Genomic DNA, 144179 nt, shown 5'->3' on the forward strand with positions numbered 1-144179 from the left:
CCAGTCCTCTTCTAAAAGCCTTCCTAATTTCTCGTAATGCGCATCTTTACATACAAGCATTGTGGTAGTCTCCACAAATCCAAACTCTTTAAAAATGTGCACAAAACAATGAATAGGCAAACACCAACTCAAGCCCACAGACTTAGAAGCTTTAGAGTATTTCAAAGAGTTTTGGACATCCATTATCATCTTTTGCTTGAAAGATGCTACCGACCACAAATCTGGGACCGGCCACTCCATACTTAATAAGGAAGTTACTTTGATGGGTTCAAGCGTTCCAAATGCTTGTGTAGAAGTAGGGACAATATAGGAGTGAGAATAGAAGAAAATCCTTCTTTGAACCAGTTTGGTTGGGCAAAGATGTGGGAACATTATTGCTCCAATATCTGCATGTATAGCATTGAATGTGCCGGAGAGACTATGTAGTGGCTGCTCCTCCACCAACGTGGATGGAAATATGACTATAAATGCATGACAAATGTTAAGTATGAATCCATAATAACATTACACTGTGATTTCACACCTAGCTTTGTATTCTCAAAACATGTACTTACAATGTGTTGGAAATCGAGGTGGTTGTTGCAAGTGCATGGTTGACATTGAGAAAACATGTTGCACAATGGCTACGGTCCCCTTGTCTTTGCGGTTCTTGAAGCCAAGGAGCTTTCCTTTCCAATGAAGATCCAAGTTTGCACGATTCCGCACACGATGAGGGCCAACAACAGATGGTTGCATGTATACCCAAGCACCTTTGGTGAACTCTTGTGGCACCCACTCATCATCTACACCTCTAGTGTTGTGGCATGTAAGTGTTGTGACCTCATCCTTTGGCCGCCTTTGCGAAGTAGAGTTGGGCATGGTTGAGCAAAGCAAACTAGGAGGAGGAGGAGAACCTTGCTTGTTGCTACAATGTAGGTGGGATAAAGTGATATGAGAAAGTGGTTAACCCTTGTGGCAATGGGAGGAGAAGGTGGACATCCCTTGCTTGGTGTGGCACTGGGAGGAGAAGGTGGATAACCCTTGCTTGGTGTGGCAATGGAAGGTGGTAGGGGAGGAGAGAGGAGCTTCCTTGCTGCAGCAATGGAGATGGTGTAGAGAGAGAGTGTTGGAGTAGAGGATGAGTGTGATGGTTGCAACCAAGGAGGGGTTGGAAAAGGGGTTCTAGAGAGAGAACATCACTTTTTGCCTAATAACTACGTTTGGGGGAGCTCTGGATAGCAAAGAAATATTTTTTAAAAGTTTTTTAAAAAAATTGAATTTTAGGGTTTTTGGATGCACGTTTTGACTTTTTGAGATCAAAAAATGCTTTTTTGACCATAAAATAGTTTTAGGGGGGTTTTCAGAAGATGAAATTTGAGTTAAAATTTGAGATTTTTTCAAAACCGGATCAAAAAAGAGGGAAGTTGGAGGTTCCATATGGCCCACCCACCCCCCCTCCACCCCCACCCCACCTTCTCACTAGATAAGCACCCATTTAAGAAGTGTAAGACTACTTTGTCCCCCTACATTTTTGAGGGCATAGAGTGTGTCCACCACCCTCTTCTCATTGGCTAGCCTCTAATTAACCTTAATCCCAAAGGGCCCCTAGAGGGTTCATATTTTTCCTAATGTGGGGGGAGTGTTCCACATGATAACTGCAATCTCACATATGTCAGCTTGTAAAATGAATTCTAGGGTTGTAAGGAAGTTAATGTTGGTTTGTGATTGATATGTGCTGAGCTACCAAGGAATCTAGATGGGGAGTCGGGGTAGGCTAGAAGGGATTGTCGCTTGTGACTAGTAAGAAAAAGAGTTAAGAATCCAAATAAAGGGTATTGTATTTTGCCGGACATGCTCATTATACAAAACAAACTAGCTATCCCATTAGATGTGTGTGTGTGTGTGTGTGTGTACGATTAGAAAAGGAGAGTGTGTCTCAGAATCATAGTCATAGTTGCCAATTGGCTCACAATGTAGAGAATGATAGAGAGATAGAGAGAGTAAGATTATTAGAAAGGGAAGAAGTTAGCTAAAGGTTAGCCAAGGCCAAGGCCTTGTCTTCTAGATAATTGTGTGTGTGGCCTCTTACTATTGTTATAGTACAGTAACTATGACATTAAAAATTTCTATGCTCCCCTCGTATCGTACCCCAACCGTCTCCCCCCAAAACCCCTCTCTCTCTCTCTCTCTCTCTCTCTCTCTCTCTCTCTCTCTCTCCTCCCCATAGATATTCAATTGTTGAATACTTGTCATGTAACTTTAACGTCTTCTTAAATTGTTCCTACACCCTTCAACATTTTTCTCTGTTTCTCTCTCTCCCCCCCCCCCTTGTCCTTGCCGCATCATTCGTTGGGCGCTAAAAAATTGTCCTCTCTCTCTCTCTCTCTCTCTCTCTCTCTCTCTCTCTCTCTCTCTCTCGTATTTTTGATAGACCTGTCAAAATTTAGAGAATTTTTAGATTTTTAAGCATGGCCCACAATTTTACTCTTAAAAATAAAAGGGTCAAAAATATCCCAGAATTGGTAAAATGTCCATCAACTTGGCAGTCTCTCTCCCCATTTGGAGTGCCAATGTGAGGGTTGGTATTTGTCAGGCATTTTATCCATTTTCTAAAGGTGAAAAACATTAGCTACCCTTTTAAAGAATACACTATAATGCCAAGAAAACCATAATATTTTGGAAATTTGAAGAGTTTGAAGGGTGCCCTTGGTGAGATGGAGTCCCTATGAGCTCGACGGTAATATCTCTCTCTCTCTCTCTCTCTCTCTCTCTCTCTCACACACACACACACACACACACACGCACGCACGCACGCACGGGTGTACGCACACATAAGCAATGAGATGGTCTCTCTCTCTCTCTCTCTCTCTCTCTCTCTCTCTCTCTCTCTCATGGCCAATAATGTGGATAATGACCCCTTCATTTGCATGCATGTCCTCAAAGATAGGCAACTCCAAGTCGACGCTAGGTAAGCTTTTTTCTTTTTTTTTTTAATCTCTTTATAGAAATACAAATTTCTATTTTTTTAAATATTAATATTGGCCTTGAAAAACCCCCTTGAAAAGTTAAAGTCAAATATGTTTTCAAAAATTAAATTCTCAATAAATTAAAAAATCTCAACTAAAATTATCCCTTTTTTGTTAAGTGCATTTAAAATGGTACATTTATTCTATGTAAAGTGGCAATCTTTTGAATTTAAGTTTGGAAAAGGCTTGCCATTTCTTATAATCTTGCCCTTTGCTTTTACATTTTCAATTAGATATATTTTAAGATTTTCTTTGAAGTGAACCAATAAGTGACACTTGAAGGTCCTCTTGTTCTTTAAAAATTTTAAGTTCCATTATATATACTATAGATTACATTAGAGGTTTTGCAAGGTGTTCTTTGAAGTAAACTAATGAGTGACACGTGGAGCATGGAGTCCCTCTCTTTGCTTCAAATTTTTAAGCTCCTTTATATATAGTATAGAATAGACTAGAAGGTGAACACCCCCCTCCCCAAATATTTTAAGCTTGGGAGACTAGAATTATTTAGCAATTGGCAAATACAAACCTTGCTAAACTTCCAATATTGTACAAGTAGTTTAAGTTTTATTTTTTGTTTCAATTGCACAAATCTTTTGTGAGTCAAAGCAAACGTTGGTGCAACCAAAGTTGGTATGTGATGGGAAGTATGCAATGTAATGCTAAGGGTTCTATATGTGCAAGTTGGAGAGCTAAAGCAAGTGCAAAGGACCAAGGCAAGCAAGTGATAGCAGAAGTGGATGTTTGAGGAGGTTTTTTTGGCCAAATGGGCTTCAAAAGAACTCAAGTGAGATGGTAGATCCAGGTGTTCGAAGTGTTAGGGTTGTGCCCTAGAATGTGGTGTTGGAGATGCTCTTGAAGCATATCCAAATAGCTCCTCAAACGAAGACACGGTGCAAAAGTTATGGCAGTTCAAAGTTAGAAGGCTTTGCAGATTCTCGACGAAAAGGGCATGTGGGGATAGGTGGCCAGAGCTGGTGTGAGTGGGTAGATGTGAATAGCTTGAGTTTTGGAGCATTTCGGTCTTTTCAAATTGTCAATCAAAGCTAGAAAGGGCGTGTTATGGCCATTTGAAGATTTTCTAGGGATCGGGTGTGTGCCAAGTTGATTGCATTGGAAGGCATGCCACCCGCATGCCACCATGTGTTTTTTGGAAGGATGACATCCTAGCACAATTTGAGAAGATGAAAACTATAGAAACCATCATGACAATCGTATTATCCGAGTCCATTCAAAATTTGTAAGGGGAAACAAAAGCAAAAGGGCAATATGCTAGCAACATTTTACAATGAAAATTTTCAAGCCCAAGCTGAAAAAATACGGATTTGAATTATGCTTTTTTTTTTTTGGCAAAACTCACAATTCGTGAGTGGATTGTATTACTCATACATAATATTCCAGAACTAACCTCAAGCTCGGAAAAAGCCTTGAGGTGCATAAGTTTACGAGCTAGATGTTTACCGTCTTGTAGTGAGGCATATCACCCCTAGAATGTGAACAAAATTTCTAAGCTTTACTTACCGTCTGCTGACAACAAGGCATGGGTAGTCCTAGACCAATCATCCGAGTTTTCCTTGCACCCGAGCGTCCATATTAGCACTTTGCTTTCTTGTATAATTTTTGTGAAGCTTGCCACCTCATCTCCTTCAAACACACGATGGTTCCTTGTCTGCCATACATTATGTAAGAAGAAGTACTTGACAGTTTAAGTGCTGATTAGGAGGGCAGGACTTCCCAAATTCTTATCTTCAAGGAATAAATCAGTCTTGAAAAAACCAATTTTCAATGCCCTTTGGACCCCTTGCATATTTTCCCTGCGAGGCCTCTGATAGCTGGGCATTCCATGAATAGGTGGGATAGATCCTCACCAGCCAACGTGCACCCCAAGCATCGATATGCCCCAATCCCTCTCTCCTATATCTTCACCCTTGTCAATAGAGGACCCAAAATTACCTTCCATAGAAATACCTTCATGTGCTGCGAAAACTTTGGCTTCCAAATGTTCTCCATTACTTGCTCCCACCATTCCTCCGGCCATTTGTTTTTCCATATTTTGTTAAGGGGGCTAGACCAATTCTTCTTGTGCATCATTGTATGATATATGCCTTTAGAATGGGGTTTCCATGAGAGACTACTTCCGGGCCATCTCTGGACATTCCAATCAAATTCCAATTCATAGATTGGCATCACTACATTATCAAGATCTTTCATTACTTTGTTGACTAGCAAAATCTCCAAGCCATTAAGTTGGAACTAGGTTACCGAAAGGTCAATGGTTTTCCAGCTCTTGTTGTTGCTATCCCAGAAGTAGTGCCCAAGTCGATTCAAACCTTTATTATTCACTTTCCTGGTTGTTTCTATCCAATAGGGATTTTGTGGCGGATCTACAACTTTGGAAAGCCAGGGGGACCAATGCAAAATGGAATTCTTGAAGTATCTAGTTTCTTCCCCCACTTTAAGACTCCCACTACTCTGTTGCATTTCCTTACCAATTCCCCTAAGCTGTCCCCGAGACTTAAAGTAGACCATGTCGGGGCTAACAGTATGTCATGAACCTCTACCCCTTTCCACTTTCCACCTTTTGAACCAAGTTTAGCTGCTTCTATCATATCTCTGATCACGATAGCCCAAGCTTGATCCTGTTTAGCCAAGGAGACTACAAATTTAGCCAAGCTTGCATGGGCCACAAGGTTGAGAATTCTCAAGCCTCCTTGACCCACTGGCCGAGCAACTGATTCCCAATAGGCCCATTGCCATGGCTTGGAGGATTTCGTGTTGTTTTTCCATAAAAATCTTTTTAACTGGTTTTAAGAACTCTTTCCAGTGACACTTAGCCACGTTGAGAAGTGGGCTAGTGAAGGCAATATAAAGGAGCATAAAGGCACTAATCACTTTTATCCGGCTTGGGAATGGGAGAAGATCATACTCCCCCCTACTCATTTTTGTTATCATTTTTTCAAGAATCCACTATGTGTAATTCCATGATTAGCCTCTGGTTGGCGCCGAACACACTATCGTTGCTCTCAAGCCTCAATTTAGGCTCGTATCTTTTTCAATTGTGCTTGTGACCTAGCTACCTTATTTTGATGGATGGCACGCACTTCCTCTTGGCTTAGGGGATCATATTATCTTTTGGATTTATTACTGGTGAGAGATCCAATAATTTCAACTTTGTTTAGAGTCTCCACACAAATAGTACTTTGTGGGGTAATTTCACATACTCTATCTGGTCCTTTTCCAATGTATTTAACTTTTTCCTTTTGTTATGCACTCCATACATAAGGAATTGATCATCGACTTTGATATCCTTGTTCTTTAAATGGCGATCAAACCACTTCTTTCTCCTATCCTTATCCACAAGGGCATTTCACACAACCAATTGCCTCTCTTCTTCTAGCCTCTCAAGGATATATTCCAACCTTCTTGAGAAGCTACTCAAAGACTAGGAATGACAAACTACTATGGCATAACTTCTTCTTGGCCTATTTTCATTGGTGATTGAGTCTCTGAGTCACATTGGTCATAGTCTTTTGAAGCACTACCCATTTCAATGTCATTCAGTTCTTCATTCTTTATGTCATCAAAGATTATATGCATTGCACTTAACATGTTTACTAGTGCAAATTGCAGCACTTTGTCCCCCTTAAGTGTTACCCAAGTTGTTCCTCTATTTCCTTGGGTGTCTATAGTTGTCGCTAGGTGTACCCAATTGACGTTGTTTGACTCAGTCATTCCAGGTAGGACATCCATATAAAGAGAGTCCTTCCCAATGTCTGTCTCATTCTTATAGGTATAACAATACTAGGACTAAGTGACTCACAATGTCAAATTGATTGTCAATATATAAACTTGTTGCCTAAAGGATGCGCTTGATTGTTTACAAGGTCAACTTGAATGAAAAAGTCTTGGAATTGTAAGTAGACATGGTTTTTAGACTAGTCATGCACTATTTTTGCTTCCCTCATGAAAGGAAATCCTATGGTCATCTCATATGCCAAAGGATGCCTAGAGAAATCCATAATGATAAAGGTATTCATTATCTTGTGTCTAAGGATCTTAATCTTGAGATCTTTCAGCATTTCAATAGGTTTCATGATAGTTCTTGTTGGTGGAAAGTAAAACGCACACAACTTGGTTAAGGCGAAGGAAGCTAAAGGCACACAGTAGAGAGTAGTATTACTTAGTGTGCAATAGAAAGAGAAGATAGCCCTAGAGTGATGGGCGTATATACAATGCACGGGGGAAAAACCTCATAGTGAGGGAAAATATGCCCTTACGATCCTATGTGTGCTCAAACACACCACTACCCCATATGTATGGTAGAGAAACCCCCTTGGGAGTGATGCGGTGAATAGGATTTGGTACATAGAGTATAGGGAAGTGCGATTCCCTGGGGACATGATCAATTCACAAAGGCGGGTAAGCCCAAAGGTTTGCAGAAAGAACTTCTCATGAGACAATGCCTTTCTGAAAAGATCTGCAAGGTTGCCCTGTGTTGGCACATAATCCAAGCTGATATCTCCTGTTGAGAGTCTCTCCTTGACATAGTGATAATGCACATTGATGTGCTTTGTGCGAGCATGAAAAATTGGGTTCCTCACAACTACCAACGCACTCTAACTTTCAGTGTAGATGATGTTGACAGCATCCTATCCAACACCCTAATCAGCCATAAGGCGTCTGAGCCATACACACTCAACCGTAGCTGTGAATATTGTTCTATACTCAATGTCACAAATGTAAGTGGCCATAGTAGGTTTCTTCTTGCTCAATCATGATATGCATGAGCTGCAAAGCATGAAACAAAAACAATTTGTGGACCCTCGCATGTCAAAACAACCAGTCCAATCAGAATCTGAAAAAGCATGTAAATCTGGCGGCAATGATCCCCCCTTGGTACAAAACAAACCAAGATGTAAAGTGACACTCAACTAGAGAAAGATCCGCTTGACAGCCTGCCAATGCTTAGACCTTGGGCTATGCATAAATGTGTTGGCCTGTGAGACTACAAACTGAATATCTAGCCTTGTGTTGCATACATAAATAAGGCATCCAGCAACACTTTTGGTAAAGTGTGACATCGAAAAGGTCATCAACATCATGAAGACTTAATTTCAAACGAATTTCCATGGGAGTGGCAATAGGTTTGCAATCCTCAAGTCCAAACTTACATGGCAATGTCTCTATGTAACTTGTCTAACACAAGGCAATATCACCATCACACTGCTTAATTTCAAACGTATTTCCATGGGAGTGGCAATAGGTTTGTGATACTCAAGTCCAAACTTACATGGAAATGTCTCTATGTAACTTGTCTAACACAAGGCAATATCACCATCACACTGCTTAAACTGTATACCCAAGTAATGATGGAACAGCCCCAAATCTTTCATCTCAACCTTAAATTAAGCAATATGTGCCTCATTTGGACCAGTCAGCAAATCATCCACATATAGAACAACAATGAGAAGTAATTGCCCTCACTTGCTTTCTGTTGGACTGTTACGAAAGCTTTGTTTAACCAAATGAGTGTCAGCTTTCTCGTACCAAGCACGATGAGATTGCTTCAACCCATACAAAGATTTCTTACATTTGCACACTTTATCCTCTTGTCCTTTCTTGACAAAACCACGAGGTTGCGCTACATACAAATATTTCTTACATTTGCACACTTTATCCTCTTGTCCTTTCTTGACAAAACCATGAGGCTGTGTTACATAGACTTCCTCAAATATGTCACCATTCAAGAAAGTAGTAACAATATCTTATTGATGTAATTGATGTACATCCCATCCAAAATGAGCTGCCAATGCACATAAAAAACACACAGTAGTCATACGACAAGTGGGAGAAAAAGTCTCTTCATAATCTATGCCTTTTTGTTGTGCATAACCCTTTGTAAAATGTCGAGCCTTATAGCCATCAATCTCACCATGCGGCTTATATTTCAACTTGTAAACCCACTTTGTACCGATGGCCTTTTTTCTAGGAGGCAAATCACATAAAGTCCATGTGTCATTTTCTATAAGTGCATCATATTCTAATTGCATGACAACCATTCAATTTTTTGAATTTTGTGCTTCATCAAAAGACGAAGGTTCCTCAATGTCACATAAGCTAGACATAGCCCAAGCATAAAAATCTAATGCATAAGATGCATGGCAAGAACCTGAACGAGTACGACTAGACAAAGGTGCATCCAATTTACTATCATGCAAAGTATGCACCAGCCATTTTGGCATGCCTCTAGCCTACTCATTTTCAACCCTTTCCACATCAAGTACATCATGTAAATCCGCATCAGTAATAAGCTGATATGTAACATTTTCAGAAACCCCCATAGGCTGTACATTTTCCTCATTCAAATTTCCACCACTAAAAGAGGCAACAAACTGTTAAATAATGTCCTATGAGCTTACATTATTGTCTCTAGTACATGATAGCAAGGGTTGGACAGATCTTCCACAAACACAACATCCCGTGAAACCAAGATACTTTTTGTTTGTGAATGGTACAAACCTATAACCTTTGCTTGCAGTACTATAACAACCAAAAATGCATTTGACAGCCTTATCATCCAATTTTTGCATTGTGTTTGTGGCACCAAAGCATAAGCCAACAACCAAAAGCACCCATGTGATCAATAGATGGATTTTGATTATGCCATGCTTCATAAAGAGTCATAGGTTGAAAAGATTTCATAAGACACCTATTAAGTACATAAGTATACGGCACTGTAGATTGGTGTTTTATCCCACAACTAACTAGAAATGCATTAAATTCATGAGACATATACCCCCCCCCCCCCCCCCCCCCCCCCCCCCGATCGGAATGGAGGGTGCCCATAGTACATTTGGAGACATTTTCAACCGTAGCCAAAAAATTATTGAAGCACACAAACACTTCGGACTTCGCTTTAAGTGGATACACCCATGCATGCATGGAGTAATCATCAATGAAAATCATGAAGTATAGGTATTTTCCCAAGGATGGAGTTTGCATGGGCCCACGAACATCAATATGCACAAGATGCAATCTACATGTAGCCCTAATTGAACCATCCTTTGGAAACTTTAAACGTTGCATCTTACCCAAACAGCCTTCACAAACATGCTCACAGGTGCTTCAAGAGGTGGCAAAGAAGCAACCATATTAGATTTCTACAAACATAGCAATTTTGCAAAATTCAGATGCCCAATACGTGCATACCAAAGTTTTGCATCTAAAATAGCCTTTGAATTCACAACTACATTTGCAAAATTTTGCCCATGCTTGTCATATGAAGTGAGCTTATACAATCCATAACATAAAATGCCCGATGCAACAATTTTATCATCAAAACTGAGATCATGAAATGTACATCCGTCATCCACAAATTTGACTACAAGACCAAGTCTAGCAAGTGCATATACAGACAAAAGGTTCTTTTCGATCCTAGGTACATACAATGAACCAACAAGTGTGAAAGAACTACCAGTTACAACAGTAAGCACAATATTTCCAACTTACTTGACCGGATAAGAGGCATTGTTTGCTCAAGTGACTGTATTCCCGCGAGGACACCCTCGAGAGAGGTAAACAAGTCATGCAGAGAGGTAATGTGCTTTGTAGCACCACTGTCAAAGTACCACACTTGAGCACCTGTAGAAACTCTCCTTTACAATGCACTTATGCATCTACATCAGTATTACAATGTTCTTTTCACAGAAGACTCTACAATAGTTGCACTTGTAGTGGAACCAGTCTCTTTCCTCTTAGCCTTTTTTGCCTTGAATATTTTGAACATTGCGTGATCAAGTGATCACTAGATTTACAATAATTCAATGCATCTTCTTTTTGCCCTTTTCACCAGAATTATCGGACAAATTGTTGCTGCCAATAGAAGCATTTTAGGAGCACGTGATTAACCACTCGCAGAAGAACCATGAGAAGTAGTTACATTGTTGTTATCGCTTTTTCTTTGAGCAGCAATAAAGGCTTGTTCAATTGCACAATGTTTAGCCCTGTTTTTTTCTAGAAAGTGACTCTTGCAACAACAATGTGCATAATGTATCAAACTTGACAACTTTAGGATTTCCTTGGTCATAAGTCTCCAAGTACTAGCAAAGGTCTGGTAAGAATCTGGCAAAGCATCAAGAATAGTCTACACAAGGGAGCTGTTAGAAACGACTTCACCTATAGAGAAGTTTCTCATTAATATCCTTGATACTAGGAAGGAAAGTGTACATTTCATCTTCCTCATGCATAATCTTTGACTCCAACTCTTTACGCAGTAATGCAATTTCAAGCTCATTGCGACTTGCATAAAGACCAGCTAAAATATCCCAAGACTGTTTTACAAATTTAGTTGAGCTGATGTGAGGAGTAATAGTGCGCTTCATAGATAATGCAATCAATGCATGCGCCTGCACATCTCTTACATCCCATCGAGTTGCTCAGCTGTAGACAAAACAGCTCTAGCAGTAGCAATTCTGCCACCAAAACCTACAACATCCTCAACATCGCATGTATCCACAGAACCATTACGTACATCAATGCCTTGCAAAACATTCTAAACACCCTTTGACACAAGAACATGTTACATCATGTAAGCCCATATAGTGTAATTGTCCCCATCCAATTTATCCTCGGCAGCAAACATCTTGAAGACATTTGTTGTTGTCAGCCATGGTGAATGCATGCACCTAATGTGAAAACTGCCCAAAAAGAGGAGAAACAAAGTGAGACCAACACGTGCTACATAGCACAACCAGACTGTAAGAACCTGTTATGCAAAAAACAGCACTGACAAAAATTTGCACAAATGACAAAATTGCATGTGCAATATTGTATGTAGTGGAAACGAAGGCCGAAATGTGCCCGAATGGAAATTCTAAGTAGACTAAGCTCTACAAGTACTCCCGAAGAATTTGTTGACCTACTGACACTCACCAAAGCTCACTTAAATGTGAGAAAGTGAGCAGGTGTGTGCTAGCAATGCTGACACTAAGCCCGAGAGGATGCAACCTGCTCCGATACCAAGTGTTGGAAATAGGGTTGCAGGAAAATGTACACAGCTTGGAGAAGATGAAGGAAGCTCAATGCACACAATAGAGAGTAGTATTACTTAGTGTGCTATGGAAAGATAAGATAGCCCTATACTAATGGGTGTATATACAATGCACGGGGGAAAAACCTCCTAGTGAGGGAAAAAATGCCCCTACGGTCCTAAGTGTGGTCCCACACATCGCTACCACATATGTATGAGAAGAGTTCCATTTGAACTTGTAGTTTTTAGCGATCTCTTCCTTCATGTTTCTTCTTCCTGGCTTGGGCAATTGATGCGGCATCTCTCTCTCTCTCTCTCTCTCTCTCTCTCTTTGAGGTTATAATTTCCATTTTGGAGCATCAATTGTGTGAGTACATTTACTGATACCATAGGGGTAGTTTGTGGTGTCCCATTGGTAATCTTAATTAAGTTCATATGTGCCATAGTAATTACATGTACGTATTGGCATTGTAGGTGCACTCCCTTGACTTGTTTGCACTGGTGTAGTGTTCCTTTGCATTCTAATAGGACACTCGGATACATGATGTGGTACATTTGTAGCATTGAGGAAGTGGTCTTCTAACAATGATTTTGATATTTTGGTCTCTTGCTGCAAGAGCACTCGCTTAATATATAGACTTGACTTGTCCCAATGGTCCTCCTTGTAGTAATGGGGACACTCCTCAAGCATATCGATTCCATAGGTAATACTAAACTCTATGTCATCCTCGCAGTCCAAATAAGTACTAGATGGTTGATGATCGTTTTGTTGAGTATGATGATCTCTAAGGCTTTCTAGGTTTCATTGTCATAGGCTAATGCTCAAATGCTTGTGAGCTAGCAAACTTTGATTCAAAATACACCCTTTCTCTAAAATCATTAAATTGTCTTCTAGCTGGATTGCATTGGTAGTTACTTCTTCCCAAGTAGTGATACCTCTAATGATTAGGCCGTTGTAGATGTCCTCATGTCGAAATCCTCTAATGAGTCTATCGAGCAGTTGGTTATTGTTGAACCACTCATTTGGGGTACAATGAGAATTTAGATGCTTCAAACAACTAATAAAATCTCTCACTGACTCCCCTTTCTCCTGTTTAGCTTTTTGGAGTTGAGATGCTATGCCCCAAAGCACATCCTCTTGTATGTACTCTTTCAAGAAGAATCTTCTAAGAGTAGGGTAGTGCATGCGCTCTTCCGTCCTTCAGGTCCTATACCAATCTCCAGCCTTCCCACTCAACAGGCCATATCCTTCTCTAAAACATACTTATCCAAAACCCTTGCCAACTTGTCCATTCAAAACCTAACGAAAATGGGCCCTTCGTTGATGCTTTTAAAGGCCTTTGTCCCTTGATATGTGGGTGCTTGTCATTGTGGAGTAAATAGCAAAGCTAACCAAAAGGCTAGGATGCCTAGTGACACAAACACGTAATATTGTGATTATGTACAATCGGATCCTTATCAACGAGAACATCAATAATCACACAATAATTATGTCAAAGCACAATTACAATAGTATAAATTCATGCTATCAAAAACTTTAATCAAAATCCTATTCTATACCAAATCACTTAAATGAGCAAGTATAGTGGGTGTAGGCACTCTCGAAACTACATGTGAAACGGGGGTTGGCATTGGACTTGGCATACGTACGGTCCTTGGGTCCCATGCTTGGTATGGCATTGTGCCAAGCAGCGGTCCAAAGTTCACAGGTGTGGCCCTAGGCATAATAGATGCAGGATATGACATGTTATCGTTAATTGGCATGGATTCACTTGAATAAGAGCTTGGATATTGTGATCATGGAGGAGCATAAGTCATTTGAATAATTGGGGTGAGCATGATTGGAAACATGTACATATGATTAATGCACAATTATAGGTATTGGTGTAGGCACTACAACAATAATTAGTACTACACTACTAGGTAGCCATGCAGTACTAACAACCAAGGGCAAGGGTGCACTTTTCGTCATGCTCATCACTCAAGTAGGTTGGTCTCCAAGAGAATTTTGAGTTTGATCTGGGAAACTACAGATACTGCTTGTGGACTCAAAATACATTGAGACTCTAGGCAAAACAACATATGCAGGATCCATGGGGCTCACCAAAGAAGTATCTCTTTGTGATAAGGTCGGTTGTTTGGCCTTGCCCGCATCCAATTGCCCACATCCAATAGTCTCATAAGACCCATCAAAGGCGTGTTAAGTCCTTTTATTGCCTCTCCAACTGGACAATCCTATGGATGAAGTGACAAACCACCCATCCATTGTTGCTCCTCTAGACTAATGGCACTAGATGTGGATTGTACAACATCTAACTGACCCACATGGTAAGTGTAGCCCGTATATAGGTCGGTCAAAGTTCTGATTTGTAGGTCATATTCCCAATTTTTATTGAGAAATACCCATCTAAGGTTGGTGTGCTAGAGGTTCCCTTTGAAGTGGATGCATTGTAAGTCCCTATGGTTTGACTCTTAGTGACTGCTAATTTGGGAGAACAAGGTTGCTTGACTGGTACGATTGCTATCATAGCGGCCTTTGCCTTCATTCAGAGTTGTTCTACCATGCGTAAGCTTTTGATTTTCTTGTGTCTAGCCTCTTGCATATAACGTTCAACTTCTTGCACTTTTTCAAGAGTCCTACCATCATGTAATACAACTTCAGAGAGTGATAGCCTTGTAGGGATTTCAGTAAATGCAGTGGGTAGGATATCCACATGAATACTCTTAGGGAGTGTAGGGTCTACACGATATGTGAAAGGTAAATCTACCTCCCGGTCCCCTTTGTTTAGTTCACTAGCCGTAGGTTCATAGCTCTACTAAATGTTTCCATTAGGTGACTAAACACACTAGCACTAGGTTGTGGGGCTTAGACAAGTACGTTTTGATTTGGATTCTCAAGGTTTGGTGTAGGGTGTCCCTCCATCACATTGTAGTCGGCGGAGGAAGAGTCACTAGCCACGATGTGTGGGTGTTTGGTCGCACTACGTTGGGTCCCAACCAAACCCTAATGTGGGTGGATAGTGGATACCCGCATAAATTGAAGAGTCACTAGCCACAATTTGCGGGTGTTGTGTCGCACTACCTTGGGTCCCGACCAAAGGCCCATAACCTAATGTGGGTGGATAGTGGATACTCGCATTAATTGAAGCGCTCTCTAGATGTTCATAATCTAGCGCGCGACCAGCGTGTAAATAAATGGGACTTATATGTCCTACAAGCTTTGGCAAGCACTAGATGTTTGGTTCCATTTTGTGTGTGTTTTGTTTCTTGGTTTTAATTGCGGTTTTCTTGTTTTTTTCTTTTTTCTAGATGCTCACAATGTGAACTAGGGTATGAAATAGCTCAAAATGAGCATATAGGAGATTTTGGTACACTTTACAACACAACATTTGATCAACCGAGGTGCAAGTGGCCCCCAAAACCAGCAATTTCTACCTAGGCATGTGGGTGGCAGTGCAGTTTTAAGGAAGGCTTTGGAGGGAAAGACCTTTGCTCTATTCTACATGCCCTTTTTACCCTTAGGAGGACTAAGCGCTATAGATATAGTGTGGATCTCACTATTGCTCTCACCAAGGAGGAGGCTATGGAGAATGATAGTCTCTCTCTCTCTCTCTCCCTCTCTCTCTCTCTCTCTCTCTCTCTCTCTCTCTCTCTCTCTCTCTCTCTCTCTCTCTCTCTCACTCTATATATATATATATATCAAAGTCCAAGACCGAGGATGTTGGCTATTAGGGCCTTTTTTTCCCCCACCCGCCTAGGGACTAACTGGGATTCTTCTTCTTGCCCCTCCATCCTATGATGGTTATCTTTTAAATTTTATTTTTCAAAACTTAAATTTTTTTAAAAATAAATTAACAACAGATACAAACAGTGTGTCACTCATCTTCCTGTGTTGCCGTCTAGGAGGGAATCTCATGCTGTAGTGAAGAGGTAGCTCGCCACTATTGCTCAACCGCCTTGCCGCCATTGTACTACCATCGATGCTTGACTGCCCACACACCCTCTCTCTTTCATACTCACACACACTCGCACACAAACAACTAGAGGATGAGGGAAACGATAAGAATAGCAAGAGCAACTTGCATTAGTACCTTGAGAATGACCCCAAAGCTAGGTTACAACATCGTTTACAGTGTTCATTTTGTTCATATACGCTAAGCGCCTACCCTTGGCCAGTCAACACTATACCCTTACTCATAAAGCTTGTGGTGTGCCTCTTATCGGGCGATCATCCCAATCAATGATCATGCACCTACGGGACCGATAAGACAGGGTCAATGACTAAATATAATACAAATAATAAGAATGCCGTCCTAGGTTAACAAAAGCTTTTGGTTGCTTTAACTAGATGCAAAGTGAGGGTTTCTTGCTAGACAAAATCCTTGGAGTGCTCTTATGGGAGAATACGCCCAACAATGCTGGCCAAGGAAGCTCTTGATGGAGTGCTGGTCATAGTGAGCATGAGTGGTTGCATGCAAATTGGACCATTGGAAATGTGGGAAAGCAACAAGGAAATGATGGTCAACTTGCATACAGGTTACCAGTTGTAGAGGGAACTCATGCAATGCCATAATTATGGCAAGATCAAGAAATGTGTCATGATGTGTGTGTAGAGTTAGGGTAGATCGTTAAGACTAGCATTCATGGTGTTAACATGCCAATGACAAAGTTAATTACACAATAGAGATAGAGTAGAATGTAGGTGCAAAACTAGATTGATTGATTCAACTTGAAACTGTGTACAAAAGTGCTCATTATATAGAGTTGGCTAAAGAATCTCATCTGGCATCACTGGTGACATCATACAAAGGCTACAAATAAGCTTATCCAACTTGCAAACTTGTGGGTGACCTTTCAAGCCACTTTAGAAGTCCATTAACTAAGGCCCTTGTCACACTTGTCCGCTCGGACGAGGTTCAAGCTTAGTTGCTCCAATCATTTGCACCGCCCTCAATTAGCGATGTCACACAAATTGGTGGACAGAGAGCTCGTGAGCTGATGTGGTATGCCAACTCACGTCCACTATCCCTACCACTTCGTCTGAGGGGTCAAGGGCGACCTACAATGCCCAATGCAGGCTTCAATCAATCGTGTGTCGCAAGATTTTAACTTACCAACAACGGCTCTCTTGCCTACGTCCACTGCTCTGTGTGACACTGTCATTGCCTAAGCCTGCTGCAATTCTCATGACCACCATGGCTGATCCTACATAGCTCAGTAATGGGCGATGGTAGCGTCTTACAAGGGCCTAATTCTAGGTGAGTCCACATTCTCTAGTAATGACCCCCACGGGTACCCACACCCTTGAGTACCTTTTCCACATGCTATCACATGGTTCCCAACATAGGACAAAGCCCACAATTCCCAACAACCCTCCCCTTGGGGTTTGGACTATGACAATAGAAAATAGCTACACCGATCTAGTTGACCATCATCCCCAATTCAGAGGACCATATCCAATCCAAGAGTCCAACGCATATCTCTAGTCTAAGAGTTTGCAAAAACTTTCATTGCCACCCAGAGCTTCATTGCTTGTCCTCATCTTTTGACTCTGCTACATGCACCATCTTGGTGGTGCTGCTGCTCAAGAGCTTTATTGAATGAAAATGAAAAGCTAAGTAACACTAATGCAAAATAGAAAATTAATGCTAATTCTCCTCCCCTTGAAGGCAGATTTCTCCTTTGCTCTCCCATTGTGCATTGGAGCGATCGTAGTGCTTGGTTTTATGCCAAGGCCAAAGTATAAAACTCCATACAGACACACATGATGAAATCCTTAATGATAATTACGGCATACATTTACAGTAGGTTGTGCCATGGATGCAATTTTTTTAGCTTTAAGTTACAATAAGTTTGATGAGATTGAGAGAGAAAGATTTTCTTGTTTAGAGCTCAAGAAAAATTGAGGCCTTGAAGTTTGCCTTGAGAGGCCTTGAAGTTCGATGGGGTTGCCCTAGAATGCTTGAAGAATTGAAGCTTAAAACCCTTTTGCAATTTTGGAGTTCGATGCTCGAGACAATGGTTGCCTCGAGAGGCCTTGAAGTTCGATGGGGTTTCCCTAGAATGCTTGAAGAATTGAAGCTTAAAACCCTTTTGCAATTTTGGAGTTCGATGCTCGAGACAATGGTTGCTTGGGTTCCCTCCTTTTGATGATGAGAGCCTTGAGCTCTTTTGTATACAATTGCAGCTTGTGGGAATAAGCTTTTTAGAGCATTTTAATGAGCCAATTGTGATGGCCGCAAGAGCACTCCCTCAGGGGTCCTTGGTGCACCAGAGGCGTGGGAAGGGGAGCCTCATAGGGATGGACCCAAAAAAACCTTCAAAAATCAAAAGAATGCAGCGTTTCAGATCCGATCGTGGCTCATGTGCGCGCACGGGAACCTAGCTAGGGGAACCTAGCCCTACGAACCCGCCCATATTTCAAAACTCGATTGAAATGATCTTTACGTCCGCCCGTGGTACCAATACCAAAATTAGCATTGAACTCACGACCAACCTTGCCACGTATAGGCAATCCAAATCAAGCTAGCCAACAAGGCTCAAGAGGTTGCTTGTGAAGTCCTTCCAAAAGTAGTTATGATAAGCCAACTCCAGCAGTCGGAGAAACCACACACACACACCTAAATATGGAAAGAAAGTGGATAGGGATTGAGGGAGCTCCCGATGTCAGAATTCGATGCTTGAGGGCTCTACGAGAAGCTCTCGTTGCACTAACCCCAACATAGACTGCGGCTATGTGGAGCTTTGAGCGGAGAGTAATTAGAGGGAGAAGAACTCACAAAATCGACACAAGAAATGCAACCTAATGAAAACTAATTCTTTCTTATCAATCTTGCCTAATCCAGGGAGGGTAGTGGCCTTTTGGGTCTACTAAGAACGAGCCCACACATAGATAGATTAGACTCGACTATTGAGTTATGCAATTAGGGAGATTAATTAGAGAATGCTAATCTCACCTGAGCGCTGATACCACTTGTAGAGTTAGGGTGGATTGTTAAGACTAGAATTCATGGTGTTAACATGCCAATGACAACGTTAATTACACAATAGAGATAGAGTAGAATGTAGGTGAAAAGCTAGATTAATTGATTTAGCTTGAAAGTGTGCGCAAAAGTGCTTATTATATAGAGCTGGCTAAGGCATCTCATCTAGCATCACTGATGACATCATCATACAAAGGCTCCAAATCAGCCTATCCAACTTGCAAACTCGTAGGTGACCTTTCAAGCCACTTTAGAGTCCAATAACTAACTTTAGGTGAGTCCACACCCTCTGGTAATGACCCCCATGGGTACCTAAAGCCTTGAGTACCGTTTCCACATGCTATCACATGGTTCTATGCCACCTATGCATCCCAATAGGATAGAGGAGATACACACCAACATAGGACAAAGCCCACAATTCCCAACAGTATGTCTATTGGAGAGCTAAATAACAAGCAAGCAAAATGTATGGCCGAGGACATGCTGACACGAAGAGCAACAACTAGAAGGGAGATATTGGTAGTAATAACTTGACAAAAAGTATAGCATGGAGATGGCCTGAATGCCCCCTAAATAAGTGGAAGGATGCAAAAGGGAGTGTTTCTTGGTAATTCTTTGGTTGACATGTATGCCAAAATGCAAGCCTTGGGTGAGGAAGCTCTAGAATCTTATTGAAATGAGTGTTTTTTGGTAGTGCTTGGGAGTGTGACTAGTATGCAGTAAAAAATCTCAGCTTGGTGTGTCTCTTTGAATGCAATCATTACAAGATTTTTCCAACAAGGGATAGTCCAAGAAGCTTTTGGTTGTTCTTGTCAAATATGAAGGGACTAGTCTTGTTTACATGTAGTCTGTCGGATGTCAATGATTGCAAGATATAATGAATAGGAGAAGTGCCAAGAAGCAGTGGGATGTTTCATCAGACACAAAGTGAGTATTTCTCTTCAAATGTAGTCTCATGGATGACATGCATAAGGGGATATGCTTGCAAGGGTTGGCCAAAGAAGCTTTGCACTGTTATTGGTGGATGCAAAGAGAGGAAAACCTCCCCATTAGCAAAAGTCATTTGTGATAACACTTCTGATAATCACTTCTGGTTCGAGTAGTTCCACTGGATGCAAAGCGAGTGCTTTTTAGTGCTAGACGATCAAAAATTAAAAAGTTGCAACCCTCACTATCCAAGATACACTATCTATGTCAACATACCATTTTGCACCAGGATTGAGGTAGTTCCAGCTTACAAAGACTGACATTTGTTTGATAACTAAAATCAGAGTACATTGGAATTGGCCTATTTTACTTGAGAGTAGCGGAAATTAATGAGAGTACTTTTGAGAAATGACTTTGTGAGCATAGCGGGTGAACATAATTGAAGATAGCAACATAATCATAGCAATTAGTTAACTTGGCATGAACAATACTTTTGCAAGAGAGAGAATTTAGAGAACATGACAATAGTTGAGGACCGGATTTATGTGGAGCCGGGCCCCCCTCCAATAGGCATTTGTATTATGATTTCTCCCATTAAGAGAGACTTGTTACAATACAATCTTTGTGCTCCTTGTAACCTAGGTGATGCAATGAAGATGGAAAGCTTCATGCATCACAAGCATAACATAAACTTGAAGAAAGCTTTAACTATCCCAAGCCTCAGTCCCAAGACCTCAAACACCTTCGTAGGTGGAGAGAGCTAGCAGGGAATGAGGGTAGGGAAGAGGAAGAAGAAACATTTCATAGGAGAAAGAATTAGTTCCCCACTTATCATAACTCTTGTTGCTAGCATACATAATAGCATAGTAATGAAGAAGAAGGAGATGGCAAGCTTAAGCATTGAAGCATGGCTCTTGGTTGGATTTGCACTCCATAGCCAAGAGTGTTGGTGTAGGCTCTCAACCTCTACTTGCTGGAGAAGGAGAGGGAGCTCTTGCACTTTGCATAGCACACATTGAGAGTGTTTGTGAGTGTATCTGGGTGAGTATACCCCCTAAGCAACCCCCTAGCTTGCTTGGGTCGACCCCCCCTTGTAGCTCATGCTTGAAGCTCATTGGACCCCTCCAGACCTAGCCGATCTCACAAGCAGAAGGCATTACAAGCAACAAGGATAGCCTTGAGACAAGAGTCCCCCTTTCCCCTTTGAGAGAGAGGACTTGATCAATGCAAAATCAATTAATTAAATATCATAAATTATCATTGGACCCCTTGGGTGACAAACCAATAGGCTTCAGGCACACCATGAGGGCAACATGAGGAGGAACTTGACAAGTGTCCCTTTTGCTTTCTTTGTACCATGCATGCCTTGTGTGAGTGTGTGGGTGTTCTCTCTCATCCCCCCTCATGTAGGGCTCGCCCCCTTCTTGTAGGGATTGAATATTTGACTTTTTGACACCTCAAGCCCCTCATGCATAGGCCTAGTTCCCACCACAAGCTTGGACCTGAAGCACTTTAAGCTTGGGTTGGGTTCTCACCTCAAGTGCAACCCTAGCATCTCAAGCATGTTAAGCACCTCAAGCATCTCAATCATCAAGCACCTCAATCATCAAGCACCTCAAGCTCAGCCCTAGCTTACCTAAGGTCAAAGGACTTTTACACACATTATTGGAGGTCTTCAATGAAGCTAACCCTAAGGTATTATGCTCCATTGGTTAGCCTTGCTCTTCGATATACCATCTCTCATTTGGGCCCCTTTACCATTGGCCTTGTGTTGAGATATATCTATAAGCACATGTCTATATCTTAACACTTGTTCCCGTTTATTCTCCCACATTAAGTGATCAGTTTAATATGAGAAAATCATTTGGGTTGGTTAGATATTAGATATTAGATTTTATGACAGTACTAGTTGCTAGGGAATGACTTGCTGTTGGTATGCCCGCAGTTGAGTTGAGTGATTTGTTGTAGCTTGATGTGGCATGGTCTGCGAAGCTAGCCAGAGTGACTCTTGACATTGGATTTGATAGCATTAGAATCATTGTTTTAAGGAATTACCAAAAGTTGGTGGAGGTAACTTGGCTCAAATATCTTCCTGGCCTTCAATCTGTGCATGTCACAACAAGGGTTGGCATGGATGCTTCAATTGGAATAACGATAGGGAAAAGCAAATCCATGATGAGATTTTGATTCAAATGTTGTGGAGCAGCACGTTGCCTTATGTGTTGCCCTTACATATATGCCCTTGTGGTGGCCATTGCTAGCTTGCAAAGTGCACTATAAGAACTCTCTCCTTACAACATCGTCTCCTTGAGTAGGCCAGACCAACAAACTCTTTAATGTTTCAAATGGATTCAGTAGCACGAGGGAATCTTTCCAATGAAGTGACCGACTCTTCCCCCATGTTGTCTCTTGGAGTACTCTTAAGTCCAGGATATGCTCAAAACAAGGAAGGTCAACAAGCTTTTGGCTGTTTATTAACAGATGTGCTAGGAGGGCGTCCTTCCAAATTAAATGGCATACATAGCTTGTGGAGAATGATGCTTTTCTCGACGAGTAGCTGAAAAGAAACAGTGTAATAACACATCTGGTTCCTTTGGAATGAGGATAGTTTATTTCTTGTTATTAATGAACCATTCATAATCACAGTCTGAGATCAAGAGGGTAGAGGATCTATTGATGCTTATTATGTTTCCAAGTATGCACTAAATGAGCTGAAGCGACCACTCTTATTGAGAATTTCCAATCTCGATGGAATGAGCAATACACGTTGGAGGTCCATGTTCCATGCACAATGCTTCTGGTGGGAGTGATTTATAATTTTCAGATGCAAACGTCCAAGAAGGGAAGGTCAAGATGTGCTTGTCTACAGGAGAGGCCTTTTGTTTATACACACATCCCTATTCCCTTCTTGCATTCTATGGATCTTGTGCCGAGAGAATCGAAAAGTTGGACCGTACTATCAAGATACAATACTTGTATCCACGTACCATTTTGTAGCAGGATAATCATGACATGTGATGATAAGGATTTTTGTGTGGCAATCGAGAAGTCTAAGATTCGGCCCGCACCGATGAACTATGGGTGAACTCGGGTTGGGTGAACTAAGGGTGTCATTTTTGCCCTTAGTTCACCCTAGTTTACCATGGCGATCCTCTGGCTGTCCTCTGGGACCCCGACAATAAAGCCCATGGGCTATAAAATGAAGTGAAGCGGTGGCAACGACGGTGGATAGCTGCATGGGTGAATCTCGAGGGTGTTGGAGGGTTGAAAAAAAATGTGGCGCTCAATGCCCCTCGCAAACACCATCTGAGGCGCGTGGCCTATCCAACCCTCCTGTGCGTGCGGTGATCATGGTGATTCGTGAAAAACAAGGCCGACACTTACGCGCAGACGGCGGCACTGCCTGCTGAGAGAGAGAGAGAGAGAGAGAGAGAGAGAGAGAGAGAGAGAGAGAGAGAGAGAGAGAGAGAGCTGGTTGGGCACGACTTCAAAGAGCACTCCGTGCATAGGCTGAGAGGGAGCTCAAAGAGGTGCTAGTGGCCTATGCTTTGCAGAGGGAGGTTGAGCGGACGTCGAGAATTGGAAAAGTTTTCAGAACGCTGCTTTTGACTGCTTGGAGCGAGAGAGTAAGAGAGAGAGAAAGATATGCTATTTTAACTAGTAAACCTACAAAATAGACTAAAAAGCTTAAAAGAGTGCCTAAAAAATATGTACACAATTTTGATAGACACCACGCGTATATCACTACTTGGCAAGCAGGCACTGCCAACAAATGGTAAACTTAGACATGGCCAAAAGTAAACTAGGACTAAAAAAGTAAACTCGGTCCAAATCGAACGGCCGAGCTTATCTTGCATCGCGCCCTCCCACCCGTGTAAGAGTGTGACGAGGGTTGCCAAGTGGGCGATGGTGGAGGCTTATCTTTCTGGCAAAATTTCATGCTCATGGTCTGTGCAATCATGGACGACATCTGCTGCGTCATTGCCATCTCTAAACTTGCATAACCACACTTCTTTAGTTGAGGGGATTGCAGAAGGAAGACGGAGCTGCTGGACCAAGTCAAGTAGAGCCCAGATTCTTCATCATTCAGCTCTTTTACCTGACAGGCTGCAGTCTGTGGTTGCATCAAAAGTAGTCCCCATGGCTTCCTCCACCGTTGACAATGCCGCGGCTGATGTGTCCTCCCTGGCCATTGTGAGTATCTCTCGTCGGATAGATCTTTAAGGTCTCTTGGGATAGTGTCGTACGATGTTAAAACAATCTTCTTCTTCTTCCTCTCTCTAAAAAAAAAAAACTCTTTTTCTCTTTTTTTTTGAAAAGAAAAATTGAGAGCCAGCTTTTAAGGAAGGGGCTGTTTCTGCCAGCATTGGAAAGAGCTGGAAGGGGGGGGGGGCGCTCTGTTTTTGGGTGCCTTGCTTTTTGGAAGCCTACTATTGTATTAGGGAACCTAAGGGCTACGTAAGCACCGGAGTGGCTTCCACGTCCACATAGATAGATTCTCGAGTGTAGATGTATACAAGATGCCGTTCAGGACGTCCTTTGGGATGTAGATTGTACGAGTTTTTGGTGATGCCTTTATTTCTCCTCCAACGTTGAACAGGATGGTTGATAGGACCTTTCGAGAGCATAGATAGTCTGTGGACATATTCTTTGATGACATCCTTGCTTTCTCCAAGACCAAAAATGTAACAAACTTGGACAACCCAAGTCAAGATTCTGTCACGACACAACAGAGATTCACTTTAAAACACTTCACAAATGAGAGAGAGAGAGAGAGAGAGAGAGAGAGAGAAAGAGAGTTGACACGGCCTGGTGTACTTCCGTGCCAAGAGATACTGGCCCCAAAGATTGGCGTCCCTTTCGGTATTTCTTTTATATTAATCTTTGAGCGAAGTATAACTGCTCGCAAGTGCTCGTTTTCAGACTCTGCGTCTAGATGCTCTGCAGAGTGAGCCCCTTGGGTCCAATATAAAGGGTACAAGGGGTGCTAAAAGCAGAGCCCCAAAAGCATTAAACTTAAAAACAACTTTTCCCAAAAGCTAGCGCTGCCAAAAGCAGCCAACGGAAATCGCAGAATTCCGTTCAATCAAGCCATGTCAGCAGCCAATGCGTTTTGCGGCAGTCTGTAAAGTCAGCGTAATTTGCGGCCGTCTGTACAACAGCCATGGGAGCATATTCTTCACTTTTATTTTAAAGCCTAGTGTCCCCTTTTAGGTCCCTTGGCAGTTGTCCATAAGTTGGGACAACTTTATAGTCATGCCACATCATCAGTTTGTGACATACCAGTTTGTGACATACCTCCCTCTTGAAAGAATTGTAATCGTCCTCGATTATGCTTGCAAAACAGACAGAGGCCACAAACTGTCTTAGTAGACTCTGACTGTTAGTACCGATGCACTAGACACGACACATCTAGCACTTGTACAAAAACGACAGCCACATCACATGACATCACATGACAAATCACAAAAAAAATCATTTCAAATCTCAGACCATGGCTGTCAGCAACATATTTAGTAATCTCATCTAGATCCATTCCGGACCTCATTGATGCCCAATTAACTAATCCTTATTGCGATCATGTCTATAGAGATCTATGAGACCGAAATGCTACAGTCATTTCGTCTTTTAGTTCCTGCACTCAAACAAGTCAAGTGAGAGAGTACAAATCAATTATATTCAATGTCGGGAATTCCATTTCATAAAGTCATACAACAAAATACTGGTCAGTCCATTAGTATCACTGAAACCCAAAGGGGACATCAGTGACCTTATTCAAAATTGAGGTAATCTGATGACAAAGAAGCGGAGTGACTCTCCTCTTGTGCAAACCCACTGCACCAGATTCACCCTTGCTGAGTTCGGGGTTGTATCGGAGTAGACTATGCTAAACCGAATGCTTCAAGGTAAAGGTTCACAATTTGAGGAGTATCTGCTAGGTCCTCCTCCCCCATCCACTTTGCATCTAATACCGGATAGTTCTTGAATTTAACCAAGAACCGCCGAATCACTTTACCTTTCATCTTTCTTTCCTTGTGTGCCAAAATTTGTTCATGAACGAGTATCTCCTCACTCTCTTCCACTTCGGGTTGCTCATCAGGCTCCCCATCAACTGGCACATCACCTTTAAAAGGTTTCAAGAGACTCACATGGAATCTACATTGCAAAATGTGCCTGATGTGAGGAGCTTCTTAGGTTTGTGCTCCTATTGTAATAGACTTGGACACTCCAAGCTGAAGATCTACAAAAACCTCTCTATTGCTAAAGAGGTATTTGCTTTAGATTGCATAGATACTGGTACAATGGTACTAATGACGGGATGCTGACGTTAGATGCGGTACGTGCTGGGGTACTGAGGCTGAAAACTCAAAAACGTTGATGTGAAATCTGAAAATGCTGATGAGGCTGGAATCTGAAAATGCTGAATTGCTGGTCCTTTAGGTGCGACGGGCTACTGGCGATGAGGCCGAGAACGTTGAAGGCTGATTGCCGAAAACGCTGAAGTAGGTGTCGCGGGTATTGCTGGTTCTAAGGGTGTTTTGTCCTTTTGCTTCTTGCCTTCTCCATCGCCCATTGGGCTGCCTATATAGTGCCAGATTGTTGGGTCAAGCAGCATAAATTCAGCCCCCCACGATTTGCATTTAATGCCCAAATGTCACTTATAATCTTAATGCCTTATAGGAGGTGGTTCACACGTGGTAAGGTGATATTCACATGCGGTGAAATGCTTATGCTTGATGCTAATGGGCTGTGCAATCAGAGGGTATGCAATTGCTCTAAAGTGCTTGGACATGCATGTCCTGCGTACAGACTTACAAGGGTGCCAGAACACTTCCTAGGCTGTCCTAAACCCTAGAAATAGGAGTTACAGCTTGTCCACATGCCCATAGGGTTAGATGTGCATCTAGGTATCTTACACTTTCCTTTAAGGATGAATCTAGGCTTATCCTGGATTCATCTAGGTATATATATTATATATTAGATGTGCACGTGACATCCCCCTCTTTTCAAGGGTATTGGCATCGATTGCATGGCTTCCTTGTAGTCTGCCAACATGTAAGGTGCAGCGGAATGAATGTTGTATTTTCTCAAGATTAGTGATCTTTATTGCTCAAGGTTCCTTTTAGTTCTTTAGGGAAAGAGAGAGCTTTCCGTCTTGTAGAGTGCTGTGGTCACGAACAAAGTGAGTGGATTGTGCGTGCAAGTGAATGAGACTGAGAGAAGGAGAGAGAAGAGATACGACACCCGAGAGGTTGTAAAACCCTCCTCCGAAGGCCCCACTCTCGTCGGCGAGAGTGGTCTATTCTTTGATTGCACAAAGGTGTACAATGCGTATGCAATGGACTATGCAACTTGGTCTATGCCGATGATGATGACGGTGATGACGACGACGATGACGATGGTTGAAATTTGAGATCTTCTAATCGCTGAATTTCGGGACTGTTTCGGTGGCTGAAAATGACTGTTTTGGCTGCGTTTTCTTGGCTGAAAAATGAGGTTTCTTAGGGCTGAAAACTGATGGTCTTTACGGGGTGAATCTGCTACACTTTAGGTGAATAATGCCGGTCTTAATTTGCTGCTGAAATCCAAAAACGCAAGGGGCTGAAATTGGTCCTTCTGTCGCCGGGGTTCTGCAAATGCAAAAACGCTAGGCTGATCTGCTGTGTCGTGATGACGCCGGGGCTGATCTGCTGTGCACAAATCGCCAAGGCTCATCTGATGCAAAAACGCTAGTAAAATCCTAGTTTTTTCGATGAGCGGGTTTTGCTCTAAGATTGAGCCAAGGGATCATCAGGTTGACCGTCTTCGCTCTAAGGATCTTACGAAGGGAAGGTAATTTCATAGGATCACTGAAACTTATGTACACCTTTGGGTACATGGATAACACACGAAGATGCAGACTATGCTAAGGAACTCGACGGGAGTTTGTTACTTGAGCGCCTTTTTGCGCACAAGGATATTCCAACACGAAAATCACGATTTGAGATGTGTTCGTGTTAGGTGCAGCGGAATGAATGTTGTATTTTCTCAAGATTAGTGATCTTTACTGCTCAAGGTTCCTTTTAGTTCTTAGGGAAAGAGAGAGCTTTCCGTCTTGTAGAGTGCTGTGGTCACGAACAAAGTGAGTGGATATTGTGCGTGCAAGTGAATGAGACTAAGAGAAGGAGAGAGAAGAGATACGACACCCGAGAGTTGTAAAACCCTCCTCCGAAGGCCCCACTCTCATCGGCGAGAGTGGTCTCTTCTTTGATTGCACAAAGGTGTACAATGCGTATGCAATGGACTATGCAACTTGGTCTATGCCGACGACGACGACGACGACGACGATGACGATGACAACGATGACGATGACGACGACTAAAATCTGAGATCTTCTAATCGCTGAATTTCCGGACTGTTTCGGTGGCTGGAAATGACTGTTTTGGCTGCGTTTTCTTGGCTGAAAAATGAGGTTTCTTAGGGTTGAAAACTGATGGTCTTTGCGGGCTGAATCTGCTACACTTTAGGTGAATAATGCCGGTCTTAAATTGTTGCTGAAGTCCAAAAAACGCCAGGGGCTGAAATTGGTCCTTCTGTCGCCGGGGTTCTGCAAATGCAAAAAAGCTAGGCTGATCTGCTGTGTCGTGATGACGCCGGGGCTGATCTGCTGTGCACAAATCGCCAAGGCTGATCTGATGCAAAAACGCTAGGTCTTCTGTGGAGAAAACGCCAGAGTAGTCGCGGGGGTTGGTCTTGCTGAGAAGTTGCGTGTTGAGCAAGGTGCTCCTGTTGCCTCTTCTGCCATTTAGTGCTAACTTGGGTTTGTTTATATAGAAACTTAGCAAAATTGCCCTACCTACTTTTGTTGGAAAGTCACTTAAAAATAATAAGTGAAAATACCAATAAATAGGAAAATAGGCTAAATGCAATGGAAAATTCCCCTAACTGATGCTAATGGATTCTGATGGGAATTCTGATGATCATGCTGTGTGCAACCGGAGGATATGCATCTATGCTAAGTGACTGGGCATGCACGGTCTACGAATAGACTCACAAAAGTGCCAGATCACTGCTAATCTAGACTTGACTGAACTGACTGAACCCTGCTGTGGTGTAGCTTGTCCACGGACACATAGGGTTGGGATGTGTCACGTGACATCCCCTCCTTTTCAAAGTGAGGTACTGGTACCGAACTGTATGGCGTCGAGGGAGATCGCCAAGAACATCCGGAATCTTGGAAGGGACTCTTCGCCGGCCCACTCTGATGTGTGGGTCGAGCGGTACTTGAACTTCATAAAGGTCTGCAATGCTTGCTTCTTTGGGCCGCGCCGAAAGCGACACAAAGTCTTCTGAATCTCCTTTCTTGCTTCAACTTCGTCTAGAGTCCTGCTTCCTTTGTCTTCAAGAATCTCCATGGCTGAAAATTCCTGAAACCATCTCCAACACAAAACCATGAACATACCCATTCCATGTAAAGTGAAGGAAAAAAATATTTTCTTCTCTAAAGAGTGTGTATGCAATGTAGATGAACAATTAGGCGGAGTGACAACCCGTTCATCAAACACATGCAAACAATGCGTTCGAATCTTTTCTCTATGATCGAAATCATTCAACTGTGGCAAATCACAATGGAAATGCCCATGCTTGGTACTCATACTATCATGTGCTCTTTCGGAAACTGTGTCATGCCAAGGAAGAGACATGGAATGTGACTTCCTTACATACATACTTTTCAGCTTTTCATGAGAAATCCGCATACATTCGTGCTCATCCATGAGAGAAACGTGCTCAATATACAATATGTCATGCCTAGGAAAAGGGATCACATAACGATGTTGACTAAAATATAGGAAACCTTCACGAATGAAACACTCGAACAATGCGTGCGTATCAATCATGCGAACACATAATACTTCCTGTGAGGGTTCTTTGGACCAAGGCTTGAGAGCCAAAATCGGTTCTTCCTGAAGGGGTTCTTGGGACCTAGGCTCGAGAGCCAAGATCGATCCTTCGTGATTGATCGAATCTGCAACGAGGTTAGCTTCGCTAGAAAAAGCATCCACTAACACATCATCCTTGTGGACAATCACATCATCTTCATGCAATTCATCATGTTTGTGAGAAATCACCTCTTGATCATGCAAATCATCATGCGTGTCATTGTCATCCAAATCATCATGCTTATCATTGGCATCCAAATTATCATGCTTATCATTGTCATTCAAATCATCATGCAAGTCATTGTCAATCAAATCATCATCATGCTTCGCACAATCATGCAAATCCTGTGTGTCATGCTTTGGAGAAGAAGAGACTGAGAGAGTCTCCTTTCCCCAAATCTCTTGCATCTGTGCCTGAACTTGAGAATAGAGTCGCCAAAACTCTTTGTTTTGTCGGTCGCTTTGTTCTTGTATTGCTTTTCTTTCTGCTTTGTCTTTTGCGTGCCTGCGATCCATTTCTGCTTTTCTTTCTGCGTGTCTGCGTTCCATTTCTGCTTTTCTTTCTTTGCATTTACGATCAACTTCTGTCATTCTTTCATCATTTCTTGCTTCGCGTTCTAACTTCCTTTCCATAAACATCTGGTTCAAAGCCTCCATAGGAGTTAGTGCAATCCTTGACGTAGATGGGGAAGGGTCGGAAAAACCTTCTGGTGGGGAAAATTCTTCTTCGCCTCTCTTATGCTTATCACTTCCAAGCGAAGTATCCATTCCGCTTCGAGTGATGACCATTCTGCAATCGTGGGTTCTTGTGTTCTTAAGTCTACGAGGAACTTGGGTTCTTGCGGGTCTTGGGTTCTTAAGTTCACGAGGAACTTGGGTTCTTGGGGGTCTTGGTTCTTGAGGTTCTTGAGGTTTTCTTTCGCTTGCAAATCGCGTTTGAGAAGGATCTTCTCTTCACCCGAGTTCTACTCCTTTCTGCGGGCGCACCCCTTGGCGGCCTTGCGCTCACACCAAGGTTGCTTTTTCCCACCTCACGTCGATTGGCCGGCCGCTAAGTGCACGGTCCGCTCTCAATGAGTGAAAAGAGACACAAGGGGAGGCTGGACAAGCCCTTCTTTCTTGGGATTCCTGTCACTCTTCAACAAAACACAATTAGGAATCGACACGCCCAAGCGAACTTGAGTTCGTGCGATCGCAACAAGCAAAAAAAATTCTTGTGGTTCTTGTGGTTCTTTCCTTGAGTAACGCAGAACACTTCCAAAGCTCTGAGTGCACTGTCCGCTCTCAATGAGTGAAAAGAGACACAAGGGGAGGCTGGACAAGCCCTTCTTTCTTGGGATTCATGTCACTCTTCAACGAAACACGATTAGGAATCGACACGCCCAAGCGAACTTGGGTTCGTTCGATCACAAGAAGCAAAAAAAATTCTTGTGGTTCTTGTGGTTCTTTCCTTGAGTAATGCAGAACACTTCCAAAGCTCTGATACCAATGTAAGGTGCAGCGGAATGAATGTTGTATTTTGTCAAGATTAGTGATCTTTATTGCTCAAGGTTCCTTTTAGTTTTTTAGGGAAAGAGAGAGCTTTCCGTCTTGTAGAGTGCTGTGGTCACGAACAAAGTGAGTGGATTGTGCGTGCAAGTGAATGAGACTGAGAGAAGGAGAGAGAAGAGATACGACACCCGAGAGGTTGTAAAACCCTCCTCCGAAGGCCCCACTCTCGTCGGCGAGCGTGGTCTATTCTTTGATTGCACAAAGGTGTACAATGCGTATGCAATGGACTATGCAACTTGGTCTATGCCGATGACGACGACGACGACGACGACGGTTGAAATCTGAGATCTTCTAATCGCTGAATTTCGGGACTGTTTCGGTGGCTGAAAATGGCTGTTTTGGCTGCGCTTTCTTGGGGCTGAAAAATGAGGTTTCTTAGGGCTGAAAACTGATGGTCTTTACGGGCTGAATCTGCTACACTTTAGGTGAATAATGCCGGTCTTAATTTGCTGCTGAAATCCAAAAACGCCAGGGGCTGAAATTGGTCCTTCTGTCGCCGGGGTTTTGCAAATGCAAAAACGCTAGGCTGATCTGCTGTGTCGTGATGACGCCGGGGCTGATCTGCTGCGCACAAATCGCCAAGGCTGATCTGATGCAAAAACGCTAGGTCTTCTGTGGAGAAAACGCCAGAGTAGTCGCGGGGGTTGGTCTTGCTGAGAAGTTGCCTGTTGAGCAAGGTGCTCTTGCTGCCTCTTCTGCCATTTAGTGCTAACTTGGGTTTGCTTATATAGAAACTTAGCAAAATTGCCCTACCTACTTTTGTTGGAAAGTCACTTAAAAATAATAAGTGAAAATACCAATAAATAGGAAAATAGGCTAAATGCACTGGAAAATTCCCCTAACTGATGCTAATGGATTCTGATGGGAATTCCGATGATCATGCTATGTGCAACTGGAGGATATGCATCTATGCTAAGTGACTGGGCATGCACGGTCTACGAATAGACTCACAAAAGTGCCAGATCACTGCTAATCTAGACTTGACTGAGCTGATTGAACCCTGCTGTCGTGTAGCTTGTCCACGGACACATAGGGTTGGGACGTGTCACGTGACACAACAACTCAGGGTAATCTGTGAAGAAATCTTCGTCAACCCACACTGCCTCGTGGGTTCCGCGATTCTTGAACTTCAAAAAGTACTGCTATCACGAGGACTTGGCAACTGCCAACCTTAGTTGTTGGTTTCTTTCGGATGATTTTTATTTAATTTTTGGGACCCTCTTTTTGAAGTTGCAAATGACCATACATTGTATGGCCAGTGTGAAATGACCGACGACCGAGAGGTTCACCCGCAAAAGGGAAGGCCTTGTTGCCACGAGTTGGTCAGGCCGACCGGCACTAGAATTGGAGTAGTAAAAGTATGTTTGCTAACCTTAGTTGTTGGTTTCTTTCGGATGATTTTTATTTAATTTTTGAGACCCTTTTTTTAGAGTTGCAAACGGCCAGACATTGTATGGCCAGTGTGAAACGATTGACAGCCAAGAGTTTCACCCGTAGATGAGAAGGCCTTGTTGCCATGAGTTGGTCAGGACGGCACTAGAATCCGAGCAGTAAAAGTATGTCTAGGCTCAGTTCAAAGTCATTTAGGCCCCTCGCCACACTTTATAAGTTGGTGGATACTAGGAAATTAACTCAAAAGAGGCAAAGTGGACACATGGCGGCTCTTGAGCAGTTTTCCTAGCTTGCATGAAGAGGGGGCGCCCATTTTAAGAGGAGAGGCTGATTTTCAGTCATTAAGTGACCTACAGAGTGTGTGTGAGTAGTTGGTGCAGGTGATCACAGCTTTGATGGAAAGCTTGCCTTCTCCCTTGCACTATGTAGCGCGATGATTCTGCCCTCGCGCACCTCCCCCCTTTTGAATACAGAATCATGATGCCCGGCTTGAGGGCTACTCATCTGTATGTATAGTTTTGTGGGTTCATGCGCGTATGCCGAGGTAGGAGCCTCTTGTCCAGGTATTGGATTAGCTAATTGCTAATCCCCCGTAGGTACAGGTGAATTCGGAGAGATTTCTCACGAGAAATCTCGTCCGATTCAGAGGGCAAGTAGCCCAACAGGTGCGGGAGTACGAGGGCTCGTCACGGATGCGTTCGGCTCGCGAAATGGAGCCAAAAACAGGAAATTACAGCCTGCTGTGTGAATTTGCAGTTTTAGGGTTTTGGCCCTAGTCAGTCCCTAATACCTCCAGGAGGTCTGGGGAAGCGAGGGGATCGTTAAATAGGTGATCTGGCACAATTTTAGGGCAAAAAACAGAGAACTCAGCGTGCTGCAGATTTTTGCCAGGTTTTGTAAAGTGTCCGTATGCGCCGGGAAAGTAATCCAGTGTGTGGGGATTTTGTTTGTGAAGTTTCCTAGGATAGTTATGTTGCCGAAATCGAGCCAAAATAGGTCTTTTTCAGCCCGGATTATGCGGGACAGCTCGTAGGAAATCGCAGGTTTTATTCCCTTTTTGATAAGAATAAAAAAATACCAAAAAGGGTGCCAGTCTTTGGGGCCAATAGGTTGTCGGCGTTTGCTTGGAGCGCTCTAGCTTCCAAGTCGTGTGTGTTCGAAGTGTTATTCCAGTTATAAGTTTTATTTGCTAAGTTTCTCTGTGTCCTAAAGATTAAAGTAAAGTTTCGGGTGAAAGCCAATGTCTACCGCCCTATGGGCCGGTTTGATGGTTCTGTTGCCGGGACAGAATTGATTTTCCTCAAGAAGTGAGCCTCGGTTGGTTTTTGGTGAAGACAGAGTACAGGAACGCGGGATTACACTATGACCGACAAAGGGAAAGACATTATGGAAGAGGGTTCCTCTTCGCAGGACAGGCAGGCAATATCTACGGTGTTTGAGGTTGGCGAGAGTTCTAGGCCACCCCTGTCTGTACCTTTTGTTGATGTGAATGCTCCACCAATGCATGGCTTTATGACTAGGCAACTTGAAGATGATGCATTGAGGACTCCGTTGCTTGCCGTTGTGAATGTTTTCACTCGATTGGTGTAGAACCCAAGGTTTATGGAGTTTTTGCAAGCGCTACCAATGCCACAGCAGACAAGGCACAGCTCACACAGCCAATAGAGCCCGTTGAGGCTCAAGCCCAGGTTCTTCATGCATCCCAGTAGGATAGGGAGCACTCGCACGTTGCGGAGTGTGTTGGGGCTCCAAGACAGGTTCCTTCCGTCCATGAACAGGTGGCTAGGACGCCAATTCCACATGTTCTACCAGTTCAGCCCGCCACCTTTCAGAGTCCACATTCTGCATTAAATGGATAGGGAACCAGTCTCCAGGCAATGCATTAGGTTTTTCCACCACCCACGGTACATCCTGGGTATTTCAGGGGTGGATGTGTGTTCCAAAGTATGGCTGGTTATGCGCCTGAAACCAGCAATATATGCCAGGTGTCACAAAGTGATGACGTGGTGGACAACAAAAACCCTAATTTCTGCCAGAAACCCTAAAATTCTTGCAAACCCTAATTTCTGCTAGAAACCCTAATTTTCGGAAATCGCGGAGCCTTTTTTTTTTTTTTGGAAAATGATGAGCGACGCAAATTTCGCTTTTTCTCTACTTAATGAGAAAGAGAGAGAGAATGCTTTTGCTTTCAAGTTTTGACTCTCTGTGAGAGAGAGAGAGAGCAATTGCTTTTGATTTGAAGCTTTTGGGGCTCTGCTTTTGGGCATCCCTTGTAACCTTTAAATTAGTGGTGAGGGCCTCACTTCTCAGAGCATCTGGACGCAGAGTCTGAGAGTGAAGCCCTAACCACTCTCTTGTACTTTGATGATTGATTAATACAAAAAGAAATACCGAAAGGGGCGCCAGTCTTTGGGGCCAATATCTCTAGACACGGAACTTTGCCGGGCCAGTGCAAATCTATTGTGATCTGTGAATTGTTTTGAAGTGGTTATTTGGTGTTGTAACGATTGATTTTTGACTTGGAGTGTCCAAGTCTGTTACAGTGGTATCAGAGCACGGCCGATTTGTCTTCTATGGGAAATCCGATCCCCGAATTTTTCCCGCGGCACCTATGGCTTCAGGCAATGATTAGTCGACTCCCTCTGCATCTGGAGATGCGGGCTGGGATCACAACGAAGATTCAGACAGAGTATGGCCCGCCTCGGCCTACTTAGGCGGAGCAACGAGAGATGGAGCGTCGTCAATTGATTGGCGATGCAACAAAGATGATGCTCAATTTTGCCAAGGACCCGAAGATGGCAAAATATATGAACCAGACCTCTTTGGAAGAGGTACAGATGGAGTGGCAAAGAACCACAACACCACTCCCAAAACGCGCTCTCAAGAAACCTTCTGTCTCCAAGAAATATACGGAGAAGGAACTGGAGAACGTGGTTGATGCACGGATTGCTCAGCTTTTCGACGTGCGAAAGAAAGGCAAAAAGCACGACAAAAAGCAGAAGAAAGGCACTGACTTCCCGGGATATTTGGGTCGTCGGTCGACTTTTGACAAGGCAAAGAAACAGGAGAAGCGTGTTCGATTTGAAGGAGTACCCAGTTAGTTCTTCTTCTTCTTCTTCTGACAGTTCTTCTAGCTCCTCGGATTCGAGCGAAGAAGACAGAAAAAGCAAAAAGCGAAGCAAGAAACAAAGCTTCGGAAAGGGCAAGAAATAGGCAAAGAAGGCTACATCTCGCCCAGAGACTGACAGTTCTACTGAGGACTTGTCTACAGACAGCTCAGATTCCGACGACGGAAAGTTTTATGCGAACAAGAAGAATTTTTACAAAGCCAACCAGTATGACTTTCTCGAAGATAAAAGCAAGAAACTCCGAGAGTTTAAGGAAGGTGGCCACTCGATCAAGTTTGATACTTTTCAGGATACTCAGATGCTTCGAAGGCTTTGTCTTTTATACATTGAATGTCATGTGATGTCTGGTGATGTCGCGTTATGTGACTGTCGATTTTGTACATGTGCTAGATGTGTGTTCCTAGTACGTAGGTACTAACAGTCAGTGTCTGCTAAGACGGTTTATGGCTTTTGTCGGTTTTGTAGGCGTAATCGCGGTCGATTACAATGCTTTCAAGAGGGGGGTATGTCACAAAGCGATGATGTGGCGGACAGCAGAAACCCTAATTTCTGCCAGAAACCCTAATTTCCGAAAATCGCGGAGGCTTTAAAATAAATAAATAAATAAATAAATTTTGAAAATGATGAGCGATGCAAATTTCGCTTTTTCTCTACTTAATGAGAAAGAGAGAGAATGCTTTTGCTTTCAAGTTTTGACTCTCTGTGAGAGAGAGAGAGAGCAATTGCTTTTGATTTGAAGCTTTTGGGGCTCTGCTTTTGGGCATCCCTTGTAACCTTTAAATTAGTGGTGAGGGCCTCACTTCTCAGAGCATCTGGCGTAGAGTCTGAGAGTGAAACCCTAACCACTCTCTTGTACTTTGATGATTGATTAATACAAAAAGAAATACCGAAAGGGGCGTCAGTCTTTGGGGCCAATATCTCTAGGCACGGAACTTTGCCGGGCCAGTGCAAATCTATTGTGATGTGTGAATTGTTTTGAAGTGGTTATTTGGTGCTGTCGCGATTGATTTTTGACTTGGAGTGTCCAAGTCTGTTACACCAGGAACAGTCTTTGGGGGTATGCAAGGCATGATGCAAAACCCCATGTATGGTAATATTGGCATGCAACAAGGGTTTCAGTGCAATGAGGGCCCGTTTGGGGTGCCACAGGGCAATTTTGGCATGATTGGTTTTTTTGGACAGCAGCGAGATATGTCACCAGCAACTCAAAATGTTAATGGCCAAGGGGCGCCGACAATCCCTATTACAGTGCCCATGTTGTAGACACTTCCCTAGGACAATTTGGGAGTATTGGAAAAGCCAAAGCCATACAAAGAAGGTTGTGCAGTGGTAAAGTTTGATACCTTCTGAAACCGGCCTGTTCAATCCAAAAAGGGCGGTAGACTTCAGACTTAAACCTTATTTGCTTTCACCCATTTAATTTGTCGCTCACTTTACCTGTACTTTCAAGACACAACAAAAGGGGAGAGGGATACAGGCTGCTAGATTGCACCTGTATGAGTAGACCGACACCAGATTGGCCCCTAACTTAGGCGCCCCTTTCGGTATTTCTTATTGTTTAAAAGAGGGAATAAACGCTGTGGTTCCCTACAAGCTGCCCCGCACAAACTTGGCTGGATTTCAACTGTTCCGGCCCGATTTCGGCAACATAACTGTACTAGGACCCTTCACAGTCAGTATTCCCACGCATTGAATGACTTTCCCGACGCATACGGGCACTTTGCAAAACTTGGCGAGAATTTGCAGCACGCTGAATTCTCTGTTTTCAGCCCCGAAAATGCACCAGATCACCTGTACAGCAGTCCCCTTGCGTCCCCGACCTCCTGGGGGTATTAGGGACCGTTTAAGGCCAACACCCTAAACCTGCAAAAATACACAGCAGGCTGTAATTTACTGTTTCGGGCTCCGTTTCGCGTGCCGGTCGCATCCGTAGCAAGTCCTCGAGCTCCCGCACCTGTAGGGCTACTTGCCCTTTGAATCGGACGAGATTTCTGGCATGAAACCTCTCCGAATTCACCTGTACCTGCGGGGGATTAGCCGCTAGCTAATCCAGTACCTGTGCAAGAGGCTCTTGCCTCGGCAATCGCACATGAACCCACACAACTGTACATTGGTCAATTGAAAAGCTCAATAGAGGGGCATAACATACTGCCATAGGGGAGAGAGAGGACAATGCGTAGCGTGCAGGGCATCACTCCTGGCACCGCACTGTACATAGGAGGGAAAGGAAGCACTCCATAGCTCTTAACCTGTGACAAGAACTTGAAAATGAGCTCACAACTGAAAATCACGTTTTTGCCTTCTCTATAAGTAGTAAACTGGTCTCAGAGTGCCAAGTGTCACTCATTTGTGCATTTTTCCGCTTTAGACCCTCGGGTCTAAAAATATCTCACCTGCAGCCTCTGTTGACTTGGCCACAGAGTAACAAAATGATCCCCATGTCAAACTGCACGTAATGAGGCGAAGACATTTTCAGGTCCCAAAATAGCAGTTCCCTAAATTTTAGGAGATGCTGCCACCTTGTATCTTTCTAGGTCATCCGACCCTCTTTGTACACTGCAGCCACACCCAGAACTGAAATGTAGCCTCTGTAACAAAGGATTCCAGTTTGGCTAGTCAATGACCCCACTTGGCTAACCATAGTCCTTGTCCAACCTTAGTGCTGTCTTGCCCTCAGGCCTGGACTCCCTCTGGACAATTCCACACTAGCTATGCAATGCAAGGCAATTAGATTTCCCGAGGGGTGTTTCCAAAAAGTGAAAGTAAATAAATAATAAGAAAGAAATCAACAAAAAGGATAGATAGTAGTCACACGCTAGTGACATACCCCCCTCTTGAAATCTCAAACGTCCTCGTTTGCATCTATGTCGTACATGCTCACAGTCAACACTGATGTATTCAACACTTGTCGACACATGTACGACACATACATGCTCATTGTCAACCCTGGTGTATTCAACACCTCGTCGACACATGTATTGCCTGCGTGTGAACCCTGTCCCAATGACATAGTGGTAGCTTCGCACTCTGCCATTGCTTTGAGTCACTAACTTTCCAATGACAAAATGGTAGCTACACATTTTGCCATTGTCTTATAGTACACATTGGATCCCGTAACACTTTCGAGCATACCCAAACCGACAGTTTAAGAATGCAGTTACACATGTACTCTTTAATAGAAGCAATTACTGTATTCTTGACAAACTGACAAGAAATACTCACTTCTATAGCACCAAGCACAGTTTTGGACATTCCATAAGAGCAATTGCCAGAGCAATTGCCAAACTGACAATCTGTACAGCTCTAACATTCATGTAACAGGTATTTCATTTGAGCTCACTTTAAATACCATGTACATCATTTCTTTCAGAATCCATTGTCACATTGACAATCCATGTAGCTTTGAAACTCAAGGGGTCAAGGTAGGTTGCAAATCGAAGGCTTCAAGGTAAAGTGATAACACAGTTGGTGACTGTGCAAGTTCACCTTCTTCCATCCACTTAGCATCCATTGGTGGATAGTTTCTGAACTTTACCAAGTAACGCCTAGTAACCTTGCCTTTCACTTTCCTTTCTTTGTGTGCCAAAATCTGTTCGGGGACCAAGATCTCGTCAAGTTCCTCGACTTCCGGCTGATCTTCAGCTTGCATATCCTCTGGCACATCACCCACATAGGGTCTGAGAAGACTCATATGAAACGCATTGTGAATCTTCCAACTCTCAGGCAATTTCAGCCTATATGCAACATCACTGATTATGTCGCACACTTGAAAAGGCCCTTAGTAACGCATGCCGAGCTTTGGAAACATTCTTTCCTTGCCCTTCATCTTCTTTAACCTTGCCTTTTCAAAGCGTAGAAGCACCCAATCACCAAGTGAAAATACCACTTCACGACGGTGACGATCAGCTGCTTTCTTTTGCTTTGCCTGAGCACTTTGACCTTCTTGTACATTTCATCCATGTCCTGAACATACTTATCTACTTCAAATATCTTGTTCTTTGTATGCAGTATGGGAGGAACTTTCTTGCCACCTTCAACTATCTCAAAAGGTGCCTTGCCAGTTGATGAATGCACTGTATTATTGTATGCATACTCCACCAATGGCAAATACTGCTCCCACTTTCCTTTATGCTCTGACACATAACACTTCAGCAGATCTAGGACAGTAGAATTTGCCTCTTCTGACTGCCCATCTATTTGAGGATGAAATGACGAAGAGAATTTGAGCGTTGTGTCCATATTCTCAAACAAGCCTCTCCAGAACAAACTTGTCATGGGTGGATCACGGTCGCTAACAATTGACTGTGGCATGCCATGATACTTGAAAATATTGCTCATAAACAAGCGTGCCATTTGATTTGTCTTTATCTTCTTCCTGACAGGAATAAAATGAGCTTGCTTGCTGAATCTGCAAATGATGGTCCAAATACCATCATTTCCTGTCTGCGTTCTCGGAAGATCAAAGATAAAATCCATAGCAATACTTTCCCATGGTTTATCTGGAATAGGTAGTGGTTGCAATAACCCTAGTGCCTTTTGCTTGTCAAACTTGACCTTCTGGCAAATTAGGCATTCTCGCACAAAGGCATCCACATCTCTTCTCAATGTAGGCCAATAGAAGAATGTCTCAACCGCTTTAACTGTAGCATCGATACCACGATGCCCTACATACGGTGGAGATGACTCTCTTCCATAACTTTGCGTCGCAATGGCTTTGTGACACACAATCTGCCATGCATCATCATGAACTTATCTTTGAGAAGATAGTGTTCATGACGTTGTCCATCCATTAGCTGCTCGAAGACCCTTGCAAAATCTTCATCATTTGCATACTGTTCTCTCATATCATCAAGTTCATGATGATAAGGAATTGACACAGCTGAAATTTGTGGCTTCCTTGACAAGGCATCAGCCACAACGTTCTTCTTGCCTTCCACATGCACAATCTGAAAATGGAACATGGACAAGATATTTGCCCATCGCATATGCTTCTCAGATAACTTTGTCTGTGTCAAGAAGTATCGCAAGGTCCGATGGTCCGTTTGAACAACGAAATCTGCACCTAGCAGGTAGTGTTTCCAACGTAAGAGCGCATGAATCACAGCCAGTAACTTTTTCTCATAGACCTGCATGGTCATCCTTGGCCCTTGCAAAATTCTGCTCTCATAGGCTACTACCCTGCCATCTTGCATTAGAACTGCACCAATGCTACTACCACAGGCGTCACACTGGACCACAAATGACTTCCTAAGATCTGGCAACACAATGACTGGATCTGAAGTCATCTTTTCCTTTAAGAGATTAAAAGCTGAAATCTCTTTCTGTGTCCATCTAAAGGTGACTGCCTTCTTTTGAAGAGCATGTAAAGGTGAAGCAATCTCAACGAAATTTCGGATAAACCTTCTGTAATAGGAGCAGAGTCTCAAGAAGCTTCGGACATCATGCACCGTCTTCAAATCTGGCCATGACTTGATCGCTTCAACTTTTGCAGGATCCATTCTGACACCATCCTTTGAGACAATGTGTCCCAGAAAGTGGATCTCTTCCAGAAAAAACTCACTTTTCTTTGCATTGATGAGCAACCTATGACTGCGTAGCTCTTTGAACACAATGGCCAAGTGATGCCTATGCTCCTCTTCATTCTTTGAGTAGACTATCATGTCATCAAAGAATGTACCAACAAATTGCCGGCGTGGACGGAAAATTCTGTCCATCATCCTATTGAACGTAGCAGGAGCATTTGTGAGACCAAAGGGCATCACTAAAAATTCGTAAAGGCCAAACGTTGTTCTAAAAGCAGTCTTGTGCACATCCTCTGATCTAATGCGGATCTGATGGTACCCACTCTTTAGATCTATCCTGCTAAACATAGCTGCTCCTTTTAATTTGTCCAGAATGTCATCAATTCTAGGTATAGGGAACCTATTCTTGATGGTATTCTTGTTCAGTGCACGGTAGTCGATGCACATACGCCATGAGCCATCCTTTTTCTGCACCAACAACACTGGAGAACAGAATGGAGATGAACTGGGCTGAATTAGCCCCTTTTCTAACAGCTCCTGTACTTGGCCCATTATCTCTTTCTGCTGAGCCGCACTAACCCTGTACGGAGGCTTATTTGGTGGGCTACTGCCTGGCACCAAATCTATCGCATGGTCCTCGGGTCTCTCTGGCGGTAATTGAGACGGTAATGAATCGGAAAAACACTCACTATACTGTTGTAAAAACATTGACCTTTCTTTATCTAGCACAGATAAATTTGATTCATCACAATCTGACACTTCACGTGCAAAAACCAAGTACGCAGAAAGATGCTTTTTCATTATAGAAGTAATAGCAGAAGCTGATACAGTGGGAATAGACTTCCCTTTAAGCTTTACATCCAGGATGTGAGTCTTTCCCCTGCTTTGTACAATGATCTTTTTGTTGTAGGCATCCATGATTCCCTCCCTGTACACGAAATAACCAAGGAATACCTAACAACACATCACATCCGTCCAGTGGCATGATGTAAAATTCTTCAGCATCTACATAGGACTGGATATGTAGGCGCAAATTTCCGATGATGGGTGTCACAGCCTCTGTATGCCAGGACATGACAAACCTGCCTCTGCTGTATACCCCATCTCTTCATGTCTGATTCCCAACTTTGAAGCCAATTCTGGGGAAATGAAGTTGGCTTTGGCCCCTGGATTAAAGAAGATAAGCACTGTTTGATCCCTGACCTTTCCCCATGCTCTGCAAAGCTCACTTGCATATGAATTTGGCTTGTCGCCCACCATATCTGGCACTAGACCAGCCATGGGCTTCTTTCCTTTCTTGTCCTCCTTGTCTTCAGAATCAGCTGGCCTTTTCTTTGTAGGACAATTGTAAGCAATGTGGCCAAGCTGCTCACAGATGAAGCATTTGTTCTCTGACCTCAGGACCTTCTTTTGCTCTTCCGACTTGCGAGGAAAACGTCTTTTCCATTTCTTTGCTGGTCCCTTTTCTAATTCAGCCGTAGCTTTGCCTTTCCCTGCATTGGCTGGCTCCTGAGTCCCTTTAGGAACCTCATTGGGAATGTGCTTCTTCGTTGAATTTTTCTTGGCTGATCCTTCCTTGACGCCAGTATTGAATTCACAATCTTCTCCCTTGAGCAAACCATTGCCAGTGTTTGCTACCTCGATGAGTTGCGTCAAAGTAGTGACTTTGGTCTTCGTGCAGTACTTTCTCAATCCTTTGGGTAGGCCAGAACAGTATTTTTCAATCTGTTCTGTCAATGGCACAAACCTATAGGAAGTTACTGGAAGTAGAGCTTTCCAAAACTTCCGATTGTAGTCATCTAGATTCTTGCAAGTGGCAGCATTAAGCTGGTGCCACTCTGTCATGACGTCTGCTTCAAAGTCATCAGATAACCATGCTGCTGCAAAAATCTGCTTGAAGTAAATCCATGTGGACGGAGCTTGCCCTTGAAGCAATAAAGTTGTCCACCATTGTCCCGCATTCCCTGTCAAGAAAGTGGCTGCCTTGCGGACCTTTGAAGCCTCTGTAAAGTTTCCCCCTTGCATAGGCCTTGTCAAACTGCTGGAGGAATGAGAGAGCCTTCTTCCTGTCATCAAACCCTGTAAAGGTCGTGAAAGTCACACCTTTGCCACCTTCTTTGTACGGATTTGGCCTCTCCAGCGGCGTTAAGTTGTCATATGGAAGTGACTGAAGACTGAAACATGGGAACACTGTTAGGGTTCATTTGTGTCCCTTGACCGCAATTAAGTTGACCTGGAAATGCCATATTTGGCTGCTGATTTGTAATTCCAGCCATACCAAAATTTGTCTGTGGCATCCCAAATTGGCCCTGAGTGCTTTGAAACCCTGGTAGCATGCCCATAGCACCATACATGGGGTTAGGCATCATCGTTTGAGCACCCCCGAACACTGTTCCTGGCGTGTAAAACTGATTTCCAGGTGCATGACCAGCCATGCTCTGGAATACCGATCCACCTCCAAAATAGCCAGGGTGTACTGAAGGTGGTGGGAAGACCTGTTGCATAGCCTGTAGGTTGCTTCCCTGCCCATTAGAACCAGCTATAGGCTGCTGAAAGGTGGCGGGCTGAACTGGTACAGCTTGAAAGACTGGCATTTGAGCCACCTGTTCTTGCACCTTAGGCACAGGTTGTGGAGACTGCATGTTCTCCGTCAAGTGTACAGGTGTTTCCATTGACTCTGCAGTATGAATCACTTGTGCTTGAGCCTTAACAGGCTTTTGAATATGATCCAGTGGCCCAACTTGCTGAGACGGAAGAGGAGGTTACAGAAAGGCTAAAAACCTCGGGTTCTGCATTACTTGTGTGAACATAGCCACAGCAGTAGCCAACTGGGTCCTGAATATATCATCATCCGTCTGTGGTGGTCTTGAAGACTCACCCACTTCATGTGTCTGTTGACTCTGTGAAGAGGAAACCTCTTCAGTCACATCATCTGGTCTGTCAGCCATAATTGCAATTCCCTGTGTCTAGTCTATGATCCCCTATGTCTTCAAGCCCAACCTGACCAAGGCTCACTTCTATGGGAAAAAGTGATTTAATCCCGTCGATGGAACCATGTAACCGGCCTGTTCAATCCAAAAAGGGCGGTAGACTACAGACTTAAACCTTATTTGCTTTCACCCATTTAATTTGTCGCCCACTTTACCTGTACTTTCAAGACACAACAAAAGGGGAGAGGGATGCAGGCTGCTAGATTGCACCTGTAGGAGTAGACCGACACCAGATTGGCCCCTAACTTAGGCGCCCCTTTCGGTATTTCTTTATTGTTTAAAAGAGGGAATAAACGCTGTGGTTCCCTACAAGCTGCCCCGCACAAACTTGGCTGGATTTCAACTGTTCCGGCCCGATTTCGGCAGCATAACTGTACTAGGACCCTTCATAGTCAGTATTCCCACGCATTGAATGACTTTCCCGACGCATACGGGCACTTTGCAAAACTTGGCGAGAATTTGCAGCACGCTGAATTCTCTGTTTTCAGCCCCGAAAATGCACCAGATCACCTGTACAGCAGTCCCCTCGCGTCCCCGACCTCCTGGGGGTATTAGGGACCGTTTAAGGCCAAAACCCTAAACCTGCAAAAATACACAGCAGGCTGTAATTTACTGTTTCGGGCTCCGTTTCGCGTGCCGGTCGCATTCGTAGCAAGTCCTCGAGCTCTTGCACCTGTAGGGCTACTTGCCCTTTGAATCGGACGAGATTTCTGGCGTGAAACCTCTCCGAATTCACCTGTACTTGCGGGGGATTAGCCGCTAGCTAATCCAGTACCTGTGCAAGAGGCTCTTGCCTCGGCAATCGCACATGAACCCACACAACTGTACATTGGTCAATTGAAAAGCCCACTAGAGGGGCATAACATACTGCCATAGGGGAGAGAGAGGACAATGCGTAGCGTGCAGGGCATCACTTCTGGCACCGCACTGTACATAGGAGGGAAAGGAAGCACTCCATAGCTCTTAACCTGTGACAAGAACTTGAAAATGAGCTCACAACTGAAAATCACGGTTTTGCCTTCTCTATAAGTAGTAAACGGGTCTCAGAGTGCCAAGTGTCACTCATTTGTGCATTTTCCCGCTTTAGACCCTCGGGTCTAAAAATATCTCACCTGCAGCCTCTGTTGACTTGGCCACAGAGTAACAAAATGATCCCCATGTCAAACTGCACGTAATGAGGCGAAGACATTTTCAGGTCCCAAAATAGCAGTTCCCTAAATTTTAGGAGATGCTGCCACCTTGTATCTTTCTAGGTCATCCGACCCTCTTTGTACACTGCAGCCACACCGAGAACTAAAATGTAGCCTCTGTAACAAAGGATTCCAGTTTGGCTAGTCAATGACCCCACTTGGCTAACCATAGTCCTTGTCCAATCTTAGTGCTCTCTTGCCCTCAGGCCTGGACTCCCTCTGGACAATTCCACACTAGCTATGCAATGCAGGGCAGTTAGATTTCCCGAGGGGTGTTTCCAAAAAGTGAAAGTAAATAAATAATAAGAAAGAAATCAACAAAAAGGATAGATAGTAGTCACATGCTAGTGACACCTTCAGTGATTTCGAGGACAAGACGAAGGCTCTTATCTTCCTTCAACAGTTTGATATAGCTTATGCAGGGGGGGATTTTACAGAGGCCTCCAAGGTCAGGAAAGCTGCCACCTTTTTGAAAGGAAATGCGCGTTCATGGTGGACGACATTGTTGATGCAAGGACAGGCATCTGCCGCATGGGTATACTCTATGCAATTGTTTGCATCTGTGTGGATGTCAAACGAATTTGAAGATGATGTCATGACGGATTGGCACCAACTTACTGCCGCTACTTGCAAGAGCTTAGAGGAGTACAATCGAAAATTCTGTAAAGCGTTGCTCTTAGTAACTTCCTATAGGTTCGTGCCATTGACAGAGCAGATAGAGAAATAATGTTGCGGGCTACCTAAAAGGCTCATAAACTATTGCACAAAGATTAGAGGGGTCACCCTTACCGAGCTTATGGAGGTTGCTAGCACTAGAAACGACTTGTTGAAAGGAGAAGACAATGGATTCTAGGGCAACGTGAAAAGGGCCCATCCCAAGAAAAATTCATCAAAGAAGCCTTTTGCAAAAGCGGCTCCTAAAGCGTCCGAGGGGCCAAAAAAGGCAAACAAAGGCAAGGATTCACCCGAGACTTTTGGAGTGCAGGCAAAGAAACAGAAAAGGAAGCCTTTTGTGCGTAAGTCGCTCGAGGAAAAGGTCTTGATGGCTGAAAATAAATGCTTTATATGCGAGCAGCGTGGTCACTTTGCTATAGATTATCCACGAAGGAAAAGACCAGCTGACTCAGATGATAAAGAGGACAAGAAAGGGAAGAAGCCCAAGCACACGACAGGTTTAGTGCCAGACATGGTGGGTGACAGGCCAAGCACGGATGCCAGCGAATTATGCAGAGCATGGGGTTAAGTCAGAGATCAGATGACACTTATTTTCTTTGATCTAGGTGCCAAAGCGAACTTTATCTCACCCAAGGTTAGCTATTAAGCTGGGCATCGGAGCTGAACAGATGGGTACATGGCAGAGGCAGGGCTGGCATGTCCTGGCCACTCAGAGTGTGTTACCCCCATCATTGGAAAGCTGCATCTGCATATTCAGTCGTATGTGGACACAAAAGAGTTCTATATCATGCCATTGGAAGGGTGCGATGCGTTGTTGGGAATCCCCTGGATGTTCCGAATACATGGCATGCTGGATGTCTTCTCGACAAAAAGATCACCCTTCAGCATACGGGCAAAACTCATGTTTTGGATGTAAAACTTAAAGGGGAGTCTGTCCCTATTTTATCTGCTTCGCGGCTGCAATGAAGAATATCTTTCTGCGTACTTGATTTTTGCACGTGATGTTTCAGATAATTGTCAGTCAAATTTATCTGTGTTAGATAAAGAAAGGTCAGTATTTTTGCAAGAGTTTAATGACTGTTTTTCTGATTCATTATCGTCACAATTGCTGTTGGAGAGGCCTGAGGACCATGCAATAGATTTGGTGCCAGTGTGTAGCCCACCAAACAGACCTCCCTACAAGGTTAGTGCGGCTCAATAGAAAGAGATTATGGGCCAGATTGAGGAGCTTTTAGAGAAGGAGCTGATTGAGCCTAGTTCTTCACCTTTGCTCCCGACTGCTCCTAGTGCCGAAAAGGATGGCTCTTGGCGCATGTGCATCGACTTCCGCGCGTTGAATAAGAATACCATCAAGAACAGGTTTCCTATTCCAAGGATTGATGATATTCTTGACCGTTCAGAGGGTGCTGCAATTTTGAGCAGGATAGACCTTAAGAGCGGGTACCATTTGATTCGTATAGGGCCAGAGGATGTGCACAAGACTGGGTTTAGGACGACATTTGGTATCTATGAGTTTTTAGTGATGCCATACAAATGCTCCTTCTACGTTCAATAGGATGATGGACCGGATTTTCCACTCGCATCAAAAGTTTGTTTTTACATTCTTTGATGATATGATAGTCTATTCGAAGAATGAAGAGGAGCATAGGCGTCACTCGACCATTGTGTTTGAAGAGGTGTGCAATCATAGGTTACTTGTCAATCCTAAGAAAAGCGGATTCTGCTTGGAAGAGATCCGCTTTCTTGGCGGTATAGTGTCAAAGGATGGTGTTCGAATGGATCCTACTAGGGTTGAAGGGATCAAGACATGGCCAGACTTAAAGAATGTGCACGATGTCCGAAGCTTCTTGGGATTGTGCTCTTACTAAGGTTTATGAGGAACTTTGCAGAGATGGCTTCACCTCTACATGCTTTGCAAAAGAAAGGGGTCACTTTCAAGTGGACACAAAAAGAGGTTTCAGCTTTGAATCTCTTAAAGGAAAAGCTGACTTCAGATCCAGTAATTGTTTTACCAGATTTTAGCAAGTCATTTGTGGCGCATGTGGCAATAACATCGGAGCAGTGCTAATACAAGATGAACGGGTAGTAGCTTATGAAAGCAGAATTTTGCAAGGACTAGAGAAGACTATGCAAATCCATGAGAAAGAGCTTTTGGCCGTGATTCATGCGCTTCTAGTTGGAAGCACTACCTCTAGGTGTCACAAATTGCTGATGTGTCAAGCCATTGAAGAACTGAGCCAACCTTCAGATCCCAACCGAGGGGCCTAAACCCTAAAAAGAAGCAACAGAACAAGTAAAAGTTCCACCAACTTTTGGGACCCCGTCTGATAGGGGCCTGAGGACATAAAAGCAGTAAAATAAAGCTGGACCCACAAAAAAAAAAGAATAGCGTAAAAACTGATGATGTGGCAATTAGTACGGATCTCCAGATTTGGTGCTGACTGATGATGTGGCAACATGTATGGATTTTCGCTTTTTGTGCTGGCTTGCTGACGTGGCAGCCTGTACGGATTTCCGTAATTTACGTTGACATATTTTGAGCACTTGCTTTTGGACTAGATGCTTTTGAGTTTATTGCTTTTGAGGCCAAGGGCCTTCAAATATGTGCAGAGTGAAACCGGCCCGTAGGGCGGTAGGCTTTGGCTTTTACCCGAAATTTTTTACTTTACTTTAGATTTTCACACACAGAGAGAACTTTGCAAAGGTAACCTGTGACGGGAATTAACACTTAAAGCACACACACGGCTCGAAAGCTAGAATGCTCCGAGCAGACGCTGACAACCTGTAGGCCCCAAAATTGGCACCCCTTTCGGTATTTCTTTTATCTTTAAGAGGGTAAATTTCAAAGAAGAGTCCTCGGAATTCTTTACCTCTATCCAACTAGATACCACCTGTTCTGGCAAAATTTCGGCAGCATAACAACCCCAAAACTTGCCCGAAACCAATTCCCATACTGGAACTCACTTCCATCGTCATAAACCCTCTGCCCAAAAACAGTAAATTCAGCACGCTGTATTTACTGGTTTTTGCCCTGTTTTCAGCCCTAAACAGTCCCTGAACTGTCCTCTAACAGTGCGGCACTATTCCCCATGGTTTTGGCATCCGTATGGCTGAAAAGCAGTCCAAATTCAGCGCATAACCAACGCTGAAAACGCACATGTACGGTGAGGTTATCACCCTCACCGGTGTTTGCTTTTGGAGCAGCAGTTAGCTACTCCTGTTCCTGCTCAGAGAGGCTCTTGCCTCAGCAAAACGCATATGACCACACAACTGTACATGAGTCAAATGAAGAGCCCTCTTGTGGGGCATCACATTATTGCACGTAGGAGAGAGAGAGAGAGAGCAGTGTAAGGTGTGCAGGACATGACTTCTTGCACTACAGTGTACATGAGAGGGAAAGCTTGCAGTCAATAGCTCTTAACCTGTGACAATCTTGCAAATGAGGCCTTTCCAGCTAGAAAACGAGCACCCTCTTCTTCTGCATGAGGAAAATGCACCAGAAAGTGCCACTTGGCACATTTACAGGCAATTTCACGCTTAAAAATCTCCCGATTGGTTGCCTAGTTGACTTTGTAGCAGAGTTCTAAAATGTTCCCCTTGTCATTCCGGAGGTAATGACGCGAACAGATTTTATGGTCCAAAATAGCAGTTTCCTAAATTTTAGGGGGTATTTCCGTTGGACTCCCACTGGTCATCTGACCAGGGACCGCATCCAAAAATGCAATGTAGCCCAGCTGTCGGGTACTTTCCTTTGGTGACCCTACTTTGGCATTGTGCCTTTATTGAGTTCACTTCCTAGTATCCACCAACTTGCTAAGTGCGATGGGGGGACCTACACGATCTTGAGCTGAGCTTAGATATCCTTTTACTATACGTGTTCCAATGCCGACCAACTTCCCGTTTGCAGGTGAAACTACCGTTCACATTGGCCATACAATGTCCGACCATTTACAACTTCAAAAAGAGGGTCTCAAAAATTAAACAAAAATCATTTGAAAGAAACCAACAATTAAGGTTAGTAGTTGCCACGTCCTCGTGACATAGTTAACAGTTGCCACGTCCTCGTGACACAGAGGTCTCATTCTCTGGCACGCTTCAGTGAGAAGGTGTAGAGCGCGAGTACCGGCATTGTATTGAGTTCAAGTTATATAAAGAAATACCGAAAGGGGTGCCAAGGTTTGGGGCCAATGCTCTCTGTGGTGGAACTTTGCCACTCCTGTGTCATCTATCTCTTTCCGTTCAATTGTTATTTGAAGTGCTAAAAGTCTGTTCAGTCTGTCCGTTTTCGTTGACACGTGGTGCTCGTCTTGTGACAGTGGTATCAGAGCTTCAGGCACGTACTTTTCTCAAGCATACCGGTCCTACCAAGGAGCAGACAGAGCAAGATGACACTTCTAAAGTTCACCGCAAATTTTATGTGAGAATCTTCGTGCTCCGACCCCGGACTAATTAGCCACTCCCACCCTTCATCGCACATCAGGCGTGCTCCCATCTTCATCGCTCTGTCTTACAGGGCATAAGCCATAAAGATCATTTGCAAGAGAAGGATCAAGGATTTTTTTTTCAAGCCATTGTTCTTCTCAGAGGCAGTGCCATGCAGTGATGAATGTTTATAGCTACGAAGCCGCACACTCCAAGGACTTGGCAAGCTTTCAAGAATTTTTTTGCCCGAAGTCATATGCCTATAGATTTTTCTTTGGAGTGTAGCTACTGGCAGAGTGGAGTATCCGGAAACGCTTGCCATGGAAACCCTGGCAGGTTACAACTTGAAATTTTTGGACATCTCGCGGTAGGTGTTTCTTCTCGAGTTGATAACCTTGGAAGTCCAGTGTGATTGCTATGTCTTGGGACTACCATCGCCGCCAGAGGAACACTGTCTGTCCAAGAGCTGATGGACCATGCTGTGGCCGGCTACGACCTTATGGAAGGAACCTAACCCTAATTTTTTGTGCAGGTTTCAGGATGGAAAATCAATTGACTTTTCAAGCTCAACTGAGGTCGAGATTCCCTTTTAAGTTTGAGTTCTGTTTGAGAAATGATCCTATTTGGAATTTGTTTGAATGGATGGTAGCTTTTTGAACCTGTCTTGGTGTCAGTTTGAACTGTTTGACTCTGATTTTAATACTGGTTTCAATGATTGGTGATTTTACTCCTGGGTCGAGTAGTGACAAATGATTTTTGAGAATGCTTACTCATTCATACTAATGGCCCGGACCCTTGTGGTTATTTGCGGGGGGAGTATTGAATATTTGAAAAGTGCTTTAAAAAAAAAAAAAACTCATGGCCCGGACTTGGATGGTTATTTACGGGGGGAGTATTAAGAAGTCTGAGCAGTGGTTATTCTCAGCACCTCTAAATGACGCAGGCTGCGGTCTGGGGGGCGTTTGGTTGTAAAAGGCCTCTATATTTCCCGGCCCAGACCTTTTTAGGTTATGCGGAGGGAGTGATTGTGAGAATGTGTAGCGGAAGGTGAGAGAGAGAGACAATGGCACGAGAGAGAGAGAGAGAGAGAGAGAGAGAGAGAGAGAGAGAGAGAGAGAGAGAGAGAAGAGACATGACATGAGACAGATGGTGGAAAGGCTGGCAGCCCAATAGCTCCAGATGGCTACATGGTGTGAGACAAAACAATGAGGGTGCCCCCCCTCCTATATAGGAGAGAATAGGGGCTGGTCGGGCAATAATCCTCAATATAGCCCAATGACCTAAAAATATGACCCTCCAATATAAATGGGGGAATATGTGACCAAAACAGATCTAAAGTGAAAAATGTATTGAACAACTTTAAGTGTGTAACAGACTTGGACACTCCAAGTCAAGAATCAACCGCGACAGCACCAAATAACCACTTCAAAACAATTCACAGATCACAATAGATTTGCGCTAGCCCGGCGGAGTTCCGTGCCTAGAGATATTGGCCCTAGAGACTGGCGCCCCTTTCGGTATTTCTTTATGTATTTATCAGTTCAGAATACAAGAGAGTGGGTCGGGATTCACTCTCAGACTCTGCGTGCAGATGCTCTGAGAAGTGAAGCCCTCACCACGTATTTAAAGGTACAAGGGATGCCCAAAAGCAGAGCCCCGAAAACTTTTAAAATAAAAAGCATCAGTTCTCTCTCTCTTAGAGAGTCTTTAAAAAGAAAAAAAAAAAGCAAGTTCTCTCTCTTTCTCATGGCGTGGAGAAAAAGCAAGATTCGCGTCGCTCATCATTAATTTTTTTTTCTAAAATTTAATAGCCTCCGCGATTTTCGGAAATTAGGGTTTCTGGCAAAAATTAGGGTTTGTAGGAATTTTAGGGTTTCTGGCAGAAATTAGAGTGTCTGCTGTTCACCACGTCATCACTTTGTGACATACCGCCCTCTTGAAAGCATTGTAATCGACCACTATTACGCCTGCAAAACCGACAAAAGCCATAAACCGTCTTAGCAGACACTGACTGTTAGTACCTACGTACTAGGAACACACATCTAGTACATGTACAAAATCAACAGTCACATCACAGGACATCACATGACATTCAACATTCATTCGGATCTTAGATCATGATTTATCGGCAATGTAGCTAGCAATCACATCTAGGTCCAATCGGGACCTCATCGATGTCCGATTGACTAACCCCTATTGCAACCATGTCTATTCGAGATCAAGTAGACCAAAATACTGCAGTCATTTCGTCTATCAGTTCCTGCACTCAAAAGAAGTGAAGAAACAAATCAGTATCATTATCAGGAATTCCATTTCATAAAGTCATCCAGTAGAATACTGTCAGCTCTCAGTATCCCTGAAGCTCAAAGAGACATCAGCGACTTTAGTATCAAAATCAAGGCATGTGTTGACAAAGGAGCGGAGTAACTCCCCTCTTGTGCATCCCACTGCACCAGATCTTCGGCCAAGCTGAATTTTTGTGTTCCGTTTGGAGTAGACTATGCTAAACCAAAACATCGAGGTAAAGTTTCACAATTCGAGGAGTATCTGCTAGGTCCTCCTTCTCCATCCACTTCGCATCAAATGCAGGAAAGTTCTTGAACTAAACCAAGAACCGCCTTCGGACTTTACCTTTCTTCAAATCGTTATGTGCCAAAATCTGTTCTGGAACAAGGATCTCCTCGTTTTCTTCCACTTCGGGTTGCTCATCAGGCTCCCCATCATCAGACACATCACCCTTAACAGGTTTCAAGAGACTCACATGCATGCATTATGAATCCTCCACGTATCTGGCAGTTTCAATCGGAAGGAGACATCATTCATCTTGTCAGTGGTCTGGAAAGGTCCGTAGTATCGCATACTAAGCTTTGGAAAAAGCCTCTCCTTTCCCTTTTTCTTTCGTAGGCGTGCCTTCTCAAAACGTAAGAGCACCCAATCATCCTCGTTCAATTTCAAGTCGCGACGATGGCGATCCGCTGCCTTTTTCTGTCGTTTTTGAGACTCTTGCAAAGTCTCGCGAACCTTGGCAAAAGCCGTATCCAAATCTCGCGAATATTCATCCGCTTCAAATATCTAATCTTTCGTGCTCAGGAAGGATGGAACCTTCGTAGCACTTTCAACAATCTCACATGGCGTCTTCCTTGTCGAAGAGTGTATCGTGTTATTGTAGGCAAATTCCACCAAAGGTTTGAGTCTTCTGATCCGAGATACAAGACTTCAATAAATCTAAAATCACTGAATTGGCAATCTCAAATTGCTCGTCAGTCTGCAAGTGGAACGATGACGAGAACTGCAACTGCGTGCCAATGTTCTCCCACATTGCCTTCCAAAACAAACTCATAAATCTGGGGTCTCTGTCGGAGACAATCGTCTTAGACGTGCCATGTAATCGGAAAATCATCGTGATCATTCTGTGTAATCGGGAGATCAAAAATGAAATCCATTTCAATACTTTCCCAGGGGTGGGTGGGTATGGGTAAAGGGTGTAACAATCCATGTGCCTTATGCCTGTCAAACTTGACCTTCTGGCATACTGCGCACAACTCTTCCACATCCTTTTTGAGTCTCGGCCAAAAGAAGTATCTCTCTACCCCCTTCATGGTGGTAGCAATGCCGCGGTGACCCGTAAAAGGTGGACAGTGGCATTCAGTTATAACCTTTTTCCTCAACGGTTGTGTAACGCACAACATAGTCTTTCTCATCAAGTAGCCTTCCCGAAGGGAGTATCCAGCTAGTGTCTCCCCATTCCGTATCCGTGTGAAAATATCTGCAAAATCTGTATCTGTGGCATACTGATCGACCATATCCTCGAAGCTCCTATGATGTATCGTGGAAATAGCCAGAACCAACGGTTTCCGAGACAAAGCATCTGCCACCACATTCTTCTGTCCCTGCACATGGACAATCTGGAAGTGGAACTGTGACAAGATGTTCGCCCACCGCATTTGCTTTTCCGAAAGCTGCTTCTGTGACAAGAAGTAGCGCAAACTCTGATGGTTTGTAAAGACAGTAAAATCCGCTCTGAGTAGGTAATGCCGCCACTAGTAAGAGCATGGATAACCGCCAAAAGCTCTTTCTCATAAATTTGTGCTGTCATCTCCGGCCTAGAGAACAAACGGCTCTCGTAAGCTATGACATGGCCTTCTTGCATCAAGACCGCACCCAGACTACGACCACAAGCATCACAATATACTTCAAATGACTTCTGCAAGTCCAGCAAAGTCAAATATGGTCCTGTAGTCAATTTCTCTTTCAATGTCTGAAAGGCAGTCACCTCTGTGGGTCCCCACGAAAAGGTACTCCTTTTTGTGTCAAGATATGTAAAGGGGAAGCTTTCTCTTTCAATGTGTGAAAGGCAGTCACCTCTGTGGGTCCCCATGAAAAGGTACTCCTTTCTGTGTCAAGATATGCAAAGGGGAAGCAACCTCTGCAAACTCTCATATGAACCGCCTGTAGTACGAACACAGTCCCAAGAAGCTTCTAACTTCATGGACATTCCTCAAATCGGGCCAATCACGGATAGTCTCTATCTTGGCCGGGTCCATTTGTACTCCTGCTGCTGACACAATGTGTCCCAAAAAGTGTATCTCTGGTAGGAAAAATTCACTTTTCTTTGCATTAATCACTAACGTGTGATCTCGTAATGCCTGAAAGACTTGAAGCAGATGATCTCTGTGTTCTGCCTCATTCTTGGAGAAAACAATGATGTCGTCAAAGAAAGTGCCAACAAATAGAATGTACTCTCGAAAAATCCTGTCCATCATCCGGTTAAATGTCGCAGGAGCATTGGTTAAGCCAAAAGGCATCACCAAAAACTCAAATAACCCAAAAGTCGTCCGAAAAGCTGTCTTGTAGACATCTCTTGGCGCTATCCTGATCTGATGATATCCACTCTTCAAGTCAATCCTGCTAAAGCACGAGGATCCTTGTAACCTGTCAAGTATATCATCGATCCTAGGAATTGGAAATCTGTTCTTGATGGTGATTTTGTTGAGAGCGCTATAATCGATGCACATTCTCCAAGATCCGTCTTTCTTCAAAACCAACAACATTGGAGAGCAATACGGTGAAGTACTAGGCTGGACAAGACCCTTTTCCAAGAGGTCTTTCATTGGGTTCATAATCTTTTCATTCTGTACTCGGCATTCGGTGGCGTGCTTCCAGGTACCAGATCAATGGTTTGATCTTCAGGCCCTCTGAAAAGCAATCGGCATGAGTGTGGAGAAAAATCTTGGCGTTCTTTTGATCAGGTCAAAACATATTCAACCTTTATCCATTGTTCAGTTCTCTCCCAAAAGAATGAGTAAGAAACTGAAGTTCATCAAGTACAATCTCTAAGCCCTTCAATTATCAAAATCGCTTTCTCGGCTCGGTAGTCAACCACGGCGTAGTTCTTGTGGTACCAAGGGATTTGAGTAGAACGTCACTCGCGTGCCTTGAACACCCCTGTCATTGCAAACGAAGTTTGCCAATGCTCGGTGTAATGGCAACTTCCCATCCGGGTGCTAGTCGAACTACCTCCGCCTGTGGCGTCAGTCTGTAGGGCGTAATTCCAAATCGAGCCGCCAATTCCAAGTGAAAAGAAGTTGGCCTTGGCTCCTTCAAAAGAGCTTCCTGATCCTTCACTTTGCCCCAAAACCGGACTTCGCGGAGATATGTCCATGTTCCCTGCATCCAAAGCACTTCCCCTCCTTGATGAAGCGAGCTCGCTCCTGAGGAGTAAGCTTGGGTCGTGCATCCTTCTTCTCTGGGTTGCTCTTTCTCTTTTTACTTTCATTCCCAGAAGTCCGTTCGGCTTGTTATGTCATGGCCTCATATGTGGGGTAGGTCAGACTGCCAGAGTGAATGGCAAAGCCCGGCTTCGCCAACTCCTGAATAGAAGCCGACTTCTGTTCCAAGCAGTGGTCTCGGATCTCTGTAGTAGACCGAAGGTGAACAGCTCAATCTGTTCTCTGAACACCGTATGCAGGGCATCGTGGTATAGATGCTACAGTGAAAGCGGTTGAGACATTCTTTTATTGGCCTACCTTGAGGAGAGATGTGGATGCCTTTGTGCGAGCATGCGTGATTTGCCAAAAGGTCAAGTTTGACAGGCAAAAGGCACCAGGGTTGTTACAGCCATTGTCGATTCCAGATAAACCATGGGAAAGCATAGCTATGGATTTTATCTTTGATCTTCCTAGAACACAGACAGGAAATGATGGAATCTGGACCATTATTTGCAGATTCAGCAAGCAAGCTCATTTCATTCCTGTTAGGAAGAAGATAAAACCAGATCAGATGGCACGTCTCTTTATGTATAATATCTTTAAGTACCATGGTATGCCACAATTGATTGTCAGTGATCGTGACCCACGGATGACAAGTCTATTCTGGAGAGGCATATTTGAGAATATGGGCACTATGCTTAAGTTCTCATCGTCATTTCATCCCCAGACAGATGGGCAGTCAGAAGAGGCAAATTCTACTGTCTTGGATCTGCTTAAGTGCTATGTGTCAAAGTACAAGGCAAAGTGGAGCAGTATTTGCCATTGGTTGAATATGCGTACAATAATACAGTGCATTCTTCAACAGGCAAAGCACCTTTTGAAATTGTCGAAGGTCATGTGAAAGTTCCTTCCATTTTGCATACCAAGGAAAAGATCTTTCAGGCAGATCAATATGTACAGAATATGGATGAAATGTACCACAAGATAAAGCATGCCCTTGAAAGGACACAGGCAAAGCAAAAGAAAGCTGTTGATCTCCACCGTCGTGAATCGCTGTTTTCACTTGGTGATTGGGTACTGTCGCAGTTTGAAAAGGCACTCTTGCAGAAGCGAAAAGGTAAAGAAAGTCTCTTTACAAAGCTTAGTATGCGTTATTATGGGGCTTTTCAAGTAACAGAGAAGATCAGTGACGTTAGTTATAGGCTGAAATTGCCGGAGAACTGGAAGATTCACAATGCATTTCACGTGAGTCTTCTCATACCATTTATTGCTCATGTGCCAGAGGATATGCCAGTTGAAGAGCAGCCAGAAGTTGAAGAGCTTGATGAAATTTTGGTCCCAAAACAGATCATGGCACACAAAGAAAGAAAAGTCAAAGGCAAGCTTACAAGGCGATATTTGGTGAAGTTCAAGAACTATCCACCTATGGATGCAAAGTGGATGGAAGAGAGTGAACTGTTAGAGTCACCAAATGTATTGCAGTTTTACCTTGAAGCCTTTGGTTTACCACCTACGTATTCTCCAACTCAAGTAGAGCAAAGATCAAAAGGAAAGAGACCTCCGCTAGAGGGGGGTGATCCAGGAGCTAGCTTCTCATGTATCTATGGATTTAGTGCAATAGAAGTGTACCCTGCTTCGCAATTGCCCTTGGGGAATAAAAGTTTTGTCCAAAAGTTTGTATAGTGCTATAGAAGTATGTCTTGTCAATTGTCAAGAGTACAATAATTGCTTCTAATGAGTACATATTGACGCATTTTTAAACTGCTGGTTTATTATGCTTGAAAGAATTTGCAGTGTACTAAAAGTTATGGACTCTATTAAAGCCAGTGGCACACTGTGAAACCTATCCACTATGTCAATGGAACAGTCTCACGGGTAGACCATACATGAGTTAACAAGTGTTGAATACACAAGAGTGTTAACTACGAGCATGTATGTCTCGTACCATATCAACCAGGTGTGTACACACGAAAAGGTTGACAACCGTGATACTGTGTCCTTAAAGTGTGGTACACACTAATGGATTGATATTCATGCAAACGAGGACGTTTGCGATTTCAAGAGGGGGTATGTCACGAGTCTGTGGCAACTTTACTTGTTGATTTCTTTTTGGGGGAATTTTATTTGACTTGTTTTAAAGCACCCCTCTGGAAATGCCAATGCCCGAGTTGCACGGTGTGAGGTGGACAGTGAGAGTCTAGGCCGGACGGCCAATGAGCACTGAAGTTGGGCAATTGGAATAAGGTTAGCCACGGTGGGGCTACGAATGTAAATCACCAGATAGTTGACCGACATTGCATTTTTCGATGTGGTTCAAGTGGTGATTGATGGTCAGATGACCAATGTGAGTGCCATGGAAGCATCTCCTAAAATTTAGGGAACTGCTATTTTGGACCTGAAAATGTGTTTGCGTCATTAGCTCTGGAATGACAAGGGGAACATTTTATTGCTTTGCTGCCAAGTCAACTGACGCACCAATTGAGATATTTTTAGCCAAGTTGGCCAAAGTCGGAAACTGGGCGAGTGTGAACATTTCTGCCACTCTGGGAGAGCTGGGGCGAGCCTACAAGAGAAAGTGGGCACATTTTTCAGTAGTTAGGCGGATTGCAACAGGTGCAAGAGCTATGGAGTGCTTCCTTTCCCTCTTATGTACAGTGCGGTGCCAGGAGTGATGCCCTGCACGCTGCGCATTGCTCTCTCTCTCCCCTACGAGCAGTTATGTTATGCCCCTCAAGTGGGCTTCTCATTTGACCAATGTACAGTTGTGTGGGTTCATGCGCGATTGCCGAGGCAAAAGCCTCTTCCATAGGTACTGGATTAGCTAGTGGCTAATCCCCCACAGGTACAGGTGCATTCGTAAGGTTTCACGTGCGAAATTTCGTCCGATTCAAAGGGCAAGTAGCCCTATTGGTGCGGGAGCTCGAGGAATTGCTACGGATGCGACCGGCACGCGAAACGGAGCCCGGAACAGGGAATTACAGCCTGCTGTGTATTTTTGCAGGTTTAGGGTTTCGGCCCTAAACAGTCCCTAATACCCCCAGGAGGTTCGGGGACGCGAAGGGACCGCTGTGGAGGTGATCTGGTGCATTTTCGAGGCAGAAAACAGAGAATTCAGCATGCTGCAGATTCTCGCCAGGTTTTGCAAAGTGTCCGTATGCGTCGGGAAAGTCACCTATTGCGTGGGGATACTGACTATGAAGCGTCCTAGTACAATTATGCTGCCATAATTGGGCCAGAACAGATGGAATTCAGCCCAGATTGTGCGGGACAGCTTATAGGAAATCACAGGTTTTATTCCCTCTGTTAAAGAATAAAGAAATACCGAAAGGGGCGCCAATTTTGGGGCCTACAGGTGTCGCTGTCTGCTTGGGAGCATTCTAGCTTCCTGGCCGCGCTTTTGTTTTTAAGTGTAATCCCACTCCCAGTTACAGGTTCTTTTTAAGTCATTGCTTTGTGTCGTATAGTCAAGTGTTAAAGAATCGGGTGAAAGCTAACGTCTACCGCCCTACAGGTTGGTTTCACCAGCTCCTTACGACAAGGCTTTCCCGGCAGGTGAAACTCTTGGCCGTCGGTCGTTTCACACTGGCCATACAATGTCCGGCCATTTGCAACTTCAAAAAGAGGGTCCCAAAAATCAAATAAAAATAATCGGAAAGAAACCAACAACTAAGGTTAGCAGTTGCCACGTCCTCATGACATACCCCCCTCTTGAAATCACAATCGTCCTTGATTGATGATCTTGTGTTGTTAGCACCCTTTTATCATCGCATGTACCCACAAGAAAGGTCATAACACAGATACAAATGACTTAATGAGATCTTCATACTTTTGTCATTTCCATCTATTATAGAAGTGAACATTATACCTTTAACACTTGACGAGCGATGCACACTTCTACTACATTGGATCCATATGTACACTTGATGTGCTAGCTCTATCATTACCCCTCCTTTGCACACGTTGGGTTGGAGCATATGTGGGCTGTAACCCAAAGGCCTCAAGGTAAAGCTGCAATACATTTGGTGACTCTAACAGTTCGTGTGGGGCATATGTGGGCTGTAACCCATAGGCCTCAAGGTAAAGCTGCAATACATTTGGTGACTCTAACAGTTCGTGCTCTTCCATCCACTTTGCATCCATAGGTGGATAGTTCTTGAACTTCACCAAATAGCGACTTTTTTTTTTCCGAGAAAAAGATCCTTCTATTAGTTAATGAAAACTGCCCATAGGGCTACATCCACCTCTGCTAGAGAGGGCTACAACAAGCATGATGGGAAGACTCTCCTAATGAAAAAACAGCATATATACAATGGGGCTAAATCAAGAGATGGGAGGAGGGAAGAGCCACACAGGTGGACAGTAGTGCCATCTGAGCACCCCCTGGACCATGGTGTAGAAAGGCCCAGGGCGCCAGAGTCGAAGGAAAGCCTCGCGGCGCTCCCGCATGCGGTCAGAGCTGCCCTGTAGTCCCTCAAGCTGTCCTCTGAGAGTATGGATCAGCTCTAGCCAAAAGTCACGAACAGTCTCTACTGGTGGCACAGGGCGAGCCTCAAAGATGCGGAAACAACGGGCCCGCCAGATGAACCAGAGAGCTAGGCTGCTGATGAGCTCCCAACACTCCTCTCTCTCACTGCACCACTCCTGTGGAGTAAGGTTTGTAGCAGGCTGGAGTGTAGGTCGCCCCCCCTGTATCACTATCATCCTGTTGGTGGAAGATAGCTCAAACTGTAGTGCCGGGCCCGTGAGGGTGGACCAAGCCGTTGCCCCCCAAGTGTACTGTCGAGCCGTGGAGAGGGCAGGCATCAGCTGAAGAACTCGTAGCCACACCTGCTGGGCCGAGGGACAGTCCCAAAGACAGTGTCGCTGACTCTCCACCAACTGGTCACAGGCTGTACATGCGGCCGAGAGACCACTATGCACAAGCCAGCTCCCTACTGCTGTGGCTCTGTGTGCAACCAACCACTGGAACAAAGTGACGCGCCTCGGCTGTCTGGAGTCCCACAGCCTCTGCCAAAAAGCTGCCAAGAACTCAACTGTGAGACCCTCCTCCTGCCAATGCCGTGCTGCAGCGAGGCGGGCCTCTCTGCGCTGCAAGTATATGACGCCCAAGCCGAACAGTGTACTGAAAGAAAGGGACTCCTGGGCGGTCTGCAGAAGAGAAGGGGTCCCTCCAAAGTCACTCACCAAGATCCCACTGTACTCTTGCCAGTGGACAGCACTCCCAAGCCCATAGCCTCCAGTGTCCTGTCTCGAGAGCTGCTGGGTCAGGGTCTATGACGCAAGTCCTCCCACAGATGCCCACAACTCGGATCCTCTGGAAACAGCACTCTGCTACCTGCGGGGCCTCTACTGTAACTCGCTGTAATCGTCCCCCACCCTGAAGCTCGAAGAACAGGGCTGGGACAGTCTCTGAACAAGCCTTGAATGAGATGAGAACCTCCAGTCGTGTGAAGGCTCCCATCCATCGGGGTGCTACTGGCTCGAGAGGCGTGAGCCACTCAGCTGGAACTGACTCTGAGATGTCCTGACACATGCTTTGAACCCCTCTCATGCCCTGTAGCTGGACACCCTGCACCTCCTCTGACAAACCTGTGAACTCTAGCCAGTCACCTAGAGAGCGCGCTGGATCTGCTGCCATGGGACCCCAAGAAACATGAGGCCTACTCCCAACCAAGTGGCCTCTCTGAGTGCTAACCATGGGGTTCCAGACGAAGGGCTGTCGTAGGCGCTCCTCCGTGCATGTCGGCTGTCTCTGCTCTAGGCCACGCCGTAAGAGCTCCCAAGAGCGAAGCAAACTCACAGCGAATCGGTCCTCCAGTCTTCTGCTCAAACCAACTCGGCGCAACTCTGTAAAGATCCATCTGGTCGAAGGTTGCCAAGGGCCTCCTGGCTGAGGCACCCTGGCACGAAGCCTTTGCAGCAAGAACTCTTTCCAGGGCTCCTCGCCTGGAAGAAGTCCTCTGACGACGAACTTCCCAAGAAGGGCTCTGCTCTGCTGTGTTGGATCAATGATCCCAAGCCCTCCCTGAGAACAAGGGAGTGTGATGATCGACCAAGCCACCTTGGCTCGGGCAACCTGAGTGTCGCGACCTGACCAAAGGAAGTTCCTGATCAGCCTCTCTACCTGGCTGATACAAGAACTCGAGAAGATCCAGCAAGAAGTGATGTACCACATAGTTGCCAACAACACCTGGTTGGCAACTACTACTCTACCAGCCAGCGAAAGTCGTGTTGAGCTCCAGTGTAACAGCTTTCTCCTTGGACAGGAGAAGAGGAGCAATCTGCTGCTCGGGGGACAAATCCAAACCAACCTGACAACCCAAGTATCGAACTGCAGTCCTTGGAGGAATCCACCTGAAACCCTCTCCTGGCATCCACTCTGGCACAGGAGCACTGCCAACCGAGAAAGCTAATGTCTTTCTCCAGTTGATCAGTGCGCCCGATGCACAGTAGAAGGTCTCTAGAGCCTGCCCACACCTGTGTAAATTGGCCTCCTGGCCCTCTAAGTACAAGGCCGAGTCGTCGGCAAACTCAGCGTCCAGAAGCTCATCTCCCCGTATAGGGAGTGCTAAGCCCCTCAAACCAACCTGCTGTGACACCAAAAATTTGCTCATCGCCTCCGCATAGAACAAAAAGAGAAAGGGGGCAAGAGGACAACCCTGTCTGACCGATCGTGTGAGCATGAAGCGCTCACCTCTACCTTCTGCCAAAAGCACCTGACTGTGAGCCTGTCTGTACAAAGCTGACACCCCTCTGATCCAAGCATCTGAAAAGCCCATCTTGCGAAGCGTGCCCTCTAGAAAGTCCCAGTCAACTCTGTCGTATGCCTTCTCAAAATCGAGAAGAAGAATCACAAGGTCCTCCCCACGGAGACGTGCCAAGACAGAAGCCTCCCAGAAAGTGAAGATGTTGTCAAGGATACTGCGCTCCTTGACAAAACTTGTCTGAGTCCCATGTATAAGGCTCTCCAAAAGTGGCTGAATCCTCAAACTCAGAGCCTTGGCAAGAATTTTGTAGGCTGAGTTGAGGATGGTGATGGGGCGCCATTGTCAAATCTCATCCAAGGAGCCACCCTCCTTTGGAATGAGGTAAATCAGGCCCTCACTCATGCTATCCGGCATCACTCCTGTGTGTAGAATGTACTGAAAGGCACTACAAAGATCTGGGCCAAGCAAGTCCTAGTACTCCAAGAAGAAGCTGGGAGTCAGCCCATCCTCACCTGGACAGCTACCACGAGGAAGGGCCCTAAGAGCCGTGTGCAGCTCCTCAAGCTGAAGAGGTATCTCCAGCCTCTGGCGCATCTCCTCAGTCACAAGACAAGGCATCTGCGCCCAAACCTGCTCCCTGCATGCATCTTGTCTCTCTGATTGGGGCTCAGCCGACTGTAGCTCACGGTAAAAGTCAGTAGCAACTGCACGCATATCCTCAGGCTCACAAGCAACTGACCCATCGGGTCTCCTCAGCTGATTGACCTTGGCATGCGAGTGCCAAGGTCCTACTGTCTCAAAAAAAGCACCTGTCACTCTGTCACCTACCTGAGTCCATTGAGATGCCTGTCGGTGAAAGGCAAACTCATGGCGCCTCTCCTCTGTGCAAGCAAGCTCCTGTCGAGCCTGCTGTAATTGCTCCTCCAACCATGGACTGTCTGGATGCTGCTCCTGCATCCTCTGTAGTGAAGCAATGCATCGTCTGAGACGCTGCTCCACCTCTCTCGCTGCAGCCCGTCGAGCCAAAGACTCCTGGAGAAAAAAGTGGCTAAGCTGAGCTAGGCCTAAGGCCACTCTGTCTGCCGGTAGAGCCTGGCTGTCCATGCCCTCTGTCCAAAGATCCTCTACCCTCTCTCTGAGTGCTGTGTCCAACAAGACCCGCTCTGGGATGCGAAGCATCGTGCTCCCACTCCTCTGCCTGTCTGCCACTGTGAGGATCACTGGTGCATGGTCCGAGAAGGATGTCCCTGCCAGGATGCCCACTGATCCCCCCAAGTCACTGAAGTGGTCACTAGTGTAGAAGCGATCTATCCGCGATAGATTCACTCCTCCCACTCTGCGGTCTGATCTAGAGAAGGCAAGACTCTCTGGAGGCCTCACAAAGCCAGAATGCTGCCATGTATCCGAGACCCTCAAAGTCATACACAACCTCTCCCAAGCTGCTAACTCGACTCCATGCACAGTAGCATGGCTGCCTCCGATCCTGTCAGAGGGGTCCTCCAACATGTTGAAGTCCCCTCCTACACACCAATGGTCAACTTGTGGCAAAGACTCAACAATCTGTGACCAAAACTCTGCACGAGCACTCGCCACATTGGGCGCATAGATGTTCAGGAAGCCCACAAGGCCACCCTGAACCTGCACAATAATCCACTGAGCCCTACCTGGCACAATAATCCCTCTGCCCACAATGGCCTGCTGCAATGAGTCCGCAATAGTCATACATACCCCACCCTGGATGCCTCCAGGTCCAAAAGCAGCTGACCAAAAGGTATCATAACGTCCACGCAAAATCTGACCACATCGCCGAATGCGGCTCTCAGACAAATGGTGCTCCTGAAGCATAAGGAGATCAATCTCTCCTCCCACAAGGCAACGCTGAAGCTCCTGATGCAATCGGCCCCGCTGTCGTTGAAACTGGGGCCCACCTAATCCCTGAACGTTCCACGAGACGATCCTCATGGGGAGCGAGAGAGAACAGATGCTGCCGCAGCAGCAAGACGGGCTATCTTCGAGGCAGGCTTGGATGGGGAGTAATCCGCATCCGAGCGTCCTCTAGATAGGCAAGCCTGTAGTGAGTGCCTGGCCCAAGCTCAAGCAGAGCGAGCCGTGTGTAAAGCAACCTCCTCTGTCCAGGAGTCCTCATGTATGTATACATAGCAAGGCAAACATTGTGTATCAGCAAAAAAGTACACCACAATGTGCCTACATCCTACTGAGTCTGGGGGTGTCACCGCAAACTTGGCCAGTGGCCACAAAGTCTGCAGCAAATCTGTAACTCCAAGTTCTCCCATGTGGTGAGAGAACTCGAGAACCTGTGTATGCAACCATCCCACCACTGAGTCGAGGGACCACTCTGTCTCGGCCCTTCCACAGAGGGGAAAGGAGAAACCAACTGCTGAGTCCAAGGCCTCTGTCCCCCTAGCGGCGAGGAACAGAGCGTGGACCCTGAAGCAGGCTGCCTCGTGGTCTGCTGCGGAATCGCCGAGAAAGCGAGTGAATCCGTAATCGAAGAAGTCCCAGCGGTGTCGGAGGTCAATGCTCGTCAGACCACGAGGGATAGCTGCAAGGGAAGATGTCTGAATCTGCAAAGGGGGCTGCAAGAAGGGCTGGCCCTCTCTCGCTAGGCGACTCATGGCAAAAGCGCTGCCAAGAGATCTCCTAGCCGCCGGCGAGGGACCAGTCTCCTGAGTCGACTGTGGTACTGAAGCAGGAGGAGGGGGAGAAGGAGCTGAGGGGGGCGGAGGAGAAGAGAAGCGGGGCAGGGCGACAGAGACAGGGGGGCGAGGTGAGGAGTGGGCGGGAGCAAAGGGCGGGGGAGGGGATGAGGAGGAAGAGGGGATGAGGAGGAAGAGGGGAAATCTGAAGGTGGGGGGGCTGGCGAGGGTGAAGCGGAAGAGGAGGCTGGCGTAGGGGGCTCCTCCTGCTCAAGAGGACCAAAGCGGTTCCCCGTGGGAACCCACTGCTGCTGAGTAGGCACCTGAGGGCCACTCTGAGTGCCAGGCTGTCGCTGTGGCCCCTAGCGTCGACGGCCACGGGCCTGCTGCCACCCCTCCTCCGCTGGAGCCCCAGGCTCGGAGGGTGGCTTAGAATCTGTGCGCTGTCGCTGGCTGAGGCTGCGGCCCAGCCTTGGCAGGCTGGGGCTGAGGCTGAGGTGCAGGTCGAGGCCTCCTCCGTGGACAGGCCTTCGCTAGGTGGCCCATCTGTCTGCAAATGAAGCACTGGTTCGGGAGACCCGAGTACTCCACACTCTGCCTAAACCAACCCTCACTCACCCGAGGCAGAAGGATGACCTTCGGGAGCGTGTGGGTATCTCTGACCAAAACTCGAACTGAAGGGATGCCGGCCGCCTTGGCAGCTACTGATGCTGCCGTACGAGGTGTCTCCAGAACACTCCCGATGGCGGAGCCAATCTTGGAGAGCAGTGGAAGGTACTCCCTCCGTAAACCTGGAAAGCAGACTGAGATGGGGATGTCTGCCTCCTCTACTAGCACATCCGAAGTCGGGTCAAAACCGTGTCGCCATTGTCGAAAGTGGGCGCGTGATGCTCGGATAGCCAGTGGACTCATAGCTATGACCTTGGAGGCCATCTCGGAAGTCTCGAACTCGATCTGGTAGTACCCCCGTCCGAGGATCTGGACATCCAAAATCTTGCCCACCTCTGCGAGAAGGTGGGCTTGGAGAAGGTCTCGTAGCTCTCCTCTGGTAGGACGGGTGCCGAGAACCTTGCAGATGACAGAAGTCGCCTGCAAGCGCTCTACCTCTGCGGCAAGGCTCGCTTGCTCTGTCGGCTAAAGAGCAAGTCGAATGGTGGGCTCAGCGGGGTCGGGCGAGGGGGCTTCAGGCGAGTCCCTCTGTGGCGGAGCTGGAGCCTCCATCTGTGTCTACTGCTGAGTCGAAGAAGCGGACGGAGAAGAACAATCTGCAGCCGAGAACGCCGAACACTTGTCCGAAGAAAAGGTGTTGCAGAGCCAGGCGCAGAAAACCCTTCGGAGATAATGCGGACAAAAAAGGGGGGGGATGGAGGGAAGGAAAAGGAGGCGAGCACGGGTACAGAAGGCTGCGGGGGGGGGAGAAAACAGCCAAGGAGTGGGGGGGGGGGCAGCGGGAGAGCGGCGGGCAACAGGGGGCAAGAGGTGGCGGGCTGGGCAGGGTGGGGGAAACAGCGCGAAGGCGGGAGGAGGGAGGGGGTGCAGCGCGAGGGCGAGGGGGCAATGCGGGGGTGGCTGAGGGTAGCGCGAGGGTTAGAAGGAGAAGGGGGGTGAGGGGGAGCAATGGTGCAAGGGGGGGGGGGGGGGGGAGCGTGCAGCAGCAGCGAGCTCTAGCTACCAATCCCACCAAATAGCGACTTGCAACCTGTCCCTTAACTTTTCTTTCCTTATGTGCCAAAATCTGCTCAGGAACCAAAATCTCATCAAGGTCATCAACTTCTGGCTGATCCTCCTGTGGCATATCTTCTGGCCCATCACCCACAAAGGGTCTTAGAAGACTTACATGAAACGCATTATGAATCTTCCAAGTGTCAGGCAATTTCAGCCTATAAGCAACATCTCGGCGTTCTTGGAAGATCAAAGATAAAATCCATAGCAATGCTTTCTCATGGCTTTTCCGGAATCGGCAATGGATATAACAACCCTTGTGCCTTTTGCCTATCAAATTTGACCTTTTGGCAAATCACGCATGCTCGCCAAAGGCATCCACATATCTCCTCAAAGTAGGCCAATAAAAGAATGTCTCTACCGCTTTCATTGTCGCATCAATTCCACGATGCCCTGCATACTGTGGGACATGACTTTCTACCATGACCTTATCTCGCAATGGCCTAGTGACACATAGTCTGCCATGCATCATCATATAAAACCGTCTCTGAGGAGGTACGGCTCATGGCGTTGTCCTTGCAACTGTTCAAAGACCCTTGCAAAATCTTCATCTATAGCATACTGTTCCTTCATGTCATCAAGCTCATGATGATAAGGAACTGATAGCTGAAATTTGTGGCTTTCTTGATAACGCATCAGCCACAACATTCTTCTTGCCTTCCACGTGCATAATCTGGTATTGGAACATAGAAAGAATGTTTGCCCATAGTATATGCTTTTCGGATAACTTTGATAGTGTCAAGAAGTATAGCAAGGTCTGATGGTCTATCTGGACAACAAAATCAGCACCCACTGTCACAAGACGAGCACCATGTGCCAACGGAAACGAACAGACTGAACAGACTTTTAGCACTTCAAATAACAATTGAACGGAAAGAGATAGACGACACGGGGAGTGGCGAAGTTCCACCCCAGAGAGCATCGGCCCCAAATCTTGGCGTCCCTTTCGGTATTTCTTTATATTACTTGAACCCCGTACAATGCCGGTACTCGCGCTCTGCACCTTCTCACCGAAGCGTGCCAAAGAATGAGCCCTCTACACATATTTGAAGGCCCTTGGCCTCAAAAGCAGTTACATCAAAAGCAGTAAACTAAAAAGCATCTGGTCCAAAAGCAGGTGCTCAAAAGCTACCAGCGTAAATCACGGAAATCCGGACAGGCTGCCACGTCAGCAAGCAAGCACAAAAAGCAGAAATCCATACAGGTTGCCATGTCATCAGTCGGTGCCAAATCCGGAGATCCGTACTGGCTGCCACATCCAAGTATGGTAGCATCGGCATGCACCAAGGCTTTCAGAGCAACTAGGGCCAGTTTGGGGTGCCACAGGGTCATTTTGGCATGGCTGGTTGGACAACAGCCAGCTATGGCACCTATGATGCAAAATGTCAATGGCCAAGACGTGCCGATGATCCCTACTACAGTCCCCATGTTGCAGACAATTCCTTATAACAATTTGGGGGCACTGTAAAAGCCGAAAGCTTACAAAGAAGGTGATGCAGCTGTAAAGTTTAGCACTTTCAACGGCTTCGAGGATAAGGCAAAGGCTCTTACTTTCCTCCAGCAGTTTGATACAGCTTATGCAAGAGGGAATTTTACAGAGGCCTCTAAGGTCAGGAAAGCTGCCACTTTCTTGAAAGACAATGCGCTTACATGGTGGACGAGATTGTTAATTCAAGGATAGGCAACCGCCACATGGGTCTACTTCAAGCAAATGTTTGCATCTGCTTAGCTGTTAAATGAATTTGAAGCCGGCGTCATGACAGATTGGCACCAGCTTACTTTGGCTACTTGTAAGAGCTTGTTGAGTACAATCGGAGGTTTTGCAAAGCGCTACTCTCAGTAACTCCCTACAAATTTGTGCCATTGACAGAGCAAATAGAGAAGTACTGTTGTGGGTTGCCTAAAGGGCTTCGAGACTACTGTACCAAGAACAGAGTGGCTACCCTCACCCAGCTCATGGAAGTTGCTAACATTGGTCTTGACTTGTTGATAGGAGAGGACAGTGGGTTTCTGAGCAACGAAAAAGGAGGGCAGCAGGAGAAAAATTCAGCGAAGAAGCCCTTTGTGAAAACGGCTCCTGAAGCGTCACAGGGGTGTGAAAAGGTCAACAAGGATAAGGATTCAGCTGAGACTTCTCGAGCGCAGGCAAAGAAACAAAAAAGGAAGCCTTTTGTGTGTAAGTCGGTCGAGGAAAAGAAGGTCTTAATGGCTGAAAATAAATGCTTTATATGTGAGCAGCCTGGTCACTTTGCTACAAATTGTCCACAAAGGAAAAGACCAGCTGATTCAGATGATAAAGAGGACCACAAAGGGAAGAAGCCTAAACCCACGACAGGTTTGGTGCCAGATATGGTGGGTGACAGGCCCAATACAAATGCCAGCGAGTTATGCAAAGCATGGGGTAAAGTTAGAGACCAAACGGCACTAGTCTTCTTTGATCTAGGTGCCAAAGCAAACTTTATCTCACCAAAGGTAGCTATGAAGCTGGGCATCAGAGCTGAAGAGATGGGGTACACGACAGAGGCAGGGTTGGCATGTCCTGGCTACTCAGAGTGTGTTATTCCCATTATTGGAAAGTTGTGTCTGCATATTCAGTCATATGTAGACACAGAAGAATTTTATATCATGCCATTGGAAGGGTGCGATACGCTACTTGGAATTTTGTGGATGTTCAGAGTACATGGCGTGCTGGATGCCTTCGGCAAGACGATCACCCTTCAGCATAGGGGCAAAACTCATGTTTTGGATGTAAAGCTCAAAGGGGAGTCTGTCCCTATTGTATCTGCTTCGGCTATCACTTCTGTAATAAAGAATCATCTTTTTGTGTACTTGATTTTTGCACGTGATGTCTCAGAAATTGTCAGTCAAATTTATCTGTGTTAGATAAAGAAAGGTCAGCATTTTTGCGAGAGTTTAGTTTGTGTTTTTTTGATTCATTAACGTCACAATTGCCGCCAGAGAGACTTGAGGACCATCGGATAGATTTGGTACCAGGGTGTAGCCCACCAAATAGACCTCCCTACAGGGTTAGCGCGGCGCAACAAAAAGAGATTATGGGCCAGGTTGAGGAGCTATTAGAGAAGGGGTGGATTCAGCCTAGTTCGTCACCCTTTTGCTCCTCAGTGCTCCTAGTACAGAAAAAGGATGGCTCATGGCACATGTGTATTGATTACCGTGCGTTGAATAAGAATACCATCAAGAATAAGTTTCCTATTCCAAGGATTGATGATATTCTCGGCCGTTTAGAGGATGCTGCAGTTTTCAGCAGGATAGACCTTAAGAGTGGGTACCATCAAATTCGTATAAGGCCAAAGGATGTGCACAAGACTGCGTTTAGAACGACATTTGGTCTTTATGAGTTCCTAGTGATGCCGTTTGATCTAACAAATGCTCCTGCAACCTTCAACAGGATGATGGACCGGATTTTCCGCTCGCATCAACAGTTTGTTGGGACATTCTTCGATGACATGATAGTCTATTCGAAGATGAAGAGGAGCATAGGCATCACTTGACCATTGTGTTCGAAGAGCTGGCAGTCACAGGTTACTTGTCAATCCTAAGAAAAGTGAATTCTTCCTGGAAGAGATCCACTTTCTTGGCCACATAGTGTCGAAGGATGGTGTCCAAATGGATCCCGCAAAGGTAGAAGCTATTAAGACATGCCCAGACTTGAAGACTGTGCATGATGTCAGAAGCTTCTTGGGATTGTGTTCCTACTATAGAAGGTTTATCAGGAATTTTGCAGAGATAGCATCACCTCTTTACGCATTGCAAAAGAAAGAGGCCACTTTCAGATGGACCCAAAAAGAGCTTTCAGCTTTTAGTCTCTTAAAGGAAAAGTTGACTTCAGATCCAGTAATTGTTTTGCCAGACCTTAGGAAGTCATTTGTGGTCCAATGTGACGCGTGTGGCAGTAGCATCGAAGCAGTGCTAATGCAAGATGGACGGGTAGTAGCTTATGAAAGCCGAATTTTGCAAGGGCCAGAGAAGAGTATGCAAGTCTATGAGAAAGAGCTCTTGGCAGTGATTCATGCGCTTTCTAGCTGGAAGCACTGTTTTTGTTGTCCAAACAGACCATCAGACCTTGCGATACTTCTTGACACAGTCAAAGTTATCCGAAAAGCGGAAGGCAAGAAGAATGTTGTGGCTGATGCGTTATCAAGGAAGCCATAAATTTCAGTGTGTTGATTTCTTATCATCATGAGCTGGATGACATGAAGGAACATATGCTACTGATGAAGATTTTGCAAGGATCTTTGAACAGTTGCTAGAGGGGCAACATCATGAGCACCTCCTCCTCAGAGATGATTTTTGGTGATGCATGGCAGACTTTGTGTCACTAGGCCATTGCGACATATGGTCATGGTAGAAAGTCATGTCCCACCGTATGTAGGGCTTCATGGTATTGCGAGAGTTAAAGCCGTAGAGACATTCTTCTATTGGCCTACCTTGAGGAGAGATGTGGATGCCTTTGTGCGAGCATACCTGATTTGCCAAAAGGTCAAGTTTGACAGGCAAAAGGCACCACGGTTGTTACAACCACTGCCGATTCTAGATAAGCCATGGGAAACCATTGCTATGGACTTTATCTTAGATCTTCCAAGAACGCGACAGGGAATGATGGTATATGGACCATTTGCAGATTCAGCAAGCATGCCCTTTTCATCCCTGTTAGGAAGAAGATAAAATCTAATCAGATGGCATGTTTATTCATGTACAATGTGTTGAAGTACCATGGTATGCCACAATCGATTGTCAGTGATTGTGATCTCGCATGACAAGTTTGTTTTGGAGAGGATTGTTTGAGAACATGGGCACTACGCTCAAGTTCTTGTCTTCGTTTCATCCACAAACTGATGGACAGTCAGAAGAGGCTAATTCTAATGTCCTGGATCTGCTGAAATGCTATGTGTCACATAATAAGGGCAAATGGGAACAGTATTTGCCTATGCTTGAGTATGCGTACAACAATACGGTGCATTCGTCGACTGGCAAAGCACCTTTTGAGATTGTTGAAGGCGGCAAAAAGGTTCCCCCTATTTTGCATACAAAAGACAAGATCTTTGAGGCAGATCGATATGTTGAGAACATGGATGAAATGTACAAGAAAATTAAAGTTGCCTTGAAGAAGACTCAAGCAAAGCCTGCTGATCGGCACCGTCGTGAATTGCTGTTATCACCTGGTGATTGGGTTCTGTTAAGGTTCGAGAAGGCAAGGTTAAAGAAGATGAAGGGCAAGGAACGACTGTTTCCTAAGCTCCGTTCTTCAGTGGCTTGACACGTCAGCAATTTGTGACATCCCCCCTTCTTGAAAGAAAGTAATCGTCCACGATTACAACATATCTCCAAAACAACTCGAGTTAGCTCAAAAATTTTCGAGGGTCATTCCGAGGGACAATTAGTTTTCTCGTTCCAAATTGGAGCTCTTGATTTCCTCGGTCATTGGCTTCCAAGAAAAATCTCATCCAATAAGGAGTCTCATTCCAGATCGGAACTTTTGATATCCTGCGTCGTTAGCTTCCCAGAAGTATCTCATCCAATAAGGAATATTCAGTGGTTGGCACATCACAATGCAACACAAATGCTCACATATGCATGTTACAAGGCATAGAAACATAAAGTCGCCGATGAACACTCTTCATGCATAACCTAACAAGGTCCGGGCCGGGAGATATTCAATGACTTTCTCATCACTGTTAGATTCTCTTCATCTCCAGATGCTTCGCACACTGTCTACAGGATCCTCACCACTCACGTGCACTGACCCTTGGTTGTGGGTTGGCCACCCGTACACCTATTGGACAGGGATCTCAGGCACACTTAGGGTTGTTCAGTACATTTCCCACTTAGACCTGTTTTGGTCACATATTCCCCCATTTATATTGGAGGGTCAAATTTTCAGGTCATTGGGTTATATAGAGGATTATTGCCCGACCAGCCCCTATTCTCCTATATATAGGAGGGGGGGCACACTCATTGTCTTGTCTCACACCATGTAGCCATCTGGAGTTATTGGGCTGCCAGCCTTTCCACCATCTGTCTCATGTCATGTCTCTTCTCTCTCTCTCTCGTGCCATATTCTCCTATATATAGGAGGGGGGGCACCCTCATTGTCTTGTCTAACCATGTAGCCATCTGGAGTTATTGGGCTGCCAGCCTTTCTACCATCTGTCTCATGTCATGTCTCTTCTCTCCCTCTCGTGCCAGGGTCTCTTTCTCTCTCTCTCACCTTCCGCTGCACACTCTGACATGGTATCAGAGCACCACCATGCAGATCTGCCATCGCCATCAGCAAGGAGGCCATTGCGGGGAGTTTCATCGCGAGAAGCTGCTACCCCACCTGCGTTTTTGTGGGCTGCCAGTGTTTTTGCTTCCCTTTCGATCGCCAACCTCCTCCCCTCCACCAGCGACTCCTCCTCCATCCTCTACTCTGCTAGAGTTTTTGGCTGGTATGGCGTTTTTTGCAACAGAGGGGTCCTCCTTTATGCCTAGCGTTTTTGGGCTTGCTGCCTGGCGTTTTGCAGAAGGGAGGCACATACATACCAGCGTTTTTCAGATTTGGTACATGCTCAGCTTTTTGGCCTTCTTCTTCCCAGTCGGAGTTCTGTCTCCTTTGCCACTTGAAGATCATCCATTGCTCCACAAAATACCGCTCTCCTTGGACCTTCCACACTCAGATTCGGGACTGTTTTCCCTGATTTTCAGCCGGGAGTTTGTGCCCCACCCGTCCTCGTGCCCCAACCTTCAGCATCTGTGGTCCCCCGACACTCTGAGGATGGCTCAGTGCTCTGTTTACAGCAGCATTCCAGCCCCCTTTGCTGCATTTTCTGGCATGGACACCACCTTCCCCTTTGCCTCGTCAGGTTCCCTTTAGTTACCCTTCCTGATTCACAAGTCTTTCCCCCCTACCCGCACCGGTGTGGCGCTTACACGTCGTGTTTTCAGATCGCATTTCAGCTTTGCTCCTTCGACATTGAGACGTGGACTCAATATAGGTTCTGGCACAACGGACGGATCTCCCTCGACATTGCAAATCTTCCCTCCTCGAGGTTCTCTTGGCCTCGGGAAGATGCAGGGGATTGGATTGGTACAGGTACTTATGTGGACGTGGCTTGTGTTTTTCACCGCTACTTCTTCCTCAATAACCCTCTCTCCCTCTCTCTCGACTGTTGTCTCTCTATTTGGGATTGCCCTATCCACCTCATTTGTATGATAGACCCGTGCCTCTTGGCACGTCAGACACTTCTTTTGGACATGTACTCCTAGATGTGAGTATCCTTTGGCATCTGGATGTCTACATGGTCTCATCCAGCACACTGGTCCATGGTGGCTCTTTTGCCTTGCCTCTCCATGGTAGAGCCTCTTCCTTGCTTCTGCTTGGTTTTGTGGCTCCTCCACTTGCAGTTCGGATGTACTTATGCACTACTTACACGGTGAAGATCTCATGGATGATTCTTGCTTTGCTGGTCTACTCCTAGGCTATGACTTCTACAACACCGGTCATTCTTCCTGATGCATGCTCTTAGCCATCCTTAACCTCACCACATTCCATTACCTCCCTAGGGGGGGAGTTCTCCTATGTTGCGTGTCTTCACGACTTGCACTTGCAGACTCTCTTAGATTTTTTGTCCAGACCTCGATGGTGGATGTGCTCCCACAGGTTGACTTTCCCGAGTATCTCCTCTGACTCTTTTGTCCGATATTGTGTGTGTGTCACAAATCATATTGCAACTTATATATACCCCCGAGACAACTCTTCTCTACGGATTGCTCAGCTTTTTTGACGCACATAAGAAAGCCAAAAAGCATGGCAAAAAGCAAAAGAAAAGCACTGACTTTCCAGGTTATTTGGGTCTTCAGTCGACTTTTGACAAGGCAAAGAAACAGAAGAAGCGTGTTCGATTTGAAGGAGTACCCAATTCTTCTTCTTCTTCTTCTTCTTCTAACAGTTCTTCTAGCTCCTCGGATTCGAGCGAAGAAGACAGAAAAGGTAAAAAGCGAAGCAAGAAGCAACGCTTCGGAAAGGGCAAGAGAAAGGCAAAGAAGACTAAATCTCGCCCAGAGACTGACAGTTCTACTGAGGACTCGTCTACAGACAGCTCAGATTCTGATGATGGAACCTTCTATGCGAACAAGAAGAATTTTTACAAAGCCAACTAGTATGACTTTCTCGAAGATAAAAGCAAGAAAGTCAGAGAGTTTAAGGAAGGTGGCCACTCGATCAAGTTTCAAGATACTCAGATGCTTCGAAGGCTTTGTCTTTTTATACAACAGTTTGACATTGCTTTCGCGGGAGGACGCTATTCAGAGCACTCCAAGATTCGGAGAGCTGCCTCTTACTTTAAGGGGAATGCTCGTACTTGGTGGTCCACTCTTCTTTTAAACAAGACTGCGCCAGTTAAATGTGGGGGAGCAGAAGAGAGAGCCCACTTGCTACTCTATGCAATGAGAGTGAAGGAGAAGAGAGTGGCGCAGAAGAAGCACACGCAGAGAAAAAATACGTGAGAGAGAGAGAGAACGCGTAGAAGTTTGGGAAAAGTCACGATAGATCCTTTTTGGGCTTGACCTTTGAGTATATGAGTAAGTGACTAGGGGGCCATTCACTTGGGCCCCCTCACTTATAAGTCTTTTAACTTATAAGTTAATAAGTACAAGGCACTTAGGCCTTTATTCCCTAACAACCTCCCACCTAAAGGGAATGTACCTTGGGAGAACAAAGAATCAGCTAACTATGATACATCAGCTGATCATGCACTTACTCATCCAACACCCATCATCTGACGGCAATATGCAAACCGCTCTGCTGGAAGACTCTTGGTCAAAAGATCTGCAGGATTGTCATCTGTGTGCACCTTGAAAAGTGTAATGCTCTTGTCATCAAGCACACTCCTGATAAAATGATACTTCACCTCTATGTGCTTTGTCTTGGCATGAAAAACAGGATTCCTTGCAAGCATAATAGCACTCTGACTATCACAGTGTAGCACAGGAACCGGTGACTTAATGCCAAGCTCTTCTACCAAACGCATGAGCCACAAAGCTTCTTTGCATGCCTCAGTGGCAGCCACATACTCAGCCTCAGTGGTAGACAAAGCAACACATTTTTGCAGTCTAGAAATCCAAGAAACTGCACCTCCTGTGAATGTAAACACATATCCAGAGGTAGACTTCCTGCAATCTGGATGTCCAGCAAAATCTGCATCTGTAAAGCCATGCACAGATGTCTCACTCTTCCCAAAACAAATGCACAAGTCTTTAGTGCCTTTCAAGTATCTCAAGATACACTTCACTGCTTCCCAATGCTTTTTGCCAGGATTGCTCATGTACCTGCTTACCACTCCCACCGCAAATGCAATGTCCGGACGTGTAGCAACCATAGCATACATCAAACTGCCAACGACTGATGCATAAGGAATCTTGGCCATTTCAGTCCGCATATCATCTATGTTTGGGCAGTCATGTGCAGTCAGTTTTACATATGGAGGCAGCGGAGTACCAAGTGCCTTTCCCCCATCCATATGAAAACGATGTAGCACCTTATTAACATAATCTCGTTGAGATAGATACAGACGCCTGTTGGGTCTATCTCGAGAGATACGCATGCCCAAAATATGATTAGCATCACCAAGATCCTTCATGTCAAAGCGATTCTTTAGGCTTTGCTGTAATGCATCCAACTCCGTGACATTTTTACCCGCAATAAGCATGTCATCAACATACAAAATTAGCAATAGAAGAGATCCATCACTTGCTGTTTTGATATACAAACAGTGATCAGAATTACTTCTTTTGTATCCTTGAGACCTCATGAATGTATCAAACTTGTGATACCATGCACGGGGAGACTGTTTCAAACCATACAAGCTCTTCAAGAGTCGACATACTTTCTTCTCTTGCCCCTTTGACACAAAACCTTCTGGCTGCATCATATAGATCATCTCAAGCAAATCGCCATGCAAAAATGCTGTTTTGACATCCATTTGCTTTAACTCCATATCTTCAGAAGCAACCAGGCCTAAAACAAGACGTAATGTGGCAAGCTTTACAAGAGGAGAAAAAATCTCATCAAAATCAACACCATGCTTTTGCTTGTACCCTTTAGCAACCAAACGTGCCTTTTACTTAGAAGAAGCATCAGATGTGACCTTGGTCTTGTAAACCCATTTACATGGCAGAGCCTTATGCCCTTTAGGCAAATCAACCAAGTCCCATGTATGGTTTTTCTCCAAAGACTGCATTTCCGAAACCATTGCTTTGAACCATTTCTTATTGTCTTCCCGTTGCATAGCCTCTTTATAGCAAGACGGCTCACCACAATCAGTGAGCATGACATAGTCCAAAGACGGTTCATATCTATCGGGGGGCCTTGTCACCCGAGTAGACCTACGCACCCAATGATCCATAACAGGTGGATTTTCAGCCTGTAAACCATCAAAAAACAGCAGGCTGTTCAGCCGGTTGCATCGCAACAACGGGCGGTCTAGGAGCATCAACCTGTTCCCCTACCTGTGGTGCATCAATGGCAACTTGTTGGGGCTGATTTTCAGTAGCTAATGGCTGATTTTCAGCACCATTTTCAGCATGTAAAGGCTGCTGAACATTGGGCCTTCTTGGCTGTCCATATGTAACATCTTCACGAAAAACAACCCGGCGCACTTCCTCGACCTTTGTGGGCTGTTTGTGCATGCAATTCTCATTGAAGATGACATCATTGCTGCGTATGATTTTCCGTAATGCGGGATCCCATAATCTATACCCCATTTCACCATCCTCACCATATCCTAGGAAAATGCATTTATGAGACTTTGGTTCTAGTTTGGTGCGCAGTTCATTCCGGATGTGAACATAGGCCTCACAACCAAACACTCTTAAATGTGCATATGAGGGTGGCTTGCCAGACCACACCTCCTCAGGCACCTTTCCACCCAAAGCCTTGCTAGGTGAGCGATTAATCAAGTGAATAGCTGTTTGCACAGCTTCTGCCTAAAAACCTTGAGGTAATGCAGCATGTGACAGCATACTCCGAACTTTCTCTTGGATAGTCCGGTTCAACCTCTCTGCAACTCCATTCTGAGAGGGATTAAAAGGAGCCGTGAGCTCTCTTTTAATACCTTTAGTAGCACAAAAGTCAATAAATGCTTTTGATACATACTCCCCCCCATTGTCTGAGCGCAAAGACCTAAGCTTCTTGTTAGTTTGATTCTCAACAAACGCAAGAAACTTCTTGAAAGTATCCAAAACATCGCTTTTAGCACGTATTGGATACACCCACACCTTACGTGTAGCATCATCGATAAACGAGACAAAATATTTCTTTCCCCCTAAGGACAACTGTGGCATTTCACATACATCGGAATGCACTAAGTCTAACCTGTCAGACTTCAAAGAAAGAGACCTTTTGTGCGGTGTTTGACTGTGCTTACCATAAATACAGTGCTTACAATGAGAAAAATCAGCATACCTCAAACACAGCAAATAGCCACAACGAGACAGAGTTTCCATTCCTCTTTTACTCATGTGTCCCAACCGGCCATGCCACAAAGAAACACTTGGCTGCTCGGTTACGGCGACAACATGGTCACGCACACTAGATACATGCAAAGGATACAAAGTGTCCGATTTACAACCCTTGGCTACAATCCGGGCCCCTTTACAAATTTTCCACTTGCTATCACCAAAAGTGGTGTGATAGCCTGCATCATCTAGCTGCCCTGTACTAATCAAACTCTTCTTGAGTTGTGGCACATGGCGCACTTTGTGAAAAACAAAAGTCATACCATCAGCAAAGGAAAACTGGACACTGCCAATACCTGCAATGTCACATGCATAGTTGTCTCCCAAATAAACAGTGCCCTGCACCTCGCCTGAGTACTGTGTAAACCAATCCCTATGAGGTGTTACATGAAAGGAGGCACCTGAATCAAGAATCCAAGTATGCATGTCCACATCAGAACCCATAGCAAGGGTATGTGCATCCACAGAAGAGGCATTGAGTACATCAGTGCTGCTGTCACTGTCACAACTACTAGCAACATTGATTTCCTCAATCAACACAGTGCTCTTCTTGGCATTTCCCTTGTCCTTTGCATCAGTTTCAGCACCCTTGTTCTTCTCTTTCTTCCACTCATAGCATTCCCGTTTATAATGCCCTTTCTTTCCACAATGATGACACACAACATCTTTCCTACGAGATTTGCTGCGTGCCCTGTCCTTACTGTCAGATTTCTCCCTCTGTTGAGACCTGCCTCTCAAGTGCAATGCATTAGAAGACCCACCTGTGGTGTTCTTCCTGTTCATCTCTTCCATCAAGAGAGAACTCTCTACATCTGCATACTTAAGTGACGCACTTGAGTTACTAAGAGCTGTCCGGAATACATCCCAACTCTCGGGCAATGTGCATAGCAGAAAAGTAGCTTTGAACTCCTCATCAATCGTGAATTTCAGCTCTGTCAGTTGGCTGAAAATAGAATTGAATTCATTGAGGTGCACTGACATGTGCGTGCCCTCCTTCATGCGGAGATCCATAAGCTTCTTAAGCCAATACACTTTACTGGCAGCACTCTGCTGTGCATACAACTCGTCTAAACGCTTCCACATGCCCCATACTGTCTGCTCATTCTCTACATTGAAGAGTAAATTGTCAGACACCGAAAGCATGATCGTGGAGCGAGCCAACTCGTCCACTTCTTCCCATTCTTCAACCTCCATATCATCCGGTTTCACACCCTGTAACTTAATAGGTTTCGCCTGTTTCTTCTGCAACATCACATTATAACATTGCTTCTTCCATATAGCAAAGTTATGGGCCCCTTCAAGCTTGAGAATGTGCAACAAATTGCCACTTTCACTGCTAGAAGCTATTCTGAGTGATTGCAAACACTGAAACCCTGTTTTGCCGACCTAAACACGCCCAAATGTGCGCAATCGGGCAAAAACAGCTTGCTGTTACAGAAAAACAGCGAGCAAATTTCATGCGAAATCACCCCAAAACGGCGTACATTCACTGCCAAACCCTTACCAAAGGTTTCCACAAGGTGTATACATCATTTGCTTGCTGAAATTCCCTGTTTTAGGGCAAAAATCAGACCTGTAAACACCTGTTTTGCTGAATTTTCAGAACCTCGTTGGTGGAAACACCTGTAAGATTGACCTGTGAGACTTGCCCTAATGAAATTGCATCAAATTGACCCCGAAATTGGTCAATTTCAGCAGAAATAGGCTGCTGTTCGCCAGTTTTTGAAACCCTAATTTTGGGGAAACTGTCACCGGAGGTCGATTCTACACGGTGAGAGGATCCCTTCGCGACAGAGTTGATCGAAAACGGTTGAATATCCTTCCCGCAGCGAGCAAGAACAAAATTCTGATCTGTGTTGCGAAAATGGCTCTCTTGGAAACCCTAAAGCTCTGATACCATGTGTGGGGGAGTAGAAGAGAGAGCCCACTTGCTACTCTATGCAATGAGAGTGAAGGAGAAGAGGAGAGTGGCGCAGAAGAAGCACACGCAGAGAAAAAATACGTGAGAGAGAGAGAGAACGCGTAGAAGTTTGGGAAAAGTCACGATAGATCCTTTTTGGGCTTGACCTTTGAGTATATGAGTAAGTGACTAGGGGGCCATTCACTTGGGCCCCCTCACTTATAAGTCTTTTAACTTATAAGTTAATAAGTACAAGGCACTTAGGCCTTTATTCCCTAACATTAAATGACTGAAATTTAAGAAGCTTTTTATTTCTTCTTGGTTGACGCAAGAATATGAACGAGATGTACGAGCTGCTTGGAACCATCTTCGGATGACCAAGAAAGATACAATCAATGCTTATTGTGAAAGATTTTGGAGCTCTTTTCTACCCGCCTCTTCATTCAAGAAGATCTCGTTCAGAGAACAGATTGAGCGGTTTCCCTTGGGTCTACCTACAGAGATCCGAGATCATTGCTTGGAGCAGAAGTCAGCTCCTATTCAGGAGTTGATGAGTCATGTGAAGCAGGGCTTTGCCATTCACTCTGGCAGTCTGACCTACCCCATAGATGAGGCCATGACACAACGAGCCGAACAGACTCTTGGGAATGAAAGTAGAAAGAAAAAGAGAAACCCAGAGAAAAAGGATGCACGACCCAAGCTCACTCCTGAGGAGAGAGCTCGCTTCATTAGAGAGGGGAAGTGCTTGGATGCGGGGAACATGGACATATCTCCGCGAAGTGTCCTAGAAAGGCACAGAAAGAACAAAATGATAAGAACGACGACAGGCCTGAGAGTTCGAGAGCAGCTGAGGAACGTGGCAGAAAAGGTAGATAGAAAAGTAGAACTGGTACCACATGGCGTGGGACCTGCACTGAATCTAATGAATGAAAGTACTGCCCTAAAAAGGCACAGATAGAACAAAATGATAAGGACAACGACACGCCTGAGAGTTCGAGAGCAACTGAGGGACGTGGCAGAAAAGGCAAGATGAAAATAGGATTGGTTCCAGATTGTGTGGGTACCGATGCCAACACCATGGACGAGAGTACAGAACTTTGCCGAGCTTGGGGCAAAGTGAAAGATCAAGAGGCCCTGATATTCTTTGATGTAGGAGCCAAGGCCAACTTCATTTCGCCGGAATTGAAGGCGCGGCTCGAGATCACTCCCGATCGGATGGGACCACTTGCGGAGGCAGTTCTAGCGGCATCCGACAGGGACGTAGCCATTACACCTGTCATTGGCAAACTTCGGTTGCATTGTCAGGGGTATTTGGGGCATGAGGACTTTTTCATAATGCCTTTGGAGGGTTGTGATGTTCTCTTACGGATTGTCACAAAACGGGAGCGTACACGAGCACTTAGAAATCTGAAAAATAAAATACTTTGCAAATGTGAGAGAAGGGAGAAGATCGACACAGTATTGGGGACCAGAAGATGGGCTGGTCCCCCCCCCCGTCAAGAGTATTCTTTATTCAGGGAGAATTCGTATACAAGCACAAGAACCCGAGGAAACCCCTCCGTTGTGTAATCTTAGACCCGAAGGTCGTTCTTTCTCATAAAGGGCTTAGGCACAAGGCCGTACTTTCCCGTAAGGGACTTAGGTGCAAAGCCGTACTTCCCGTGAGGGACTTTCCTGTAAGAAAGGGAGATTCCTGCAAAACAAACCACACAAAGCAACAACTCGCAATGCGTATCAACAAATTATACCTGTCGCTCCTTGCTCGGAAAAACGACCTCCGTACTCAGTCGTCACACGAATACTTGCAGGTTTCGGTTGCCAACTTTTGCTCCAGAATCCTCAGCGCTGGGACTTTTGCTGCTCCTTGCGTTTCCTCCAAACTGAACGCTGGCTGCTACTTTATAGGGCCTGGCACCCGGCGGGAATAGAGGGCCCAAAAGCAAAGGCATTTGGCGCCCTAGTGAGAGGAGAGAGAGAGATCGCTGCCCTCAGCCCTGTCCATACAGTTCCAAGCGTAGGCTTTTTACGTAGGAAATTTGGACCTGCTTTGTTTTATTAATAAAAGGGCCGATCACTTAAAAGTGGCCGGCCACTTTTTTAAAAGAAAGTGTGAACCTGTTCAAACTTTAAAAACCACTCAGTGAGTTAGAAACAATGCGACACAAACACATTCCAGGCGTCCCCGGGTGCAGAACACGGGCACAGATGCAATGCAGACATAGACTCTTCGCGGGAAAGCATCTGCCCTCCCGCGACTGTTCTTGCTTTTCGTAAAAAGCTTCATTGAACCCATCTTTATTCTTGTGCTTGCGTTCTTACGCGTATTTTCTTACTCAGTTCGGATTTCCTCCTTAGCCTACGGAATGCCCCCTTTCTGATGCACCCGTCACCCATCATGTGACGCATCAGTGGCACTCGTAACCCGGCCCTTTCCACCGAACTTACGAAAACTCCTTCGCGATGTTTTACCGTCACCCATCAAATGACACATCAGAGTTGTCCGTTCTTGATGGCAGTTCCTGTAGCTACAATCTTTTAACAGTTCTCAGTGTACACAATAAAATATCCTTGACAAAAAAATTAATCATTAAAAATAAGAAAATAGTCCAATTAGCAACATCCCTCTGGCTTCTAAACAGTTGACCTCAACTGTAGTGCTTGGACATATACCTCCAGTATCTCGGGATAAGCTGCTAATTCCTCCTGCGTCATCCACTGAGCATCTAAATTCGAATAGTTCTTAAACTCAACCAAATATTTCCGTGTTATTTTTCCGGACTTGAGGGGCCGCTCCTGATGACTTACTATCTGCTCCGGTTGGAGTATTCCTTCTGTTTCCTCAACCTCAGGAGGTACCTCAGCACTTGGTTGACTCGAAGGCGGTCCCACATACGGCCGGAGTAAACTGACAAGGAAAGCATTATGGATCCTCCAATTAGGCGGTAGCTCTAATCGGAATGTGACATCATTCACTTGGTTAGTGATCTTAAACGGCCCATAATAACGGGTAGAAAGTTTTACCACCTTCCCCTTATGAGACTCTTGTTTCTTAAGTCTTGCCTTCTCAAACTTGAGTAAGACTAACTGTCCGACTGTTAAGTCTAGATTCCTCCTGTGCTTGTCTGCAGCTTTCTTATGCTTTTCCTGAGAGCGTAGAATAGCTCTCCTAACTTGCCCATAGGCTGTGTCCAAGTCCCGGACAAATTCATCTGCTGCAAAGATCTTATCCCTAGTTAAAAGGATCGGTGGAAGCAAAGGCTTACCATAGAGAATCTCAAAAGGTGCTTTCCCCGTCGATGAGTGTATGGTATTGTTATACGCATACTCGACAAGAGGCAAATATTTCTCCCAGTCAGATTGCCGGTCTGACACATAAGCTTTTAACATATCCAATACTGTGGAATTGGCTATCTCACTTTGCCCGTCCGTTTGAGGATGGTAGGCAGATGAAAAATTCAACTTCGTACCAAGATTATCCATCAAGGCACGCCAAAAATTTCCTGTCATGCGAGGATCTCGATCACTCACAATAGACTTAGGCATTCCATGATGCTTAAAGATCTGTGCCAGAAAGACCCTAGCTATATGATCTGCTTTGATCGTTTTCTTGACTGGTATGAAGTGTGCTTGCTTGCTAAACCTGTCCACAATGGTCCAGATCGCGTCATTTCCAGTCTGAGTTCTAGGGAGGTCCATGATGAAGTCCATGGCAATACTTTCCCAAGGTTCATTAGGCACAGGCAATGGTTGTAGCAACCCAGGCATCTTATGCCGATCATACTTCACTTTTTGGCAAACCAAGCATTCCCTGACATACTTATCAATGTCTGCTTTAAGGCTAAGCCAAAAGAAATATCTTTCCATTGCTAAGGTCGTAGGGAGAATACCCCGATAACCCGCATAAGGCGAAGCGTGTGCTTCATCCATGATCTTCTTTCTTAATGGTTCCGCCACACATATGGCTTGATGGTGGTAGAGATAACCGTCCCGAATGGAATAGAGAAACTCATTCTCTCCACGATGTAGCTTCCCCCAAACGGTGGAGAATTCTGGATCATTCGGATACAAATCCGGTAGTGCTTCTAATTCTTGGTGATACACCGAAGTGATAGCATTCACCCTTGGCTACCTAGACAATGCGTCCGCGACCACATTCTTACTCCCAGTTGTAGGAAGGATCTGGAAGTGAAACATAGACAAAAAGTTTGCCCATCTCATCTGCTTCTTAGATAGTTTCCTTTGCGTAAGAAAATATCGCAAACTCCGGTGATCTGTCTTGATCACAAAATCCGCTCCTAGAAGATAGTGCTTCCAGTTGGATAAGGCGTGAATCACAGCCGTAAGTTCCTTTTCGTAGATTGATGCATGCAACTCTGCATCTTTAAGCCGTCTGCTTTCGTAGGCCACTGCATGGCCTTCTTGGTTTAGCACTGCTCCGATGCAATCGCCTGAAGCATCGCAGTGAACCTCAAATGGCTTCCTTAAGTCAGGCACTATCAAAATAGGTCCATGGCTTAGCAAGTACTTGAGACGATCAAAAGCTCCTTGTTGTCTCGATCCCCATCTAAAAGGAATCTTCTTCTTTGTCAAATCATGAAGCGGTCCTGCTACATGGGCAAATCCTCGGACAAACCTTCAATAATACGAACATAATCCCAGGAAGCTACGTACATCATGTACCGTAGTGGGAATAGGCCAATCTTCTACCACTCGGATCTTGGCAGGATCCATACTCACTTGATTGTGAGATACTATATGGCCGAGATAGTGTATCTCTGAGAGAAAGAACTCGCTCTTCTTTGCATTCACATGCAACTCATGCTTTCGTAATTCTTGAAACACTAGGTCCAAGTGCTTCCGATGTTCCTCTTCTAACTTAGAGAAGATGAGTATGTCATCAAAGAATACTCCCGTAAAAGCTCGATACGGGCTGAAAATGCGGTCCATCATGCGATTGAACGTCGCAGGAGCATCGGTCAAGCCGAAAGGCATTACCAAAATTCATATAGTGCAAAGGTTGTGCGGAAAGCGGTCTTATGGACATCCTCAGGGGCGATCCGTATCTGATGATACCCACTCTTTCAGTCTATGCGACTAAAGACACTTGCACCCTGCAACTTATCAAGTATATCATCAATCGGAGGGATCGGAAAGTGATTCTTGACCGTGATCTTGTTTAAAGACCTATAGTCTATGCACATTCGAAACGTGCCATCTTTCTTCTGCACTAGTAGAACTGGAGAGCAGTAGGGTGAAGCACTTGGCCGTACTAACCCTTTCTCTAGAAGCTCGTTGACTTGCTTCAAAACTTCCTCTTGCTGAGCAAGACTCACCCAATAAGGGGGTTGATTGGGAGGCGAGCTACCCTGTATGAGATCTATGCGGTGATCTTCCGGGCGTACCGGAGGTAGTTCATCAGGGAGTGTTTCCGTGAAACAATCTTTGTACTTTTCAATAAATTGAAAACGCTTAATTTCCAGACTAGAGAGTGAATCCCCACTAGTTTTATCCTTCTCACGTGCAAAAATCAAGTAAGCAGAAACACACTTCTTCATTTCTTTCTTAATGGAGATATGACTTACAATTGGGAGCCAATCTCCTACATCAGCATGAATCTTTATTTTCTTACCCCCATGATCAAAAGTGAGGGTCTTTTCCACATAATCGGGGACAGGTGTCATGTGGAAGTGCCATGGCATACCTAAGATGATATCACATCCCTCGATGGGTGCCATAAAAAATGATTCACGGTCCTTGTACTCGCCAATCCGAAGATTGAGCTGTCCTTGCGCGGGAGTTGCATTGGTTGTCAACCTCTCGAATGCCGATCCAGATGTAACCGGTGTGCCAAGCTGAGCCGGTGTGAGGCACAAACGTTCTGCAGTATCCAGGGAGATGAAGTTATCCGTGGATCTTGGATCATAAAGCATAAGTACTCGCTGGTTGTTCAAAGACCCCCAGCCCTTCAGAAGCTGACGCTTTTCTTTCTCCGTTTCTGTGTTTCCTTGAACATGAATTGAGTTCGAGCTTGGTGGAGCGGGTTCCTTCCTTGCTTTATCTTGCCTCGTAGGGGCGTGTTCTTGCCGTTGCTGCTTTAACGGGCAATCCGGTTTCATATGTCCTTTCTCGCCACAATAGAAGCATCTTCCTTCCTCTCTGAAGGTTTGAAGTTGAGTAGGAGAGAGATACTTAGTTCGCTTGCCATTGCCCTCTGGCTTCTTAGAATGATCATAGTCCCTAGATGGAGGACGTTTTCTTCCTTGGCCCCCTTGGTCATCGTAGACCCCTCTTTGTCTCGCACGGTAAGTGCTATGCTCCATTTTTCTGGGCGTCCCAGTTGAGTGCAAATCCTCAGCAATGATTGCTGACTCCATCATCCTATGAAGAGTGTCATGCGAATACACTTTCATACTCTTTCGAAGCTGCGGTTGGAGACCCGCTTCGAACTTTCGTTTCTTTTCCTCATCGGCAATCTTCATGAAGGGAGTGACCTTCAGAAGAACCGACCAATACTTGTCCACATAGGTCATGACTCTCTCATGTTCCTTCTGGGCGAGCGAGTCCCATTCCTTCCGTATGTCATGCTCGAAGTCAGGCGGAAGAAATTGTTCATAAAATTCAGATTTGAATCTCTCCCAAGTTCTGGCCTGAGAACCTTCCAGAATCTTGGCTAACCACCAATTACTTGCCGTTTCCTTGAGGTGCATCCCCACATGGCGCAATTTGGATCTTTCTGTGAAGTGCCCATTGGTAAAGACGACTTCAAATTGTCTGATGAAGGACAATGCTTTGGAGATATCTCTCCGTCCGTTGTAGGTTTCGAACTTGATGTCCTTGTCGCCCGATTTGAAGACTCTCATGCGATGTTGAGACTTGCGACCATGCTTCTTGAATCGAGGCTTATCTTTAGGTTGATGTAGGGTAGTAGTAGTAGCGGCTTCCTTCTTCTGGCGAGACGATTGAGAAGTAGAAGTATAATCAGGAGAGTAAGATGGAGATGAGATAGAGATGTCCTTGCTCTCGTCTAGCAAAGAGAGCGCTTTTTCCTGGCCTTTTCTTGGAGTAGGCCGTTCATTCCGATCCGAAGATCCTTTGTGCACCTCGGCACGTTCTTCTTCTCTTTCCTCCTGTGGTCTCACGCCAATAGTGTGGTCTGGATGCCCGACTGCATCGGTTCCATTCGTTCTCTTCATTCCACCCAAGAGCTTTTGGACATCTGGCAATAGTAAGACTTGTTGCAAATCCGCAAGCTGAGCTCGCACTTGTTGAAGATCCTCTTCAACGCTTCTCCCTTGGTTCTTCCCGTTCTTCCCGGAATCGTCCTTCTTTGCAGAGAAAGAGAGGAGTCCGAGCTCTGATACCACTGTCACAAAACGGGAGCGTTCACGAGCACTTAGAAATCTGAAAAATAAAATACTTTGCAAATGTGAGAGAAGGGAGAAGATCGACACAGTATTGGGGACCAGAAGATGGGCTGGTCCCCCCCCCGTCAAGAGTATTCTTTATTCAGGGAGAATTCGTATACAAGCACAAGAACCCGAGGAAACCCCTCCGTTGTGTAATCTTAGACCCGAAGGTCGTTCTTTCTCATAAAGGGCTTAGGCACAAGGCCGTACTTTCCCGTAAGGGACTTAGGTGCAAAGCCGTACTTCCCGTGAGGGACTTTCCTGTAAGAAAGGGAGATTCCTGCAAAACAAACCACACAAAGCAACAACTCGCAATGCGTATCAACAAATTATACCTGTCGCTCCTTGCTCGGAAAAACGACCTCCGTACTCAGTCGTCACACGAATACTTGCAGGTTTCGGTTGCCAACTTTTGCTCCAGAATCCTCAGCGCTGGGACTTTTGCTGCTCCTTGCGTTTCCTCCAAACTGAACGCTGGCTGCTACTTTATAGGGCCTGGCACCCGGCGGGAATAGAGGGCCCAAAAGCAAAGGCATTTGGCGCCCTAGTGAGAGGAGAGAGAGAGATCGCTGCCCTCAGCCCTGTCCATACAGTTCCAAGCGTAGGCTTTTTACGTAGGAAATTTGGACCTGCTTTGTTTTATTAATAAAAGGGCCGATCACTTAAAAGTGGCCGGCCACTTTTTTAAAAGAAAGTGTGAACCTGTTCAAACTTTAAAAACCACTCAGTGAGTTAGAAACAATGCGACACAAACACATTCCAGGCGTCCCCGGGTGCAGAACACGGGCACAGATGCAATGCAGACATAGACTCTTCGCGGGAAAGCATCTGCCCTCCCGCGACTGTTCTTGCTTTTCGTAAAAAGCTTCATTGAACCCATCTTTATTCTTGTGCTTGCGTTCTTACGCGTATTTTCTTACTCAGTTCGGATTTCCTCCTTAGCCTACGGAATGCCCCCTTTCTGATGCACCCGTCACCCATCATGTGACGCATCAGTGGCACTTGTAACCCGGCCCTTTCCACCGAACTTACGGAAACTCCTTCGCGATGTTTTACCGTCACCCATCAAATGACACATCAGAGTTGTCCGTTCTTGATGGCAGTTCCTGTAGCTACAATCTTTTAACAGTTCTTAGTGTACACAGTAAAATATCCTTGACAAAGAAATTAATCATTAAAAATAAGAAAATAGTCCAATTAGCAACACGGATTCCCTGGTACCACAAGAACAATGCCGTGGTCGATTATCGGGCAAGGAAAGCGACATTGACTACAGAGAAGGGCAGAACCATATTAAACTGAAGGGCGAGTCTGTGCCTATTGTATCGGCTTCGGCCATTTCTAAATTAATGAAATCCAATCTGTTTGTTTACTCGATCTTTATGAAAGAATTGAGTGATAAGGATAGGACAAATATGTCTAAACTTGATAAAGAATGCCAAGATTTTCTCCACTCTCACGCCGATTGCTTCTCAGAGGGCCTACCAGGCGAGTTACCACCTGCTCGTCCTGAAGATCATACCATTGATCTGATATCTGGAAGCACACCACCAAACCGGCCACCTTACCGTGTGAGCCGAGCACAGAATGAAGAGATTATGAACCAAGTGAAAGACCTCTTGGAAAAGGGTCTTGTCCAGCCTAGTACTTCACCGTATTGCTCTCCAGTGTTGTTGGTTTTGAAGAAAGACGGATCTTGGAGAATGTGCATCGATTATAGAGCTCTCAACAAAATCACCCATCAAGAACAGATTTCCGATTCCTAGGATCGATGATATACTCGACAGGTTACAGGGATCCTCGTGCTTTAGCAAGATTGACCTGAAGAGTGGATATCATCAGATCAGGATCGCGCCAGGAGACGTCTACAAGACAGATTTTCGGACGACTTTTGGGTTATTTGAGTTTTTGGTGATGCCTTTTGGCTTAACCAATGCTCATGCGTCATTTAACCGGATGATGGACATGATTTTTCGAGAGTACATTCTATTTGTTGGCACTTTCTTTGACGACATCATTGTTTTCTCCAAGAACGAGGCAGAACACAGAGATCATCTGCTTCAAGTCTTTCAGGCATTACGAGATCACACGTTAGTGATTAATGCAAAGAAAAGTGAATTTTTCCTACCAGAGATACACTTTTTGGGACACATTGTCTCAACAGCAAGAGTGCAAATGGATCCGGCTAAGATAGAGACTATGCGTGATTGGCCCGATTTGAAGAATGTCCATGAAGTTAGAAGCTTCTTGGGACTGTGTTCGTACTACAGGCGGTTCATTCGAAAGTTTGCAGAGGTTGCTTCCCCTATGCATATCTTGACACAGAAAGGAGTCCCTTTCTCGTGGGGATCCACAGAGGTGACTGCCTTTCAAACTTTGAAAGTGAAATTGACTACGGGACCAGTTTTGACTTTGCCGGACTTGCAGAAGTCATTTGAAGTATATTGTGATGCTTGTGGTCGTAGTCTGGGTGCGGTCTTAATGCAAGAAGGCCATGTCATTGCTTACGAGAGCCGATTGTTCTCAAGGCCGGAGATGACAACACAGATTTATGAGAAAGAGCTTTTGGCAGTTATCCATGCTCTTACTCAGTGGCGGCATTACCTACTCGGAGCGGATTTTACTGTTTTTACAGACCATCAGAGTTTGCGCTGCTTCTTGTCACAGAAGCAGCTTTCGGAAAAGCAGATGCGGTGTGCGAACTTCTTGTCACAGTTTCACTTCCAGATTGTCCATGTGCAGGCACAGAAGAATGTGGTGGCAGATGCTTTGTTTCGGAAACCGTTGGTTCTGGCTATTTCCGCGATACATCATAGGAGCTTCGAGGATATGGTCGACCAGTATGCCACAGATACAGATTTTGCAGATATTTTCACACGGATACGGGATGGGGAGACAGTAGCAGGATACTCCATTCGGGAAGGCTATTTGATGAGAAAAACCATGTTGTGTGTTACACAGCCGTTGAGGGAAAAGGTTATGACTGAATGCCAGTGTCCACCTTTTACGGGTCATCGCGGCATTGCTACCACTATGAAAGAGGTAGAGAGATACTTCTTTTGGCCGAGACTCAAAAAGGATGTGGAAGAGTTTGTGCGCAGTTGCTTAGTATGCCAGAAGGTCAAGTTTGACAGGCATAAAGCACAGGGATTGTTACAGCCTTTACCCATACAGGATTTCATTGTTGATCTCCCGAGAACACAGAGTGGTCACGATGGTATTTGGAGTGTTATTGACAGATTTAGCAAACAGGCTCATTTCATTCCAGTGAAAAAAACAGTCAAGCCGGGTCATTTAGCGAGACTGTTTGTGGCCCAGATCTTCAGATTACATGGCATGCCTTAGACGATTGTCTCCGACAGAGACCCCAGCTTTACGAGTTTGTTTTGGAAGGCAATTTGGGAGAACATTGGCATGCGGTTGCAGTTCTCGTCATCGTTCCACCCGCAGACTGATGGGCAATCTGAGATTGCAAATTCAGTGGTTCTAGATTTATTGAAGTCTTATATCTCGGATCAGAAGACTCAATGGGATAAGTACCTACCTTTGGTGGAATTTGCTTACAATAACACGATACACTCTTCGACGGGGAAGGTGCCATTTGAGATTGTTGAAGGTGCTGCGAAGGTTCCACCCTTCCTAACCACGAAAGATAAGATCTTTGAAGCGGATGGATATTTGCGAGACTTGGATACGGTTGTTGCCAAGGTTCGCGAGACTTTGCAGAAGTCTCAAGAACAACAGAAAAAGGAAGCGGATCGCCATCGTCGCGACTTGAAATTGAAGGAGGATGATTGGGTGCTCTTACGTTTTGAGAAGGCACGCCTGAGAAAGAAAAAGGGAAAGGAGAGGCTTTTTCCAAAGCTCAGTATGCGATACTACGGACCTTTCCAAATCACTGAAAAGATAAATGATGTCTCCTTCCGATTGAAACTGCCAGATACTTGGAGGATTCACAATGCATTTCATGTGAGTCTCTTGAAACCTTTTAAAGGTGATGTGCCTGATGATGGAGAGCCTGATGAGCAACCCGAAGTGGAAGAAAACGAGGAGATCCTTGTTCTTGAAGAGATTTTGGCACATAAGGATACGAAGAATAAAGGTAAAGTCCGAAGGCGGTTCTTGGTTAAGTTTAAGAACTATCTTGCATTGGATGTGAAGTGGATGGAGGAGGAGAACCTAGCAGATACTCCTCAAATTGTGAAACTTTACCTCAATGCTTTTGGTTTAGCGTAGTCTACTCCAAATGGAACCCAGAATTCAGCTTGGCCGGAGATCTGGTGCAGTGGGATGCACAAGAGGGGAGTCACTCCACTCCTTTGTCAACAGATGCCTTGATTTAGATACTAGAGTCACTGATGTCTCTTTGGGCTTCAGGGATACTAAAAGCTGACAGTATTCTGTTGTATGACTTTATGAAATGGAATTTCTAATTATGATACTGATTTGTTCTTGACTTCTTTAAGTGTAGGAACTGATAGACGAAATGACTGCAGCATTTTGGTCTGATTGATCTCGAATGGACATGGTTGCAATAGGGGTTAGTCAATCGAACATCGATGAGGTCCTGATTGGATCTAGATGCGATTGTTAGCTACATTGCCGATAAATCATGGTCTAAGATCCGAATGAATGTTGAATGTCATGTGATGTCCTGTGATGTCGAGTGATGTCCTGTGATGTCGTGTGATGTGACTGTCGATTTAGTACATGTGCTAGACGTGTGTTCCTAGTACGTAGGTACTAACAGTCAGTGTCTGCTAAGATGGTTTATGGCCTCTGTCTGTTTTGCAGGCGTAATCGAGGGCGATTACAATGCTTTCAAGAGGGGGGTATGTCACAAACTGATGACGTGGCTACCGAGAGCAGAAACCCTAATTTCTGCCAAAAGCCCTAAAACCTGCAAACCCTAATTTCTGCCAGAAACCCTAATCTGCAGAAACCCTAATTTCTGGAAACCCTAACCCTAACTGCTGGCTGAAACCCTAAAGGTGGCTGAAACCCTAATTTATGGCGGCAAATGCCATTTGGCAACAATATGGATTTTCCGGGAATTGTAGCAGGATTCACGGCGCTGAAAAAGCCAGCTTCCAAGCGACGCAATTTTGTTGCTTTTCTGTAGCATGGGCAAGGAGAGAGAAAATTGATTGCTTTATTTCAAAAAACTCAGAAGAGTTTGTGTGAGATAGAGAGAGAACATGCTTTTATGATTGGAAGCTTTTGGGGCTTTGCTTATGGGCATCCCTTGTAAAGAAATAAATAAGCGGGGAGGGCTCACTCTGCAGAGCATCTGGACGTGGAGTCTGAGAGTGAAACCCTAACCGCTCTCTTGTACTTTGACATTGATTTAATACATAAAGAAATACCGAAAGGGGCGCTAGTCTTTGGGGCCAATATCTCTAGGCACGGAACTCCGCCGGGCCAGTGCAAATCTATTGTGATCTGTGAATTGTTTTGAAGTGGTTCTTTGGTGCTGTCGTGATTGATTCTTGACTTGGAGTGTCTAAGTTACATTAGGATTTTTAATCTTGACCCACTTTGACTCTTAGACCCCTTGGCTAGTCTTCAGTAAATTCGTAGTTCTTCTTCTTCTACTTCGGCTAGGGTTTAGGCCCCTTGATCGAGATTTGCAGATTGTTAGGCTTAGGGAGTCCTAACCCTTTGGGTCTTCAATGATTCACATGTTAGCGGGTTGTGATACCCCTCAAACTTCCAAAGGAACCTCCTATAGTAGGAACATAAACCCAAAAAGCTTCGAACTTCATGGACATTCTTCAAATTTGGCCAATCTCGGATAGTTTGTATTAGGTCGGATCCATTTTTACACCCTCTGAAGAGATGATGTGTCCCAAAAATTGTATCTCTAGCAAGAAAAACTTGCTCTGCTTCCTGTTAAGCACCAATCTATGTTGTTGTAATGCCTGAAAAACCTGTAAGGCATGGTGTCTATGCTCTGCTTCACTCTTGGAGAATACTATGAGTCGTCGGAATAGGTGCCCACAAATGATGTTCACTCTAAAAATCGTGTCCATCATTTTGTTGACTGTCGCAGGAGTGTTTGTGAGACCAAAATGCAGCACCAAATACTCGTACAATCTGAAGGACGCCTTGAACGTGGTCTTGTATACATACTAGGAGCGATCCCGATCTTATGATAACCACTTTTAGGTCAATTATACTAAAGCATGTAGAACCCTGTAACTTGTCCAGTATATCATCGATCCTGGGTATTAGAAACTTGTTGTTGATGGTGATTTTGTTTAGAGCTCTATAGTCAATGCACATTCTCCAAGATCCATCTTTCTTTGATACGAGAAGCACTATCCAACAATAAGGTGTTCTACTGGGTTGAATTAGACCCTTTACAAGAAGCTCTATCACGTGACACATCCAACCCTATGTGTCCGTGGACAAGCTACAACACGACAAGGGTTCAGTCAGTCCAGTCAGTCTAGATTAGAAGTGATCTGGCACTTTTGTGAGTCTATTCGTAGACCGTGCATGACCAGTCACTTAGTGTAGATGCATATCCTCTGGTTGCACACAGCATGATCATAAGCATTTCCATCAGAATCCTTCAGGGGAATTTTCCAGTGCATTTAGCCTATTTTACCTATTTTTGACATTTTTCACTTATTATTTTAAGTGACTTTTGTTGGAAAGTAGGTAGGGAAAATTGAGTAAGTTTGTATATAAGCAAACCAAAGCTAGCACTAATGGAAGAGGCAACAGGAGCCAAGCTCAGCAGGCAATTTTTCAAGCAAGACCTTGGCGGTTTTCCTCTCCAAGCAAGAAGAACCATCCCCCTAGCGTTTTCTCCATCAAGCACCATCGCCCTAGATCTACATCAACCTAGCGTTTTCCATCAAGCATCATCCTAGCCATGCATCGGCCTAGCGTTTTCACATTTAGCATCAGCCAGATGCAAGCCCAAGCTAGCGTTTTTGCAACAATTCAGCATCGCCGGCAAGGCTGCAACACATCAGCGTTTTCAGCCATTGCATCGCCACAGGAACCCCCATGCCTAGCGTTTTTGGTCATAGCAGATTCAGCCCCTAAGGAGTAGCAGATTCAGCCCGGAAAGACCAATAGTTTCAGCCCTTAAGAACCTCAGTTTTCTGCCCTAAAACCTGCAGATTTTCAGCGACAAAGATTATCAGAAAACAGAAAACAGCCCCAAAATCAGCGTTTTTCGGCAACAGCAGATATCAGCCCTAGTGTCGGCCTCGTCATCCCCGTCGTCATCGTCGACATAGCCTAGACTTGCATCAGTCACATGCATTTAGTTTGTACCAGTTTGTGCAATCATAAGTAGACCACTCTCGCCGACGAGAGTGGGGCCTTTGGAGGAGGGTTTTACGTCGTCTCTGGTGTCGTATCTCTCTTCTCTCTCTATCTCTCAGTCTCATACACTTGCACGCACAGTGTCCATTCACTTTGTTTGTGATCATAGCATTCTCTCATTAAGAACGGAAGGCTCTACCTTCCATAAGAGCAAAAGGAACCTTGAGCACAATTTGGAGCACTTATCTTGAGCAAAGCGCAAACATTCATTCCGCTGCACCAAACAAGCTCTTTCACTTGGTTCATATTTTCGTCATTCTGGGCTCTACTTCCTGTGTAAGGTGGCCGGTTCGATGGCGTGCTACCAGGAATCAAATCAATCGTGTGATCTTTAGGTCGTTGAGGAGGTAGCTCTTCAGGCAAACCCTCATAGAAACAATTGGGTTGAGCTTGCAAATAGTCTTGTCGTGCTTTCTCTAAGTCCGACATATTTGATGTCTTCCTGTCATTTAATTCATTCAAGTAGATCGTGTGAGGGTTTTAGGGTTAGGGTTTTTGTGTCAAGGTCATACACGCACCAGTCTAATGCGTTCGTTTGACCCGCCCCAATGTCACTCTCTCTAGGAAGTTGATCCTTGCCAATCTCTTGGTCAAAGCCCGAATCCTTCGTGTCGTGGATACTTCTCTCTAGGTGGTGCTTGCATCTATGATCCTCTGCATGACAGAAGGACATTTGAGTGACCTTCGGGTCTTGGACTAACTTAATTGAGTTTTGTAGGAACCGGCCGAGGGGCCTCCTCCAAGTGGCCTAGAATAATGAAAGGCCCTCCAACAAATTAAGATCAAGCCCCACGTAATTAATGACGTGGCCCAACTGTATGGACCCATAGTCTACGCTGACAGGGACTCGTGGCAGCACTATATGGATTGTCCGCATTTTGCGTTGACAGGTGCCACATGGCAGTAGTACAAAATTCTGCGTTTTTCGCTGGCAGATTTGACAGTTTTTGCATGAACTTTTGAGACCACATGCTTTTGATTTCAAGTACTTTTGACCTAATGCTTTTGGGGCTCTACTTTTGGCATCCCTTGTACTCTTTATAAGCGCCCAAAGGCCACTCCTTTAGAGCATCTGGACGCAGAGTCTCGGAGAGGGTCGGACCTTCGAGAGTTGTACTTTGCGAATAATAATAATAAAGAATACCGAAAGGGGCGCTAACCTTTGGGGCCAACGTATCTTGGCTCGGAACTATGCCGAGTCGTGTCATCTCTCTGTCTCTCAGATGTTTCGGAGTTTGGAGTGTCAGTGTGAAGTTTTCAGTTCTCTGTGTTTCCGCCCGATCCCTCGCCGGAAGTGATTACAGTGGTATCAGAGCTTCGCTTGCTCCCTTGCCCTCTTCAAACTAGAGCACAATCCTATCGACATGGACGGAGCATTGGGAGATCACAATGCTGAAGGAGGAAATCCACCGAGCCCATCCACCCAGAGGCTCCGCTCCCTGATGAGACACATGCCCATTATGTGGTATGACAATTGGTATGTTTAGCAAAACAACAAAAACAGAGGTTGATGGATAACATGATTGATTTTGAAGCTTTGCATAGCTATTTGAGCACCTGAATCTCCCTGCTACCCCTATTATGCACCCCAACCTTCCCAAATTTATTTCTCACTTCCACTTGATCCTTCCCACTTCTTCACGATAGAATTTTGGAGACGTGTCTCAGTTCCTGGGAGGCATTTTCAAGAATATGGCTTTTGGAGAACGACCGTGTGTGGTTTCCAAAATACCACTATAGATCCCCACGGTGCCCCCGCCCTATGTTTCCCCACCACCTACTGCTTATCGGATGGGCACCATCACCATTACTATTACTACTTAGCACCTCAGATGGAAGATTCAGGTCCAAAACCCTTCAAGGATGGTGGTGCTACGTTTAAATTTTTCACTTTCTCAGGGGTCCAAGATTCCCACAACGCTCTCAAGTTCGTACAATAGTTTGACGTTGTAAGGTGCAGCGGAATGAATGTTGTTCTTTCTCAAGATGAGTGATCTATATTTGCTCAAGGTTCCTTTTAGTTCTTATGGAAGGGAGAGCCTTCCGTTCTTAATGGAGAGTGCTATGATCACGAACAAAGTGTGTGGACATTGTGCGTGCAAGTGTATGAGACTGAGAGAAAGAGGGAAGAGAGATACGACACCAGAGACGTTGTAAAACCCTCCTCCGAAGGCCCCACTCTCATCGGCGAGAGTGGTCTATTATTGATTGCACAAAGTGGTACAATGATGATGCATGGAAATTGATGCAACTTGGGACTATGTCGGTGGTGACGACGGAGGCGACGATGATGACCTAAAGGCTGAATTCTGCAATCTTCTAACTGCTGAAAATCTGTTGAACTTTAGGCTGTTTTGGGTGGCTGAAAACGCAGGTTTTGGCTGCGTTTTTGGGGCTGATTTGGCTTGACAAAAACGCTAATGCCTGCAGTGTCTTAGGGCTGAAAAAAACGCTGTTTACCTGCTGTAAATCAGGGCTGAAATCGCTGCTGTCCTACTGTGCTTGATGTTGAAAAACGCTGAACTATCTGCTATGTTCAAAGCTGAAAAACGCTGGATGGGGCAGCCTTGCTGGCGTTAGTGGAAAACGCTAGGTCTAGGGTATGCTGGCGATGAGATGGTGTGATGAAAACGCCAGCTTGCAGGGGACTGTTGGTGATGATCAAAACGCTATGCTTGAAGGGGAGGTTGGAAAAACGCCAAGGGCTTGAAGGTCTTGATAGTTCTTGCTGAGAAGGTGCCTGTTGAGCGGGGAGCTCCTCCTGCCTCTTCTGCCATTGAGTGCTGACTTGGGTTTGCTTATATACAAACTTAGCAAAATTGCCCTACCTACTTTTGTTGGGAAGTCACTTAAATTAATAAGTGAAAAATGTCAAAAATAGGAAAAATAGGCTAAATGCACTGGAAAAATCCCCTAACTGATTCTAATGGATTCTGATGGGAATACTGATGATCATGCTGTGTGCAACTAGAGGATATGCATCTATGCTAAGTGACTGGGCATGCTCGGTCTACGAATAGACTCACAAAAGTGTCAGATCACTTCTAATCTAAACTGACTGGACTGACTGAACCCTGTTATGGTGTAGCTTGTCCACAGACACATAGGGTTGGATGTGTCACGTGACAGACGTCCTGTTCAGTAATGGAAATTTTACAAAAGAACTTAAGTTGTTACGAGTCACCTCTTTTGTTAAAGATAGTACTTTGACATAGTGGGCTGCAGTAACCAAGAAACTAGACAGTCCGAAGACCTGACACGAAGAATTTAAGTTGTTACGAGTCAGCTCTTTTCTCAAAGATAGTGCTTTGACATGGTGTGCTGCACTAACCAAGAAACCGGATAGTCCGAAGACCTGGTACAACTTCAAGCTCGCTTCCTACCCAAGCTTCCTTGATGAGACATTTGAAGTAGATATAGTTGCAACATGGTCTAGCCTCAAGATGTTCCCCTCGGACACTTTCCCAATTTACAACTAAAGATTTTGAGAAGGGGCTTTCACATGCAAGAGTGGGTTATCACATCATGAAGAAAGAATTGGTATTCACTGACAGCCCCTTCCTAGAAGAGAAACCCAAATCCTTGGTTCTCCCTCCGCCCAAGATACCCCACAACCGCGAACTAGTACAGATGTCAACACATCTAGCTGACTATTGACTCCTGAAGAGACTGCACAGTACCGGTCATAAGAAAAGTGTTACAAATGTGGCCTTCACGGCCATATTGCTTGGGACTGCCCGGAAAACCCCCATAACAAAATATCATCCACGTATGAAAGCACAAAAAACAAGAAATCCTGACCCTTAATTGGATTGATTTCTGATTCAAGGCGTTCCTACCTTTGTTGCATTCAGTGAACCATGTAAAGCTATGGGAAAAGTCAAAGATCAAGATGCCCTTATCCTCTTTGACTTAGGCTACATGCAAAATTTTATCTCCCCAAAATTAGCTGCAAGATAAGGTATTGAGGAATATGCCAAGGGGACACAAATTGAAGCACAAATGGCTAATGGAACCTACCATTATCGCCACCGTTGATGGGATCACTTCGACTACTAGTTCAGGCATTCACAGACCTGATGACTTCTATATGTTGGATTTGGGAGGATGTGATGTTTTACTGGGTATGCCATGGTTTTACAAGTATCATGCCCGAGTTGACGCCAGAGAACAATTATCCAATTGAAGCACAAGAACAAAGAGTTGGTGTTGAACTTTTGTAATCAAGCTACTCAAGGAGCGACAACAAACTAAAAAAAGACTATGAATAAAGACTAGTGATGAACCGAGAATTCTTTTGTACGACTTTATGATTAATAAAGATTATGATTATGATTAAGATTATGATCTTAGGTGTGTGCACGCACCTCAAGCAGGATCTAATGGCCTTTTATAGGCATTGGCTAAGATCTTGGATGCATGATCGACATCCAAGCAAGATTCAACTACCTTTTGTAGGCGTTGACTAAGATACTGGTCATAAGACCGATTTTTAGACGCACCCAAGGTGTCTACAGGTGCTTTTATGTGTGCAGGGCCATGCTGACACAAGAATGCATAAATGAATGATTAATTGTGAGATTTTAAGTTGCATGATCAATTTTCTTACTGTCCCCTGCAATTGAGGACGATTGCAGGAGATTTTGGAAGGCAGTATGTGATGGGTTTTAGGGTTAGTGTTTCTGCGCCGAGGTCATAGACACACCAGTCCAATCCCTGCCCCAGACTTACTATCCTAGGAAGGTGGTCCATGCCAATCTCTTGGTCAAAGCATGAATCCTTTGTGTCGTGAATAGTTCTCTCTAGGTGGTGCTTGCATCTGTGATCCTCTGCATGACGCCAGGACATTTGAGTGACCTTCAGGCCATTAAAATCAAGCCTTGCATAATTGATGACGTGGCTGAGCTGTACGGTACCCGTGATCTGCGCTGGCAGTGACACGTGGCAGCATTGTACGGATTTTCCGGTGTTTTGCGTTGATGGGTGCCACATGGCAACAATACGGAACTCCGCGTTTTTTGCTGGCAGATTTGACAGTTTTTGCATGAGCTTTTTGAGACCACATGCTTTTGATTTCAAGTGCTTTTGACGTGATGCTTTTGGGGCTCTGCTTTCGGCATCCCTTGTACTCTTTACAAGCACCCAAAGGCTACTCCTCCAGAGCATTTGGACACAGAATCTCGGAGAGAGAGTCGGGCCTTCGGGAGTTGTACTTTGCAAAACAATAATAATACAAAAATACCAAAAAGGAGCATATGTTAGTACCTAGTTCTACATCCACTATTGGGCACTAATGATGTTAGTGGGGATGTCGTGGTATTTAGTCAATCCTATTTACTGCTACAAAGAAGGCTAGGGCTGGGGGCTGATTTGGCAAGGTTTCGGTGACAAAGGTGCTCCAGCAAGGGTCACGCCTGGGCAGAGTAAGGTAGAGATGGTCCATAGAGGGTAAAGACTACAAAAACTCTGGGCTGATCTGGAGTTGCAAAAACGCAGCTTGCTGAAGCAGGAGATAGAGGGTCATGGTATGAAGAGGTGACACAGTAATTCACATAGCATGGAATAGATATGGATCATCTGCCACTCTTCTAGGTAAAAACTGATACGTGGCAGCAGCTGTACGGACACTGCGATTTACCCTGACTGCTGTAGAAACAGCCTGTGTTTCGCGCTGACAGGTGCTGATGTGACAGGTGTACGGATCTCACATTTGGCACTGGGCTGCTGATGTGGCAGTAGTACGGGCGCACTGGCAGCTTTTGGGACTAGATGCTTTTTAGTTTGATGCTTTTCATGTACTGCTGTTGGATAGGCCTAGGGCCTTTAAATATGTGGCAAGGGCTCACTCTCGAGCATGCTTCCGCGTAAAGGTGCAGAGATGTGTCACCGCGGAGCGGTTGTACTGAGTTGAAGCATTATAAAGAAATACCGAAAGGGGCGCCAGGGTTTGGCACTAGTGCTGTCTTGGGGTGGAACTCCGCCACTGTGCGTCTCGTGTGTCTTGCATCTCTTTCATTTCAGTCGTTATTTAAAGTGCTTAAAGTTTGTTAAGTCTGTTTTTTTCCGTCGGCATGTGGTGCCCTTCAGTTACAGACTAAGGACAGCGGCGCATCACAGATTTCTTTTAAAGGCTTCGCCTCCCTCATCGCCCACACAGCAGGGGGTCACATTACGAGCCATAGTTACAGTGAATGGCCATTTTCAGGTCTCCGTTCCGCTTTCCCATTCCAACTTCCCGTTCTGAATCCCCGTTCCGTGTTTCAAACGTGAGTATTCAACAGGGAATGGCGTTTCATGCCTGTTTCCGTTCCCCGTTCCAAAATCCCGTTCAGGGTAACTATGTTAATACAAACAAAGTGTCTACAAGCCACAGGCAACAGAGAGCACTAGGCTATCAGTCACCTAGGCTTTACCAGAGAGAGATGACAGAGATCTGAGCACGACGCCACAGGGAGATAGAGGAGAGATTGACACAGCTGCACTCAGATTGAGGCATATTTTTCAGGGAGTGCTTGATCCCACCTTCTTTGACGTACACCATTTTACACCCCCACTATGTTACAGGATGTCCGATGGAGCTAGATAGGGCATCCACATCTCAGTCCTAGCATCAGCTTATCAATTAGCTATAGTCTTTATTTTCTTTTCAGCTTTTCCTTTTTGTGGATGACAGAGAATATACCACACATGTACTTGGATTTGTCTCGAAGGCCAGCGAGCCTTTTGAAGACGTCGATAAATTTCTTTCTTTCTTTCTTTCTCAATAGATGGAGGACACACACATGTACATTTTTGTCTCATAGGCCAACTTTGGTGTCTAATAGACATAAAAAGATCTGTTTTTCCTTCTTTTCTTTCTTGAAGGCAGAGCAATCAGTGCAACGGCAATATTGAATGAGTGGGATGCATGTGCAGTCCATCTCTATGAAAAGGACCATGCTGGGATGATTGAATGAAGTTTTATGCAAGAGAGGTCTGGTTCAGTACTTCTAAAACTTGCTGACAAAAGCATGTGGCTTCCATGTGACAGATTTTGGAGCCCGTTCATGCAGCTGGAATTGATGTTCTTTTCTTTTTCATGCCTGGGGCTCTAACAGCACCAAAGGAGTACCTTCCTCTTGTAAAACAAGTGCAGGCCAAATGCAGCTTTAGGCTTTGGGTGGCCATTCTTGATCCAGGTTCTGTCCCTTGGGTCTCAACTGCAATAATTGAGGCCAGCTTTGATGGAGTGGTTGAAAGAGTGAAGGAATTGGGTTTTCCTGCTGGACCTTTTCCCTCCAAAGGTGTTGTCATTGGAGGACACAGGTGAATGTCCGTCGTTGCTGGTGATTACTGTATGTTGGTCATGCGAAGGGTCACTTTTCTGTTCTTTAATGTGGGTGTTTTTCAAAACTCACATTGCAAGCAATTTCTTACCTGTATCATTCAAATGAATCAAACCCCTTGTACTAATGTGGATTGCTTGCTGTAAAGCTAATCAACTATTACTGTTTAATTGCGAGACGAACACAGCTGGGGAGCTTGGGAATCTCGAAGCGTTGCCCTGAAAAGAGCTGAAGCATTTATCCAGATGGGCAGCTGCTTCCACTCAAATCCCGATAATCTAGTGCAATATCCCAAGCCAGTGCTTACATTATGCGGAGCTCTTGATGCGCAAATTACAAATGCTGCCATCGTTAAACATGCTGGAGAGGTTTTTGCCATGAAAGAAGAGCTGGGAGAGTTCTTTGTGTATGGAGTCAAGCCGGTCATTCTGGTTGCTGGTATGAATCATGCACAATTTAGCCATGGAAATCCCAACAAAGAAAGAGGAGATTTTGATGCGGAAATCTCAATCGAGCAGGCACGGGATGTGTCTTCAAGTCTTATATCATCATTCATAACTCTACATATGTGTAGCCAAGATGAGCACTTGGCTTCTTCTGCGCTCACAATTTTGAGAGGGGCAGTTTGTGAGACTCACCAGCGATACCAAGTTTTCTGGGAAGCTATGGGGGAACCTGGAAGAGATGCAAAAAGAGTTCAACTGGATATGGCTGCAATTCCTGCCCTCAAGGAAAGCCAAATTGGGGTAATGCAGCACGTGTACAAGGACAATTTCATCTATTCAAAGCCTTCAATTGATGTGCAGGAAGGCCGCATCATCATCAATACGTACTTATCTCCTCAAGGAAAGTACAACCTACTAAGCAACATATGGGTGAAATGCAAGAGTCGCGAAGCAGTAATTGCAGCATTTGACAGTGATAAGAAGGATGAAGAGCCTCTTTTTATAGGGACATATATCAATGAAAGGACTTTTACTGAAGCCTTGGAACTAGTGCCAGAAGCGGTGAGACAGAAGTTTGAGCAGCGAGGCAAGAAACTACGGTTCTTGGAGGATATGGTGATCAAATCATCGGCACAAGAGTGGATAGACAGTGACTTGATAATAAAGCCAGCAGAGGATGGTAGTCAATATGTTAATGTTCAATCTACTGCATTGATTGCGCCGTTGAAAGGAATGCCAGCCAGATTTTCTGGTATGCATTATCTCAAGCTTCTCACAGCAGCAAGAGCTTTGAGCTGGATATATGAAGATTCTTTTCGATGAGGGTCGCAAGTTCATTGGACTTCGTATCCATTTAGTAAACCTGCAGCCTGCTCTTGTAAAGAAAAGATATCCTGTACTCCCTACAGCAAGTTCATATCAGCTAAATTGTGGATGACATCATGTGCTTGCATGGAGGAGTTTTGGGTTTCTTGACATGAAAGGTCTGTATCTATGTGGGAGTTACTATCAGAAAGGTCTGTAAGGTTCAATAATTTGTGGTATGTATATTCTTTCCAATTGTATAATCTCTCTCTCTCTCTCTCTCTCTCTCTCTCTGTCTGAAAAAGTGGCTGTATACTGGGGATGCTCTAAGGCCTATCACCGAGAGGATGTACAAGACGGGGAGTACAATGCGAGCACTGTATATACATACAGGTGGCATGTATGAAGGTTGCAAAATAAACCATGTATGAAGGTGTGTAGTGCCATGTGATGTGGTGCCCATGGTCATGAGGAAAGAGTATGGATGCCAGTCCACTGCCCTGGAGTCGTCTGCTGAAGTATTACACTGGCTACAAAGAGTATGCAGCAGCTCAGTCCAAATAGCTGTCAACTCTCTCTCTCTCTCTCTCTCTCTCTCTCTCTCTCTCTCTCTCTCTCTCTCTCTCATATTTGACCTCTGAGAACGATAATAAAATCTGTCTGTCTGTCTGTCATCACACACGCGCCCGCACTCGGGCGCCGTATGCACATGCATGTGTGTGCAAGCACATTGGATGAAAAGAAGAATCATATTCTACTTACGTCCCTCAAGGTAGAACTGGTTTATTGGACTTGGTCAGAAACACCCCTTGGCACTATTGGACACCTCACTTTTGGAGGAGATCTGTGTCCCAGGTCATCACTTTTGGAGGAGATCTGCGACCCAGGTCATCAATGATTTCAAGCACAGGGTACCGTCGAAAGTGGGCTGTTTGAGTCGATGAATTCATAGCAAATACAAGCCTAGACAACTGTGAACTGGACAATCCACAACTCTTGAGATCCCTCTTCAATCAAGAGATGACCACTGGCCCCTCTTCTAGCTGTTGAATTTTCTGAAGAGAGACTCCCATTTGTGGTCATCTTTCATGTTCTGCCATTCCGTGGGTTTTCCATAGTGTTCTACGCTTTTTAGCGTAAACTGGTACATGAATATGGTACAATTAAGCAAACGAGCTCCCTTCTGAATTGGGTAGTGGGTGGAGTTGACTCATTAGGCAATATCAATGCTTTGAATGCCATCAAGCACCATGATGATTATTATAAACAAGGTGGAACATAAGATGAATATTTGTATCCATTCTCCCGTGTCCTCTAAAGCCCAGTGACTCCTCAAGCTGGCAACAATCCCCCTTCAACTTCCTGATTAAATTTGTAGCCTCAATTCGTTCTTAAGCCGCCAAGGTCCGGGGTTTGCTGATCCGCGCCGTCAAATTAGCTGGTTCTAGGCTGGAATCAGTTGCGGCGGTGGTCGGATGGTGGCCACATCATCATACTCCTAGGAATACGGCCTCGTTGGGGACTAAGTTACATGGGGTCTTAAGTGAAGGACGAGCGGTGGGATCAAAGGGCAAGGAAGCTAGGCGCGAAGGGGGAGAGGATCTCTGCGCTCCACGTCAGCATAAAAAGTAAGCGCGGATAGGCCTATTGATGTGGCGCGGCTGGGTGGTGTGGCGGGGCTGAGCGCATGATTGGGGGGGGGGAGGGAGGGTGCCCTTGGCCATGCAAAGGCATGCAAGAGGCTATGCATGCAAAATATGAGGGAACGGGTCTTGTCGGCATGATTGTTGAGCGATTGCCAATGGGGTATTGCGCACACGTAGGGCCTTGTGAGTCTGGCATATCCTTTTTGTGGAGGGGGTAGGTGAGCAACAGGAAGTGTGAGGTATTGGAGAAGCCCAATGGTGCCAACAAGGGGAAAAACATAGCGTTCCGGCAAGAAAGGGGCCATGATCGGGCATGGTGTTGAGCAGGCGGCCCCGGTTGGGGAGTTTGCATGGGCGGCCACGCCTCCCATACCTATCCGAAGTAGCCTCCGTCTGAGAGCAAGGCAAATAGACCTGAACGCCAACCCCATAGCCAACCCTTTTGAAGAAGGCAACCCCAAACACCTGCTTCTACCAATCCACGGCCTAGGAAGAAGTTGGAGAAGGCATTTGATTGGGATGAGGAGAACGATGAGAAGATGCCAGCACAACCCATGTCCTACCACAAAAAGCCAGCAAAGGTTGCAGTTGCAAAAAGGAAAGGCAAATAGCTTCTTGATGACGAGGTAGGTGACACCAAGTTGAAGGAGGGGCAGCCGAATGATACAAAATGAAAGCAGGCCAGCCAGGTGAATGCAAAGAAGATGACAAGGAGATTGAGGGTAATAGCATGCAGCTCATGTCGTCCGGGTTGATGCCATATGTGGAGGTGTTCTTGCCCGATCGGAAGCTTTCCCGACAATGTCGTGCAAGCAATGAATGCCATGGACGGTTTCGCTTTGAGTTGGTGAGGTGGCAAATGAAGACGCATCTCAAGAGAGAGCATGGCCTTCCCAGGTTGAATTGCCCTCGAGAGCCAAGGCACCAAGGGTGAGAGTAGAGAAAGTTGAATGGCACAAGTAGGCAAAGAAGCGGCTTGAGGACAAAGAGAGGAAGTTGGCAATAAATGTAAAAAAGGCTGAGGATCTTCATCGTCTTCGAGCAATTGACCAGAGTTTAGAACTGTGCCAAAGGAGCATTTTGTGGAGAATATTGTTAAGGCGTGCATGACTGCCTACCATGCAACAGCTCAATTGCACCTTGCACGCATTCAAAAACGTATTGACGAAGGTTATGGTGCGCATGTAAGTTGGTTAATTAATTGGTGTTTAAGTTCCTTGCATGTTTTGAAGCTTCATGAAGCATGTGAGCAAGTTATAAGTTGTCATAAAAACTAATATCTAACCAACCCAAATGATTTTCTCATATTAAATTGATCACTTAAAGTGGGAGAATAAACAAGAACAAGGGTTAAGATATAGACACGTGCTTATAGATCTATCTCAACACGGGGTCAATGGTAAAGGAGCCCAAATGAGAGATGGTCTATCAAAGAGCAAGGCTAACCAATGGACCATAAGACCTTAGGGTTATCTTCATTGAAGACCTCCAATAATGTGTGTAAAAGTCCTTTGACCTTAGGTAAGCTAGGGCTGAGCTTGAGGCGCGGGAACTCGACCCAGCTCGAGGTGCTTGTCATGCTTGATGACTAAGGTGCTTGATGATTGAGGTGCTTGAGATGCTTGAGGTGCTTAATGATTGAGATGCTTGATTGAGATGCTTGAGGTGCTTGAGATGTTAGGGTTGCACTTGAGGTGAGAACCCAGCCCAAGCTTAAAGTGCTTAAGGGCCAAGCTTGTGGTGGGAACTGGGCCTATGCATAAGGGGTTAAGGTGTCAAAAAGTCAAAGATTCAATCCCTACAAGGAGGGGGCGAGCCCTACATGAGGGGAGATGAGAGAGAACACCCACACACTCCCACAAGGCATGCGTGGTACAAAGAAAGCAAAAGGGACACTTGTCAAGTTCCTCCTCATGTTGCTCACATGGTGTGCCTAAAGCCTATTGGTTGGCCACCCAAGGGGTCCAATGATAATTTAGGAGATTTAATTAATTGATTTTGCATTTATCAAGTCCTCTCTCTCTCAAAGGGAAAAGGGGGACACTTGTCTCAAAGCTACCCTTGCTGCTTGTAATGCCTCTTGCTTATGATTGGCTAGGCTCGGAGGGGTCCAATGAGCTTCAAGCATGAGCTACAAGGGGGGCTCGACCCAAGCAAGCTAGGGGGTTGCTTAGGGGTTATAATCACCCACACACACTCACAAACACTCTCATTGTGTGTTAGGCAAGGTGCAAGAGCTCCATCTCCTTCTCCAAGCTCCTTGAGAAGTTGAGAGCCTACACCAACACTCTTGGCTATGGAATGCAAATCCAACCAAGAGCTATGCTTCAATGCTTAAGCTTTCCATCTTCATTACTATGCTATTATGTATGCTAAGCAAGAAGAGTGATGATAAGTGAGAAATTATTTCTTTCTCCTATGGAATACTTCTTCTTCCTCTTCCCTACCCTCATTCCCTGCTAGCTCTCTCCACCTTCGAAGGTGTTTGAGGTCTTGGGACTGAGGCTTGGGATAGTTAATGCTTTCTACAAAGTGCATGTTATGCTTATTGCAAGAAGGCTAATGGTTTATTGCAAGTAGATTTGTTACTTAATGCAAGTAGATTAATTGTATTGCAAGGTAGATTAATTGTTGCTTTAGGCACAAGTTGATGCATAAAAGTATATATCTTCATGCACTCAAATGATTTAGGGAACACAAAGACTAATGATGTTCACAAGTTCTTGATTGTTTTATAGCTAAGATTGATTGTTGATATTATGCAAAAGCTTGGTGTATGAAGCTTCCATCTCCATACTGCCAAAGAGGTCTTAAGGAACACAAAGATTTTATTGTATCAAGTCTTTCTTAATGAGAGAATCTATAATACAAATGCCTTTTGGAGGGGGGACCGGCTCCACATAAATCCGGTCCTCAATTGTTGTCATATTCTCTAAAATATCTCTCTCTCTCTCTCTCTCTCTTGCAAAGGTATTGCTCATGCCTAGTTAATTAAGTGTTATGATTAAGTTGCTACTACCAATTAAGTTCACCATCTATGCTCTCAAAGTTGCTCACTCTAATTCTCTTAATTCCGCTATTCTCTAAGTTCATAGGCCATTTCCATTACATTGGTATCAGAGCATTTGGTTTCTCTTTTCTTGCTTAAGAAGAGAGGTCCTTAAGTAGCCTATAAATGGTTGATGTTGTTAATTATATTAGGGTAAGTGGAACTGGGATCTATTATCGGTTTTGTTGAGCCCACTATGTGAGATATGGTGCACACCTCGGGAGCTTTGGACTTATTAATGGAGTCTTTTTAGACTTGCCTACGGCTTTACGATTATTGAGCCATAAGAAGTCCGAAAGGAGCTAACCCTCTGCAACTCTACTATGTTAGACCTACTCCTCTACTCTCTATAATTAACCACTTTTGAGCCATGGGTGTAGATACTTAAGAGCCAATTTTCAAAGGCTAAGAGGAGTGGCAACTAAGGTTTTGAATTGCCAAATCATACACTAAGTACATACATAAATTTTGTTAACATGGCTGACAATAATCAAGAGAGTAGAACGAGTATTGATAACTTTGATTTTGCACATGTAGGTGCTAATGATGATGCTCCCATGTTTATCAAGTGTCTTGTTTCTAAGCTGCAACAAGCTATGGGAAACCCAGCCCTACAAGGTGAAGTTTTCCAACAACTTTATAGTTATGGGATTCTCCAAACTCCCCCAAGAGAGAGAGCACCTGAGAAGTCTCTTCAAGAGATTTCCAAGAGAGGGCTCTCTACGGTGAGAGAAGAGGAGAACCCATATGAAGCGCTTAAACGATTACTAGCGGGCTTACCTCCATCCAAGAAGAAAGGTGAAGTCTCTACTTTAGAGCCTTCCCCAAGAGAAGGAGAAAGAAGTGAGTCTCCCAATACTTCTGAAGATGTGGCTCCAAGAAGACGACAACCTCAACGATCTTCAACTTCCCCCAAGAGAGAAAGATAGCCGGAAAGTCCTCCTCATCGTTATCACAAAAAGGAAGAGAGGTACCAAAAGAAGGAAAAGGAGAGAAAGAGGTCACCCTCTTCTCCATCTTCATCACCTTCCTCATATTCCAATGAAGGTAGCGGCTCTTCTCTCAAAGAGCCCAAAAGGAAAGGCCATCGCAAGTCCTATCCGGTATGGAGAAGGTCCAAGAAGCTGAAGAAGTTCAAGGAGGGAGGAAAGGACACCACTTTTCTTACCTATGATGGCACCTTTGGTGCTATGGACAAGATCTTGGCCTTCATCCAACAGTTTGATGTGGCCTTTGGTGATGAGGACTTTATGGAGTCCTCTAAACTGCGTCAAGTATCTATGCATTTTCAGAGCTCCGCTCGTCAATGGTGGGCTAGCCTACGAGCCCAAAGGAAAGCTCCAAGGACATGGAAGGCTTTAAGAGCCTCCATCATGAAACAATTTCTGGCAAGCAACACTAAAGACAATGTCCTCACAGAATGGCAAAGCTTGAAACTCTCTCCCTACGAGTCTATCTAGAAGTATGTAGATAAGTTTTGGGGTTTACTTCTCAAGCCAGTGTCTACAAAAAGATAGGCTTTGAGGAGCAAAAGCAACAATTTTGTGCCGGTCTTTTTGACGAGATGGCCAAGTATATCAACTCACAAAGGCCTAATGCCATATCGGCGGTCATATACCGTACTATGGTCGCCTCTCAAATCAATTTCCAACAAGGGGTTAAGAGAAACTCTAAGCCCATGGAAGTGAAGGATCAAAATGAGCTTAGAGGAAGGAATAATGCTCAAACTTCCTCCAAAGGCAACTCTAGCAACACCGATAACAAAGCTAAGGAGAAAGGAATCTACAAAGGTAAGAATAGACTCTCTCCAACAGAGCTAGAGTGTTATCGTAAGGATAACAAATGCTACAAGTGTGGACAACAAGGGCATGTCTTCGTGCTTGTCCCCAAAGAAATGCATACAACAAGCCGCCTTGAGTTTCTATGCTGGAAACTCCAAAAGAGGATGCTCATAGCAAAAGGCTTTTGTTTTTCCTAAGCTAGGAGATATGTACATACATGTTTATGAGTCGGGTAGCATCCTATACCATGTAAATATGCATGCTTTTCGTAAGTTAATGAAAATCTATATATTCATATACATGATTTTTGTTGAAAAGTCTGTAATGAATTCAATGTTTCAACCAATAACAATAAAAAAAAAAGACGGGAATCAAGAGGAATTAGAATTTTCTACATTCCTAAATGGATTCCAAAATGTTTTTATTGATGATACCCCTGTGAGCTATCTCCACAATGAGGGGACAATGACCATGCAATGGAGCTTTTACCACGAAGTTCATTGCCTAATAATCCTCCTTATTGAGCTTTATAAGCTCCACAAGAGAAGTTCAAAAGGCAATAGCATGAACTGGTAAGTTTTGAGAGGGATTAGGCTTTCCTCTAACCAAAAGAAAAGTGGATTTTTTTTAAAGAGATTCAATAATTAGGTCATATTATCTCTAAAGGTGGTATTTGTATGGAACCACAAAAGGTAGAGGTAATAAAAAGATGGCCTAATCCAAGGAGTCTACATGAGTTGCGAAGCTCTAAAGGTATGAGTGCATACTAGAGATGCTTCATAGGAAACATTCATGCTTATAGTAGGTCCAATACATGACTTAACAAAAAAGAACGTTAAGTGTACATGGACTACAAAGAGAGAAAAATACTTTTGAGAAGTTCAAAGAGAAACGTATCTCTCAAATTATGCTTACACTATGGGATCTCTCAAAGCTATTTGAGGTCCAATGTAATGCCTGGATGCATGCCTTCAAGCAAAAATTTGCTTCAAGAAGGGAATACCATAGAATACAAGATTCAAAGACTCAAATCCAATGAGCGAATGCTGGACTCCATCCATGATACAAACCAAGATCTTCAACAATCAAATGAGGTGGGAAAATTTCTTTTTGCAATTTAACTTTTACATTTCTCACATTGTTGGCAAGCACAGATATGTAGCCGATGAACTTTCCCGATGGCCAAGGGTAGATAGGATATCAATAGCAACTTACAATGAACTATATTTTATGATAGTTAAATATGCTTCTAACCCAGGCTTTAGGGATATAATAATAGCCTTTACAAATGGAAGAAAAAGAACCACTCACGTTAGAGGATGGTTATCTTCCATACCTCAATAGGCTATATCTTCCTCACTTCCCATGCTCCTCCCATATGCGGGGCAAAGAGGAATTCGAATTTATTCTTTTAGGAATAAAACAATACTTGTATTGGCTTGCCAAGAAACAAGAACATACAAGAGTATGTTTCAAAATGTATGGTATACCAAAAGATGAAGTATGATAGAAGGACCATGGCTTGCCAACATCTAATTGTGTCGGCGGATAGAAATCCTACCATGACCACTAATTTCTGACAGAGTCTCTATCAGAACTAGAGTAACCCTCTTATGTTGGCCTACTATTCCAACGGATGGCCAAAAGGAAAATCACAAAACTAATGATCCTTGATCTACTAAAAGCTTGTGATTCGAGGTAGATCAATGCTCAAAAAGGGAGAATTACTTACCCTAACAACGGTATGTCTCTAATAACATGAACATACTTCTAAGGGAAAAGTACCTTTCGAGGCTAAAGACGGAAGATCCAAACGTCCCTTGTAGCTTAAGGTACCTGGGAAGATCTTCATTGAAAAGGAGTATAGCCGAGATAAAAAAGAATCTTTTTAGAAGATTAAACACGCTATATCCATCTATTAGCTAGGAAAAAGAGGCTCTTGCCCATTAGGCATAAAAGAGCCTTATCCTTTAAAGAAAAAGAAATCTTTCTTTGGGTCTTACTAAACAATTAAAGTTGCCCAACTATTGGCTCATATATATCATTTTTCATGAGAGCCTATTCATGCCTTATTAAGGAGAGCCGCCAATAGAGGCTATAAATGTAGACCCATTAGTGATCGAGGATGAAGCAAACGAGCTGCAACCCAAGTTCATCCTTCGACAGGAACGCAAGGTATTAAGAAATGGTAAGATTAATGACAGTATCTTATTTAAGTTAAGAATTATCCTTTCAAAGATGCTAAATGCATGCAAAGAACATAGCTAAAGGATAATATGAACCTTGTTAATGATGCTTACAATGACACAGAAGAGTAAGCAAATGTCAAAGAAATGCATTTTAAATGATCCATGTTTTTGTCTTATAAGACTCTCTTTTTATGTTTTGTGCACAAATTCTAAGAAATATGCATACTTAGGATCATGTGTGTGGTGACTACGTCTCCCAAACACCAAGTAGAACTTGTCACTCGACTTTGGAAGTATGATATGGACTAAAAAGAGCAGACATGCTTGCGGCAGACAATGTCTCTCAAGCACCAAGTGGATTAGTCATCCACTCTGGAATGATGTCGTAGGGTAAAAATGGATCCTCTACCCGCTAAGACCAATGGACTAATGGGTGAGACTTTACCAAATGGCCTATGAACTTAGAGAATAACGGAATTAAGAGAATTAGAGTGAGCAACTTTGAGAGCATAGATGGTGAAATTAATTGGTAGTAGCAACTTAATCATAACACTTAATTAACTAGGCATGAGCAATACCTTTGCGAGAGAGAGAGAGAGAGAGAGAGAGAGAGAGAGAGAGAGAGAGAGATATTTTAGAGAATATGACAACAGTTGAGGACCGGATTTATGTGGAGCCAGTCCCCCCTCCAAAAGGCATTTGTATTATAGATTCTCTCATTAAGAGAGACTTGGTACACTACAATCTTTGTGTTCCTTGAGACCTCTTTGGCATTATGGACATGGAAGCTTTATATACCAAGCTTTTGCATAATATCAACAATCAATCTTAGCTTGAAAACAATCAAGAACTCGTGAACATCATTAGTCTTTGTGTTCCCTAAATCATTTGAGTGCATGAAGATGTATACTTTTATGCATCAACTTGTGCCTAAAGCAGCAATTAATCTACCTTGCAATACAATTAATCTACTTGCATTAAGTAACTAATCTACTTGCAATAAACCATTAGCCTTCTTGCAATAAGCATAACATGTACTTTGTAGAAAGCATTAACTATCCCAAGCCTCAATCCCAAGACCTCAAACACCTTCGAAGGTGGAGAGAGCTAGCAGGGAATGAGGATAGGGAAGTGGAAGAAGAAGTATTCCATAGGAGAAAGAAATAATTCCTCACTTATCATCACTCTTCTTTCTTAGCATACATAATAGCATAGTAATGAAGATGGAAAGCTTAAGCATTGAAGCATAGCTCTTGGTTGGATTTGCATTCCATAGCCAAGAGTGTTGGTGTAGGCTCTCAACTTCTCAAGGAGCTTGGAGAAGGAGATGGAGCTCTTGCACCTTGCCTAGCACACAATGAGAGTCTGTGCGAGTGTGTGAGAGTGTGTATATCTTGCAAGCAACCCCCCTCCTTGCTAGGCCGACCCCCTCTTCTAGCTCATTATTGAAGCTCATTGGCTCATGCCAAGCCTAGCCAATCACAAGCTTGGGCCATTTCTAGCAATAGGTGTAGTCTTGGGACAAGTGTCCCCCTTTCCCCTTTGAGAGAGAGGACTTGATAAATGAAAAAACAATTAGATAACTGTTGTAAATTATCATTGGACCCCTTTTAATCCTAGCCAATAGGGTTCAAACACCTCACGGAGGTAACATAGGTAGGGGTTTGACATGTGTCCCTGTTGCCTCTTTAAGCTTGGGATTTCCTTGAGAGTGTGTATGTGTGTTCTCTCTCTAGTCCCCTAAGAAAAGGGCTCGCCCCCCTCTTTGTAGGGATCTTTTTGACCTTTGGTGCTCAAGCACCTTAGTCATCAAGCATGACTAAGCACTTGGACTAGGGGTGTTCCCACAAGCATCTCAGGCAAGCATGTCAAAGCACCTCAAGCACCTTAATCATGCAGCATGTCAAGCACCTCAAGCACCTTAATCATGCAATAGGTCAAGTACCTCAAGCACCTTCATGTGCAAAATCAAAGCTATCAATACTCGTTCTACTCTCTTGATTATTGTCAGCCATGTTAACAAATTTATGTATATACTTAGTGTATGATTTGGCAATTCAAAACCTTAGTTGCCACTCCTCTTAGCCTTTGAAAATCGGCTCTTAAGTATCTACACCCATGGCGCAAAAGTGGTTAATTATAGAGAGTAGAGGAGTAGGTCTAACATAGCAAAGTTGCGGAGGGTTAGCTCCTTTCGGACTTCTTATGGCTCAATAATGGTAAAGCCGTAGTCAAGTCTCTACTTTAGAGCCTTCCCCAAGATAAGGAGAAAGAATCAAGTCTCCCAATACTTCTGAAGATGTGGCTCCAAGAAGACGGCAGCCTCAACGATCTCCAACTTCCCCCAAGAGAGAAAGATAGCCAAAAAGTCCTCCTCATCGTTATCACAAAAAGGAAGAGAGGTACCAAAAGAAGGAAAAGGAGAGAAAGAGGTCACCCTCTTCTCCATCTTCATCACCTTCCTCATATTCCAATGAAAGTAGCAGGTCTTCTTTCAAAGAGCCCAAAAGGAAAGGCCATCGCAAGTCCTATCCGGTATGGAGAAGGTCCAAGAAGCTGAAGAAGTTCAAGGAGGGAGGAAAGGACACCACTTTTCTTATCTATGATGGCACAATGTAATGGAAATGGCCTATGAACTTAGAGAATAGCGGAATTAAGAGAATTAGAGTGAGCAACTTTGAGAGCATAGATGGAAAGCTTAAGCATTGAAGCATAGCTCTTGGTTGGATTTGCATTCCATAGCCAAGAGTGTTGGTGTAGGCTCTCAACTTCTCAAGGATCTTGGAGAAGGAGATGGAGCTCTTGCACCTTGCCTAACACACAATGAGAGTGTTTGTGAGTGTGTGTGGGTGAGTATACCCCCTAGCTTGCTTGGGTCGACCCCCCCTTGTAGCTCATGCTTGAAGCTCATTGGACCCCTCCATGCCTAGCCAATCATAAGCAGGAGGCATTACAAGCAGCAAGGGTAGCCTTGAGACAAGTGTCCCCCTTTCCCCTTTGAGAGAGAGAGGACTTGATAAATGAAAAATCAATTAATTAAATCCCCTAAATTATCATTGGACCCCTTGGGTGGCCAACCAATAGGCTTTAGGCACACCATGAGGGCAACATGAGGAGGAACTTGACAAGTGTCCCTTTTGCTTTCTTTGTACCATGCATGCCTTGTGTGAGTGTGTAGGTGTTCTCTCTCATCCCCCCTCATGTAGGGCTCGCCCCCTCCTTGTAGGGATTGAATATTTGACTTTTTGACACCTCAACCCCTCATGCATAGGCCTAGTTCCCACCACAAGCTTGGCCCTTAAGCACTTTAAGCTTGGGCTGGGTTCTCACCTCAAGTGCAACCCTAACATCTCAAGCATGTCAAGCACCTCAAGCATCTCAATCATTAAGCACCTCAAGCATCTCAATCACCTCAATCATCACGCACCTCAAGCACCTTAGTCATCAAGCAAGCAGGACAAGCACCTCGACCTGGGTAGGGTTCCCGCGCCTCAAGCTCAGCCCTAGCTTACCTAAGGTCAAAGTCCTTTTACACACATTATTGGAGGTCTTCAATGAAGCTAACCCTAAGGTCTTATGCTCCATTTGTTAGCCTTGCTCTTTGATAGACCATCTCTCATTTGGGCCCCTTTACCATTCACATGTCTATATCTTAACACTTGTTCCCGTTTATTCTCCCACATTAAGTGATCAATTTAATATGAGAAAATCATTTGGGTTGGTTAGATATTAGATATTAGATATTAGATTCATGGTACAAAGAAAGCAAAAGGGACACTTGTCAAGTTCCTCCTCATGTTGCCCTCATGGTGTGCCTAAAGCCTATTGGTTGACCACCCAAGGGGTCCAATGATAATTTAGGGGATTTAATTAATTCATTTTGCATTTATCAAGTCCTCTCTCTCTCAAAGGGGAAAGGGGGACACTTGTCTCAAGGCTACCCTTGCTGCTTGTAATGCCTCCTGCTTATGATTGGCTAGGCTTGGATGGGTCCAATGAGCTTCAAGCAAGAGCTACAAGGGGGGGTCGACCCAAGCAAGCTAGGGGGTTGCTTAGGGGGTATACTCAGCCACAAACACTCACAAACACTCTCATTGTGTGCTAGGCAAGGTGCAAGAGCTCCATCTCCGTCTCCAAGATCCTTGAGAAGTTGAAAGCCTACACCAACACTCTTGGCTATGGAATGCAAATCTAGCCAAGAGATAGGCTTTGAGGAGCAAAAGCAACAATTTTGTGCGGGTCTTTTTGACGAGATGGCCGAGTATATGAACTCACAAAGGCCTAATTCCATATCGGCTGTCATACACCATACTATGGTCGCCTCTCAAATCAATTTCCAACAAGGGGTTAAGAGAAACTCTAAGCCCATGGAAGTGAAGGATCAAAATGAGCTTAGAGGAAGGAATAATGCTCAAAATTCCTCCAAAGGCAACTCTAGCAACAGCGATAACAACGCTAAGGAGAAAGGAGTCTACAAAGGTAAGAATAGACTCTCTCGGGACTCTCTCCAACAGAGCTAGAGTGTTATCATAAGGATAACAATGATTTCAAGAGAGAGGTAATGTCATAAAAACTAATATCTAACCAACCCAAATGATTTTCTCATATTAAACTGATCACTTAATGTGGGAGAATAAATGGGAACAAGGGTTAAGATATAGACATGTGCTTATAGATCTATCTCAACACGGGGCCAATGGTAAAGGAGTCCAAATGAGAGATGGTCTATCAAAGAGCAAGGCTAACCAATGGAGCATAAGAACTTAGGGTTAGCTTCATTGAAGACCTCCAATAATGTGTGTAAAAAAGTCCTTTCACCTTAGGTAAGCTAGGGCTGAGCTTGAGGCGCGGGAACCCGACCCAGCTTGAGGTGCTTGTCTTGCTTGTCATGCTTGATGCTTAAGGTACTTGAGGTGCTTGAGATGCTTGAGATGTTAGGGTTGCACTTGAGGTGAGAACCCAACCCAAGCTTAAAGTGCTTAAGGGCCAAGCTTGTGGTGGGAACTAGGCCTATGCATGAGGGGTTGAGGTGTCAAAAAGTCAAAGATTCAATCCCTACAAGGAGGGGGCGAGCCCTACGTGACGGGGGATGAGAGAGAACACCCACACACTCACACACTCACACAAGGCATGCATGGTACAAAGAAAGCAAAAGGGACATTTGTCAAGTTCCTCCTCATGTTGCCGTCATGGTGTGCCTAAAGCCTATTGGTTGGCCACCCAAGGGGTCCAATGATAATTTAGGGGATTTAATTAATTGATTTTGCATTTATCAAGTCCTCTCTCTCTCAAAGGGAAAAGGGGGACACTTGTCTCAAGGCTACCCTTGCTGCTTGTAATGCCTCCTACTTATGATTGGCTAGGCCTGGAGGGATCCAATGAGCTCCAAGCATGAGCTACAAGGGGGGTTCGACCCAAGCAAGCTAGGGGGTTGCTTTGGGGGTATACTCACCCACACACACTCACAAACACTCTCATTGTGTGCTAGGCAAGGTGCAAGAGCTCCATCTCCTTCTCCAAGCTCATTGAGAAGTTGAGAGTCTACACCAACACTCTTGGCTATGGAATGCAAATCCAACCAAGAGCTATGCTTCAATGCTTAAGCTTTCCATCTTCTCCATCTTCATTACTATGCTACTATGTATGCTAAGCAAGAAGAGTGATGATAAGTGAGAAATTATTTCTTTTTCCTATGGAATACTTCTTCTTCCTCTTCCCTACCCTCATTCCCTGCTAGCTCTCTCCACCTTCGAAGGTGTTTGAGGTCTTGGGACTGAGGCTTGGGATAGTTAATGCTTTCTACAAAGTGCATGTTATGCTTATTGCAAGAAGGCTAATGGTTTATTGTAAGTAGATTTGTTATTTAATGCAAGTAGATTAGTTGTATTGCAAGGTAGATTAATTGTTGCTTTAGGCACAAGTTGATGCATAAAAGTATACATCTTCATGCACTCAAATGATTTAGGGAAAACAAAGACTAATGATGCTCACAAGTTCTTGATTGTTTTCAAGCTAAGATTGATTGTTGATATTATGCAAAAGCTTGGTGTATGAAGCTTCCATCTCCATACTGTCAAAGAGGTCTCAAGGAACACACATATTGTATTGTATCAAGTCTCTCTTAATGAGAGAATCTATAATAAAAATGCCTTTTGGAGGGGGGACCGGCTCCACATAAATCCGGTCCTCAACTATTGTCATATTCTCTAAAATCTCTCTCTCTCTCTCTCTCTCTCTCTCTCTCTCTCTCTCTCTCTCTCTCTCTCTCTCTCTCTCGCTCGCTCGCTCGCAAAGGTATTGCTCATGCTTAGTTAATTAAGTGTTATGATTAAGTTGCTACTACCATTTAAGTTCACCATCTATGCTCTCAAAGTTGCTCACTCTAATTCTCTTAATTCTGTTATTCTCTAAGTTTATAGGCCATTTCCATTACATAAGTTTCATGGCCATTGTCTTTCTTTGCAATTGGGAGCGCCATCCAACTTCTTACCTAAATTAGGTCCTATTTGCTCTCATCAATCACCCCTAAATTAGTGGCCAATGACCTTCCTACATTAGCTTCTACATTGCAGCCCTAGTTAGCTCTAGCTATCACGCACAATGAACTCCTATTCATGTATATAAACAAGTCTTGTATCAATTCAACATGTTATTGTGCAATTGAGGTAATACATTCAGTTGAGTACTCTTTTCTATTCATTGTGCACATTAGTCATTAGCTTAAATTATTTTAGTGTTTGATTTGGTTTTTTCTACATGATATCAGAGCCCCTTTGAGGTTAACAACTCACTCAAGCTTGCAAGCAACTAGATCCTTAATCCTTAATCCTTAATCCCTCTCTTCCAAGGCATTCGAAAAATCCCTCTTAGAGACATTCGTCTTGCTGCTTGCTCCTCTCTTCCAAGGCATACGAAAAATCCCTCTTAGCGACATTCATCTTGCTGCTTGCTCCTCTCTTCCAAGGTATCCGAAACCTGACGGCATGGCAAAGATCTCTTCCACCCCTTCTCTTAAAGGTAGACATCAAACCATAGACAAACTTAATGGCAACGACTATCAAGTATGAAGGTTGAAGACGGAGCTTTGCGTCAAGGAGCTCCTACTATGGGATGTTATCTCGACTCTAAGTCCAAGTCTTGTGTTAGTGGAGTCTATGTGGAGATCATCCTCCATTGCAGAGATTGATGAGTGCCAATGGTGCGGTCTTTGAAGTCGGAAGAATCTATATGGTCTTTCTTTCACAAGACATATGAGCATACTGACTTAGTTTACTAAGATTCCTTGATCAAGAGATTGGTGAACACCAACATGCAAGAAGGACAAAGCACTGCCAAGTGTATGGATGCTTGGCAGGTTCTTCTTGATGAGGTCATTATCTGGGGATTGGCTGTCCCTGAGACATTACAAACCATTATTTTGATGGTAGCCCTTCTATCCTCTTGGTAGGCATTCATCACCACATAGTGTGGACCTACAAGTGCAACCCTTGGTGGCCAAAATCCATCAAGGAGAAGCTCTCTACGGTCAATCTACGGGAGCCCAACCAGTGGCACTTTCCACCAACCGCAAAGCCGGCCAAGCCTCATGGAAATACCTCCAAACACCAAGGCTCCTTCAACACTAGTACGCTCCCTCCCTATTACCATTCAAACTTCAATCATGGTGGTCATTAGCGACAACATCATGGCGGTAAGAGCAATCCTCATGCTCAGTTTTAATGCAAATTTTGACACAAATATGGCCATCTAGAGCCGGCCAAGCCTCATGGCAATACCTCCAAACACCAAGGCTCCTTCAACACCAATACGCTCCCTATTACCATTTAAACTTCAATCATGGTGGTCGTTAGTGACAACATCAAGGCGGTAAGAGCAATCCTCATGCTCACTTTTAATGCAAATTTTGACACAAATATGGCCATCTAGAGAAAGATTGTCCTAAAAAAATGAGCAAGTAGAGGACTTCTCCGAAGCTTCATCCACCAAAGGTTCAATGCATGCAACTTCAGCCCATACCCTCAAGCCCAAGCTCATTATACTGAGCTCTCATGCTATGATGGCAGTAGCCATCCTCTTCTCATGCCGTCCCATCCACCCATGCAACTATATGTTGTGTGCCTCCATGGTTCAAGTATACTCTGTCCTTGTTTATCTATGTTTGTCATTGATTGTCCTAGGTTCTGGTTTACCAATATTCACCCTTTTTGCCATGGGGACCTCGATGACCATGAAACCTAGCACACGATGGCCATGAAAGCGAGGACCGACAACCCATAGGTGATTGGGGTGTACCTTGAAATCGGCGAGTTATGGTTCAAGTATACTTAGAATTGTCCTTGTTCATTTATACTTGTCCTAGTTTGCCAAGCGCCACCCTTTTGCCCACAAGGAACTTTGGGTTATACGTTTCATGGCGATCGGGTTGTGGGTTGAAATCGGCTTGTCACCACCAAGAATGAGCATTTGGCCTTTGGAAAAGGGGCAGTCTTCTTGATCTTGAGGAGATGGTGAAGTTGCCCCTTGAGAAAGAATTTGAGCCAATTGCTCTAGCACATGTTGTTGAAGGTGTTGTGGGCCAATAGCAATAGAGATTTTGTTGGTAGAAGCCTTTACTTTAAGCATCTTTGACTTCTGCTTCGTCTTAAGATGGACAAACCCTTTCTTGTGCTCTTCCTTGATTACCCTAGGTCCTAATTTACCAAACTTTGCCTTGCGAGAGACTTTGGGTTGTAGGTTCCATTGCCCTTGCATGGCCCTAGTTTATTTATGCTCGTCCTTGATTATCCTAGGTCCTGATTTACCAAGCTTCACCCTTTTTGTCATGGGTACCTTTGGGTTGTAGGTTCTAGCATCCTCGTTTCACCCGAGAACTCCTTTACTTGTTACTTGCCTTGTTTGTCACCTGGTTGTAAACACTATTAATAGGAGGTGGTCAAAGTAAGTCACGTTTGATTTTCCTTGCAATTTGCCTGCTTGACCTTGTTTGGAATAGACGCCCTTGTTTATCTACGCTAGTCCTCAGTTATCTTAGGTTCTAGTTTACCAAGCTTCGCCCCTTTTGTCACGGGGACCTTTGGGTTGTAAGTTCCAGTGACCTAGCTTATCCTTAGGGGTTCAATAATGGGTGTTGCTTGCCATGGTTTAAGTATACTTAGATTTGCCCTTGTTTATCTACACCCGAATTGCCCTGGTTGATAGTTTTCCTAGAGATGTCCTAGTTTGTCCTTGTTTGTTTGTCACCTGGTTAAGGACACAATAGTAAACCATGTGCACATATACCTAGAGTTGCCCTTCTTTATCTATACTCTTCCTCGATTGTCCTAGATGCTAGTTTGCCAAGCTTGGCCCTTGCCTACCTGGAGTTGCCCTTGTTTACCTACGCTCATCCTTCAATATCCCAGCTAGGTCCTCCTATACAAAATTTTGTAAACTCACACATCCAAAGTTTCATCCACAAGCTTGAGATCTTGCGAGCATAGTTTACTCATGCTTGATCCTTCCAAGTTTACGCAGGGTTGTCCTAGTTTAAGGTCCTTGACATAGGTGGCCCTAGTTTATGCAGGGTTGTCCTGGTCTTAATGCATGGATTCCATTTATCTACGCTTGAGTTGCCCTTGTTGATAGCTTGCCTAGAGTTGTCTTGGTTTGTCCTTGTTTGTCACTTGGTTGAGCCTCATGACTAAATGGCACGAGGTCATGAATGAAGGCCTTGTCATGGGAGCGACGGTGAGACAGTGGACAGCGTGGATCTCAAGGAGATCCAACGGCAAGCAAAAAGTTGGTGGTGGGTTCTGTCCTAGATTCGAACTCAGACGTGTGCCATGGCAGCCCAATCCCCTAAGCGGACGCACGTGTGCATTTCATCGAAATGTAGGTGTGTTTACATCTATTTAGGTCTGAGATTACTCTTTGGATGTCCCAAAAAGTAAACTCAGACAAGTTTTGTAAACTCGGACATCCAAACAGTAATCTCAAACAAGCAGATCCCATGGCCCCGTGCCATTTAGTCATGAGGGCCCTAAGACTGGCATCCAAAGAGTAATCTCAGACAAGCAGATCCCATGGCCCCGTGCCATTTAGTCATGAGGGCCCTAAGACTGGCATCAGGCTGGTTGAGGACACAATAGGAGAGGTGGTCCAAGTAAACCATGCTCATTTATACTTTGAGTTGCACATTGTTTATCTACACTCTTCCTCGATTGTCCTAGGTGCCAAGCTTGGCCCTTGTTTCAAAGTGACGCACAAAAATAAAAACGGTGAACCCTTACATGTGTCCGCGTTTTTCAACATTTTTGTTATGTCTGTGTTTTCAACGCGCGGATTCCATTTGTCTATGTTTGGTATGCATGCAGAGGTGCATGATGAGGATTTTGCATGCACACCATAATAAAAAAAGAACAGGTACATCCCGCTCCATGGCCGATTTATTGCATTATGTTTATCAGGTTTTTGTTTGATTTTAATGCGCTAATTCTATTTAACTATGTCTGGTCTTGAGGCAGAGGTGCATGATGAGGATTTTACATGCGTGCCATAATAAAAAGAACCCGTGCATCCTGCTATATGGCCGATTTCTTGCATTTTGGTTTATCAAGTTTTTGTTTGGTTTTAGTGCATTCATGCAGCTTGTTTATGTCTAGTCTTGATGCACATGTGCATGACGAGGATTGTTGACCGCTGGGTCAACAACACAACATAACTCAAGTTTCGTACCAAAGTCTTATCTTTTGCGAGTTATGAAATGCTGCGGATTATGGCTATAAACATCTTTTGTAATGAGTAGTTATTCTAGTTTCAGAAGCCGGGGTGCAATGGCACTTCCAGATTGTAAATACAAAGCCATTTGACCTTTTCAACCCCATTTTGGGTTAAACCTAAGGTAGCCTTAGTATATAAGGTACCTAGGTCATTTTGTAAAAAGACTTTTTAATCATAATCAAAACTTAGCGCTGCCATCTATTGTGTGGGAGAGAGAAAGAGAGTGAGCGTGAGCATCATCCTCTCGCTACGCCCGGCTCGCTCAACACATTGGAGATCCGACTGCACCATTGCGGTAGGCTCGAGGTGAGCTACGCGACGACACCAAGCATTCCACGTGAGACGAAGCGCACACGCCGACACATCTACGAGCTATTTGTGGCCGTAAGTGTATCAAAGGATGTCTGTTTTCTGCGTGCTAGTAGTCTATAGAATCGTGGCGACATAAGCTACGCATAGGTACTCATAAATTTTAGTTTCGAGCACTTTCAAAATTCGGCTCTGTCATCCTACGCGTTTTCCGCAGATGGGTTTAGAGTGAGGGTTTTGAGTGTAGAAGCTTAGGGACAAGTGTATCCTAGTGAGGGGATGGTGTTCCTTAAGTTTCCTACGAATCTGGCATGATTAGGTGAGTTACCTTCCGTATGTGTGTATGTGGCTAGGTGGTGTAGTTGAGAGCAGTGAGGTTCTTGATTGTGGTTTAGTTGGCCTTCTCGAGTGTTGTATGTGTAGGATGGTCTCAGCCTGACAAGCTCAAGAGATTTCCTCCGTGTGCCTATCGTGTCATCTGTGTCCTCGATTGACATTATGTTGATCTAGGTAGTGTTTGCATGCAATTCATGGGTGTGTGAGTCGCTCACGTCCAACATTGGCGCCACTGCCGGGGACACAAGGACCTAAGTAGGTTTCCTACTAACACTCGTGTGATGGTTGCTTGATTTAGTTTCGGCTAAAGAAAGCGTTTTTCTTAAGTGGATCCGGAAGAGGATATTCCGCGATCAAGTGGATAGCCAGGAAGCGTGTGTCTTGCCGAGGGTCTGCGACTAGATAGGTTTAGTTAGGATGTGTGGATTAGAGTAGTTGTTCGTGGTCGAGTGATTTGTGAGGTGATAAAAGCGTTTACTAGTCCGTGTGTGGCAGTGAAGCGTTTTTCTACTCATAGATACAAAACCCCATATGATTTGTAGGAGTAGCTTTAGGTAAGTGATTCGATTCTGATCTAGAGCTATTCAGCACTGAATTATTTGCTAATGTGCTTGATTGCATTTGAAATCACGGAAAAGTGTGCTTTTGAGGGTAAAAATGCATTAAACAAGCTTTTGTGGATATTTTTGTATGACTGACTGATGCTGTGCATATAAAAGAGCATTTGCAAGGGTTCTGTGAAGAAAACCTGCAATTTTGTAAACATAGACATCCTACGCGTAGGATGTCTCAAGGGGGTTCTGGAGACCAAATTTGAAAATTCTGACTGCACCAGTGGGTTCAGAGGATAGGTTTTACCCTAGTAACATATTGACTTGGGTGTTTTTCCCTATTTTTGTTGACCAAAAGCCAAAAGGCGGAGTCAGAAAACGTAAAATTTCAGAACAGGCTTAAATTGAGTGATTTTTGTATGTTTTTGCAATTGTTAAGCATACTTGCACTTGCTGAGAGCATAAGGAAGCATCAGGGACACTTCAGTCTGAAAAAAATCTGCAGTAGACATCCTACACGTAGGATGTCTACAGGGTGATTTGGGCACTTTTTTGAAAATCTGAGATTACCAGTGTATTTAGAAGGTAGGTTTTACCCTATTTTCACGTGGAAAGTGGAAATTTGACCAAATTTTGACAGATCAAAGCCAAAAGACGAGAATTGCCAGACATCCTACCCAAATTGTGTCCAAGGCCTAATTTTGAGACCAAACCATAGGATGACTCTATAGGCATGTTCTAAATGTTGTATTGAGTGCATGTGAGAGTTTTCAGCTCATTTGGGTGAGAAAATTGGGTTCAAGGCGGACTTTAGCACTTTTGAATGAAAAAGGCAAGAACAGCTAAAATTTGGGACTTTTTGAAATCCAAACCAAAATCTAAGCATACCACTGGGTTACTAACATCAAGGGAAAGCTGTGGGACAAGTCTGGGGTCAAACATGCCAAAAAGACATACTACGCGTAGGATGTCTTCTGTGTGATTTTGGACTCTAAAGGAAATTTTGAGCATACCACAGTGATCAGCACCTTAAGGAGAGTCTGTGGTTCAAGTTTGGGTTCATTCTGAGCAAAAAGACATCCTACGCGTAGGATGTCTATTGCATAATTCTGAAACCAAAATTCTACTGTGACCATACCATGCTGTCATATAGCCTTAGGCAAGCCTCCTAGTCAAATTTGGTCCAATTTGGAGTTGGTTTGAGTTGGAAATTCATCAGAACAGTCATCAGGCTTTTGGAACAGATTCTTGATCATTTGACCAACCTATAGGTGTCAGAATCAAAAAGTTAAAATAGCTGTGAGTTAAGCACATCAAGGAGAAGCTGGGGTGAAAATTTCAAGTCATTCTGAGCAAAAAGACATCCTACGCGTAGGATGTCTCAAGGCCATTTTTAGGTCCAAATGAAATTCTGAGCATACCATTGTGTTGTTGGACTTAAGGGGAGTCTCTGGACCAAATTTTGTTAATTTCAGAGCATATAGACATCCTACGCGTAGGATGTCTCTAGGCCAGTTTTAGGGTCCAACTGTACTTTTGACCATACAGGAGTGTTCACAGAGTCACAGAGATCCCAAATCTTTTTTCAAAATTAAATTTGGACTCATTTTAACCAATCTAAACTGCATTTCACTATTTTGGCCATAACTTTCACAAACGGTATCGGATCGGAAAAGTTTTTATATCAAAACGTGGCCTGAGAGCGGCTCTACAGATCTTAGAGCAAAACTTGAACCATTTAGTTCAACTTTGAAAAAACATCGTTTGAGGCCTCAAAATTCATCCGGAAGTCAGGGGTGTCTGAAAGCGACAATTTGCGAGAATTGTGATGAAATGGTTGTGGTTTTGGACATAGTTTCGACTTTTCCCTAACCAAAGCACTTGAGCACAGTGGAATAAGTCTACTTGAACCAAGAAAAAGCTCTTAAACCCTGAAATCATGTCTACCCTAGATTCAAACGCAGCTTACACAAGCTTGGAGATCCCGACGATAGAGGAATATCCTCCCACAATGGATCTTCCAAACTTGCAATTGATAAAGACCCATCTTGTTGAGAGAGTTTGGATGATTGGTCATGAGAGTGAAGGACTATATAGATACATTGACGACAATGAGGTCAATCTTTATAGGTGCTCATATCCATACCTAGAAGAGATAACGGATTACAAGCTCTTATATGTTTACACATATGGAGTCGACTGTGAATGGAGATCTATAGTTGTCGACAAGTATGGACGAGAATACAGAGTTGTAGAAAGCACAAATCCAAAGACTGTACTAGAAAGAGGTGGATATTTGGTCAATGAAGGACCACAAATGCCTCCACCAAACACGAGAATTCCTATAGGAATTCCAAGAAGAGAGCCACCAGGATTCCCTTCAAGAGCGATAACGAGAGAAGGATTGGGAGAGTCTCTGGTTAGACTTGTAGACAATCGACAAGTTAGACCATCCCAAGTCCAGAAATGGGTAAACAGAAAATACTCCGGAGATAAAGATCCGAGAGATCACGTAACGGCTTTTAGAAGAGTGATTAGAGCAGAGGAAGTTTCAGATTTTGCGACACAGTTTGCGGGATTTGGATTGACTCTAGAAGATGATGCAGCTACATGGTTCGACTCGGTGGAAAAATGGGATTTTGAGACCCTGGATGAGTTGTTTGAGGAGTTTATTGAAGAATTCTCGCCAAAAGGCATTGCTCACAACATAGTCTCGCAAATCCATAGATTCAAACAGAAAGAGGATGAATCAGTACGCAAAGCATCATTACGGCTCAAGAGATATGTTAAGCTCTGTCCGAGAGCGGAATTACCTACGCAAGAACGACTGATGCTGATCTTTATACAGGGAATGAGACATGCGGGCCTTCAGAAGGATCTGCATATGATAAGGAGGATGACGCTAAACGAGTTGATCAAAGAAGCTCTTTATCTAGTGGATAACTGTGAGGCATACAAAGAAAATGACTTAAAGATTCAAGGAGATGACACATCCTCTCAGCACAGTGTTTCACAGATAAGTGAGTCCATTGCCAAGCCAACGGCACCTATTGATCAAGAAAAGCTTATCGACGGCTTGGTCAAGAGGTTGATTCCTCTTGTAAGGTCTGATTCGGGAGAGCCGAAGTGGTGTAAAATTGAGAGAAAATGGACGAACCATACGGGGGAAGAGTGCTATTATAGAATGGAAAATGCTAGGGAGAGGTATGTACAACCTGTTCCAGAAGCACCTACTCTACCTAGATACATTACGGGGAATGCGCCAGGACCAGTAGGAGTTTTAAGGCCACAACTTGTCTTAGGACAACAACCTCCGTTGCCAGGTGCTAGAATGCAGGTAGACATGAGATACATGCCAATGATGGAAGCATCAATTTTAAACCAACGCCAGTACCAGCTACAATGTGGTATAGCAACCAAAGTGAGTACTACCCTTCGGAGCAACAAAATGTGCGAGAAACACATGGAGTGGTGAGGCCGGTACAACCTCCACCTCCTGGGTTTCAGTCAAAAGAAAGAAGGTATGAAATGGACGAAAGGACATTGCGATTCATTGCAAATAGCGGCTTATCTAGGTCAAAGCTTGCTTATAGCCAAGAGGAAATGCTAAAAGAATCTCCTCAACTAGAGACAGATTGTCACAAAAGTCGTGACAACCACTTGGTCAAACAATGTCCTCATACAGAGATCACTGAAGTAAATGCCTATTGTCTTGAGTGTGGCATCACTCACTTGATCCCCGATTGCCCCATAAAACCAAACCAAATCAGAAAAATCACGACAGATGTATCAGGGATTGTTCAGCTACCTAGTAGCTCAAAAAATGAAAATGTTGTACCAGTGCAAGTGGTTACGAGAGCACAAGCTCAAAAGAAAGCTGATGAGAATCCAGAGACAAAGAACACGGAAAGTGACATGAGTCCAAAGACAAATGATGGACCAAAGACAGACGCACCTAGTCAGAAAACCAAGAGCAAACAAAATAGTTGGAAAGCTACAAAGACTAGGGTGAAAGCACGCAAGGAACGAGAGCAAAAATCCCTAGCTGAGAAGCTTACTGAAGCTGAGGAGAAGATAAAACAACATGAGGAAAAGGAGGCACCTTTTCTTACACAGATGGTTAAACCTCTAGAAGAACCATCCACGGATGAGAAACCGAGAAGGGCTAGTTCAGGAGGATCTGTGTTGGCAGAGAAGGTTAATGAGACATTAGATGCCCTCTTGAAAGCGTATGATGTGAGGCTCAAAAACAACCAAACCCAAGAACACGGGTGGATGACATATCCCGATGCGGAACTAGAAAAGCAAAGGTTTGAAATGTGCCAGAAAATGATTCAAACAGCCCAAGCTTTACTAGGACTACCAGTTGCAAAACCTGAGGATGTGATCCGTGTCATGCCTACACAAGTAATCCCACCAAACAAGGAAATAAAAGAGCTAGATTCTAGTCATAAGCACAAACCAAACCTCAAAGACCCAACCTTAGAACTAAGGATAATACTGAATACCACGGATAACTCTTCCGAGGGATTTCACCAAGCTATACCTGAGGATTGTAAAGAGATAAATGGTCTTGACGAATTGTGGAAACAAGTCAGAGAGGCCAATGAAGCTGATGACCTAATAAGACGAGTAGACAAGACTGGTGATGAACGAAGAGTGTTTCTACCACCAATAGAGGAATTTGAGACTGGATCTCAAATGAATCTAGACGTGCAATCGTATTGGGGCGACAAAGGATCTGTACAATCTATGGATAGTCAACCCCATTCGCTAAGAACACTACCGTCCTACATGGGAGAGTACGAGACCAAGTCAGATGTGGTTGTAGTCCCATCACAGAGACTGTCTCCCAACAAAGCCATCGATTCAAAGGGGCTAGTAGATATTCTATCTACCCCAGTCACCTGTACAATAATGTTAGCCGAGTTGCTCAGAATAAGACCAAACATGTGGGCTAATGTGGGTAAATGTCTAGAGAAATTTGGTGTAAAAACCCCAATGACTCAAATCGAGAAAGGCATCAAAGAGCTTGAAATGCCTTAACTAAATACTAGGCCAGTTCCATTAAACAAGGTAGGCGAGTATTACGAGGGAGAAGATGGAAACACCACCCTTCCTATGGAATTCAATGGTGTAAAAACCATGGCAATCCTTGACAGTGGAGCTGGTGTGGCCATTGCAACCAAAGAGGTTTTGGAAAAAATGGGGAAAACGTGCCTTGATATCCACACGAATGACCCTGCAGCTTAGAGACGGACACAAGGAAAAGCCCCTAGGACTGGTAGAAAAAGTACTTGTTACTTCTTGTGGCATTGAATATGAACACACTTTTGCTGTTGTTGACTTTGGCAAGAAGAACAACTATGACATCATTCTGGGAAGACCATTCATGTGACAATTGAAAATGGTCCAAGATTGGGGTTATGACCATATATACCTGAGACATATGGAAACCATAACAAAGATAAACTTGAGGGACCATAGCTATAGTGATGTGACGAGAACAACGATTGAGGAATTTGATTCTGCCACAGTAGCAGAATCAGAACTTCCAGCTTGGTTGGGTAAGCCTAAAGAACTGTGGATGTGTGGAGCTTCACAATGTGGTAGCTTGAAGCGTGAGGAATGTATCCTAGAGCGGGTTATAGAGGATAAGGACTATATCCCAGAACCATTTCCTGAAGAAGAGTTAGAGCCTTTTGGATGGGAACACATCTTGGCTACTCTGGACGTGTGCGCCGTGGAGGATGCTCCCACAACAAAGTTTTGTGATGAAAATGGCTATGATGTCGTTCCTTATTTTGCGGTGAGTGTAATCCAGGAAAACGAAGAGATCCAAACATCAACAATCTCTCGCAATAAGGAGCAAAGAAATGTGGAGACTCCAAAGATGAAGAAGACGACGAGTTCTATGACTCTGTAGAACACTTCGAGCTTCCAGAAGATCAACGACCCGGGAATCAATGTCATCGGTGCACAAGTAAAGTGCATCAAAAGTGGATTCCAAAGTCCTCGGTGAAGACACAACCACCACAAGAATCCTCATACATGGCTCCTAATAAGGATGCAAAGACTCAGCTAGGAGGAATACGACCAGTGCAACGAGCTAACAATGCTCTAATCAATGGGCTAGAAAAGTCCTTCAAGAAACTACCACCCACAAGCAAACAGACAGTAACTTTCCACTACCAGCCAAAAAATCAAGGGAAAGTACAAGAAGTCAACCTTGCTGGGGATAGTAGTGATAGTGAGGAATCTTACGACATCCCCTATTATCAACTCAGGCCATCACTATCACCAACCCCTTCAGCAACAACCATGACAGGTCAAAAGAACAGGACAACAAGTCAAAGCCAAAAAGCTCGACAAATCTGGATACCAAAAAGCCAGATCAGCCAAAAACAGATATGGATCAAGAAGACAAAGATCTCTAATGACAAATCACAAGAACCAACACCAAAACAAAAACAAGGAAAGCGTGCACGAACGGGTAAGAATATCACAAAGTCGCAAGCTTTCACAACTCAGGTTTGGGCTCCAAAGAAGTTGATTCAAGCACAAAAAAGTCAAGAATTCATTTGGATTCCAAAACAACCACATTATCAACTTTCAAAGCCTGAATCCCGTCACCAACCAAGTGTACATGGGCTGAAGCAAAGACCACTGTTGACTCACACAACAAAAAGGTGGATCCCAAAGAAGTCTCTTCAAACACAAACGAAGCACGGGCAAGTATGGGTTCCCAAACGAGCGTCAGCAACAAAACAACCAATAATCGCAAAGAAATGGGTCCCAAAGAAGAACAACAAAACTGCTGTCAGTGCATCGCCGCTTGAATTCTTACAATTCTTCCTACGATTACAGTACAGTTAGAAGAGAGCAAGTCGCTTCAATCAAGCAACGATACAGGAGCTTCAAAGACCATTACATTGCTTAGAATAGGAAGCCTCTCCAACAAATGCCAATAAGCAAATTGCTTATACCCACATCTTGCACAACATAAATCTTTTCCATGCATTGACTGTGTATGCATAATAGGGCTACATTACAAGGCCTGCATAGGCACAACTTTTACTTGCCCAAGCACAACACATATCCTTTGCGATACCCTGTCGTAAAGGATGACTCTAAATAGGAAGGGGGAAGGCATCCTGAATGCGGACCTAACATTATGACTATTAGAGGGAAATGTTTTGTGAGATGCATTGAATTTTTGCGTTTTATTGTGATAATTTTTTGACAAAATTTAGAGTATATGCCCTCATAGTAGTGCTACAGAGGAGTATGGGGGCAAAATCCATATATGAGCCCCTAGGGACATGTGTATAGTGTACATAGCATTTAGGTTTCTATTTGAATGATTTTTCTTTTGTTGAGTTGTTTTAAGAGTTTCTTTGTTTATTATTAAGAAAAAAAAATCCATAATCAACATGAAGAAAAGACTGACGAGAGGCCTGAGCACTACAAAGAGAAGAAAGTATAGGGAAAGGATGAAACTTCACGAAGTATGTCTCAGCAGCCACTACAACAGCCGAAGAACTTGTCACAAAGCAGTGTCAACAGGAAACCGACAAGTCATACAAGTCAGAGTCGAGTAGCTAAGCCACAAAATGAGTGAGGTATTAGTCCCAAAGCTTCAAGTAATATTCTCTGTGGTCTAAGCGTCTTAGCTATTCTAGGTACTGCTCAAGCTAGAAGAGTTGAGCATATTTACGTTGTGTCGCTCATGCTGGTATAGGTGAGCAAAAGAGTCGAAGTCTAAGTACTTAAGTCTGGTGAAGTGAAGGAGAAGGTCCCAAAGACACTCACGTACTGAGCACAGTGAGATACGAGTGGAGAAACTTCTACGTCGACAACCCTTCTTGGAAAGGTGGAAGCTATTGAGACATCTTTTGATGTCACATGTGCTACATTTATTCCTCGAAACACCCATCATCTCCTTCTTTCACATTGCATTCTTTTGTTGACAAATTTCTCATATGCATATAGAGTGTCCCATAATTGGCACTTGCATCAGGCACTCTTTCCGTGTTTCACCCAAGCACTCACCTTTCATGAATAGGTACTTCACGTTCAACTGATCAACTCCAATAAGAGCGTATACCAAAGGCATTTTTTTCCCACCGGGTTTTTTTTCTTTGGTCATCCAGGTTTTAGACCCTAATCTAAACACACCTATCACCATCCTCTTGTACATATTCCTTCTAAATCAACAATAAGGAAATGCTACTCAAATCAATTGACAAATGAATTGGAGCACCAATTTCAAATCATAGCATACTTCTCCGCAATGGCGAGTCGAAGAATGGTCTACAATGACAAAGCTGCAGACAACACTAACAACATGATTGCACAGGAACAAAGAAGTCCCCAATGAAGAAGCGCAGACATAAAAGTAATCAGAGGATCTCAAAAGATGAATGGTTATGATGATATATGTTCGCTCTAATGGATCATAGTTCTTGTTGTGGTTCGACAAAGATACAAGCAGTGCAACAGATGAAGCCAAAACAGCAGCAAAGTGTTGACCGCTGGGTCAACAACACAACATAACTCCTTACAAAGTTGTCATTGGCTCACAAGATCAGAAAGCCAATCACTCAATTATACAGATTGTAGAAGTTGTTTCTGAGAATCACAAATACTCCAAATTCACAGATTTACTACAGCAAATGATGGGTGGAGCTTTCTCTATCCATGATGATAAGAGTCAAGTTAAACGACATTGGGTTCTTTTTGAATTTAGATTTGGCAGTAGACCTATAATGACAGAAACAGATGCTGCAGCTCGGAGCGTGGATGTGAAAGACATAAAGTTCGTCATCAATTATGATTTTCCTGAATCATGTGAAGACTATGTACATTGGATTGGATGAACAAGACAAGCTAATGCAAAGGCTATAGTCTATACTTTCTTTCCAACAACAAAATGACAGCAACTACCACATCGCCATCGACAATCAGGTCATGTCGGGGACGACATGAACGCGGAAGGGGGGGATGTTGACCGTTGGGTCAACAACACAACATAACTCAAGTTTCGTACCAAAGTCTTATCTTTTGCGAGTTATGAAATGCTGCAGATTATGGCTATAAACATCATTTGTAATGAGTAGTTATTCTAGTTTCAGAAGTCGGGGTGCAATGGCACTTCCAGATTGTAAATACAAAGCCATTTGACCTTTTCAACCCCATTTTTGGTTAAACCTAAGGTAGCCTTAGTATATAAGGTACCTAGGTCATTTTGTAAAAAGACTTTTTAATCATAATCAAAACTTAGCGCTGCCGTCTACTGTGTGGGAGAGAGAAAGAGAGTGAGCGTGAGCATCATCCTCTCGCTACGCCCGGCTCGCTCAACACATTGGAGATCCGACTGCACCATTGCGGTAGGCTCGAGGTGAGCTACACGACGACGCCAAGCATTCCACGCGAGACGAAGCGCACACGCCGACGCATCAACCCCAGTCAGGACAATCACAATACCTAGATTGGATGCCCACATGATACCATTGGGAAGGAGATGACATACTAATAATTTTGAACAGAAAAGTGCTTTCCTCTATCACTTAAAGGGTGGTAGGATCAACCTCAAACCTTTTCAGAATTGCCTCACCACCTGCTAATCTGGATGTGTGCTGCTTGCTTGACCCAACTCGATTAAAACGCCCGAAATCAGCTGCCACAAGTTTAAACACAAGAACTTAGGAGTTGGCATATACAATAGAATATGATACTAGTTACAAACTCCAAAACCAATCGACTCTTACCAATTTCTTGCTTTTGCTTAAAGAACTCAAGCAAGGTTCCTCCGATGTAGGTGCCATGCAATGAATCACCCACAAGTGCATGCAAAAGGACAAGTATCGATCTATTTATCTTCACATGAAGCAAAGTATACTTGATATATTGCCATAATCGTTCAACCAAGTTTGTAGTGTCCACATTCCCATGTACAAATAGACACCCAAACTTTGGCCACCTTGTTTGTCACATGCATGTGTTTCCACACCAACCGTTTGTCACGTAATGTTGGATGTTTTCATGCGTTGAATATGTATCCAGCAGCTGTCTATATCCCATATTAAAAATCTCCTTAGTTGGTGCTTGCATTAGATTTGATAAGTGCTTATAGACATCAGCTCGCTTGTCCTTAGGGACCTATGAAATGATTTTAACAAGTTGGTCATTAATGTTGATAGAAGCCCTTGACACACCAAAGGAACGGACAGCTATGCAGCAACTACAACAACTGCATACCTGCGGCAATAAGTTCTCCACCCATGCCTTCTTGACATGAAACCAACATAGTAACACATGGCATGCAACTTGTTTTGGGTTGCCGGCTTCATCTTCTCTCCAACAATGAGGATCCACATTGACCACGTTGAGAATCGCTTCCAGCTCTTGCTGATTCTTGTCAATGACAATAGCTGCAGGACGAATTTTGCCTAGCCTTGCAAAGACTAGCTTGAAGGTCAACTCCAAAGCCAATTTTTCTTGATTAGTGCCCACATTGCTCGTCAGCCATATTGGCATCCCTACACCAATTTGGTTGGGCAAGACTGCAACATAAAGTGGTAACCCAAAGACATTTGTTTTGAATGTGCTATCCACTACCCAAGAGTTCTGATGAGAGAAACGAATAGCAATTTCAAGCATGTCCTCATCTTGAATGACAAGAATAAATGGTCTCTTGCATTCATCATCTGCCCTCGGGTTTTACGGTTGGACAAATATGACCTACAAGCAAACGCATGCCCATGAACTAAAAAGCATGCAAAATGTGACCATATGTTGAGCTCTCAATGGTACCTTCTTCAAATCTTGCAAGCGAAGTGCTTCCGTAAGCATTGCAGTCCAATCATGCTCTGCATATTCTCCTATAGTAAGGCCAAGAGATGCAACATAATATAGATCTGCAAAGAATTACTCTTAAAACGATACGATTGTTGGCGGATACGTCGCAACAGACGTCACCATAGCGAGAACTCGCCTAACATATAATGTCAACTGAGGACGAAGCTCAACCGCAGACGCGTGGAAGCAAGTAAAGGGTGTCAAACTCTACTCAACCGACTAATGGCTACTTCCTACAGAGATATCAAATCTACATGCCATTGGTTCTGTGAATGTGAGAGTCTCCTATGATGCTACCGCAAGCCAAAAGCCCATCAAACGATCTCGAAACTTCATGAAACTGAAGGGAAGTCCTACACACACTGGAAGTCCGCTATCCCTAAGGTCTCTGACCACAAATCCTAACCCAATACCCTTCGTGCAGAAAACGCGTAGGATGTCTGGTTGGATTTTAGAGGTCACTGTTTCTAAAATCCAACATGCCTAATGTGTAGCTCTACTCGCTCTGATCGCGTGGAGATGAAATGCAAAAATGGACAACGTTTACTCATCGAAACTCCAAAAGTAGCTCACGGGTGAATCTGCCAAAACACTGACGAACGCGCGTGATGTAAGCATCAACACGTAGCTCTCCTCATGGGCAACATGCTGCTGCTCTCCGTTTGCGATTCTGACCACCGTAGCTCTTGTAGCACACAGACACACTCTCTCACTCTCTCGCAGTCTCCCAGTCGACACAGAAGATAAGATTATTCTAAGTCCCTTTACAACGCTTTAGTTTTTAGTTTATATACTAAGCCTTAGAAAACCTAATGTCCGACCAAAATGACCTGATTTGTCCCTAGGCTTCTATAGAGCTTAATTACAACACCGTGAGCTGGCTTTGCTCATCCAACAAGCATCTGCAGCTAAAATACAATGTCGACTTAAAATATGAAGTTCCTGTAAACATTACAAAAGTGGCCGTAATGGCTCAAAATGATAATAACGGGATATTCGATGATGTCCATGAGCTTGTATCTTCACATTACAGCATCCATCTTCTTCTTCATCACTTCATCAGCATCTTTATAGGGATTCTTTAGAGAATCTTTGAGGAATCTTCATGGAATCTTTGTGGAAGCGTTGTTGAAAGGTTGACCTGTCAACAACGATTCAACCCTTGAGATGATTTGGGAGAGAGTGAAACACCTTGTGTGTGCATCTAGTGTAGCATCATTTGCACTTCTTTTGGTATCATGAAGAACCGACAGATCACACAATCAAGTGTAGATGCATAATCCATGTGAAGGTGTTCCTTTGACTTTGATATTTTTACAACATGCCGACAAGTGCATATATCAAACATGTCCTTTGTGCAACATGCAATTACAAATGGATGCATTGGCAGGTGATAAAGGTCTGTAAACATGCACACATTAGTGAGACTTTGGTAGACAAAGAGATATGCAAAATAGTGGAGACATTAGATGCTTATTGCAATGCACACACAAGGGAGAGACATTTGTAGACAAAAAGACCAAAATAGAATATGGTTGACATGCCCTTTGGACTCCATTGTGTGTAGCCTCGTCAAAGGCACTTTTTTTTGTTCCCAAGCTGTTCTTTCTTAGACCTTAAACAAGCACCCAGATGGTGCCCCTCCCAAACCCTAAAACTTAATGGCCATTACTGAGGAGCATCAGTAGCCTTACTTGACACCCATCTCTTTGACACGCACACTTTGCATCTAGCCCCATATTTTGCAACAAGCAAGGAGGGTGGTCTTGCACCAGAAGTAGGCGTGCATAGGATGCCTGATGTGCAACAAGCAAGGGTGGTCCTGCACCAGAAGCATGCATGCATAGCATTCACAATTTCAAAAATGCACCCCGCGTCCAACGCAAATCAAAAAAAAATTCCAGCTCAGCCACGATTCGGATAGCTCAGCCACGCCATGCCACGCCACCCAACCGTGCTACATCAGCAGGCCTACCTGCGTTTAGCAATTTTATTCGCATTTACTTTTTATGTTGACGTGGAGCGCCAATATCACCTCTCCCTTTGCGTCCAGCTTCCCTGCCCTTGATCCCACCGCTCGCCCTTCACTTAAGACCCCGTGTAACTTAGTCCTGAGGTGCAACCACCCCGGTGTCAGCTTCAACACATCAATAGTCATAATGTAAGCAGGAGATGACACCTCAGCAACAACTGGAAGGAAAGGACTTTTAAGTATCCTTTCCCAAAAATAATTACGACCATGTGGCGACCAGTGGTAGCAAGGCCTGGGGAATTCACCATGGAAAACTTACCGCACCACGTAAGTGCAGGGGAGGGGGTTTCTTTTAAAATTTACATAAGCGTATAAGTTAGAGGCAAGCCCCCAATCATTTATCTCCCAAGCTTAAAAATAAGGGAGGGGGGTATCATATTTAGGGGGGGGGGGAGATTTGACCCGGGTTGATTACTTGTAACGATTGGTCACCGGTGTACACTAGAACTTGGAAGAATTTTGGAGAAGTTCTTTAGCATGTTATACATCTAATTTTGCATCAAGCCGATCATAGATAAGGGCTGATTTGGAGCAGGTCAAGGGTTGATTTACACCAGCTTTGGATAGGGAAAAATTGGATGAATAGCCAGAGTGTAGGCTAATCAGGCACATAGTTTAACTAAAACACATTGAGGGTACATCTAATTATACACATAAGTGGTTTCTTAGTATGTTGCCAGTCACTTTTCTACACACCCTTTGACTAGTTTTACTTAGTTAGATAATGTGAGACCTAAATTTTATATGTAAAATAGGGGTATGATAGTTTTTTTCATTGATTGTTGTATAAGCGTAGAAAGGGGGGCCATATTCCCTAATATGAGTTGTATATAGGGGTTTTATCAAAGTTGTCTGCTTGCAGGTGGCGTTTCATTTTGTATATAGAGTGAGCAAGGAGCCACGTGGGAGCAGTTAATTTTGGGAAAGGACACAGTTGATTTCGGGAAAGGATGCTCGAGGTCCTTCCTTGGCCATCAATGCTCCAAGGGAAAGGGGCCATCACAATTGCATGTGTAAAGGGGGCCATCACATAGGTTTTCTGTTTTGGTGATGGAGATCATGAGCTCGATGGTGTGTTGATCATGAAGTCAATGGTTGTGGAGGCACTGCAAAGTGTAGTGCTATATGCTTAGGGTTTCTACTTAGGGTTTTGCCTAGGGTTTTTGCATAGGATTTCTCCTTGAGGATTCTATTTAATCTTTTTGCTTAGTTTATTTGCTTAAGAAATATGTGCTTAGGCTTTTTATATGGTTCATGTTGTGGTTTCTGTTTAGGGAATATCTTCTTTGTGCTTTCTTCTTTTTGCTTCCTGGTTGTGCTTTGTACCATGGAGGGCTTGACCAAGGTTTGTCTTTTTGGATGGGATGGGATGGATTTTAGTGTTTTGACAGGTTGTTTTCTGAGAGGTAGGGTTCCAAAGTTGTTTAGTGTGATAAAAGCCTTTTTGAAAGGTGACTCTGGAATGTTTTGGAAGGTGTTTGGTAGGGTGGGGGATGTTCTCTTTGACACTATTGTGTCTTACGCGTCACCGAGGAAGAGCTTGAAATGAGTTGGTAGCCTAGCTTTTGTCTCGTGTCTGGTGATGTTGGGGATTTTGTAGTGGATGGGGGTGTTGAAGAGGTAAACCTGGGTGTCATGCACTAAATGTGCATATTGGGGGTTCTTTTTCTTCTACAATTAACGAGGATGTTGCCGATGGAGGACTTGGGGCTTTTGTAGCGATGGAGGAATTGGGGCTTGTGCAATGGATGGAGAGATTGAGCTTTTTGCAACACATGTTGATGAAATTAGGGCTTCCACAACAGATTTAGAATTTGGGGGTTCTACAACACCTGATGGAGAAACTAGGGCTTCTAGAGTAGATGGAGAATTTGGGGTTTCTGGAACACTTGGTGGAGAAATTGGGGCTTCTGTAGCAGATGGAGGATTTGGGGATTGTGCAGGTAAGTGCTAAGTTAAAAATCTGATGCTACTTTTTTTAAACTTAGCAAATATTTTTGCTTTTGATTTATTTATTGTAGATTTATGCTACTTGCCAATTTTTTGTTATATTTTCTGTAACTTACCGTGGATTTTTGTTGGTTTTTTGTTAATGGAGCTTGCTACTTACTAGAGAAGTATGTTTCTATTTTGTGCTTACTGGAGGTGGTGTGGTTTGTAATCTTATTAAAGCTTGTTTCTAGCTGCCAGCATTACAACATCTATTTATCAAAAGCTATATAGTTCCCATCATCATTATAACTTCTACTTTCCAAGGACATATTTTCCGTCCCCACTTACACATTTGTTTTAAAAACTTGACATATTGAACTCTAGAAACTTTGACACCATCCATTATTTCATAGGAAACAAAGAAACACCTATCTTCACATGACTATTGTATGAACCGTCAAAGTCCAAGGTCAAGGGCTTGCAGTCTCCATCGTCCATCTACTGCACATTATTTTGCAAAACTCGACTTTGCAACCCCTGGATGTGTGATGCTCAGCATGGAGAATCATTTTCGCTTTGTTCAATGATAGCATGGCAGGTCAGTAAACAGGAATTTCATTGAACGTGCTACACATCAGCGCGCAGAATTTACATAGGGTGCATGCAATCAGTGCCCGATAATGCAATCAGTGCCGGAATGTGCTCAGTCTCACCATCACCTACACAATCACTGTAACCTGCACAATCACTCTCAACATTGTCTGCACTATCAGTACTGTCACCTCAGACTTGCCATGTGTCGAATCCCTAATTGTCCCCCGCTCCCCTGGACTTTGATGGTCAAGAATGGTCGCCTACTGACCATTCCCGTAATCAGTGCATAGTGTATGTGTGTGTGTTTTTGTAGGTTTGAGAACATTTTCCAATTGTTTCTTGCTCAAATAGGACGCATGTGAGTGCTTTAAATTCTTTTTTGTTGCATACAACACACATTCACATCAACATGCATGCAAGTAAATAAAAATGTACACTAAACAATATAAACACAGTATATATGTCACCTCAGACTTGCCATGTGTCGAATCCCTAATTGTCCCCCGCTCCCCTGGACTTTGATGGTCAAGAATGGTCGCCTACTGACCATTCCCGTAATCAGGGCATAGTGTATGTGTGTGTGTTTTTGTAGGTTTGAGAACATTTTCCAATTGTTTCTTGCTCAAATAGGACGCATGTGAGTGCTCTAAATTCTTTTTTGTTGCATACAACACACATACACACACACATTCACATCAACATGCATGCAAGTAAATAAAAATGTACACTAAACAATATAAACACAGTATATATGACGCACACACATTTTTAATTTGAAATTAATATTTTTTATAAATTATATTAATTAAAAATCATCATTAACTAAGAAAGACCTTGACATTTTACCATTAAAAGAAAGATTTAATTTTATTTATGTTATTTTATGATTAGTTTTATTATTTTTGTGTAAATAAATTTAGAAATTAAAAAATTATATTGTTATTTTTGTAATTGTGATTTATCGTAGGCTACTCGCTTAATTAGGTATAGTCCTTTAACACTAACCATTTAAGTAATAAGTGGTTTCATCGCTTAGGACTGATTCGCATTTATATCAATGAAAATTAGCTGCTTAATTAGAGTGCTCACCGCCCAACTACTTACATATTGAATCATTTAGCCGAGCCCACTTAGTCCTACATGCGGCTCGACTAGTTTCTTTATTTAGTCACTTAGCGACTTAGAGCTAGTCGTGTAGATTTAATCGTTATTCGAACGGTTTATTAGGGCTTGCCGCTCAAAGGTGACCGCTTAGGTATTTAATCGCTTATCAGTCATGAAGGACTACTACGTATTTAGGCCATTGAAGGCTACACACTTAGGGATAGCCGCTCAGTGCTAGCCGCAAAAGGACTTTCACAAACGAAGTAAAATAACGCAATTGAACTTCAATAGCGCACACAACCTTAAAAAATGCAAACAGATTTCAAAAACAGACTTATGTCAAACCCTAATATATAGGCATTGACCAATAAAGACGAGATTATTACCCGGTGGTCCTGATCTCCGTGCACCTCTAGACCGAGGTGTGAGGAGATCGGGCATGGCTAGAGAATATGCGGTTGTTAGAGCTAGCGGCAAATGGTAGAAAAATCACAAACGGACTTCAGAAACGCAACAGTCTTCAGAAGTGACTTGTGTACTTCAAAAATGCAAATGGACTTCAACAAACAAAGTTAAATAACGCAATCGGACTTCAGTAGCACACACAAACTTCAAAAACGCAAACAGATTTTAAAAAAGACATATGTTAAACGCTAATATATAGGCATTGACCAATAAAGAAGAGATTATTACCCGATGGTCTTGATCTCCACGCACCTCTAAATTGAGGTGTGCGGGGATTGGGCATGGCTAGAGAATGTGAGGTTGTTAGACCTAGTGGCAAATGGTAGAAACACCGCAAACAGACTTAAGAAACACAACAGCCTTCAGAAATGGCTTGTGTACTTCAAAAACGCAAACGGAATTCGGCAAACAAAGTAAAAGAACGCAATCAGACTTCAATAGCGTACACAAACTTCAAAAATGCAAACAAATTAAAAAAATAGAGGTATGCCAAACCCTAATATATAGGCATTGACCAATAAAAACGAGATTAGTACCCGATGGTCCTGATCTCTGTGCACCTCTAGACCGAGGTGTTCGGAGATCGGGCATGGCTAGAGAATGCGAGGTTGTTATGCTTAGCGGCGGCAAATGGTAGAAAAACCGCAAATGGACTTCAGAAACGCAACAGTCTTCAGAAGTGACTTGTGTACTTCAAAAACGCAAACAGACTTCAATAAACAAACTAAAATAACGCAATCAGATTTCAATAGTGCACACTGACTTCAAAAACGTAAACAGATTTAAAAAGGACGTATGTCAAACCCTAATATATAGGCATTGATCAATAAAGACAGGATTATTATCCGTGGTCCTGATTTTCATGCACCTCTAGACCAAGGTGTGTGGGGATCGGGCATGGCTAGAGAATGTGAGGTTATTAGAGCTAGCGACAAAGAGTAGAAAAACTGCAAACGGACTTCAGAAATGCAAGTCTTCAGAAGTGACTTGTGTACTTCAAAAGCGCAAAAGGGCTTCAATAAATGAAGTAAAATAACACAATCGGACTTCAATAGTGCACAAGACTTCAAAAAACCTAATATATAGTCATTGAACAATAAAGACGAGATTATTATCATGTGGTCCTGATCTCCGTGCCCCTCTAGAGCGAAGTGTGCGGGGATCGAGCATGGCTAGAGAATGTGAGGTTGTCATGTAGTTAGTGGTGTGTACTTATAACAAGAGTGATTTATTAATTTGTTGCATCATTGGTAGATAAAGTATGGACAATAGGATGAGGTGTCCTTGTGTGCATTGCACGCATCAGATCTTTCAAAAATGAAAAATCTATGATCAGTACATACGTAATAACGGCCTCTTTTCCATAGAGCAACTACAAGGCCTGCGTTATTGATCTCATGGTCCGAAGGCAATAGATCAACCTCTACAAGTAGATATTGCTTCAACTTCACCCCAAAGAAAATGATTTTCAAACGAATAGCCATTGATCGAGTCCACCCGACCAATACCCGATTCCACATTTCAAGAAGTAGAGATGGAGCAGATGTTAGACACGTTCTTTGATATGGATCCCATCATTGAAACCTAAAATGCGACAACATTCAAAGAAACACTGCGAACCAAACTCAATCATCCCATCCATATCAACGGCATGATAGCAACAATAAAGAGGACGAGATGATGTAAACTCTTGCATGCATGTCGCTTTACAATGGTGTAAAAATTTTATTTCTCCATACCGCTTTGGCAATGCTTAATTTACAGTTTGTCTACGGGTGGTCTGACGCCTCCATCACAGAGCCTTTCAGGTAAATACATTGTATCCCGAGCATGTCAAAGTGCAAATTACAGTTCAAAAATATGATCATTGTGTTCACTTATTGATGTAATGAGAGGTTGCTCAACGAGCAAATCTTGCCGGAAGGCAATCACATACCCCTACCCACCCAACCGTTAAAAAGCTTCTTACTAACTTGGGCTTGGATTATCACAATATACATGCATGTCCTAATGATTGTATACTCTTTTGCAATGAGTATGCAAATTTGGAACAATGTCCCAATTGTGAATCAAACAGGTATAGAGAGGACACACAAGGAAAATTTATCCGTACAAAGGTCCTTCGACACTTTTCTATCATTCCAAGAATAAAGAGCATGTTCAGGTGCAAGTCTATAGTTGCTTTATGACATGGCACTCAAATACTAAATCGACAGATGATGTGATGCGGGTACCTGCTAACTTTTGTGCATGGAAGCACATAGAGGAAACATGGACTACATTTAAGGATGAACCTTGATGTATCCGTTT

The 144179-nt window shown here is 44.3% G+C and overlaps 1 protein-coding gene and 1 pseudogene across 1 annotated transcript; both read left to right on the top strand.

Moving 5' to 3' along the window:
- The first annotated feature begins 23777 nt into the window (after positions 1 to 23777).
- On the top strand, positions 23778 to 104526 carry LOC147421663 (uncharacterized). Its single transcript, XM_086503261.1, has 3 exons — positions 23778 to 24134; positions 102719 to 102993; positions 103201 to 104526. The coding sequence occupies exons 1-3, from the start codon at positions 23847 to 23849 to the stop codon at positions 104279 to 104281; spliced, it is 1644 nt and encodes a 547-aa protein (XP_086359387.1). The 5' UTR covers positions 23778 to 23846; the 3' UTR covers positions 104282 to 104526.
- A 1494-nt stretch (positions 104527 to 106020) lies between these two features.
- LOC147421664 (uncharacterized) lies at positions 106021 to 106539 on the top strand (annotated as a pseudogene).
- Positions 106540 to 144179: the final 37640 nt, after the last annotated feature.

This window comes from Adiantum capillus-veneris, chromosome 27 (assembly GCF_014529385.1).
Source record: "Adiantum capillus-veneris isolate H3 chromosome 27, ASM1452938v2, whole genome shotgun sequence".
Lineage (NCBI taxonomy): Eukaryota > Viridiplantae > Streptophyta > Polypodiopsida > Polypodiales > Pteridaceae > Adiantum > Adiantum capillus-veneris.

Bases quoted from the DNA above. Each gene is read 5' to 3' on its own strand.
- LOC147421663 (XM_086503261.1), top strand. From the start codon at position 23,847: ATGGTGGAGGCTTATCTTTCTGGCAAAATTTCATGCTCATGGTCTGTG. The intron at 24,135-102,718 runs GTGAGTATCTCT...TCCATGTGACAG, and splicing joins ATGTGTCCTCCCTGGCCATT to ATTTTGGAGCCCGTTCATGC. The intron at 102,994-103,200 runs GTGAATGTCCGT...AGACGAACACAG, and splicing joins GTTGTCATTGGAGGACACAG to CTGGGGAGCTTGGGAATCTC.